This window comes from Molossus molossus, unplaced genomic scaffold (genome assembly GCF_014108415.1).
Source record: "Molossus molossus isolate mMolMol1 unplaced genomic scaffold, mMolMol1.p scaffold_m16_p_20, whole genome shotgun sequence".
NCBI classification, from domain to species: domain Eukaryota; kingdom Metazoa; phylum Chordata; class Mammalia; order Chiroptera; family Molossidae; genus Molossus; species Molossus molossus.
Window position 1 is genome coordinate 31,089,255 of NW_023425356.1, and position 143,338 is coordinate 31,232,592.

At 46.0% G+C, this 143,338-nt stretch overlaps 2 protein-coding genes and 1 pseudogene across 12 annotated transcripts; 2 read left to right on the forward strand and 1 right to left on the reverse strand.

The window, feature by feature from the left end:
* Window positions 1–12,958: 12,958 nt before the first annotated feature.
* DSTYK (dual serine/threonine and tyrosine protein kinase) lies at window positions 12,959–79,214 on the reverse strand. Of its 8 annotated transcripts, XR_004960847.1 has the most exons (15): window positions 78,913–79,189; window positions 50,662–51,050; window positions 36,775–37,444; window positions 32,669–32,901; window positions 32,181–32,264; window positions 30,489–30,665; window positions 29,734–29,863; window positions 29,242–29,398; window positions 28,676–28,808; window positions 27,062–27,175; window positions 20,022–20,136; window positions 17,852–17,986; window positions 16,902–17,371; window positions 15,840–15,919; window positions 12,959–14,403 (listed from the first exon to the last, which is right to left on the reverse strand). XR_004960847.1 is itself a non-coding variant. In XM_036271842.1 (13 exons), exons 1-13 carry the CDS (start codon window positions 56,362–56,364, stop codon window positions 17,184–17,186), a joined length of 2,529 nt encoding a protein of 842 aa, XP_036127735.1. In that variant the 5' UTR covers window positions 56,365–56,379; the 3' UTR covers window positions 12,959–17,183. The 8 variants fall into 8 exon arrangements, 4 of the variants coding, with proteins under 4 accessions (XP_036127735.1, XP_036127734.1, XP_036127736.1 ...); XR_004960845.1 differs by lacking the exon at window positions 15,840–15,919; XR_004960846.1 differs by lacking the exon at window positions 15,840–15,919 and having other exon boundaries at window positions 12,959–14,494.
* On the forward strand, window positions 21,422–22,242 carry LOC118637601 (annotated as a pseudogene).
* A 17,102-nt stretch (window positions 79,215–96,316) lies between the features above and the next one.
* On the forward strand, window positions 96,317–131,258 carry TMCC2 (transmembrane and coiled-coil domain family 2). Of its 4 annotated transcripts, XM_036271980.1 has the most exons (6): window positions 96,317–96,485; window positions 96,618–96,919; window positions 108,495–109,040; window positions 127,132–128,048; window positions 129,160–129,295; window positions 129,774–131,258. In XM_036271980.1, exons 2-6 carry the CDS (start codon window positions 96,713–96,715, stop codon window positions 130,083–130,085), a joined length of 2,118 nt encoding a protein of 705 aa, XP_036127873.1. In that variant the 5' UTR covers window positions 96,317–96,485; window positions 96,618–96,712; the 3' UTR covers window positions 130,086–131,258. The 4 variants fall into 4 exon arrangements, with proteins under 4 accessions (XP_036127873.1, XP_036127875.1, XP_036127876.1 ...); XM_036271982.1 differs by lacking the exons at window positions 96,317–96,485; window positions 96,618–96,919; window positions 108,495–109,040 and adding an exon at window positions 119,320–119,547; XM_036271983.1 differs by lacking the exons at window positions 96,317–96,485; window positions 96,618–96,919; window positions 108,495–109,040 and adding an exon at window positions 123,521–123,541.
* The last annotated feature ends 12,080 nt before the right edge of the window (window positions 131,259–143,338 follow it).

The window sequence follows — 143,338 nt, forward strand, 5'->3', positions numbered from 1 at the left end:
GCCCAATTTGACCAAATGCAGTAATTGAGACTCAGAGACAATAGACAGTTTGCATTCCTTCACATATCCAAAACATTGCCAAAATGTCATCCAAAATATTGTACTACCAACAATGATATATAGGAATATTTCTCAACACTCTTGTAATCATTCGTTATTACCAGTTCTCACAAACTGCCAATTGAATAGGTGGAAAATGTCATTGTTACACTTATTTCATAATGAAGATGAACAACTTTTCCCATGTGTGAATGTGTATTTTTCTCTTCTGTGAGGTGGCCTCTTCATGTCCTTTGCCTATTTTGGGGGTAGAGTCTTCATCTTGTAGGATTCTAAAAGCAAGGAATAATATCAGATTGTTTCTTAAGAAGGAAAACTAGGACCAAGTAGTAGAGTAGGGATTCATTACAGGAATGGAGACCAGTTACGAGATTACAACTATAATCCTGTGGAGAGATGAGGAAGACCTGACTCAAAGCCATGATAAAAGGAAAAGAGAGAAAGCAATGCCATCAAGAGAGATGTATGAGACAGAACTGATGGAGGGGAGGAGTCTGGCATGACTAACATGTTTCTAGTTGGGTTGGCACCATTTGCCAGGACAGGGAATGCAGGGAAAGAAACAGTTTTGGCATGGTAGATGAAGAGTCCTGATTGGGACACATTACATTTAAGGAACCTGTGAGAAATTCAAGTGACCACACAAACTTGGAGTTCAGAGAAGAGATCTAAGCTACTGTATTTTATCAATTCTAATATGCACACTTTTCCACATTTTAAAAATCTCTGAAATAGGGATATATCTTACATTTGATTTTATCTCATAATTATTTAGCAATGTGTGTCTTATAACTCGTGGTATCTTCGATTTGATGAAAAACAGTAAAATTGGTAGACTTTGCTTTACAAGTGTTAGTTGGAGCTTATTTATTTATTTTTTTATCCTCACCCGAGGACATTTTTCCATTTTTTGTTCAGGTAGAGTAGGAGGGAGAGAGAGGAACAGAGAGAGAGAGAAACATCGACGTGAGAGGGACACATTGAGTAGCTGCCACCCGCACGACCAACCAGGGCCAGGGACAAACTGCAATCAATACATCATGTCCAACTATCAAGAAAAAATTACAAGGCATACTGAAAGCAAAAAAACAAAAACAATTTGAAGAGATAGAGAAACCATCAGAACCAGACTCAGATATGGCAGGGATATTAGAATTATCAGACATAAAATTTGAAATAACTATAATTAATATACTAAAAGCTCTAATGGATAAAGTAGATAGCATGCAAGAACAGACAGGCAATGAGAAATAGAAGCTGAGGATAGTAAGCTGAGAAATAGAAATTCTAAAAAAGGGAAAGCCCTGGCTGGTTTGGCTCAGCGGTTAGAATGTTGGTCCGTAGACCAGGGAGCCCCGGGTTTGGTTCCCACTAAAGGCACGTACCTTGGTTGCAGTTTGTCCCCGGCCCCAGTTGGGGTTGTGTGGGTGGCAGCCAGTCAATGTGTCTATCGATTTTTTTCTCTCTCTCTTCCTCTCGCTGTATCTGAAGATGAATGCAAAAATGTCCTTGGGTGAGGATAAAAAATAAAAAAGGGGAAAAATGCTAGAGATAAAAAACACTGTACAGAAATAAAGAATGCCTTTGATGGGCTTATTTGTAGACTGATCGCAACTGAGGAAAGAATCTCTCAGCTTGAGGATATGTCAATAGAAACATTCAAAACTAAAAAACAAAGAGAAAAGAGACTGAAAAAAAACAAAACAAACAAAAAAGAAAGCAGAAGAAAATTAATAAGAATAAAAATTAAATCACAAGTCAATTACATTGAAAACAGGAAATCAATAATACCAAAAGCTGTTTCTTTGTAAAGATCAATAAAATTGATAAGCTTCTAGCCAGGCTAAGAGAGAAGCCACAAATTACTAATATCAGAAATGAAAGAGGGGACATAACTACAGATCATGTGGACTTCAAAAGGGCAATAAAGGAATATCATGAACAACTCTGCGCCCACAAATTTGATATCCTAGATAAAACGGACAAATTCGGTGAAAGATACACATTGCCAAAATTCACACAAGAAGAAATGGACGGCTCAGCTAGTGTGGCTCAGTGGTTGAGCACTGACCCATGCACCAAGAGGTCACTGGTTCGATTCCCCGGTTTTGGGCTCTGTCCCCAGTAGGGGTGTGCAGGAGGCAGCCCATTGATGTTTCTATCTCTCCCTCTCTCCCTTCCTCTCTTTAAAAATCAATAAAAAGATTTTTTAAAAATAAAATGAAATGGACAATCTGAATAGGCCTATATCTATTTTAAAAATTGAACCACTAGCCCGTCTGGTGTGGCTTAGTGGATTGAGCATCCTTTCATGGACTGAGGTCCTGTTCTATTCTTGGTCAGGGCACATGCCCGAGTTGTAGGCTCCATCCCCAGTAGGGGGCGGGCAGGAGGCAGCCAGTCAATGTATCTCTCTCACATCGATGTTTCTATCTCTCTCTCCCTTCCTCTATAAAAAAGAATCAACAAAAATGTATTTTTAAAAATTGAACCAATAATTAATTGGTTCAACACAGAAAGCACCTAGCCCAGATTGGTTCACTGGTGAATTCTAGTAAAAATTCAAGAAAGAGATTATACCAATCCTCGTAATCTTTCCCACAAGATAAAAGCAGAGAGACTACTTCCCAACTCATTCTACCAGTGCAGCATTTTCCTAATACCAAAGCCAGACAAGGAGACCAATGTTTCTCATGAACAGATATGTGAAACTTTCAATAAAATATTAGCAAACTTAATCCAACAGCATATAAAAAGAACTATATACGACGCACCAAAGGGTTGCAGGTTCAATCTCCAGCCCCAGGGCCATGAAAACTGTACTAGCTCCCAAATGTATCCCGAATCCATCTATTCTACTCCATCTCTGCTAGTATCGCCACCATCCTTCAGCCCATCTCTCTGCTTCTTCTATGGCTCCTCTGTGACCCTTCTCAACCTTAGATATATCATTCCTCTGCTCCAGTGGTTTTTCACTGCATTAAGAATAAGATCTCGCCCTGGCTGGTTTGGCTCAGCGGTTAGAGCGTCAGCCTGCTGTCCGGAGAGACCTGGGTTCGGTTCCCGCTAAGGGCATGTACCTCGGTTGCAGTTTGTCCCCGGCCCTTGTTGGGTTGTGTGGATGGCAACCACTCGATGTGTCCCTTTCACGTCGATGTTTCTCTCTCTCTCTCTCTCCCTCCCACCCTCCTTCCCACTCATCTGAACAAAAATATCGAAAAATGTCCTCAGGTGAGGATAAAAAAAAAAAAAAAAAAAGAATAAAATCTCAAATCTTTACCCTGCCTGTCACAGCCTATTATAAACTGATCCTAGCTTCCTCTCCTATCTCATCCTCAATCTATGCTCTCCCTTGCTCTCTGGGTTTCAGCCATCTTGACTTTCTTGCTTCATAAGCATGCCAAGTTTATTTTCATTTAGGGCTCTTATTGTGTCTACTGCCTAGAACATCCAATTTCCTTTGTCCTCTGTAGCCCTCCAACTTTGTATAGCTCAGTGAATTTTATTATTTTCAGATCAAATGTCACTTCATAGAGTCATTTCCTTAACACCTACATAATTTAAAATGCCACCTCTTGTTTTGTTGTATTCCATGCATTTACCTCTTTCTGTGATTATTCTTATACTGATATACTTGTTATTTTATGTAAGCTGCCATTGAAAAACAAGTTCCAAGAGGGACTTTTTAATTCTCTAAGAATAAGATCTCCAGCATCAAGAACAATGCCTGGAATGTAGTAGTAACTCACTAATATGGGAGAAAAGATGAAGGAGAGGAGGGAGGGAAGGAAGGAGGAAAGGAAGGAAGAAGGGAGGAGAGGTTACATTGAAATGTCAACTGTGAAGATGCTGTAAGAACCTGGAATCGGTGAATAAGATGGTGTTAAGCCAAAAAAAAAAAAAGTAAAATTTAAAGCCACAACACATAAATAAGTAAAATAAATGAAAAAGAATCTAAGTGACAAACGAGCCCAGTGCAGGTACAGATGTTGAACGATATCACAGATACACTTTTGAACAAAGCCTCCAGCCTCCAGTGTCTCCGTGTCCAGTGCTGTATCCAGCCTTACGACTGTCCCTTGTCTTCTCCGGTGGTCTTCGGGCTGCGGTAGCTGTTCTAGCCTGCAGGCCTTCTCCAGCTCCTTCTGCAGTTCCAGCTCCCCTCCACTTCCCTGGAAGCGAGGCTTGCTCTGGGGTCTCCACTCGGGGTTGATGGGGCAGCAGTACCCCCTTTCCGCTCCATACTGCCCTCTGCCCCCTCCTCGCTTCTCTGCTGCCCTCGCTGGCTTCCTGCAGCCCTGCCTCACCTTTTTCATTGATGTCCATGTTCTCTATAAATAAACTGACATCTAATGGGGTGGGGGTGGGGGAATGAGGAGGCTCCTTTCCCCTCATAGAAACTTCTCTTCATACTCAACTCTGTGGTGACCCCAGCCCACGGGGTGAGGGACAGAGGCCTCCCCAGGGAGCCTGCCATCCCCAACAGACACAACAGTCCTCAAATCCACCCGAATGGGACCTGGCCCAGATTCTTTGTTTGACCAAACTTCAGTTTCCTGAACCTTCTCGCAGGCCCATCTGCACATTTCCTTGTAAAATCTTGTTTTATCAAAACCCCTGCTAAGTCAGCTTAACCAGAACCCTTGCCCCCTTCAATATCTGACCAGGTTTCTCCTCCACCACCACCCCAGGTGATGTCTGATCACTCTAGGCTGTCTTTAGCAAAAATACTGTTAGGTTGATTTTGCCAGAATCCTTCTACACCTGTGTTTCCTTAGTCATTTTCCATCCACTGCCCCCCACCCTGCTCCTTGGCTATAAATTGCCCAAACTGTATTCAGAGTTGAGCCCCGTCTCTTTCCCCGCTGTGAAATTCCACTGCAGTGGTCCCAATATTTATCTCCATTGTCCATTTTCTTACAACTTCCATTGAATTTATTTTTCTTTAACAAGCCCACTGTCACAGTGACTTCTGCTTCTTAGAGCCAACCCCTCCTTGGGTTTAGTCATTGAAATGCAGCAAATTATCGTAGTTACACCTCAGGGAAACCTTGAGCCCCGCTAGTTCTGAGCTGAGTGCTGGGGGGCATCCTCAGGCTGTCTGTCCCCTCATCTGCCCTGGCCTGCACCTCCCATCCCAGCTTCAGGCTCAGCAAGCTCTTCCAAAGCTATCCTTGCAACCCAGGGCAATGTGGTTGATGACATCAGCTGCCAGACTCCTCCTTAGCGCCTGAATTGGATGGGGGTCCAATACATGAGGCTCTGACAGACCCCCATGGCTGGAAGAGAGATGAAGAAGTCCATGTGCCAGCCTCCTCCTCAAGTCAGGGCCAGTGGGAGCCATAATTAAGAAAGGAAAACTGGCCTGGGGATTGGGGGACACCTAGGAATCAGGGGACATGGTAATTAGTCTTGTCCTTGCCTCCAATTAGCTGTGAGATATCCTTTCCTCTCTGGATCTCAGCGTCCTCTGTTATAAGAGAGGAACTTAAATGGAATGCTTTATAATAATAATTATTATTATTATTGCTATTATTAATTTGATTTTAGAGAGAAGGGAGAGAGAGAAACATGGATGTGAGAAACATCGATTGGTTGCCTCTCTCACATACCTTTACTGGGGATCAAACCTGCAACCGGGGTATATGCCCTGACTGGGAATTGAACCCGCCACCTTTTGGTGTACAGGATATTGCTCCAACCGAGCCACACTAGCCAGGGCTGGAATACTTTAAGAGGTCTTTCCAACTCCAGCTCCGTCTCTGACAGTGTCCTGAGTTGCTGCGGGATCACCTCTCTCGAAGAGAAAAGAGGAAACAGTAGAGGTCTTTGTCCTTGCTTCTTATTCCACTCGCTCTTTTTAAAAAAATTATTGATAGTGATTTGAGAGAGAGAGAGATCAACCTGCTGCCCCACTCATTCATACATTCATCAGTCCACTCTTGCACGTGCCCTGACCAGGGATCAAACCCACAATCCTGATGCACTGGGATGACATTCTAGCCAAACGAGCTACCCGGCCAGGCCTCTACTTACCAAGTCTCCCAAGTCAGGGATGAAGCATGCCCAGAGCTGGTATGGCTGTAGAAGCTGCAGGGCAAAGGGTGGCCTGGGGCTGGAGTGCAGGCTCGAAAATCTCCAGCCTCGGCTATAGCCTCGGGCCAGCACGGGCTGTACCAGCTCCTGAATTGTGCAACATTTAAACTGGCAGAGGCCTTGGACTTCTTCCATGCAGCCTCAAAGTGGGACCATTTTGAAATGATCTCAGGCTCACAGTTCCCCATGGGATCGGCTGAGGCCGACTTTGTAACTTCACTGTACTTCAGATTGTCCTGTGCTCATGCATGCTTCCTCCACCTATCTAAGGTGTAGGTGTAAGAGGTGTAGGGGACTCCCCAATAAACGTCCTGCATGTTGCTATCTCTCAGAGAGCTACAGCTGTAGGAACATGACGTGGCCAACAGGGTCCTTCATGATCTGGCCCCCGCCGATCTCTCTCGCCTGATTTCTCTCCAGGGCCCACTTGCCTCTACTCTTCGGTCTCATTAAACTCGCAGTTTCCCAAACACCAAGTTCCTCTCTTGCTCTGTGCAAATTTGTGCATGTTTCACATAACTTGAACAAATATTCATTACCCTGCTGTACCCATCATGTCAGGACAGAGATGGCATACTCAAAAGGGGGGACTGTAGAAAGCTTAGTGAAGGGGCTATTTAAAAGATGTAAGCAGGGTCATGGGAAAACCAACATAGCACCCTAGGACTAGTAGCAGTGGGAAGCTCCTTGGCTTTGGAAGGGAAGGGAAGGTTAGTGGAACCTGTGATGAGAGTCGTAGCTGTGGCAGAGAGCCACAAAAGCAGCTGTGACCTTGCGGGAGGAGGCAGCCACTGCCAACTCAGCCCGGCTGGAAGTGAGCTAGTGTAGAAAATCCCCCAACCTGTGTCTCCCACCTCCTTCCAGACCCCCATTAGTGTAGCTGAATCTAAATGGAAGCCCCAGAGCAAAAAAAAAATAAAAATAAAAAAATGCAGTTATAGATGCCAGCATGTCGGGGCACAGAGCTGGGTGGAGCGGTGAAAGTGAACTCGGAAGGGCAGAGAGAGGGCATTCACGTAATCCCTGTTACATGCCAGACACTGAACAAAACAGCACAGCACTTGCCCTCATGTCGTTTAGTCTCACAGAGGAAAATGGACACTCATCAGTGAATCATCAAAATAAAAACACCCATTATTTCTATGTATACATAAAACGGAAATGCACCACGAGCTAGCCCATTAAAGCAAGTTCCAACAGATTTTTAAAACGCGTCATATAGACTTAGTTCTCTGCCCACTATGTAATTGTTATAAATCATTAACAAAAACATAAGGAATTTATCCTTACACTTGGAAATTTTAAAACATACCTAGTAGTCTTGGCCAATGTGGCTCAGTTGGTTGAAGTGTCATCCTGTACACAAAATAGTGGCAGGTTCAATTCCCAGTCAGGGCACATACCCAGGATGTGGGTTTGATCCCCATCAGGGTGTGTGCAGGTGGCAACCAACTGATGTTTCTCTCTTACATGGATCTCTCTCTCTCTCTCTCTTTCTCTTTCCCTTCCTCTCTCTAAAATCAATAAAAAATAAATGAAAAAAAAAACATATGTATGTAAAACTCAGGGCAAAGAATAAATCACAATGACAATTAGGAAACACTTAAAACTGAACAATAACAAAAATGTTACATATTACATCTTGTGGGATGCAGCAATAGTATTTAAAGGGAAATTCTGATATTTAGTATTTATGTTAGAAAAGGAGAAAGGGCCCTGGCGGGTTTGGCTCAGCGGTTAGAGCGTCGGCCTGCGGTTCAGAGAAAAGGAGGAAGGTTAAAAGTTAATGAGTTAAGCATCCAACTTAAGAAGATAGGGGGAACCCTGGCTGGTTTGGCTCAGTGGTTAGAGCGTCAGCCCACAGACCAATGAGTTGTGGGTTTGATTCCGCTCAAGGGCACCGCGTACCTCGGTTGCAATTCATTCTCAGCCCTGGTTGGGGTCGTGTGGGAGGCAGCCACTCAATGTGTCCCTTTCACATCGATGGTTTTTTCTCTCTCTTCCTCTCTCTCCCTCCTACTCTGTCTGAACAAAAATGGGAAAATGTCCTTGGGTGAGAATGAAAAAAAAAAAGAAGAAGATGGGGAAAGCAATGAACATTGGAATGGCCTGAAAAGGGAGAACAGAGAAGCTAATAACTAAGATGAGCACGAATTAATAAAATAGAAAACAGAGATACTATGAGGGAAACAGCCAAACCAAAAGTTGGTTTCCTGAGAAAAATAGAGAATGGCCAAACTGCAGTCCACTCACACATCAGAATAATACACTACAGTGAAAACAAATGTACTGCAGTGAAAAGAAAAAGTTATAGAAGACTAAACACAGCTTAACACCATTTTTATAAAGCTCAAGAAGAAATGCAAAATCAAATTATATATTGTTTAAGGTACATGTATATTTGGAAAACCTTTTTTTTTTACAGGCCTACAGTAACCTTGGGGTGGGAAAGGTGGAGGGTTGGCATCTGGGGCTTCAAAACTATGGTCATGTTCTGGTCCACACATTACATGGCGAGTTCACTTTTCAAAAATCATGTTTCATAATTACAAGGACGTTACATATGCTGGTTTTGCAAGTATCGAACAGTAAATAATAACTTTTAAAAACTGTACGCAAATCCTGCTCTGTAAAATGTCTCAAGCTCTGCGTTGTTTCTCCACGTTCCCAGTTGGTGGCTCTTGATTTTCAGAGCCTGTGGCTTCACGTTGAGGCTGGCATTTCCCCATCCTTTTGCTTTTTCAGTTCCTGGACTCCACACAGTAGAAAGGTTCTGATTTAGCATATTCTTAGGCACTTGAGCATCTTTATGATGGACTTCATTGGGAAGCCATGCTGAGAAAAAGGGAGGGAGAGGAAAGGAAATAGAAGCCAACGGAGTCTTCTTGAGATGAAAAAAACTCCAGCTTTTTTCATGTCTTTCCAAGTAACCCACAGACGATCCTCCATGCACTGGCTCCAGTCTGTAAATCTACTCTCACCACCTTGCCTCCCAAGTAGAGCCAGAAAGGTGAATGTGATGTCAAGCAGCCCAAGTGGACATCTGTCACCTGGGGCCTGTCCTGAATCTAGGTCCCTTTCCTAACAGCCCTTTGATTACCTTTTAGGAATGACATCTCCATTGAATACAGTTTTAGTGAGCGGGAAAATCTACCTTTCACCCGGAATCTGGAGTTGGATAGAGCCTTCCAGTTCTGAACCAACACAGCTAGGAGATGGGCCTGGGCCCCTGCTGGGCCAGTCGACAGAATTCTCCCTGGCTGCCGACTCCTGAGTGAAGATGGTTCTGCACAGCCATAGTGAGCCCTTTGCAGTAGCCTGCAAATCTACCCTGGTTCCTGCCTACTGATTCTGTGAGCCTGATGTTGCAGTTTCCTGTTGATTTTGTGGGCCCCTAATACCTTTCCAAAACATATTTCCTTTCTCCTAAATTAGCCATTTCATTCACTTTCTTAAAACATGAGAAAAATAGATGTTCATAGCAGATGAACAATACAATAACAAAAATTCAATACACTAAAAGTTGAAAGTTCTCTCCCTAGGAATACCAGTTACCAGTTTGATATATATGCTTACAAACTTTTTCCTATACATATATATAGAGAGAAGTGGACTAAATCTCTAGATAATATGGGGTCATGGGGAATGGAAGGGATTTTTACATAAAAAGGGGTCATAACAAATATACTCTTATAAAAATTATTTTTAACCTGATGATATAGTATAAACATATTTTCTTGTCCGTACATAGAGATGTCATTCCTTTTTGAAGCTGCGTAGTATTCCATGGTATGAGCTCCATAATTTAACCTTCCCTTGTCAGACATTAACATTGCCTCCAACTTTTTAGTATTACAAATAATGATGCAAGGCGGGTGGGGGGAGGCAGGAGAGGGTAAAGGGAGGATAAGTGGTGACAAAGGAGACTTGACTTGGGGTGGTGAACATACAATATACATGTGATGTGTTATAGAATTGTACACCGAAAACCTGTATAACTTTAGGTTTCCCCAATTTTAATTTCACCCCCCAAAATGCAATTAAAAATACATTAACTTTGTAAATAATTTAATTAGCTGCTTTATTACTGTAAAATGAAGTGGTCAGTAAATCCTTAGGACAGAATTTCAAAAATAAATGTATCCATGTTTTTAGTAAAAAGTGTAAAAAAATTATGCAATAAACATCCTTATATTTATAGCTTTACACACCTGTGCAAATATTTCTGTAGGTAGGAGACTGCCTAGAAGTCATTTCTGGAGCAAAGGATATATACATTTAAAAAATTTGCCTGGCTGGTGTGGCTCAGTGGATTGAGTGTTATCCCATGGACTGAGAGGTCTTGGTTTGATTCCTGGTCAGGGCACATGCCTGGGTTGCGGGCTTGATCCCCAGTAGGGGGTGTGCAGGAGGCAGCTTATCGATATCTCTCTCATATCAATGTTTCTATCTCTCTCCCCCTTCCTCTAGCTCTAAAAAAACAAACAAACAAAATATTTAAAATAAAATGCTTATATTAGGTACTGCCAAATTACCCTTTTGTGGCTAGCTACCTCCTGACAACATAGGAAGTAGTGCTCATCACCCACACTTATAAATAGGTTTTTAAATTTATTTTCAGGAGTTTGATAGATGGAAATATCTTTTTGGTCTTCATATACATTTCCCCCGATTACTACTGAGAATAATTTTTTTTTTTTTTTTATCCTCACCCGAGGACATTTTTTTTCCATTTTTTGTTCGGATAGAGTGGGAGGGAGAGAGAGAGAGAGAAACATAGATGTGAAAGGGACACATCGAGTGGCTGCCACCCGCACGACCCAACCAGGGCCGGGGACAAACTGCAACCGAGGTACGTGCCCTTAGCGGGAACCAAACCCGGGTCTCTCTGTACTGCAGGCCGATGCTCTAACCGCTGAGCCAAACCGGCCAGGGCTAAATATTTTTTTTTTTTCAAATATGTATTAGCCAATTTGTTTTTAAAATTTTTTATTGGTTTCTTCATATATTAGGAATATGAATCTTTCATCAGTTATGTAATTATTGTCTCCAAATTAATGATCTATCTTAATTTTGCTTTTGGTGTCTTTGGATGTATATGTGTTCTTTATCATTTCTATCGCTTTTTCTTTATGCCTTCTGGTTTCCTGATCACACTCAAATAGTTCTCCCTTCCTCCAAACAATAAATGAATATACACACATTTTTTTCCCAGAGGCAGAACGGCATAGTGGTTAGTTGTAGAACGAGAGGTTCTGGAGATGGACTTCTTAGGTTCAAATCCCAGCTCTGGCATTTATCACTTGCATGACTCTGGTACTTAATTTTCTCATAAGTAAATGAGGTTCTGGTGAAGCATAAGTGAGTTAATATATGTAAAGCATTTAGAATAGCGCCTAATATATAACAAATACTCAATGTGTGTGCCGCTGTATCTTTCCTTTATAGTTCCTTTTAATATTTAGATCTTTAGTATACTTTTTTTTTTTTTTTTTGGCATGATTTGAGCCTATTTTTTTCTCAGGTGAATATCTAGTTTCATAAAATAGTCTATTTTTCCCACTGATTTGAAATGACACCTTTAGAATATACTGAGGAGCAGGCCTTCCCTAGGAGGACCCCAAGACCTCATCCAATTCAATGGCCACCTGTAACTGCACTTCGTGGACACCTTGGGATCCTACTAAAGGTAAAAATGTCTAAGTTAAATTCAACAGTGTTCAGAAACTTGGTGGCCTCTCCCCTCTGAACCCCACTCAATCACAGGACCAGGAAGGCCACCCCAGTTGTCCTACTCAAGAGACAAGCCTGCTAAGGTATGGCTTCTTAGAAAAGCATACCCAATCTAAAAATGTATGTACTACAAGCTATTTACTCCAAATTAATAATGGTTAGAGAGGCAGTTAAGAGAACTCATGCTGAACTTCATGCTAGAGTATCGGGTACATGCATGTAAGACGGGATATATTTGGCTGTGACGGGTGGCTGGAATTTAATGGAGAGTTTCACAAGTGTAAACGGCTGACCTGCATTAAATGACTTTTGTGTAGGGTAGGCCGAGAACCACTGAGATTAAATGACTTTTGTGTAGGGTAGGCAGAGAACCACTGAGATTCTGCTTTAGCTTTTCCTTTAAGACTTACTCAAAAACACTACAGCTGTTTAAGGTGTGCTGCCATCTCCTGGCTAAACTTGTGTTGCAGTCAAATCATAAGCAGATATAGCAAAAAATGATGCAGCCATATAAGCATGAAATAGTAACCCCAAAAGCAGATAAAACAAGCACACTACGGGAAGAGCAGGCATGCTGCCTGCTGACGACAGGTCGTGCCACTCTGCTGGCAGTGGCCTGTGGTGGTGCCGGCCGGGCACTGCCTGGCAAGCAAATCTGAAGGTGGGGTGAACCTAAACAGAAAATTGAAATATTCCAAATGCAGATAGTCCAGTATATAGATTCCATCCCTAGATTCTCTCACAGTAAAGAATAGCTAGGCTCTGCATGAGCTCAGAATGTTGCAAGTTTGTGCTGAGAAGCTGAAGAAACATGTGTGAACCCAGGAAAGGCTCTGAAAAATAAACTGCTGTCACACCTTGCTCCCCTCTTCTCGGCTGTCCTACCTTCCATTGCCTTGCCCCACTTTCTGGTGTGATAATGTCAAGTAACTGGAAATCAAGTGGCATGTTCCATCAATCTCTAAGGCAAACTGAAAGACATCTGACTGCAGAGGTCCCAGTGGAAATGGAATAGAATAAGGAGTGTCCTGTCAACACAGGGAAAACGAAGGCCAAACACATGTAAACCTAAACGTTAATGTGATCTTTATTATACAGCACATCTGGTATTTGTGCACCTCAACAGGTATACAGGATTCTATAAAACCAAACCCAACCCTTCAAAATTACACTAAGTGAAGACTTATCCCTTAATTGCGTCTCTTAAAAATACACAAAATTAACAGGGTCCTGCTGTAACAATGTGGAAATGTAACAATGTGGAAAGAGACAGGTAGCACAAGAAAGGAGAGTGTAAGGACTGAAGTTTGTGCCAAAGTAATTTCTCTACTTATTGCACTTTTATTCTACACATTTAGTATGTTACACTTTTATTTAACACCATAATAAACATTAGCGCTTTAAAACAAACAAAAATATTACATAATGACAAAAGACAACAAGCTGTCCAGACCAATTTTCTTTTCAACCCTCCGGGGAAGAAGGCCTACCCAGTGCCAGGTGTTCACATAGTCTCTGCAATCATCTCAATTGGACTGGATGTTAACAAAGCAGATGAAGTTAAAAATAAAACCCTTACAAGAACAGTAGTGCTCCTTGAAATCCCCAAGGGAGTTCACGATATAAGTTTCTCAGAGTTACTCCTGCCATACTTATTAACAGCCATACTAATCCTTACCTGCCACACCTGCATATTTCGAAGGATAAAACCCTCTTTTTTTTCTTTTTGAAAAGAAAGTGGGTTATTTGATCCAGCAAATCCCAAAATCAAGCTTTGAAATCTCAAAGAAACTACTCTTTTGGCAATGGACTCTTGGAGGGTCCTGTAGCCCGCTCTGATGCACTGTGGAGTTTGAGGGTTCCCTGATTAGCCAGACAGAACACCAAGCATGCCTTCTTGCCAAAGTAAGGCCAGAGGGAGTCCCTATTCCCCCATGTGCTCCTGTAACCACCAATCCCCCCTTGGCTTGTCAGTGCTGAATAAAACCCAAAAAATAAAGTGTCATTCAGTGCAGTTATCACATTGCATCCCAAACCACTTGTCTGGTAACAAAAAAACTTCTCCAATACCTTTGGCTACTCAAGCAAAGATGAAAAAAAAAAGTATTGGAGAGCTAACAGGTACCAGTTGAGAGTTCTGCCATTCCCCTATTTCTATCTGTGATAGTAACGTATCCTTTCCTCCACTGTTACCTTGACTTTTAGTGTTAAAAATTAGGAAAAGCTTCTGCCTAGGCTCTGTCCCCCTGAAAGTGATGGAGTCACAAGTGACTCTCTTTGGTCTGGGAAGAACCAGCATAGTCCTTCTTTCCAGAGCTGTGAAAGGCTTGTCATCAGTGAGCTACTCTGCAGAGGATAAGGGAACTAGGGCACGCCTGTGGAAACCCCCCCCCAACGAGCATTCCTCCACCCACGACTGACCTTGCTGCTGGCTTCCTAGGCACAGGGTCAGCCACGCCTGGCTCCAGACTCCATGTCTTCTGATTGCTCTGCAGGAAGGTCCCCCACTCAGTTCTGAAGCAACATAAGTGATCAGACTTCAAGTGCATTAAAAATGGCCAGGTGATCATTCTCGGGCTGAGGTACATTGCCCTAATTAAACTGACTAGAAGGATAAAACACAGGTAATCCTTTCATCTCATCCTTCTTCCTCCCCAGCCACTGTCTCACCTCACCAGTAGGAGCACATACAGCCAAAGCTAGGAGGTAAATTCTTCAGACTTTGGTCTTGCTGAGCTTTTAACAGCCCAAGTGCCACCAAACATCTTTAATACTTAGTATCTTCCCAAGTAATATACAATACAGTACATTTCATGGCATTCCATCACTTTAATAACAACGGATGCCAAGGAACAAAGAATCTGAAATTTGCTGACAATGGTTGTAAAACAAAAGCAAAGTATACACGTGTTATACATATGTATTCCTGCACTCAGCCTGCTGAGTGTTTAACACCTCCGAATGTCGACATGTGGGCTTTGGCTGGCCTGGAGACTTTCAGGAATATTCTGCACCTTTCTCTGAATACTTTTTTTTTTTTTTTAATTTAATGAACTGTAACACAACTACTCATCCACTAGCCCCTCCCTCCCTCCTCAGGCAAAATATGTGGGGCATCTGCTAGAAAACTGACGTCTGAGAGCAGACTAAGCCACAGGGGATAAACGGAAAAGGGACTCTGGGTGGTAAAAACCTACCCTCCCCTGTGTGAATGGGGGTATGAACTAAGACTTCCAAAGAATGTTAGGAATGTGGTCTCCATAATGGGAGCACAGACTCCTGATTATAGTCAGAGTTAAAAAGACTGGAAAAGGGAACTATATAAAAGCTTTCTTGCAATTTCTGAAAAAAAGAACTATATAAAAACTTTCTTGAAATTTCATACAGAACAAGACTTACACTGATTTTCCAGCAAGTAGGGACTATTCCTCTACTTTTTAAACTTGAACATGGTTCCCTAGAAGGCCATCATAGTCCCAGAAGGGCAATGAGCTAATGCTGACAAGAATCAGAGTGACTTGAAGTACAGCTAAATAAGTGTTAAAAATTCTGAGAGACTGAACATTCCACCGAAACAAGGCTGGAGCCCACAGAACCCAAAGCACTGGGTCCGTCAACTTGTCATTTGCAGTAGAAAGGTCTTAGCGCTACACGGTTGCTGGAGGGCTAGAGCTCAGGGGCTACTACACTCACGCATGTCATAATCAGAGCCTGGGGAGCCAGAGTCAACTGGGCTTTCAAAGTTATACAGATCACTTTCTGTAGACCTTATTTATACCCTACATTTAAGAGATGGTCATTCAGTCACAAACAACCCTAGAAAATTCCAGCAGCAAATCTGCCCATTATCTTACACACCTACTCAGGCACCTATTTCACATAGTTTGGGACGAGGCACAGGGGACAGACCACAGTGATTGGGGATTAGGCCGATGGAGGAGGTTACTCACCTCCACTGTCCATTCCTTCACCTACATGTTCTTCTACATCTAATGGACCATTTTGGTTGAGGGAGGCTTGAAGTCAGGATCTGAGATGCACAATATTTAAATTGTTCCCCTTCCTTTGACTCATAAGAGTTTTTCTTCTTATGTACATTTCATGACAAACTCTCCCAAAAACCAGCACCCCACCTTCCAAATACAAGGGAGGGGGTCCATTCCAGACACTAACACACAAGGGTAAAGGGCACACACACAACTACAAAAAGTGTTCTTCTCTTTCATCTGGTTCTTTCCCCCAAACATTATATTTAAAATAAGGTAAAAAGGGACAAGTTGCAGAAGAAACCTTGGTTAAAAAGCTCACTGATCAAGTTTAAAAACATAAATGTGTTATAGTCAAACACAGAAAGAAGTTTTTGAATTTTTTAAGTTTTGAAAAACAAGCTGTGGGTTTGTATGGAGACCCATGGCCTCCAGATCACTGTCCGTGATGTCTCAGTCTCACCAAATACTCATTCACACTGGGTCAGTTTTTCTCAGACATCACCCCTAATTACCATGTTATCTGGAGTTTCCCCATCTTGAGACCAAAAAGAGAAAAAAAATGAAGACCCAAGGGTAGAAGAGATTCTGTTCTAGGAGTAGCAATAACTCGAAATCCAATAGCATACACACACACACAATTTTTTTTCTTTTTGTGGCCTCTTAGTGATGTAACTGAAACTCTCCAGAAGTCAGGGCTATGTGGGCCTATACATGTAAACACACTGGCACTGGAAGGAATGGACAGCCTTGTTTCCGCTTCATCACTGGGACCTCTGGCTGGTGCAACCCGAGATCTCTGGGTGCAGACCACAGGAACCAGGTAGCCACAAGTTATTTTCTCGCTCCTATGTTTTCACAATTCCAGAACTAAGTTTGAATTTTCTAAGGGTCCTGACAACTGGATAGAACCAAACTATCCCTAGTTAAAGCCAAAACTATGAAAATTATTGTTTTTAATACTACTGCCAATGCAGTATCCCGCTTGTCTTAGTAACACAGTGAACAGACAATGGTAACATTTACCTCCTTTTCAGTTCCAAGGCCAGAACATTGTCTTCTTCAGCCTCTTACCCATGACCTAGACAATCTCTTGCTAAAGGAACAGCTTGGGGCATCAGTGAACTGCTGAATATGCTCAGCGTCTGACAGCACTACCAGGAGTCATCTCTGCCTGGGGAGGTCTCCAGCTGCCCAGCAAGCGTCCATTCCCCTGTGAGCTCTCCTAATGAACAACTGTCAAATTCTTCCCATGGCCAAAGGTGAGGGGAAGGAAAGACAGAGAGTGAAAGAGAAAGTTCTTTGCTTTCAAGTAGAATCATCTAGTCCTCTGTTTGGCTGCTCAGAATTTGACTTGCAGAGCCGATCCATGATGCCCTGAAGCATGGGCTGGACAATGCCCAAGAGAGGTCTCTGAGAGGGGTCACCATCCCAACAGGCTTCCATCAGCTGCCAGCACTCCTCGTCAAACACAGGAAGGCGTTCTGGGCGGGCTCCTAAAGAAAGGAGCGTGGAAATAAGACCAGAGTTACTGAGAGGGCGACCAATACAACCAATAGGCATGCTAAGCTCTCAGGCTAATGACCCAGTTGGGGCTCAGGATGCTAAAAAATGCAATAAGCGCCCTGGCTGGTTTGGCTCAGTGGCTGAAGCATCAGCCTGTGGACTAGAGAAACCCAGGTTTGGTTCCCGCTAGGGGCATGTACCAAAAAAAAAAAAAAAAAAAAAATGCAATAAGCTTTGGCTTCAACTGTAAACATCTAGGTTAGAATCTAAAAGTAACAGTGATGATAAACTGGAACACAGTGGCACAGCAAGTTGAAGAATTGGAAATTTTAAAGAAAAAAGCCTTTTTTGAGGCAGTTCAGGACAGTGCCGCCCGGAATGAAAGGGCTGATGGGAGGCCCTGCTGCAAGTGCCTGGTTTGTCTGCTCTTCACGGGGGAGTCTGGATAAAGTAGGGCTTGTGGCTCTCACCTCTCCGCACATTGTTCCAGAGATGGTCTTTGCTGGCGCACCTCTCAAATGCCTCAGGGAGCTTGACAGAGCCTGAGCAGATATACCAGAAAAGAATGCCGAAGGCGTAGACATCCACGGAATTGTCGTACTTCCCTACAGCAAGAAGGAGAGACAAGCAGTGAGCCAGGGAGAGAATCATCAGCATCACCACTAACTTGCATCTGCAGAGGTCTTTAGACGTTTTTTTCTAAAGCTTTTATCATCCAGTCTCTCTCATAACAATCCTATTAGCAGGACACATTCATAACGCCCGTTTCATAATGAAAAGAACTATGGCAGGGAAGGCCCAGGCCACATATTAAGAAGGCCGAGACTAGCACTTGACAAAGGAGAAGGAAAACAGGCCTTTTATTTTAACGGGACAGTCAAAAAGATTAATCTTGAAAGGTCATATTAGGGAAATAAAGTTAGGAAATACAGGTGAGTGGGCAAGTTGGATCCAGAATATAAAGATTTTTAAAGTCAGACAGAAGTCAGGATTCAGGCAACAGCAGAAGTCATTTATGTTTTAGAGCATAGGTGACATGGAAAGTATTTTAGAGGATAATTCTGACAGCAATAGAATGGACTGCAGTAGAAACAAAAGAAATGTAAATATGAAGTTGCCACAAAAAAAAAAAAAAAATTATAATAGCAGGGAGAACAGAAATTTAATTTTGAAAAGGAAATCTAGAGAAAGAAAAATGATGACTGTGTACTTCGTTCCGGTGTGGGTAGGACTACAGCTCTCCAGCTAACTCCTAATTCTTATGCGGATCACTCAGTGAAGGGTCTGGGGAGGACTTGTTCATGAGGCTGATGAAATTCAGATATAGTGCTAACTCAACTCTTACCAATACTAAGGAGTAACCTGTGATTACCTTTCCATCTTCCCAAACAATCATGCCCCCCTCCTCATCCCTTCAGGGTCAAAACCTTGGAGTCACTGTTTAGTCATTTTTTGTTGTTGTTGTTATCACTCATATCAACTTAAAAAAAAAAAACATTGCCCATTCTTCCTCTGAATTATCTCCAACCTATCAGTTTCTTGTCAGTTTGTTTGAGTATTATCACCAACCTAATCATGAAGGCAGCCACCATTTCCCTGCCTTGGTTCTTGCCACTCAGCTTCCTCGACCTACTGCTGCTGAGCTAATCTTCCATAACATCTTCATTCCTTGCTGCTTAAAAGCACAACTGCACCTTACTTCTTCAACATACGCCTTCACCCCTCTGTGTGAATTTCAAGCTCACTGCATTTCATCTCCAACCTGGTTTGGTAATAGTCCCCATATGGATTTCTTTCCTGTCGTGCTTATTTCTATTCCGCAATTTTTTTCATATTTCCCATTCCCCAGACTCCAGAACTTTCTTTCTTTCATGATGATACATGGTTAGATACTAGAGACAAAAGGACCTGAACTCCATTCCTAGCTCCATGACTTCTAGCTCAGTGTTCTGGGCTGGATTTCTTCAGCAATCTGGCCTTGACTTAACTTTATCCATAATATGGACATAAAAATGCATCAACATCACCACAGAATTCTAATGAGGATTAAATGGAATAAAATATATGAAAAAACATACGCTGCCTAGCTCAAAGAATATACTTTAAAAATATGAATTCCCTTTCCACCTACCAATTTTTCCAGATGGCTCCAGTTCTACCTAAAATCTTACCTCTACTACGAAACCATCAAACACTGCAACCTACATTTATTCCTTCTCTGAATGCCAACATGACATTATGTAGCATTTAACTTAGCACTTTGTCACATGTAGTCTTATATTGCCCTCTATTAATAATATATCCCTGTCATCTATAAGTTCTTTAATGACAGAAGACAACTCTTAATGTAGTATAGGAGTTATTCAACCAGTTTTTTATGATTAAAAAAATTGGTTGCAATTATGATCCAGAGAGACATCCACAAGAATAGTTGGTAACTCCTGTTTGCACTTTTCTTTCTGACCCCTTTACCTCTTTACTTTCCCCCTACTTGTCTTAGTTTTTCCCTGTACTGTTTTCTCCCTTGCCTATGCTGGGTCTGCAAGCACTACTTGTGGACACTACTCTTAGCACAAGGGGTAGCACTCAGGGTTACAGTACGGAGCCCCTCCCAAACCCATTCCCTGCCCTCCAGCTTACCTGTGAAAAGTTCAGGGGCCATATGGATTGGCGTCCCCACAATGCTGCCTGACATCATGGCCTCTGGCTTGCAGAATCCTAAGTCAGTGATCTTGGCTCGGTCCTGCTTGTCCAGCTGCCAACAAAGAGGGGTAAGAGTCACCTGTGTCTGATCCTGCACACAGAACTTAGCTCAGCTGCATCCCTAAGCTCACAGGTAGGTGTCTACTTCATAGCAGTACTTAATCAATCCTGCTTCCAGCCTCCCTGTCTCCAGATTCATTCCCATTAGTATCCTCTCCCCAGACAGACTGTAAGCAACCTGATGGCAGGGACTGCCTTTTTCACCTTTGGATTCCCAGCACTTAGCATAGTGCCCGGCACTGTCAGGAGCTTAACAAATCTTCGAAGAACGAATAAGTGAAAAACACTGAGGAAAAGTATTTCAGATCCTGATTCTCCTCCTCTGATCTCCAGACACCAGGGCAGAAAGCTGCTACCCTGGTCAGCTAAAGTTTCTGGAATCCCCTGTAGTTTCCTTTCCTAAAGTCCAAGAGAATAAATCTGTATCCCATTTGGTAATTGATAAGCCTCTTAGGTGTCAGCCTATAATTTTAGGAAAGTCTTTCCTTTCCCCCAAATTGCTGTATCTTTATACATCATTTAAGTGATGCCAGAGACAACTCAATACTAATCTAATACATTTTCCAGAGGAGTATGTTAGAAGATTCTTTGTAATTTAGGTAACAGGCCTGGTGGGTCCATTACTTTCTAAGGTGCATTTACCCGTCTCAGTCCTCATCTAATATTTCTGATCAAACTCTAAGCAATAACAAGACCTGGAACCCTTAAAAACATCAATGTCACAAAAGCCAAAAAGGCAGAAGGACTATTCTAGATTAAAGGAGGCTAAAGAAACATGACGACAAAATGTATTGTATGATCCTTGGATTTGATCTTGGATCAAACATGTGGGATAATTGGGCATATTCGGGACAATTTAGAAAAATGTTAATACAGACAGTATATTAACTAATAGTACTGTATCAATGTTAAATTTCTTCAGTGTGATAATGGCATGTTAATTACATAAAGATGCCCCTCCCCTTTTTTAGGAGATACAAGCTGAAGTACAGGCATACCTCAGCGATACTGCGGGTACAGTTCCAGAACACTTCTATAAAACCAATATAATATTGCAATAAAGTGAGTCACATGAATTTTTTTGTTTCCCAGTACACTAAAATTATTTTTATATTATACTGTAGTCTATTAATTGTGCTCTAGCACTGTATCTTTTAAGAAACAAGGTACATACATTAATTAATAAATATTTCATTGCTAAAACATGCTAACCAGCGGCATGGAGCTCTGGCTGCCAAGTGATGGTGGCAGCAGTGCAGAGGGCCCACACAGGGACCATGGCAGTAGCAGCAGAGGTGGCAGAGGTGGGGTGGCTGGCAGCAGAGGAGGCTACAGTCTTCGGGGGGCTGTAGGTGGAGCAAGGCTGGGCCAGCAGTGGGAACAGCAGCGAGGAGGCCTGGGGGTCGCAACAGCAGCTTTGAGAGCTTTGCCCAGGTGTGAACAACCAACCCTACCTCTGTGAGAGTGGTTGCTACTGCACCTACAGCGATGAGCTCTGGTGGTCCTGGCTGCTCTGGACCGTCCTCATCCTCTTTAACTACTGTCGTGCCTTCCATCATTGACGAGCTAAACGCCAGCTGCAGCAATAGCAGCAGCATGAGATCAACTTGTTCGCCTACTATGGGGCACGCCATGGGGCTGGCCCTGTTCCTACTAGTTCACTGCCTGACCTTCACCTCCTCAGCAACTTCACATCCCCAGCCTATGAAGATGTGGTTCACTGACCAGTCACACCACCACCTCTTTACACCGTGGTCCCAGGCTGCCCCCTGACTGCTTCCAGGGAATGGACCTGCTGCTCCTCTACGTTTAGCTGCCCTGCCACTGCAAAGGAGCAAATGCGAAAGGTGTTTCCTTCACCAGAGTGCCCTCTCTCATCAGGAGAGTGAGCCTGGGCAGGGCTGAGCTCTGTCCCTACCCCTGCCACTATCACTACCTGACTGGTGACTTGAGTATTGAACTCTGCTCTTGTCCTGACTCCAGGGAGGGTGAGCCAGTCAAGGCGGCAAGGGCTAGTGCCACCCAGCCAGATCCGGGGGACCACTCCCCTTGGACACTGTCCCTAGATTCCATACCCAACTTTCTTCTGTGGGGCTAGCTTCCAGTGAAGGGGACATACTATAAGCAATTTTGGGAGGGTGGGTGGGTTACCTGCCCACTAGAAACAACCCTTGAGTTCTCTCTGTCCTCTCCCTGCCCTCCTAGAATCTGCCTGAAAGGGCTAGAGTCCTACGGAGAGGGACCGTGTTAGCTCTACCCCGATGACATACACAGGAGCCTTTGATCTCATTAAAGAGATAGGAACAACAACCAAAAAAATGCTAACCATCATCTAAGCCTTCAGTGAGCTGTACTATTTTTGCTGCTGGAGTGTCTTGCCTCAATGCTGATAGCTGCTGACTGACCAAGGTGGTGGCTGCAGCAGTTTCTTAAAACAACGACGAAGTCTGTCACAACGATCAACTCTTCAATTTGCTAACAGTTTCTCTGTAACCTGTGATGCTGTTTGACAGCATTTTACCCACATTAGAACTGTTTTCAAAACTGAAGTCAGTACTCTCAAACCCTGCTGCTACTTTAACAACTAAGTTTATATAATATTCTAAATCCTTTGTTGTCATTTCAACAGTCCACTTTCTTTGCTCATCCATAAGGAACAACTCCTCATTCATTGAAATTTTATCACGAGATTATAGCAATTCAGTCACATCTTTAGGCTCCACTTCTAAATCCTCCACTGAAACTTTGAACCCCTCAAAGGCATCCATGGGAGTTGGAATCAACTTCTTTCAAAAGTCCTGTTAATGTTGATATTTTGACCTCTTCCCATGAATCACAAATGTTCTTAATGGCATCTATGATAGTGAATCCTTTCCAGAAGGTTTTCAGTTTACTTTCCTCAGGTCCATCAGAGGAATCACTATGCATGGCAGCAACTGCCTTATAAAATGTATTTCTTAAATAGTAAGACTTAAAAGTCAAAATTACTCCTTGATCCATGGGCTGCAGAGTGGATTTAATTCAGCAGGCATAAAAACAACATTAACCTCATTGTGCATCTCCATCAGAGCTCTTGGGTGTCCAGGAACATTGTTAATGAGCAATAACATTTTGAAAAGAATCTTTTCTTCTGAGCAGAAGGTCTTAACAGATGTGCTGTTACCAGGCTTTGCTGATCCAGTCATAGAGCACAGGCAGAGAAGATTTAGTGTGATTCTTAACAGCCCTAGGATTTTCAGATGGTAAATGAGCATTGGCTTCAACGTAAAGTCACTAACTGCATTAGCTCCTAACAAGAGAGTCAGCCTGTCCTCGGAAGATCTGAAGCCAGGTATTGACTTCTCCCCTCGAGTTATGAAAGTCCTAGATGGTATCTTCTTCCAATACAAAGCGGTTTCATCTACATTGAAAATCTGTTGTCTAGTGTAGCCACCTTCATTAATTATACTAGATAGATCTCTGGATAACGTGCTGCAGCTTCTGTATCAGCACCTGCTGCTTCACCTGCATAAGTGTCTTTCCTTAAACTTCATGAACCAACCTCTGCTAGCTTTAAACGTTTCGTCTGCAACTTCCTGACCTTTCTCAGCCTTCACAGAACTGAACAGAGTTAGGGCCTTGTTCTTGATTAGGCTTTGACTTAAGGGAATGTTGTGGCTGATTTGATCTTCTACCCAGACCACTAAAATTTTCTCCATAACAGCAATAAAGCTGTTTTGCTTTCTTATCATTCGTGTGTTCACTGGAGTAGCACTTTACTTTCCTTCAATTGCCTTTCCTTTTCATTCACAGCTTGGCTAAGTGGCACAAGAGGCCCATCTTTCGGCCTATCTTGGCTTTTGATGTGCCTTCCTCACTGAGCTTAACCATTTCTAGTTTTTTATTTAAAGTGAGACATGGGTGCCTTTTCCTTTCACTTGAACACTCTGAGGGCATTGTGATGTTATTAATTGGCCTAATTTCAATATTGTTGTGTCTCAGGAAATCAGTGGAGCAGTCAGAACACATACAACATTTATCAATTAAGTTTGCCACTTAATATGGGAATGGTTTGTGGTGCCCCAAGACAATTATAACAGTAACATCAAAGACTACTAATCACAGATCACTCTAACAAATATAATAACAAAAATTACCAAAATGTGACACAGGGACATGAAGTGAGCAAATGCTGTTGGAAAAAAGGCATTAATAAACTTGTGAAGGTTACCACAAACCTTCAATTAAAAAAAACACGTAGTATCTGTGAAGTGCATTAAGCAAAGCACAATAAGACAAGGTATGCCTATATTTAGGAATCACATGTTATCTGCAATTTACTTTCACAGAATTCAGTAAAAAAGTGTGTGTGTGTGTGTGTGTGTGTGGAGAGAGAGAGAGAGAGAGATAGAGAAACAGAGAGAGATAGAGATCACACTAGGAAAAAGAAAGAATATGAATCTGAATGAATATAATATGGGCTTTCATTGTACTGCTCTTGTAACTTTTCTGTAAGTTTAAACTTTTTCATTAGTGTTGGGAGAAATAACCTTGAACAATAAGAACTGTGTCTATCATGCAAGTCCTCCCTAAGCTTTAGGTCCAACATACCAACCAACTATTCTGCTGTTACTTCTACTACTTTCCCTCCAATCTTTTTGTGTGACCAAACTTACATTTAAGTGTACCCTAGAAAGATCACTTAACCCAATAAATGAATTTGGCAAAGTAGCAGAATACAAAATTAACATCAAGAAATTGACAGCATTCTTATATACCAACAATGAACTCACAGAAAGAAAAGCTAAAATAACAAAACCATTTACCAACCATTACAGCAAAAAAATTAAGATACCTAAGAATAAACTTAACCAAAGAAGTAAAGGACCTGTTCTCAGAAAAAAGAAATAGAGGAAGATATAAAAAAGTAGAAGCATATACCTTGTTCATGGATTGGAAGAATCAACATCATTAAAATGTCCATTCTACCCAGCAATCTATACATTCAATGCAATCCCCATTAAAATACCAATGACATATTTCATGGAACTAGACCAAATACTCCAAAAGTTTATATGAAACAAAAAAAAAAAGACCCCAAATAGTCACAGCAATCTTGAAAAAGAACAAAGTAGGAAGGGATCACAATACTGGATATCAGGTTATACTACAAAGCCACTGTAATCAAAACAGCCTGATACTGGCACAAGAACAGGCATATAGATCAATGGAACAGAACAGAGAACCCAGAAATTGACCTAAGACATTATGCTCAATTAATATTTCACAAAGGTGGCAAGAGCATACAGTGGAGTAAAGACAGCCTCTTTAATAAATGGTGTTGGGCCCTGGCCGGTTTGGCTCAGTGGTTAGAGCGACGGCCTGCGGTCCAGAGAGACCCGGGTTCGGTTCCCGCTAGGGGCACGTACCTCGGTTGCAGTTTGTCCCCGGCCCTGGTCGGTCGTGTGGGTGGCAGCCACTCGATGTGTTCCTTTCACATCGATGTTTCTCTCTCTCTCTCTCTCTCTCTCTCTCTCTCTCTCTGTTCCTCTCTCTCCCTCCCATTCTACCTGAACAAAAAATGGAAAAATGTCCTCGAGTGAGGATAAAAAAATAATAATAATAAAAAAATAAATGGTGTTGGAAAAGTTGGACAGCTACATGCAAAAAAAGAAGCTAGAACACCAACTTACATCATACACAGAATAAACTCAAAAAGAATAAGACTTAAATGTGACTCATGAATCCATAAAAATACTAGAAGAAAATGTAGGCAACAAATTTCAGACATCACACGCAGCAGAATTTTCACTGATACAACGCCTAAGGCAAGAGAAACAAAGGAAAAAAATGAATAAATGGGACTACATCAAACTAAAAACCTTCTGCACAGCAAAAGAAACAAGCATCAAAATGGAAAGGGAAGCCACTATATGGGAGAGCATCAGTGCCAACGATACATCAGATAAGGGGCTAATTTCCAAAATATATAGAGGACTCACAACTCAACAAAAGGAAGACAAAGAATCCAATTTAAAAATAGGCAAAGGACCTAAACAGACACCTCTCCAAAAAGGACATAGAAATGGCCAAGAAACATGAAAAAATGTTCAATGTCACTAATCATCAGAGAGATGCAAATTAAAACAACTATGAGGTATCACCTCACACCTGTCACAATGGCTGCCATCAACAAATCATTAAACAAGTGCTGGCGAGGTTGTGGAGAAAAGGGGACTCTGGTACACTGCTGGTGGGAATGCAGACTGGTGTAACCACTATGGAAAACAATAGGATGTTTCCTCAAAAAATTAAAAATTGAACTATTTGACCCAGTGATCCCACTTCTAGGAATATATCCTAAGAAGCCTGAAACACCAATCAGAAAAAAAATATATGGACCCCCATGTTCACAGCAACACTATTTACAGTTGCTAAGATCTGGAAACAGCTCAAGTGTCCATCAATAGATGAGTGGATAAAAAAGCTGTGGTACACAATGGAATACTATGCAGCTGTAAGAAAGAAAGATCTCATCATCTGAGATGACATGGAGGGACTTGAACAGTGTTACGCTAAGCAAAATAAGCCAATCAGAGAAAGACAAACATCACATGATCTCACTTATTTGTGGCATATAATGAAAAAAACAAACTGATGAACAGAATGGAAACAGAGACATGGATGTGGGGTACAGACTGACAAACCTCAGAAAAGGGGAAATGGGGGGAGGGAACAGGTAGACCACACAACTTATATGCATGTATGTGTAAACAATGGACACAGACAACAATGCTGGAAGGGGGGTTCGGGAGGAGGGTGTCAATGGGGGAAAAAGGAAAAACATCTGTAACAAAAATAAACAAATAATAATAATAAAAAAAAGATCACTTAACCCAGAAGCAGCACACTACACTGTATAAACAGCTCTTACTTACCAACACGTTTTTCAGTTTGATGTCACGGTGGACAAGTCCCTGGCTGTGCAGGAAGCGGATTCCTTCCACCACATCTAGCGCTATCTGCAAACGTGTCTCCAGGGTCAGCCCAGCCTTGGGGAAACAAGAGTTTATCTGTCACTAAGACAATTTGTCAATCCAGCCTGATTATTCTAAGAGTTCCTTTCGTAGGGTCTGAAAGACTGACTGACTGCACTAGGGTACACAAGGACAGAAAAGTGGATGGAAAAAAGGGAAGAGGAAAACAGTTAGGAGAGGGAAGTAGAGAAAAACAAGGAAGGGCACACTATATAGGCCACATAAAATCCCTTGGAGGCTGCACTATGCCAGCTGGATAATTCCCCAATGTGACTAGGAGAGGTGCAACCAAAGACTACAGGCATGAGCTCATTCTAACCCCTAAACAGACTCTGAAACTGCCCTTGAGGCTCAAAGTAATTATTTCTAGGTCCATTGCTTTGTAGGCCTAGTTAGGCCAAGTTGGGTTTCATTTATCCAAATACCAAATTAACTCCTCACTTCTACCAAGCCTCAAATATGGTTCTCTAGTCCACTTGTGGAGAAGCATCAGACAGAGCTGAGCTCAATTCCTCTGAAATGAAGAAGGAAAACCCCTTGGAGGGTCATTTTCTTCATATTGACATCTCATGGCTCCTGCAAGCACTTCTAAGGATTCTTTTGTGCTACTTCTGGAAGTTTACAAATAAACTGGTACAAAAGAAATTTGTGAGAAGGGACCAACCCGATACTCTGGGGTTAGCCTTTCCCCCATTCTCCTCAGCTCCAGTCAGTAGACAAGAGAAACCTCTCTACTTCCTTTTTGGTGGTTATTTCACACCAGGAAAACGCAGCATCCAACTGACGTATTTCACTTTCACTCAAATAAAATCTTTTGGTAGCTTCTCACTGTCTATAACAGAATTTGAATTCTATGGAAACTCTTAACATTTTAGTCCTCTATAATTTGCTCCCAACCCTTCTTGGCACATTATACCCACCTCCAACAATTCCCAAAATGAACCAGTTGCTCCAATGGTCTTCCAATGCTCTTATTATGCTATTTCCTCCCCCTGATATGGCCTCTTCTTTGCAACTGCTCAAATTGCAGCCATCGATGTGTACTGAAACTCCAACACCCCATCTTCATGGACTACTCGCTCACTAAAATTCTCTTAAAAGCTCCTAGTAATTATACTTTTTGACTCTATGGTGCTTAATACAGGGCCTCATACAAAGTAGTCACTACTAAACATATGTGTTGACTAAACAACAAAAACTGGCTTTATAAAATGACGGCCAAAAAGAGACAGAACAGTAGTTACAGGAAGCTTTTCTGCACTTCTGAGTAGTCTAGATTTCCCCACCACCACTACAGGAGGTTAAAAGGATTACGTTACAGTATTCTGGATATAAACTGGACCAAAAAATAGATTCTGAATAATTTTTTAAGATTTTTGGAAATAAGAGTAATAATGCCTGATTATTCCAACGTCTTATAAAAGCTAGAAGCTCTGAACAAACAAAAAAGGACGAAAGGCCAGGAGGAAGCTGCAGATCGGGCTGCTAGCTGGATCTGTCCCTGCCTCGCCTCACCTTCAGCCCAGTGTAGAGGTCCCGGTGGAGCCGCTCCATAATGAGCAGCACGGCAATGCTGGAGCCACCACCATAGCTGTAGTCGATGACAGAACCATGGAGGTCCACCAATCGCTCATGCTTCGGCAGAGACCTGGTGGGAAGGAGAGAGGTCTGGGCTACAATGCACAGGATCCACCATGTGGGAATGAATAACCTTGAGACCACGCTTAGTCCAGGTCCACAGGTAATGGCCCTCAGTACAGAGAGAGGGCAAAGAGAATGGCCTCTCAAACAAGGACAAAGCGTTATGGAATCTAAAAGTTGAAAGGCATTAGGAACTAAGGAAGAAGGTCAAATGGAAGGATAAATCTGAGAAATTAGGATGTTGGGAAAGGGCAGGCAAAGGCAGTAAAGGACGTGAAGAGAGCAGTTCCGGGCCAGACACAGAACGACCGGGCTACAACATTCTGAGACCTTGGTGTGGAGGGACAAGGCATGCTGTAGCTCTTCATATAGAATGTAAGCCAGGCTTCTGGCTTCTTCCCTGGATCTTTTCCCTTTGAGGTGAATGAGACCCTACTCACCTCATGTAGTGAAACTCCAAGGCCAAGTCATTCCAGTGCTTCTCATCTGGAGGAACAACCGACTTCAGGGCACAAGGGAAATGTCCCCCCCAGTTGTCACACAGGTACACCACACCATACTGGCCCCGGCCCAGTTCCTGTCCCAGTTTAGGTTTATCTACAAGGCACAGAGACAGAGATAAGGCAGGAGAGATGGGAACTTGCTGAGAAACCTAAGATTCTTAGCCATGGCTAAGAGGCAGGAAGTCATAATTACGCTGCAGGGAAGACATTCTGATGTCATTCTAAAGTAGCAGAAAGTAACATAACTGGTTTGATTTAAATAAACTTTGGTCCTGTTATTTGAACTACATAAATAGCAGAACCAAACACACGTCAGGAATTCAAAAACACATCAGGCAATATTAGGCAGCTTCGCAAGGAAGCAGCTTTGGACTCTAGGATTCTCCAAGGCTGAACATGAGAACCCTTCTCCAAACAAAAAGGACTCACGATGCAGCAAGACATCTTGTAAAGATCGGCTCTCCAGAGAAAGGCGGGCCAGGCGTGGGGCATGATCTTTCCGAACCTTGAGCCACAGATCCTCAGTTTTCTCCAACCGGCCTGAGTGGCCAGCTTCCAGCTAGGACACAGCAAAAAGACACAGCCCATTAAGTCCCTAGCTCTGGCTCCCTCCCCTGTTATATAGGGATAATAATTATCTGCCTCATAAGGATAACTGTGAAAATTAAATAAGATGTATGTAACACATTTAGCTCAGAGATTAGTCCTAAAGGGCTCTCAGCAAGTAATAATTTTTCCTCCTAGATGCATATCACATCTACCCACCCTCCCCAACACACACCTATAACATGCTCACGCACACACACACACCCCAAAGGGACAAGAAGATGTCATATAATCACAAATTAGTATTGAAGTTGGAAAGTCGTCCCTTTCTGTCATCATTCCTAAAATACTATATAAACTTATATAAAATTCCTGCCCCTTGATTTTCATTCCTTACTCTATGAAATGGGGAGAAACTAACTGACTCCCTGCATTCTCCCTAGAGTTAGAAGAGAAAAATATCCAGATGAAAAACATGTTGATGAAACTTCCCATGACATGATATTATCCTTTAGGGGAACAGAAGGAAAATATAGTGATTTTCTAAAATTATATGGAGAGCAGAGAGTAAAATATTCCCCAATGGATGAGGCTCTTCTCCACCTGATCCAGCTGTATCTCCTTCCCTACATACCCACCTGCCTCAAGGAGGCTGCAAAAGCCTCATGAGAACTATTGAGCCGGGTCCGGAATTGGCTGCAAATGCTTTTGGCCAACTTGGAGGCACTGAGGCTCTCAATGGCTTCCTGGGCCACTTTCCTCTTCCATTCTAGCGTGATGGCGGGTGGGCTCACCCATGTGATGCGCTGGATGATCTGCCAGGACAAAGACAGTGAGAACATTGAGGATGGGAGACAGAAACTGCTAAAAAGAGCCAATGCCCTCTCTGGGTTAGCCATTCTTTTTAAAAAAAAAATTTTTTTTTAATTGATTTCTCTTTAGAAAAAGAGGAGGGGAGAGGGAGAGAGAGAAACATCGATGTGACAGCACAGCACTGATTGGCTGCCTCCTGCACGCCCCCTACCAAGGATCAAGCCTGAAACCTGGGCATGTTCCCTGACTGGGAACTGAATTAGCAACCTTTAGGTGCATGGGACAATGTCAACCAACTCACACCAGCCAGGGCTGTTTTTCATTTTTGTTTTTTTTAATTGAGTTTAGAGAGAGGAGAAGGGAGAGGGAGGGAGGGAAGAAAAAAGGGGAAAAGAGAGAGACAAACACTGATTTATTGTTCCACTTACATATGCATTCACTGGTTGATTCTTTTTTTTTTTTAATTTTTTTCCTTTATTGATTTTAGAGAGAGAGGAAGTGAGAGGGAGAGAGATATAGAAACATCAATGAGAGAGAACATCGATTGGCCACCTCCTGCACCCCTTCACTGGGGTTAGGGCCCACAACCTGTGCATGTGTCCTGACCGGGGAATTGAACCTACAACCTCTTGGTTCATGGGTCGATGCTCAACCACTGAGCCACACTGGCCGGACTGGAAGATTCTTGTATGTGCCCTGACCGGAGGCTGGACCCACAACCTTGGTGCATCAGGACGACACTCTAACCAACTGAGCTATCTGGCCAGGTCTGGGTTATCCATTCTTTAGACACGAGCCATATGAAGTCTAAGACTCCTCTGCAATTCCATCTACCTCAAACTCAGGACTCAGCCCAAAGGAAAGTATTAAAGAACACTAGGCCTAGTCTACGTGCTCACAAACTCTCAATACCTTACACCCAATATCAGGAAGTGCCTGGTAATCCCTCCGTGAGTTAGTAAATAACTCCACATAAGAGCCGGATCAAATTCCAGAAAAGGAACCACACTCATGGCCTCCAGCGACAAAGCCTGGTTCAGAGAAAACATTCAGGTGGGGACAAGAAATATGAAGAAGCTAGTGGAGCAGAGTCTTATGGCTTCATAAAATATCATTTAAACACACCACTTTTAAGAGTTAAAGGTGGCATCCGGCCGGTGTGGCTCAGGTGGCCGGTTCAATTTCCGGTCTGGCCACATGCCCGGGTTGTGGGCCCGATCCCCAGTGGGGAGCGGGCAGGAGGCAGCCAGTCGATGTTCTCTCTCATCGATGTTTCTATCTCTCTTTCCCTCTCCCTTTCTAAAATCAATAAAGAAAAAAAAAAAAAAGAGTTAAAGGTGGCAATGTTAACAATTATATCAGAATAAGCATGAACCAGAATTCTCCTAGGAAGGCAAACTATGTGGCCACCTCACACTAACAGAAGATTCTAGTTATTCATTCTCTCTTTATCAGAGTGACTAAGATTCATTCAAGCCAACTAAGGGCTCAAAATTTTTTCTTTAAGCAACATCTACCTGTTTGATTTGCTCCCACAGCATCCTTGTAACTGAGGACCCTGAGTGAAATGTGACTTCGACATGATAGGCAGCATTTAAGATCTGAAAGAGAATACACAAAAAATCAGTATGCTTTTTAAAAAATGTGGCTTTTTAAAAAATGCAATAAATGATATTTACTTCAAGAACACAGTCTGGTCTCAAGGTTCTCAAATTTATCCCTCAATATAAATTACAATGCAAGAGTCAATGCAAGTTGATCTATGTTGTAACTATTTGAGCCTCTTTTCTTCATCTTCTTCTTGCTCATCGACTTAACTGCATGTGTACAGTTCACAAGCACCTCCCGCAGGCAGTGGTCATACGATAGGAAAACAAAATAAAATTCTACCTGGATCAGGAAAAAGTTGAAAGGAAAATTGTTGGCTAACTTGAAGCTGGGCTTATGTGTGGATTCTGTTTCATGTGTTATTTGTGACATGGTGTCTTAAACATTCTTTGAGCACCTGTTTCAGATTATTACTGGTGATGTGAACTGAGACATCCTGAGACTTCTCCAGGCTCTGCAGACACCGTTCCAGGGTCCCAACAAAGCTCTCACGTAGGTAATCCACTGAGCTGATCAGCTTATTAGCCACCGCCTGATTCAGCCGGGAGATGATGAGTTCCTGGATCTGTCGAATGCAGCATTTGATCTCTCTGGTGCCCACTGGTTCCCCATTCTCAGGGATAATGACATCTATGGAGGCAGAGAAATAAGCTAGTTGGCTGTGAGGGGAAGGGGCAGGCACACTGAATAAAGGTATCTCCCAAATCAAAGAGCTACCATGACAACGACTATAAAACACATGGTTGGCTGATGTAATCTGACCTTCAGGATGATCAGGAGTCATGTAACCCTCGACTACTTAAGGGAACTAAGAATCCTGAGAAGGAGCAAATGTGTCCAGAATAAGCCTATTGATTGTGTTAACTTTTTGGTCACATTTATAAGAGGAGAACATATATTGATTGCAGACTCTTTGAAAGCAGTATAGTAAGTATTTTACATATGTAGTCTAATTTAATCCTCACGATAACTTTGTCAGGTAGGTATTACTTCTTATATTTTATAGATCAGGAAACAGTCTCAAAGAGAGGACAAGGTGGGCAATGGAGAACTATGGCCAACATTTGAACCCAAAGCTCATGAATTCCAAAGCCTCTGACCTTTGCAATATTTCACACTAACAGCATATTGAGAAAAATCCCAGAGTCAGGAATTCAATTCTAATCCATTACTAGATAAATAAAAAGTAAAACTGGGACACTGATTCTCCCCTCCATGCCACTACCTCTCAGGATTAGAAACTGTTTTGCAAACCAGAGGACAAAAGAAGTTAAGATAAATTACCTGTGAAAACTCCATTCCTAAAAAGGCACCCTTGTGTCTACTGGTGGAAATTTAGTGTCAACTCTTTGGAGGAAATCTGGCAATATCTACCAAAATTCTAAACTAACCAACCAATAACAACAACAAAACACCTTATATACCTTTTGATCTAACTACTCTGCTTCTAGAAATTATTTTCCTGGAAATATACCCTTACAAACCCCAAAGATATATATATATACACAATGATGATCAACACAGAGCAGTCTATAATAAAAAGTTTTAAATAGCCTAGCCCTGGCCATTTTGGCTCAGGGGTTAGAGTGTTGACCTGTGAAACCGAAGGGTCTTGGATTTGATTCCCCGTCAAGGGGACAGACCTGGGTTGCAGGTTCCATCCCCAGCCCCAGGGCTGTGTGGGAGGCAACCAATCGATGTATTTCTCTCATATGGATGTTTCTCTCTTTCTCTCTCTCCCTCCCTTCCACTCTATCTGAAAATCAAGGAAAAATTCTCCTCAGGTGAGGATTAACAAAAAAAGAAAAAAAAAAACCTAAATGACCATCAGTAGGGGTGTAGTTAAATAAATTTAGGTATATATGCATTAGTAGAAGACAAATATGTATGTACATTCATGGAACGATCTCTAAGATATGAATTGAGTGAAAAAGCAAAGGGCAGATATGTAGGAAACTAGATGACTGGAGGACAGTACCTTTACACCTCTGAGTTAAGTACCATGTATATAGGTATCATTTTTTAAAAATGTTTTATAAAGTGTGTATGTCATGAGACCAAGCGTGTACGCATTACATTAAAAAAAAAAGTAACAGAAATCTGGCTCCATAGAACAAGTTGTAGATCTCTTCTAAATCTATTAATCGCTTCCTCAAGAATATCCAGAAAGGACTTAGAACGAGGTAAGAAGCAGACATGGGAGTCGTGTCTAACATATAGCCAACCAGGTAAATAGACACACAATAACACAATGTAGTTAACAGAGCCAGACATTTGATCTACTTGTTCCGAGTTACTCCTGTCTGCTGAACTAACCACTGTATCCCAGACACCACACATGGTATATACCTGGCACATAAAAGACAATAAAATATTTCACTATCTGCCCAACCCAGCTGCTCTATGTGTATTACGATAACAGAATTGCTACTCCAGTTTCTTTAATTATTCAAGACTTCCTAGGATATCCTCTGCAAGTGAGCATTTCTCAGCAACTCCTCTTCACTATAGGAAGTCAACAAAGAGGAATTTTTGTTCATCTTTAGAAAGGCCACTAAGAAATGAGGCATCCTATGTATCTATAAGTTTAACACCATATACCATCATTTACATACTCATTCACTCTCCAAACATGCAAGGAATATAAGACCCAGATCCTATTCTACATCACCTTTAGGATTTTAGAAAATAGAAGAACATTATTGTTAATAACTATACTAAAAGGTAGAAAATAAAATATGACAGAAATTTCAATTACAAATGAAATGCTTTGGGAGTTCAGATGAATGAAATGGTTATTAACTAAAAAAATTAAAGACAACTTCATGAAAAACATTACTTGGAAGAGGCTTGAAGGGCAGGTGGTAGCATTCACAGACAATAAAATACATTTCAGGTTTAGAGCAGGGCACGAGCAAAGGAAAAGGAAAAGGAACACACAGAGGACAGCAAGCAGTTGAGAGAAACCAAAACAAATTACAAGAAGGTGTAGAAATCACAGCAGGAGATAAAACTGGGAAAGTTGGTAAGGGCTAGGCTTCGGAAAACCTTTAGTACTAGGTGAAGGGGTACAAAAGCAGGCTGTACGAACAGGGAGCCAATAAACACAGACTGGAGAAAAGAGAGAAAGATGTCAGTGAGATCAATCAGGTAACAATAGTGCAGTTAGACTAAAGAAGAGGGACAGAAAAACAAAGGTATATATAAAATATGGAAGAAGATTCATCTGGACTTGGCAACAAACTAAATGTGGGGATGAAAGAAAGAAAACAGTTAAAGACCAAGCTGAGGTTTTTTTTGTGTTTTTTTTTTAATCCTCACCCGAGGACATTTTTCCATTTTTTGTTCAGATAGAGTGGGAGGGAGAGAAAGGAAGAGAGAGAGAGAGAGAGAAACATCGATGTGAAAGGGACACATCAAGTGGCTGCCACCCGCACAACCAACCGGGGCCGGGGACAAACTGCAACCGAGGTACGCACCCTTAGTGGGAACCGAACCTGGGTCTCTCTGGACCGCAGGCCGACACTCTAAACGCCGAGCCAAACCAGCCAGGGCCATGCTGAGATTTTGAAGCTGGCTAACAGGATGATGGTGGCACCAAATAGCTGGGAACAGATGAAGAAGCAGGAAAGCATGGTAAAAGAGTATGGGCTCAGGAGTCAGACTGTGTCAATTCAAATTCTGCCTCACTTAGGCGTTGTCTGACCTTGAGAAAATTACTTAACCTGCCTAAGCTTTAGTTCCCTCATCTAAAAAATGGCAATAAATAGAGTCCACCTAGGGAGGTAGTTTTCACAGGGAAAACAAAAACTGATGCTAGGTCTCATGTCGGAAATTCTGATGAATTAGCAGTATCAAGCATCTATATTTTCAAAAAGCCTCCCAGGTGATCTATGATTGAAAACCTAAAGTGTAACTTGCAAACCATGTGACATTACTGGGTAGTGGAGCTAATGTTTATGCAGGGAGGTTTATTCAGCCATCAGTATGCAAAGTCAGCAACACCTGAAACCAAAAGACCTGACTAACTTTGGCCCAACTTCATTAATAGCCATTTGTAAGAATGAGACCTCCAGAAAAAGCTAAAAACACTACTTTGGGAAATCTTCCTAAGCTGGGTTTCTAAAGCAACCTAAAAAGAAAATGGGAGACCAGGACTCACACACAAAAAAGACCAATAAAGAATGGGGCCAAGGTTAAAGACTGATTCAGTAACATTCTTCAAGCAGTTCTTCTCCATCTCCATTAAGGTCAAGGAGATTAAAGAGCACTATTTGGAGGAATTTACCAAAAAGTGAGCTAACAGTCCTGGGAAGGAATGACAGTGGGATCTTCCAGGAAAGTCTCTGAGAACAAGAGGCCACTTCGGCTAAATGATTCACAGTGGACTCCTGCTGATGACAGCAGCACAGCTGAGATAACCCTGAGGTTATCTCCATTTCCGGCTGGAGAGAGCTGAGGCTCCTGCAGTCCCAGCACCCCACCGAGCTCTCTGGGACCTACCTTTAAACTCCATGTTGGCAGCATCATCCAGAAGCTCCTCCTTCATGGTGTTAAGCGTTTCAACAATCATATCCTTCATTTCTTCCTGCTTTCGGTTGGCAATATTCATCAGTGATTCGTATAACTCATTCTCCATTTTTCTCGTATACTCCAGACGTTTGGGAGTAATCTGCAGGTCCCGCTGCATGTCAAAGGCCTGGTTAATAAAGATGTCAAGGCAGCAGCAGTGCACCAGGTTCAGAGCCTTGGCTGCATCCACCAAGCGAGCCTGTAGCACCTGGTGAGAAAATGTGCTTAAGTGTCTCAGCTTCTCACTTTGTTCCACCAACATGCTCTGAGCTTTAGTGTCCTGGCCAGGGGCCCCACAGTTACAGTGACTGATGCTCAGATAGCCCAGGTCAATTAGCTGGTGATGAAGTGGTGATCTTTCATTCTCCATTCTTTTGGTGGAAGAGTCAATTATCTCTGAGCCCAGCTTCGGCACTTTGAAAAAGAATATGGGCAAAGAGAAACACTTTCGGATTTCCTGAAGCTCTTGCTCATCCCTCTCGGAGAGTTCATCTTTGTGGAGTGCATAGGTTATCACAGGCAAGAAATCATTCACCAAGTCACCCAGAACATCCACTGTGGGCCGGAGGCCTTGGCACGGTGCTACCACAATGTCCACTTCCTGGAAGGGTAACGGGGTCATATCAGCACTTCAGAGTCAACCAATCCTTGCCTCCCCAAGTCCCACACTGAGACCAAAGTCCAGATTTAGAATGGGGCAATTGGACTTTGGCATGACCCCAATCATCTGTCCACCTCCTTCCTCACTCCCTGGTGTAGCCCATGCAGGTAGGCACTCATCTAGAGAGAGTGAAAAAACAAGTAAGTAGAAAGGGTGGCAGTCCCTTCAGCCATTTCAAATGAAAAGAACACTATTTAGCCCCTGCCTTCCTATGTTGCTCGGACACGCTCACTGACGAAGAAACGAGACAAGTAAAGGAAGAAAGAAGTGCTATGGAAATGATCGGACTGAGAGTAGGTCTGCCTGCAACACCCTCTCCCTCGTGCGCTCCTCCTGCATTGCTGACCCGCGAACTCTCAGCACCCTTTAAATCTTGACGTGTATGTGATGTCATACCCTTAGAGTCTTTTTATTACGTAATCTCCCTTTCTTAATGTTCAACACATTTATACTTTAATTTAAAACACATTTTTCTCCATTAGCCAGTAAACTCTTTGGAGGCAGTGACCATGTCTATCTTGTTCATGATTAGAATTTGTGTCCAGCACATAGTAAGTCCTTAATATTGCTGAATCATTCAAGCAACAGCAAACTAAAAGCCAGGTTTGCCAAACATTATTACTGTCCTATTCGAAGAGTCTGCAGGTATCCCAAAGTTTTAGCCATCTAAGTCTTGAAAATACCTTTATTCTCATGATCACTTGATATAGCAGAGACTAAGGTTTGCCTATCCAATATTTAGCCTCCGCATTATTTGGGAAGGCAATGTCCTCTACAGACAGGGGTGGCCAATGAAGCGTATGGGGCTTCCAGGAAAGTTCTCCAGAGGGGACGTGATTCTACGAAGACGTACGCCCTTTGGCCTTGCCCTTGTTGCCTGGAGCACAGATGACACGGAGAGCAGTGGTGGTCATATGGCAGCTGTAAGGCAAACCTCAGAATGGAAGCCAGAGTTAAGGATGAAGAAACAAAAAGAAATAGGGAGCCTGGCCCAGCCGGTGTGGCTCACTGGTTGAGAATCGACCCATGCACCAAGAGGTCGCCAGTTCGATTCCCGGTCAGGGCACATGCCCAAGTTGTGGGCCAAATACCCTGTGGGGGGCAGGCGGCCAATCGATGTTCTTTCTCATCAATGTTTCTATCTCTCACTCCCTTTCCCTTCATCTCTCTCTAAAATAAATAAAGGGGGATGACCACAGGGCTGCCACACAAGCCCTAAACTACCTAGCTCGACTTCTGTCATGTGAAGAAAAAAAATTAACCTGTGTCTTAAGCCCCTGCTATTCTGATGGTCTCTTACATATGACTGAACCCAGTGATAACTGATACACCCAAGTTCCTAAAGTGAGTTTCAAGAATGATCTTGGGCCCTGGCCAGTTTGGCTCAGCAGTTGGAGCATCAGCTGCGGACCAGAGAATCCCAGGTTCGGTTCCCATTAGGGCCACGTACAAAAAAAAAGAAGAATGATCTTGGTTTAGAAACAAACCTTCTACAGGTTCTTTTCCTAGTCAACAGTTTCTGCTCTGTGTTTGACTTCTTCCCTGGGGATCTTGAAGCACTTCGGAGCATATATTTCCATTCACTGCATATACTGCTCCTCTATAACTCTGAAATTGTCTACTGTGCCTGGCATTCCAGACCTAAGGGTTGATCTGGAGACTCACACCTATATCACCACTGTAGGCATACCAACTCCCAATGTCTTCAGGGGTCTACAAACTTAAAAATCAATCCTCCACTGAATTCTAGCACATTTTACAGTTATAAATAAACTCAGCACAAATCTGCCAAAGTTTGTGTTGAAATTTTACTTTATTTGAAATCTAAAAGATATACAAGTTGCTTATTTCCTTTCAGATTAATATTCTGTTTTCATTCCTTACCTTATTTGAGCAACATGTATTTCTGATGGAAGATTTTAAAAAATCAAAACCTAGGACTGCTTCCTTACTGATCTCCTTCTCTAAGTAAGTAAGAAAAGACTGAGAAATGCCAGCCTATTGTTTCTCATACTGTGTGTGTGTGTGTGTGTGTGTGTGTGTGTGTGTGTGTGTGTGAGAGAGAGAGAGAGAGAGAGAGAGAGAACTCCCATTCTGAGAGAGAGAGAGAGAGAGACACCTCCCATTCCCAGCAAAGCACAAAGGTCTCACCTTCCTCAGCAAAGCACTAGTAAGTTTTATTCTAAGGTAGGTCACATAAGTGTCACCTGGCTGGCCACTATGAACTCCCTAAAGCTAAAAGTGCTTTTAGCATCTCACCATTTATAACTGAGCAAACACTACATAAATCCACCTATTTTCCATCCAAGCCTAGGCCAAAAAGAAATTTGCTGATTCATCTGTGCCTGGAATTGCATGGAATGTTTTCTGATTGGAACTTTAGTCTGACACTCAACATGCTGTTCAAAACAAACCCTCTTTCACTACCCTAAGTCACACTGCTGGAGTATGAAATCACTTCATGAGGCATATGCAAAAAGTGGGTAGGAACTTCTAAGGTTTAGAGTTGAACACACCACTACCTAAATGCCAACATAATAATTTCATATAATAATTAGAAAAAGACTAGAAGAAAATCCCAAGAAATGAAAAGTTATAATATGGTAGAGAATTATAAGTAAAAATGTTCTACAAATTATTTATTTTAAAATTGCAAAGCTGTTTTAAATATATACATTTAAAAATATATAAATCAATCAAACTTATTATAAGGGTATTATGGAAGAAGCTTAAATACTGAAAACCAAAGTGAGTGTTCTTTAGAAATTTTTCAGGAAGAATTTTTGTTTGCTTGTTTACTTAATGGATATTCTTTTTTATTTATTTTTTCCATCATCATTGATGGATTTTCTTAAAATTCTAAAATAAATTTCCAGGTTTTCTTCAAAGGACCATTTTATGTGTGCAACAGAACCACTGGCCAAAGATGCCTAGTCCATTTGTAGAACCAATATCCCTTCTAAGACACAGTTGACTTTATTTGCTCAGAGGTGCAAATTCATTTATTTTTAATGGATTCAAGGTTTCCTAATAGTAGGTACTGCCTGATACACTGGCACCAAGAAAGACATTTTCTACTCCTAAATATACCTTATACTGAACGAAAATGGACAGAAAACAGGTACCACGCTCTTTCCTCTCTATTCCTCAATTAACCGTCTGTTCCATGTACAGTTGGTCTCTCTGTTCTGACTATCATAATTTCTAGAAGACAGGCAAAAAAAACTGCTGGCTGAGCCCCTGGCAGTAGTACAAATGAACTGGAATAGGATGTGATTCTGCAATACTTACCGTGAAGAGATGACTCATGCCTGACAGTTATAAACAAAAAGGAAGCCAGCAACTGTCTCCTGGAGACAGGGATAAAAAATAATAATAATTGATAAAAATAATAATAATAATTGATAGAGGATGAACCTGTGCTGGGCCTATTATGACCACCTACAAGGGAATTCTGACTTCAGACTGTTCCATAGAAGGCTGTTTTCCTTCCCAGCTCCTAGAACAGTGCCTGCCACTTAGTAAGCATCAAATAAATAAATGTGAAATGAATGGATAAATAAATGATGCCTTTACTGCTTGCTCAAAATCTATTTCAATAACCATGAGTAAAATTTTCTATCTTTGAATACACCTCCTATACATTTATCTGGAATTGCTGTTTGTCTCTACTCCAAGAATGAAACAGTAAGCATTTTGCTCCTAATTCAATCAAAGAATACAAATCTCAGGGAAGCATGAGAGTATCCCATAATTCCATTTTAAGTACAGTAAATTCCTAAAGAATTTTGTGGAATGCATTCTGCACAAATCTATGGAATCTACAGAAGTTGGTATTACCATCAATTTCTTGGCAAGAGTAAGAGAATGTAATATAAAGGAGCTTGCTACCCTGCAGACACCAGAACTCACTTCTTGAGTTTTGTTTTTGATGTAAATGACACAATCTTAAATGCCAAGAAGAAACCACTCAATTACTGAAGAAGCCTGACCACTTCCCAAGAATGCCGGCTCTCGCTGATGAGAACCCCTTATACTATGTTCATGACACATTACTGGCAAAGCTAAGGATGATTATATTAACTGATGGTTCAGACAGAAGACAGGTAGGTCACAGCTGTCTTTGCTTTCTCTGCAGTCCTGAAACCTTAGGTTTCCATCACACAGAAGAAAAGTATACAATGATAATTGTCCTTCTCTTGCTCAGCAATGGACACAGCCTTGACCTCATCCCTGCCCCCATATTCTCCCTATTTTTACTGTAAATTCTCCTCCCATGCCATACGGGGCGGTTGAAAGTTTTTTCCTTTTTTTTACACAGGTTTGATTCTTTTTCATTTTCATATAGCTTCCTGAACTCACTGTCACTTTTCTTTTTTATTGATTTTAGACAGAGAGGAAGGGAGAGGGAGAGAGAGATAGAAACATTGATGAGCGAGAACATCGACTGGCCGCCTCCTGCATGTCCCCCACTGGGGATTGGGCCCACAACCTGGGCATGTGCTCTGATCAGGAATCGAACCAGTGACCTCTCCTTGCATGGGCTGAGGCTCAAGCATTAAGCCACACCAGTCACGCTCACTTTCACTCTTACATGTTATTTACATTTTAAGAAACTACCTCTCTATTCTTGTTACATTGTAGAAAATACCTTGACTCTTGTTGATACAAATGCTCTCCAGGGGGAGCTGCAACTGAACCAGTTTCCAGGCTGTAACATGCCTGCCTCATAGCAACTGGGACTAGCATGAAGCCAACCCAGAGCTTTATCCAGCAGTCAGCATGAAATGGATACAAGTTCATCTCCCTTCTTAGCAAAAGTATTAGTGTGGTAACTCAAAGGCCAAAAAACACAATTCCAACCACAAGCCCTAAACTAGCCACAAAAAGCATCATACTAAAAATGGAAATATATTTACAATCCCAAACACCCCAAAACAGAGACTCTGCATCGCAACTGATAGGCATGAAGCCCTTAAGGATCGGACCTCTCTTCTCTATATTTCATACTTCATTTAATTAGGTAACAGTCAAGTTGACAAGAATGTACTGAATAGGCACTATGCATTCTACCACAGATACTGATCAAGTAGGAATCTGAAGTTTTATTCTCTTAACACTTACTAGATTTACTGGGGGTGAGGGGTGTAGTAGAATGGAGAAGAGAGGAGGAGAAGGGGAAGATTTCATCTTTTAACTTTATGACTTTAATTTTGGCATTATTTACCTTTTTATAGCATTTCTCTTCTTTCATTATAAAAGTACTCCATAATGAAGTATGAAGAACTTTTCTCTAATTAGAGCAGAATAATAACTATAAGTAAGTGGGAATCGGGAGGACTCAGGTTTGACAAAAGGAAGAAGTTCCAATGTGGATGGTTCTCAAGAAAGGGATGGGTGACAGAGAGAGCAGGAAATCCTCTTCTCAAGGACAATGACTAATTCATACAAAGGGAGGAGGAAACTGGCTTACTATGTGCAGACCCTGTGCTGGGTGCTTTACATACACTCTCTCATTTAAGCCTCACATCAGTCTTTTTTTTTTTTTTTTTTTTATCCTCACCCGAGGACATTTTTCCATTTTTTTTTTTGTACAGATAGAGTGGGAGGGAGAGAGAGGAAGAGACAGAGAGAGAGAGAAAAACATCGACGTGAAGGAACACATCGAGTGGCTGCCACCGCACGACCAACCAGGGCCGGGGACAAACTGCAACCGAAGTACGTGCCCTTAGCGGGAACCGAACCCGGGTCTCTCCGGACCGCAGGCCGATGCTCTAACCGCTGAGCCAAACCGGCCAGGGCTCACATCAGTCTTGAAGGATATAGATAACTACCCCATCTTACAAATGAGGGCAAGGAGCACCGGAGTGACACAGTCAGTAAGGTAACGAAGCCAGGATGTAAATCCAGGTCCACTTGACTACAAAGAACATGCAAAACAGTAACTGAAGGTCCACTGTATGTCAGGCTGTTAGGGAAATTCTGAAAGAAGAATAAAGGTTGGACAAGATGATTTCAGGGATCCTAACAATCCTTGTGTTCTGTTAGGAAGTATATGTTGGCTGCAAAGTAAAGGCCCAGCTATGAATCAATCCTGCAAGGATTAGGTGAGATATCACAAAAGAAGTCATAAGAAAATAATTTCATAGTCCCAACAGCAGCTTCTGCATGCTGACAGTACTTTCAACCTCTGAGTCTCTGAATTGGGGAAGATTCCCTATCCCCATCACCCTCTACTCAAAGGAAACACCAGCAGATCTGAGGCAGTGAAAACAGAGAGGGAAGCCATTTGGTGCAGGAAAGAGGCAGGATCTTAGAAAAGGGAGAAGACAAAAGAGGAAGATTAAGATCATGATCTCAGCCAGATTTTCTCCCCAAGAGCTAACCGTAGAAGGCCAAAAATTAATCACTGGTGGTGAACTGAGAAAATATAGCCTCAACTTCAAACTGTTCCTAAGTGATATCAAGGCTTCTCTAGTAAGCATAGGGATTTTTACATTAAATATTGCCTCTAAACCACACATAACCTTAATAGTTAAATTGACCTCTAATAAGTATTCCCAGGTTTCTTGGCAAAAAACAATGTATACAGGATGGTTACATGTCACTATGTATGTTAGTGTGTGTTAGGGGAAAGGTATGGAAGATGTTAAATTCAAAGAATATAGGATTACTGTCTAGAAAGAATTTATAATTTAGCATTTGCCTGAACCTTCCATATCCTTTATTAACATATCACTTTAGTTTCCCTTTCCTTTTGCCCCACAAAAATCATGGTTTCTTTATTTTAATATCTCTTGAATATTATTATTTCTCTGTCTTATATATGTTACCCCAACTTCATTTCTTTTGCCTTGGAATAGCCATTTTTGGCCTAATTCTGATACCATTGTAATTAGCTGGTTATTAATAATAGGAAGGGAGCAAAGGGAAGGCCAGACATTATAGGCATGTTCCCTGCAAAACATTGGGGGAAGGGGACTGGACAATGGGAAGACAGACGCATGCCCAGTAAAGTTATGATGACATAGAGAAGATATCTGCCTGTCATTCACACCTGGGGACAGAGATGGTTGGCCAGAATGGGTGTGGCCACTGTAATCTTGAGGAAATTTGAAATACTTAACCCCTTCAGTGGTTCTCAACCTTCCTAATGCCACGACCCTTTAATACAGTTCCTCATGTTGTAGTGACCCCCCAACCATAAAATTATTTTCGTTGCTACTTCATAACTGTAATTTTGCTACTGTTATGTCTTAGGCGATCCCTGTGAAAGGTTCGTTCGATCCCCAAAGGGGTCGCAACCCACAGGTTGAGAACCGCTGCCTTAAACAAAGGAGTTGGCTCTCTCGGGAGTCCTATGACTCTGGGCTTGCGGGTTCTTCTGCTCCTGCTCTTTTGCATTGACCCACATGGCCCATACCCCTGTGGAGCCCACACACAATGGACTGTAACTAGCCTGATGCTGAATTGGACCCAGATCCAACATGGAAAGGAACTCCGGACACTGGCTTTGCTTCTAGCTCTACTGAAACTCCAGCTACACTTCTTCCGTGACTGGACTAAGGGAAATGGTACTTTGAAAACCCAGGGTTGTAATTCCACAGAAATAAAGTTTACTACCATATATCATCCTCCTGTGGGGGCCTCTGGAAGTGCTTATTCCAGGAGTACCCCAAGAACCCCACTTCCACTGATATCAATCCCATATACTTTCTCTTCCCAAAAGTATCTTTTGCCCTGAGGACCCTCACCCAGCTTCCTTTCTTACTTTTTACCAATCAATGATTATCTTTCTATTTAGATACATTCAAGAGAACATATGGTATCTAACTAAAGGTGAGCAACACACAACAAATTTAGTTCTATAAGGTGCATATTAAATGGCAATAACTAGACAAAAATTGATAGAAGCTAACTTTCTAGCAACAAACAATTTTCAGTACAATTTGGAGTTAAAATTTTGCATAAATTTGTTATTTTAAGTAAGATCCTTTATAATAAATTTGGCTTGTGAAAGTGTTAACTGCTGAGAAATTAAAAATATCAAGGTCTGTATAACATTTCAAAGAGATTATTTCCATTGAAATTTATTGATTGAGAGTTATAAAGAGAAAACTTGACTACTCCAACTGGTTAGAGTTAAAAATAGTAAAAAACAAAAGTGTATTTGCAAGTTATTAGACCTTTCCTGGAAACATCAATCTATTTCAGTTCCCTGAAATATACCCTACCAGACATCACCATGAGCCCAAATCCATGTAAGCATGTGGCAGTCTGGCTGCAAGGTGACATGTACATTTGTCCAAAGGGCCAGAAAACAGCTGGTGGGGACAACAGCATATTGATAAGAGCAGGACAACTGGGAGCTACGGCACTGCCACGGTAAATAAAATGCCACAGCTGGGGTGCAAGAATCGCAGCTCAAGCTGAGGAAGTTGAATCATTTCTGCTTCTTTTTATTCCTTTTCTACAGGTGTTCATAGAAAAAAAATACATACACACCACACACATCAGACTGAGACAACTCTGGGGCAGACAACTATGTTCCACTGGACTTGTAAGAGGGAAAAAGAGAGAAGGAGGTGGGTAGATGCATGTGCAGAAAGGTTAGAGTTAAAAATAGGGTGAGGGTGTGGAAGGGGAAGTATGTCTGTACACAGACAGAACTAGTAGTACATATGGTGAATGGTGAAGTGTGCTGCCAACTGGAAAATGACTGTTTTAAATTTAACACTAAACAAGGCTTCAGCAACTAACAGCTTGACAGTGTTCCACTATTACTGAATTATGAACTAAGAATCTCAGGGGACCCAGAACTAAAAAGCTGGGAATACCAAGCACTATGGGTTCATGTGAGTTGGCTTATTCTATAAAAACTGAAAATGGCTAATTTATGAGGGCTTTGAGGTAGCATATTAGAAGAATGACCATTGTATAAGAGGGCAGAGGAAATTCTGCTTTGATAATTCGACAATTGAAAATGAACATCCATTTCCCCTAATTCAATCTTAAGTTTCCTTTACTAAATGTTTCCTTTCTTTACCACCCCTTTTACACACCAAATGGAAGGGCTGTTTAGAGCTAAGCACTGGTCCAAAATATAAAAGGAGCTAAACAAAAAGATCTTTCTCGCTGGCATGATAAATCTTCAAGGTAGCTGTGAAATGCTCCCAGCAGTGAGCTGAGCATGGCTGAGGGATTGAATGGAGACAGGAGCCTGACTGTAAAGACAGAGCAGGGCCTGAGATCCACAAAGGCTGCCCCCGGAGGCTCAGCATCAAAGGGTTCTGAACTTGAAACCATTGGGGTCCGTTGCTATTTCTACATCAAAACCATTAGAGAATAAAGCAGACCCGGAAATACACTGGCTAAGGAAGTCTCAGAAACCACATGAAACAGACACAAAGACTAGTGAATTCCTCAAGAAAAGAGAATATTCCTCAAGAAAGCATATATATTTCAACTGTGTAGAAAGAGAGCTGACCTGGTGTCTCAACACCCCAACCAGGTAGTCTCCTCAACTGCCACTTCCGTTTGCGTCCTCAGCAGGATCTGGAGCGGCAGAGGAACTCACCAGTTAGGCTATGTGTTCAGATACGCACTTGGGGTGAGGCTCTCACTTTCCTTTCTTGCACCCCTCAATTCATGGGACAAAAATAAATGAGCATTAAAAATGGAAACCAATAAAATGAATAAATATTTAAAAATTGAAACAAAATGAAGGGGCACAAAGAAATTCATCAAGTAATTTGCTTCTCCTGCGATGGCTCTGCTCATATTCCAAGAGTGTTTTTATTTATTTATTTTTAATTCTCACCCGAGGAAACTTTTTCATCCCTTGTTCAGATAGAGCGGGAGGGAGAGAGAGGGAGAGAGAGAGAGAAACATCGACGTGAAAGGGACACATCGAGTGGCTGCCACCCACACGACCAACCAGGGCCGGGGACAGACTGCACCCGAGGTACGTGCCCTTAGCGGGAACTGAACCCGGGTCTCTCTGGACCGCAGGCTGAAGCTCTAACCGATGAGCCAAACCGGCCAGGGCCCAAGAGTGTTTTTAAAAGGCAATAACATGCCAGGTCGCTGTGGCTCAGTGGTTGAGCGTCAGTCCACACACCAAGAGGTCGCAGATTCGATTCCCAGTCAAGGCACGTGCCCAGGCTGTGGGCCAGATCCCCAGTGAGGGGCATGCAGGAGGCGGCCAATCGATGTTCTCTCTCACTGAGGTTTCTGTATCTCTCTCCTTCTCCCCTCTTCTCGAAAATCAATAAAAATAAATAAATTAATTAATTAAAGGCAATAACAGCCCCAGCCAGTGTGGCTCAGTGGATTGAGCCTCGTCCCATGGACTGAGAGGTCCAGGTTGGATTCCCAGCCAGGACCCATGCCTGGGTTGCAGGTTCGATCCCCAGTAGGGGGTGTGCAGGAGGCAGCCAATCGATGTGCTCTCTCACATCGATGCTTCTATCTCTCTCCCTTCCTCTCTTTCTAAAAATACAATAAAAACATATTTAAAAAAATAATAATAGCCCTGGCAGGTTTGGCTCAGCAGTTAGAGCATCGGCCTGCGGTCCTGAGAGACCCGGGTTCGGTTCCCGCTGAGGGCACGTGCCTCGGTTGCAGTCTGTCCCCGGCCCTGGTTGGGTTGTGCGGGTGGCAGCCACTCGATGTGTCCCTTTCACGTCGATGTTTCTCTCTCTCTCCCTCCCTCCCTCCCACTCTATCTGAACAAAATATAAAAAAAAATAATAATAATAAATAAATAAATAAATAAATAAATAAAAGGCAATAACAGGAAAAATCACTACCTAACCTATAGTAGTCATTTCCCCTATTTAACAGTGTTTTTTAAGCTGCAGGTCACAATGTATTAGGTCATAACATCAATTTAATGGTTGCTACCATCATTTTTTCAAAATAAAGTCAAACAGAATAGAAAAGAAAGTATCAATGTGTTTTGCAAGATGTAAAAGTACTGTTTCACAAAACTTTATTTCAAATGTGTATATATGTACTGGGTCCTGTTATAGAAGGTCATTTCTTACAGTGATTTAAAATCTAAAAATGGCCCTGGCCAGTTTGGCTCAGTGGTTAGAGCGTCAGCCTGCGGTCTAGAGAGACCCGGGTTCGGTTCCCGCTAAGGGCACGTACTTCGGTTGCAGTTTGTCCCCGGCCCTAGTTGGTCGTGCGGGTGGCAGCCACTCGATGTGTCCCTTCATGTCGATGTTTCTCACTCTCTCTCCCTTCCGTTCTCTCCCTCCCATTCTATCTGTACAAAAAATGGAAAAATATCCTCGGGTGAGGATAAAAAAAAAAATAAAATAAAATAAATAAAATCTAAAAATGGCCCTGGCCAGTTTGGCTCAGTGGTTAGAGCGTCAGCCTGCGGTCTAGAGAGACCCGGGTTCGATTCCCGCTAAGGGCGTGTACCTTGGTTGCAGTTTGTCCCTGGCCCTGGTTAGTTGTGCGGGTGGCAGCCACTTGATGTGTCCCTTTCATGTCTATGTTTCTCTCTCTCTCTCTTTCTCTCTCTCCCTCCCACTCTACCTGAACAAAAAATGGAAAAATGTCCTTGGGTGAGGATTAAATAAATAAATAAATAAATAAATAAAATTTAAAAATGTATGGAAACCACTGAGCGACTGGAAACTGGAAGGAACCAGATCAGGGCAGTATTCTACAGTCATACTGTATATGAATCAAATACTTAGGACTGTGAAGAAGCTCATGGGTCAACTGAGGAGCTTCAGGCAATGTATAAAAATTACTCTCACAGTTATCCAAGAACTCTCTCAGCGTCCTGAGCTAAGTAAGAAGTGTGAGCTCTAGGTCTGAAAATAGGAAAGCCACCAATGAAACTAACCTGAGAGAAAATGCTGCCTTATAGACAGCCTCCTCTAGCTTTTAGCAAGATAAAATAAATCTGGACTGTGGAACAAAAGGACAGTTTCTACTTCTAGAATGTCACAGATCATGGCCACAAACAAAGGACTCATTCACTGACTAGAAGATCAAGCCTTCTGGAACAAGGATAGGTGAAGAGGTTAGAAGGAAAAAAAAACCACTGTCCTAGTCCTGCCAAATTAGCCCTTCCTTCCTGGCACAACTAACCAAGGTGATGGTCTCTATTCCGAGTGTCTGCATTCTTCTATTCCTACCCACTCCTGAACCCTGGCATAGTCACGTCCTTTGCCAATCCCCATTCAGTCTCATCAAATAGCCCATCCCTGTGTACAGCAGGAAAGGAAGCCTAGCACAAGAGACGAGTCCTTCCTAAGTGGAGCCAGGAATACCAGGCAGGCATGATCTCTTCGGCTATGCCACAAGACCTCGTTGGGAGTTTATTTCAAAGGAGAAGCAAATGCTCTTTTTTAGGTGCTGGGATTTCCAGATCTCATAATATTGAGCCAGACCTGCCCTCGCATTCCCAAATTCCTTAGAAAGTAGGAAACATGATCTGTGCCACTAAGCAAGTAATGACTATGCCTAAGGAAATAAAAAATTCTTCACTTGTCTCAATTCTAATAAGACCATGCCCTGACTGGTGTGGCTCAGTTGGCTGAACATCATCCTGGGCACCAATAGGTTGCCAATTTGATTCCCAGTTAGGGCACATGCCCACGTTATGGGTTCGATTCCCTGTGGGGGGTGTGCAGGAGGCAGCCGATAGATGGTTCACCCTCACATCAATGTTTCTCTCTCCCCTTCTCTTTTCCGCTCTCTAAAAAAAAAAAAAAAAATCAATTAAAAATATATATATTTTTAAAAACATAAATTATCCATCATCTTGTTGTTCCTTTCAGAAAGGGATGGCTAAAGACAATCCTAGCAACACATCCCCACTAAAAAAGAAAAAAGGATTTCTAACCCTGATCATTATTCTGTAAAAGCGTGTTGAGATGCGAGTGTCACATTCCGTCTACTAGAAAGGGAGACAGGTCGCAAGAAGACAAGCCAATTGCTCAGGGCCTTGCAGCAAGGTAGCAGAGTCAGGGGTGGGCACTGGACAACCTTGTTTGTTTTCAACTTCCTAGACTACGTTCCTTTAACTCCATCAGCTGATGCTCAGAGCTGAGGGTATATATTGCCAAATTACTTTCTGAGAAAGCTCAAATACATACGTGTGTATAAATGTATAAGCATGAGATTGGTACCTGTAAGAGAGCATGATGCATCGTCACCTCCAGTTCGGCTAACACATGAGCAGCATCCTCGATGTCCTCTTGGACCTCCAGGTCCTCCTCAGGGATGGTCTCCCAGGTGCCCTGGTGAGCAACCAGAGTGTGGACTAGTTCATACCGGCCGGGGAGCGCCAGGCTGACCCGAGTCTGAGTCCCATAGGTGAAGCGGAGGCGCCGAAGCTTACAGCTCTCCTCACTGCCCAGCTTGGTGGTAGGGAGCACCTGCACCCCCAATAGCAGGTTCAACAGCTGGCACTTGACATTACAATCCTGGCCGAGGATCAAGATGCAGGGGGGGCAGTCCACAATCTGCTGGAGGTACTTCTCTTCCTTAGGTGGGAAGGAAATGCAGCTCAGCTGGCCTGGTTGGGGAAGGGGAGGGTGAAGAAGGAGAAAGGAGGACAGAGAGAAGAGTGAGGGGGGTAGAGAGAGACTCACACAGCGACCCCATTAGGATGCCAGGGTCCTAGAGAAGAGATTTCTAGGAAGCTCTTGGTTGAAGGAGATATCAAGAAAACAGATATCCCAGTCAAAACAGATTCTTCAAGTATCAGACAGAAGTCCCCTCTATGGCTCATCCCCAAAGCAGTTGTTTCTATCCAGAAAGGTGGCAGTGACCTGATCTACCTTCCCCCCTCCTTTTTCATCCAGGGGAGGGACAGCTTAGGAGTTTACAAGGACTCAATCCCAATCCCAAGATCATTAAATTGACAAAACCACTAACCCACTAACTGGGATGTGAGTCCAAAGAGAAACCACACCTGGATATGTCAAAATGAAAACCTTCCCTTGTGACAGAAGACCTAACACTTGATCATATTCAGCCTTTTTAAACGTCGCTACCATATGAAATTTTAGCTTATTTTCCTCTGTATGACATATTTTGTAACTAAATGTATGAGTTAATCTCTAAATACACATACAATGAAATAAAAAGTTACTCAGGTTTACTTAAGCTCTCAGATCTGTTCTAGCTCCTCTCTCTGAGAGCTGACGACAGCACCCCAGCGGCCAAGTCATCTGTTTTCTTAAAGCATCAGGTGCTCAATTAAGATCAGTGTCTCCTGATCAAGTCACATTCCTTCAGTTTATGGAAAGGGAAAGAAATCCAGGCAAATCTAGGCAGAGATGTGCTCTATCTCAAAAACATTCTTTCAGGACAACCCCGTTTCCACAAACAAGTCCACCAGTATTCACGAGAGAACAAAAGGCTTCCTACAGCATGAAAACCTGTATTTGAGAAAAGGAACCAGAAACTAGTTGACTGAAACTCAGATTCTGAACTCAATCATTCTCCCACTTGTTCAGTGCCCGTCTACCCACGTCTATGATTCAGGCAACCCCTGCGTTTGTTCAGAAAGGCACAGACACATGGTTCTTAAGCTGTAAGAAGGCTGACCCTACATATATTTTAATTGAAATTTGGGGTGGCACCAACTGAAACCATATTCTCTTTAGTCACTTAATCATGAGCTGTATCAAACTATCCATAAGCTGTTTATTTTGTTCCTATAAATGAGGCAAGAGAACCCAGACTCATTTAAGAGATTGCTCTACTTTGGACTGAAACTATCCTGCCACAAACTTACTATTTCAAATCCTCAAACTTCCTTCTCTTCCACAGATGGCACCATCAAAAGGTTTACAGTAGTCTGCTTTCACCCAGACCCCTCTGGCCTTTCCTGGAGCCCTTCAGGTCTGTCTGTAAGTACATCACCTGGCCTGCCCATACATACCAGCAACACCAGACACTGAAACAAGGAATCTACTCTCCTGGGGAAGAGATGGGTTCTTCTGCAAAAGCAAAGAGTGAACTGCAGGCTTAATTCTGTGAAAGGCATTTACTAAGCACAAGAGTAAAACATCAGACTGCTGGTCTAACTTTGACCTACAATCAAAAGCAATGAGACACAGCCAATTTCTTGTATGACCATTTAGCAAGTAGCAAGGGGCTTGTCCTGAGCCCCTGCATCTCTTGTTCATAACTAAACACTTATCGCAGTGTACTCTAGTTATTTGTTTATAATTATGGAAACACCCAACACGACGACTAAAACACAGTAAGTACTTTATGTTACATACTTGTTTGCTCTGTGCAAGAATCCATTTACTGTGGAGAACTGTCTAAAGAAAGTTATCAGTGATTCCACTAAGGACTCAGAAAAGTCCAGTACCATGATGAACTGCTTAAGAGCAACTATCATTCCTAAAAACCTCCTCCAACTCAACATGGAGAGTAATGTGGACAACAGAGCAGGACCTCCCCATCACCTTGCAGAACTGAACCACCGAACTCAGCCCGAGCAGTGAGAAGTCCACCTGATTACCTCTCACCTGCGCTTCCCACCTTTCCTCTTCCCGTCCTCCTCAGGTCCTCAGAGAGGCTAAGTTCATTCTGACAACTTCACAACTCCTAAAACAAAAGCTGGCACATAATAAAAACAGCCCAAATGAGCTTTGTGACTGCTGCAGCTAGGAGAGTGGATAATAGATAATGAAACCCAACTAACCATTTTCAGGACCAGAGGAGGAGATCTCAACGTCTCTGAGACAGTATCAACTCTAGGAAAGCAGTAAAACATGCTCTGCGTGAGTCAAAAACCACAGCAGACACACCCCATTATTCATCTGACCCAAATTACCACACACATACACATCTCTGTAGTGACAAAAACAGTCACTACAAATAAACCTGCTAGTGTTAAAAAACTGTAGAGCAGTGCAATGGAGGGGGCTGACACTGAACCCAGTTTTAATTTTTGTTTCCATGCACTGCTGGGGTTCTACGTGCAACCAGTTGCCCTGAAGAAAACTCAATATGAATATTGCCACCGGTTTTTCAATGCGCATATCCAAAGCCTTTGGTTTCCCCCACAGATCTCTAGCTTTTTTTTTTTTTTTTTGGTACATGCCCCTAGCAGAACTGAACCTGAGACTCTCTGGTCCGCAGGCTGATGCTCCAACCGCTGAGCCAAACCGGCCAGGGCGATCTTTAGCTTTTTCACTGATCTGCAACATGTCTACAAGATTTGAACAAGGGCATGGAGAGAAATGAAGTTCATGAAACTAGAACTCCTTGCTTTTCTCAGCAAATGGTTTACGGTTCACTGAGGAGTGCAGCGTCCAAGTGGACACAGCACTAGAGAGGAGGGAGATGTCCTGATCCCAGGCTTCACCTCTGATTGGCTCACTTGATTTTTCTCAGCCTTGGATTTCTCACCTCTGAACTAAGTGAGCTGGACTAGATCATCTTTAACATTCTTTCCAGTTCTAAAATTCCAGGATTCCATCAGGTTTTAACTGCTGAAGGAAAAATAATTGAGGGGCTGGGTGGTTGGTCTGGTTGTTTTTATTTTAAGTTACATGTGAATTTAATTATGCAAGCTCTCCCTAGGCTACTACTATAGCTGCAGATCAAAAAAGTGACTGAACTAGTCAGGGGCTCTGAGGACCTCCAGGGCAGCTTTAGCAGTTCTCTAAAGAAGGGATGAAAGCTGCAGACTAACAGAAGGAGGAAGGAAGAGAACCTGCTTCAGAGATGGAGCAGCTGCTCCACTGACAGTTAAAGGACTTCTGAGTTAATAGGGTTTTCTTTTGTAACTAATATAACAGCATCTGCATATGGGCTGCCAGAAGGTAACAGTAGGGCTTCTCAGCTAGAGCACATTAACCCTGCCAACTCTGACTGCAGGAAAAGTCAACTCAGGTTGAAGTGCAAACTAAGACTCTTTTTCTCTCTCGATGGTTCCTAAATACAGATGATCTTTTTTTTTTAATCCTCACCCAAGGATATATTTTTCTATTTACCTTCAGATACAGTGGGAGGGAGAGAAAAGGAGAGAGAGAGAAACATCAACATGAGAGGGACACATCGACTGGTTGCCTCCCGCACAACCCCGACCAGGACTGGGGACAAACCACAACCTATCCACGTGCCCTTGATCGGAATTGAACCCACGACTCTTTAGTCCGCAGGCCGACACTCCACCACTTAGCCAAACTGGCCAGGGCCAGATAATCTTGATTGTGATTAGAGCTGACCCTTGGGGCTCCAACCTGCACAGTAGAAAAATCCCCATATAATTTAAGTCAGCCCTCTGCATGTGCGGATTCCCACCTGCCAGGTGACCCTTGAACAATGTGCGTTTGAACTGTGCAGGTCAAACGACCCACTCAGTTCAACTGAAAAAAATCTCATATAAGTAGACCCAAGCAGTTCAAGCCTACGTTGTCCAAGGGTCAACTGTACTTCTGAAGAAAGGTTTCAAACCAGAAGGAGAAGAGCAACTCAAGTGGCAACCTATTTTGTTTATTTTTTTTAGATAATGAAGGGGAGAAAAATATACCACCCCCAAATATACCTCTGGCATACTGATCATTTTAAGCTGTTTCTTTTTAAGAAACAGCAGACAAAGGTGAAGCTCTGAAAATTGAGATGTTACCCTTCTGTAAGAAACATTTATAAGGGAAATCTCCAGTTGGAAGGGTGCCTTCCTCTCAGTACCAGGAAAAGGATGACTCTAAATCTCTAGAAACTCTTATCAATGAAGAAAGGAAAGACTTCAATCTGCATCAACAGCCTTACCCTTGTTTACTGTGCGTTTCCTGGTAACCTCCCATAACTACCCCCCAACATTTGTCTTTAGCTGGAGATGATATTAAAGGTGGTACTTGGGCCCTGGCCAGTGTGCCTTAGTGATCAGAGTGTCAGCAGCCTAAGCACTGACGGGTCTTTAGCTTCCTGGCAGGATTGGCATAAGTGAGGCGACCAATCGATGTGATGCGTCTTTCCAACACTGATGTTTCTCTCTCTCTCTGTCTCTCTTTTCCCTTCCCTCCCTTCCATTCTCTTTATAAATCAATGGAAAAAATATCCTCAGGTAAGGATTAACAAAAATATCTAATAAAAAAATTGGCAACTTGAGCTATTTCAGAGTTAGTTTTCTGAGTATCTCCCATGTATACAGGGGGTATGCATATTATTACATTTCTGTCTGTTTTTATCCTGTTAATATCTTTTTATTATGGGGGAGGGTGGTCTCTGCCAAGAACCTAGAAGTGTAGGAAAAAAGTTATTTCTCCTCCCTACAATAACATTTAACGTGCCCTTTCTAAGTATATCACTTGATTTGCCTCATGTCATTTCATGTTCATAATTCTACCAGAAAATGACTATTATTATCCCCATTTATAGATAACACTAAAAATTTATAGGAAACAGTTTTTTATAAAAAGAGCCCATGTTTCTCTATGCGTCTAGGCAAACAGAAGGTGGAACTCTGGGCAGTGCAGGAGCTATACCACAGTGGGGTGGGGGGGCAGTGTCGGGGAGGAAACTTCCCCTTCTACCCTTCTAGATTCTTTGGCTGGTCTAACAGTCAATTAACATAAGAAAGATTAACAAGAGTAACTGCATATGAGTTCAGGGGTCCCAGAAGAATATGAGACTCACAGGCAGTCTGGCAATTGAGATTCATTTGTCAAATTTATTTGCGTTATCTCAGTATGGCTAGGGGTCTGGGGCTTCAGAGGGGAGGAAGACACTTTACAGGATGATGGGAAGAGTAAACGTTTGGTAAACAAATATTTGCCAAGTCATGCAGAGCAATGAAACTCAGAGAGGACGTCAACCTCCAGGCCCTGCCACGCTTCCCCCAGACCACGACACCTACCCATACTCCTTGTGGGAAACAGCAGCGACAGTTCTCTTCCCGGACCAGGCCCTCTATTTAAATGCTTTTAGGCAGTTAAGGGGTAGGTTAAAAAAAATAAAAAAAAATTCTAAATCGTTGGGCCTTCATTGTCTTCAGCTCAAACTAGTACACATGCCAAAGTGCCACATTCTGGGGAGACTTGTTCTGAACCACTTCGCCACATTATTACTTAGCAGTAGACAATGCCCCTGAAGAGTGGCAGAATATGCCATCCCAAAATATGCCACTTTGGCATAAGGATTATTTTGAACTAAAGGTACTTGACACACAGCAGGTCTAAGAAGGGTGCTGACCTCCCCTTTTTCTCCTCCCCTAAAGCAGGAAATAAAACCCCCGTCTGGATGATGTCCTCCCTACACCAAAAGGAAAGCAACATCTTATCACCAGAGAGCAGGAATCGAGGCCAAGAAAAAAAATCTGTACAAATAAGCCTTGCTAAACTAGCCTTTATCTTCCTACTTACTTTTCCACGATTAACTGCCCTAGCCCAAGCCCCTCTATCTTATCATGTTTTCAAAATTTACTTCTCTTTGTCCAGTTCAGTATATAAATGTTCAACTCGGTTTCTTTCAGTCCCCATTCTCTTGTAGTGACTCCCATATACAAGAAAAATTTAATGAAATGCATAGGCTTTTCTCCTGTTAATGTCTTATGTCAGTTTAGATCTTAGGCCCAGCTTCAAGACCCTAACAGAATAGAGACATTTTCCCTCCCTTACATTCCCTACCACATTTTTTCCCAATCTGGGCTGAAACACAACTTCGTAATTGTAGGAGCCCAATTTAAAGCAGACTGACGGAGCCACTATGAAAATTGCCCAAAACCAGAAGTAAAGTTTGGGGGGAAAAACAGTTATTACTATTAGCTGGTGTACATTTTTTAAAATGTTATTGTTATTCTAAGATCTCTAGAGTCTTTTTTCTATAAGATACTATAGGAGTTTTTCAGAAAAAATGTTAATGTTCCCCTTATCAGTGTGTATTATTACCTTTGGGTCTGAGGTTAAGACTATTCTAAAGAAGGGAGAATCGGAGAGAAGGAAGGAATGCTGATGACCTTTCTGTGTCTCTACTACCCATCAAAACAGACACCTTGGATAACGGCAGTGGAGTTTACCACACTCTCCTTCTTGCCAGTTTTCCATCCAGTCCATGGCCAAGGCAGGAAGGCACTGAATGTTGTAAATGAAATGGGACTCTGTCTTTGCCTTGTCATACAGTTGAACTCACGTGGCTTCAGAGTTCATTCAGATCTCAACAGAGTTACTACTGCAATCTTTGTTCCTGGTACGCAAGGATTTTCTCCTTCAGTCAAGTTTTTTACCTCACTTTTAACATTAAACGTACAGTCCTCTCTGAAAGTGAATGAAAATACAAAGAATTTTATAATTCACTGAAGTAATCAGTGACACAAATATGCATTTCCACATATAAGTAGTGATGTTTTATTTCTTATTAACTACATATATCAAGAATAAAGGATAAATCCGAAGTTGAGAAATGAATGTTATAGTCTTCTACTACAATCAACTCTTCTACAAGCTTCAAAATATTGACCTACAAAAATCCCAGGAGCTAAGAGAGAAATATTTCTGCTATGAAACATTTATCATTCCTAAACAAGCTCACTGACCTTCAGCTAAATTTAAAGGACTCGTGAGGAGAGGGGGCACCCCCATTTATGGAAAACATATGTTTAGGTAGGCTGCGTTTCAGAAATTTTAGGACCAAGCAGTACAAGGTACTTTGGCTGAAAGGCATGGTTTTTCAAGATTAGAGATTGAAATGTACTCAAGCAACCAAAGCTCTATTGAAAGCTGAAGTCAGGCTGGCAGAAACGTCACTAACCCTATCCTAGCTGATGGGCATGCTAAGATCGCTAACAGTCTTAAAGAGAGATTGTCCTGGCACCGGGGAAGAGAGAGAACCTCTGTCCCCAGGTTTATGCCCTCTGGAAGCCATGTGAGATGAAATGACTGCACTCAGCAGCCTGTTGACAAGTTCCTTTCTGGGTGAAACTGCTCCTGAAGCTGGTCACACTGCAGAGGAACAGTAAGGCCACTGACAGCTGAGACTGAGATTTATGGGATGCAGAGGTGGAAGCGGTTACTCAAAGGAAGCCAACCCCATGCTTCATCAAGGGCTTAGTTTCTGTCATTTGGAAGGCAGTATCTTACAACTAGTAACCATTAAGAATGATCGAATGGAGGGAATGTATCCAAAGGACACAGGAGCCAACTCAAGTGGGAGCTCACTGACCAAATCAGGATCACTGTAAGCTTGAAAAAAAAACAAACTGTTAGTAATAATAGATTGAAAAAATTCTCAATTGCACACTAATATAAATAGGTAAACAAAGCAAAAAGAAAGCTCTTCCTTAACATAGAATACCAACTAAGAAATACAGAAGGCATGACAGCTATAAAAACCACCGAGGCAGGTGGGAGTTGTCAAATAGACCAAGTAGATGCTACATCTGGTGGTTATTTCAAGAACAGGATTATCAGTGAAATCTTAGAACACCTCCCCACAAAAGACTAATCAATTACAAAGGAAAAAATGGTGGCTTTAAGGCGAAGAATCTAGAGGACAGGAACGTGACCAATGATCAAGCCTGACATCTCCAGGGGTGCAGTGGGTTGACATACCATAGCCCCGATGTGATGCACACCATATCATTCCTGTGCCTGGTCCTGCTCAGAACCTGAGTCTGGTCATGAGGAAATAACAAATAGATTGAGGTTGAGGGTCATCCTACCTATTCTTTAAACCTGTTAAAGATACAGTAAATGTCAGGGGAAGGAGGAGGAGCTGTTTCACATAAAGAAGTCTGAAGAGACATGACAACTAAATGCAACATGCATTCCTGGATAGGACCCTGAATCAAAAGAAAAAGACATTATTGGGACAGTTGGCAAAATCTGAATGGGGTCTGTAGACTGAATGATAGTACTGAATCAGTGTTAATATTCTGCTGTATGCTGGTATGTGGAAGCATGTACTTGTTTGGGAGAAATGTACACTGGAGTGTTTACAGGAGATAAGACAACCTATCTAGAGCTTGCTTTCAAACCATTCAGAAAATGAGTAGACATACTAAAGAGAGAGAGATTGGGTGATGGAGCAAATGCAATAAAATGTGAACAAGTGGGGAATATGCTTGCAGAGGGCATGAGAGCTCTTTGTACTGATCTGGCAACATTTATGTTAGTTTGAAATTATTTCAAAATAATTTTTTTAAATGAGCCAAAAAGGATACCTAACAAAGTGATCCAGTTCTGGATCTCAGAGGAGAAAGAGATAGATATACTTGACAAAACAAAACCAAACAAACAAAAAAAAAACCCAGCAGGTAAAAAAAAAAAATGCATTAAATATAGTAATAATAGAATTTAAACAATAATAGTTTCTTCACTGTCCGCACTTTTGCCCTGTACACTACTTTCTGCCTCATCAATCATAGTCTGGGGAATTCAAGGTACTAATCTAAGTAAGTAGTTCAGGATCAGATTTAAAACCCAAATCCTCAAGGCTAAACAGTATCAACAAACATCATGCTCCAGGTTAGGACACTGTGATAAAAGTTCCCATAACTATCCAGTTCACAGAACAAGAAACCACGAGAAGGAAAGAGAGAGAGAGAGAGAGAGAGAGAGAGAGAGAGAGAGAGAGCAAGCCCAGCTGGTGTGGCTCCTTGGATTGAGCACTGGCCCATGGACTGAGAGGACCAGTTCAATTCCCAGTCAGGGCACATGCCTGGGTTGGGGGCTCGAGCGGGTGGCAGCCGATTGATGTTTCTCTCTCATATTGATGTTTCTATCTCTCTCTCCCTCTTTCTCTAAAAAAAAAAAAAAAAAAAAATCAATGAAACATATTTTAAAAAGAAAGAGAGAGAGAAAGAAACCGCCAGAAGAAGCCTGACCTTGTACTGCCTACAGTGGTGCCTTCTGATTACTCAGAGGCAGGGAATACCCCTCCACCTCTTCTGGAGTTCAGATCTCCTTTATCATACTAACGAATTATTTCTATCCTATACTAACAAACCACGCTCCCAAGTTAGAGCAAACCGACTTCAATTCATCACATGGAATGAGAGCCAGCAGAGCAGGAAATGGTTAATCAGGAGAAACCAAAATGGGTTTCACCAGTGGGGTTCTTGCATGCCAAAGAAGAATGACTTCTCCTACTAACTGTTTCCCCCTACATTCTTTTCTTGTACCTATATATCTCCATATTATTTAAAAAAAGTTAAGGCTAGAGTATGTTGTACGGCATATTACTGAAAAGTAAACTCCATATTGGTTCAGTCACTGTCTCTCTAATTTAAAGAGAGAGTTTTTATTCAAATAAGTCTTGTAATCTAGGTACATGTATAACAGGACCTTAGTCTTTGCTCTGAAAAGTTTGTCTTGATAAAAAAATCCTGGGAGCCCAGGTTGGGTGGCTTGGTTGGTTGGACCGTCATCCCACACACCAAAAAGTGGCAGGTTTGATTCCCAGACAGGGCACAAACCCAGGTTGCAGATTTGATCCCTGGTCTGGGTGAGTACAAGAGGCAGTTGATCAATGTTTCTCTCTCACCTCTCCCCCCCACTCTCTCTCTCTCTCTCTCTCCCCCACGCCCCCACCCCCACCCCACTATTGCTAAAAAAAAAAAAAAAAAATTCCTGGAAATATAATCCTCTCCCCATTATGTAGATTGGAAAAGCTAAAATACGCTATGATAAAATTTGTCTGGCATAGATAAGGCACTAAAGCTCTTAATCTGATGAAGCTAGTTAGACCTATTTTATATCTGAATTAAAGAAAAGGAATAAAAATATTTTTAAAAGCAATATGAGGTTTCTATTTTAAAATCAAAGGCTTTATGACTACAAAACCTACCATAATTCTTTGGGGTAGTTCGTGATGCATTATTAGACACATGAAAAGAAAAACAATCCTCAAGTCCCATGTTCCTGCCCAGAAAACACCATCTCAGGGAACGGAAGTACATTATAGAGCCCAACTCCAAAAAGAATTGTAGTCAAAGGTTCCCACAGCCACAGGGCACAAGGCTGGGAAATGGGTCAAACCACTCACCTGCCTGCTAAAGACAGAAACAGCCACTACTGCATCATGATGTGACAGGCTCTTCAAGTATGGGCACATAGGGGACACTGATGGGTCTCCATGCACTGACCCACCTTTCTTTAGAGTTTTGGTTTGGAGTCTGGAGTAGTAGTATATATGGCTGATTTATAACTCTAAGCAAGGGAGCATATATCTCAGCCACTGCTACATCTGTTCCTTCTGTTTAAGTCAAGTTCCAGGATCCCCAAGATTACCAGACTCCCCACTTGGCAAAGAATACATTTTCAAGCATGAGGAGGACTATACTTAGACTGGAAATCCCACAGGGACTCCAGTCAGACCTTTGAGGTCAAGAACGAAAAAGTACATCTTCCATGTGGACTCACCCTCTGTACTCTTGTTATGAATGACAGCATTCGTATTCCCTGGACCACGTAGGAAGCAAAACCCATCTTCCCTAGAGGTGAGCTATTTTCCTATGGGAAGTAAGGAGCAATTTTCACCTTAGGTCTTAAAACTATTAGGAAACTTCTGGCTTAGTAGTTCAGTTGTTTAGAGTGTCATCCTGATACGCTAAGGTTGGAGGTTCGATCCCTGGTCAGGGTACATACAAGTATCAACTAATGAATTCATAAATGAGTAGAACAACAAAGTGATGTTTCTCTTTCTTTCTCTCCTTTTCTCTCTCTCTCTCTCTCAAATAATAAATAAATAACTTTTAATAAAAAATAAGTAAACTGTTAGAGGAAAACTTCATGTACCCGCACACCTCATACTCTTCATACTGGCTTCCCTTTGAGTGTAACCTCTGAAAAAGATATGAAGATGACAGACATTCTAACAATAATCTTCATAAGCCCTGGCTGGTGTGGCTCAGTTGGTTGGAGCATCATCCCATACACCAATTAGGTTCGATTCCCAGTCAGGGCACATGCTTAGGTTGTGGTTGCGGCTTCAGTCCCCAGTTGGAGAGGCAACCAATAGCTGTTTCTCTCTCACATCCATGTTTCTTTCTCTCCCTCTCCCTCCCCCCCCTTCCTTCCTTTCACTAAAATTAAATAATAATAATCATTTTCATGAATGTATTATGCTTTTGAACCACACAAACAAGACACTTATAATTACTCCATCAAAGACAGTCTGGGGCTAATTTTCCTGTATTCTTTCAGAAAGTTAGTAAAGCATCTTAATTCCTGTTTTATCAATGTCATTTAATCTTACAAGTTCCCATATGCCTTATCCCTACTCCAAGACAGCTAATAATTAATTGAGTAGGTAACCAATTTGTAGAAAATCCAGCAGAAGGTACATGATGAAACACTAATTCTTCTTTCATTACATCAACTTGAAATGATTAATACCAATTACTTGACAGCGGTTCACCACTGTGTGTTCGGTGCTCAGTACAGTAAGGCACTAATAAAGTTTTGTTGAGTGAATATTAGGTATTTACTTCCCATATCATGGTGAACCTCTGGTGGACTGGGTATCTGCATGCAACTCATCCTTTGGGACGTGAACATCATTCTCTGGTATATTGGTAAAGAATGCTACTCCAGCCTAATCAGTCATCTATCAAATGCACATCATTATTTTTTTTTAGGAGCTCAGAGAGTAAAATTGGGGCAAATCTACAAAAAGCCTTAACTTTTGGGGGGGATGCACTTCTGAAGTAAAAACAACATGATTCCAAAATCTATTAGACATGGAAATTGAACAAATATTTATTTGTCTGTTACTACAAAGCACTATGGTAGGAATCATAGGATACAGAGATAAGTAAAACAGTTTTTACTCTTAGGGGTTCACCATCTAGTAAGCAGGATAAGTTAAACACATCCATAGTTATCATGCAAATAAGTAAATAAATAAAAACACAATCTATATGTCCTATGCCTACAGGAATTGAGCAGTAGGTATAAGGTGAAATTCAAATTTCTCTTTACTTCAATAACATATTTTTGAGGTTTTACTTTCATAAGATTGTTTTTCAAAAATACATTTGCTTCAGAAATATTGTTCCCCGAACCTAGTGAGACAGATAACAGAAGTATGAAGAAATAAAAGAGATGCTGGGAAAATGGAAAGAACAAAATGTAAAGTCAAGAATGGATTTTTAGCCCTGGCCAGTTTGGTTCAGCGGTTAGAGCGTCGGCCTGCGGTCCTGAGAGACCCGGGTTCGGTTCCCGTTAGGGGCGCGTGCCTCGGTTGCAGTTTGTCCCCGGCCCTGGTCGGTTGTGCGGGTGGCAGCCACTCGATGTGTTCCTTTCACGTCGATGTTTCTCTCTCTCTCTCTCTGTTCCTCTCTCTCCCTCCCACTCTACCTGAATAAAAAATGGAAAAATGTCCTTGGGTGAAGAAAAAAAAAAAAAAAAAGCATGGATTTTTATTTAAATCCATGCTTTATTTTTTTTTTAACTGTTAAATTTTTGTTACAGATGTTTCTCCTTTTTCCCCATTGACACCTTCCTCCCCATCCCCCCCACCCCGTCCCCAGCTTTGTTGTCCCTGTCCATCGGTTAAGCATACATGCATATAAGTTCTGTGGTTTATCTCTTCCCTTCTCCCCCAACCTCTCTTCTGAGGGTTGTCAGTCTGTACTCTACTTCCATGACTCTGAGTCTACTCTGTTCCTCAGACTGTTATGTTCATTATATTCCACAAATAATTGAGATCATGTGGTATTTGTCTTTCTCTGATTGGCTTGTTTTGCTTAGGATAATACTCTCCAGGTCTCTCCATGTCGTCTCAAAGGATGAGAGATCTTTCTTTCTTACACCTGCATAGTACTCCATTGTGCATATGTACCACAGCTTTTTCATCCATTTGTCTACTGATGGACACTTAAGCTGTTTCCAGATCTTAGCAATTGTAAATAGTGCTGATACAAACATGGGGGTACATATATTCTTTCTGATTGGTGTTTCAGGCTTCTTAGGGTGTATTCCTAGAAGTGGGATCACTGGGTCAAATGGCAGTTCAATTTTTAATTTTTTGAAGGTAACACCATAGTGTTTTCCATAGTGGCTGCACCAGTCTGCATTCCCACCAGCAGTGTACTAGAGTCCCCTTTTCTCTACACCCTCGCCAACACTTGTTTGATGATTTGTTGATGGCAGCCATTCTGACAGGTGTGAGGTGATACTTCATTGTTTTAATTTGCATCTCTCTGATGATTAGTTATGTTGAGCATTTCTTCATGTCTCTTGGCCATTTGTATGACCAGTTTGGAGAGGTGTCTATTTGGCTCCTCTGCCCATTTTTTTATTGGGTTCTTTGTCTTCCTTTTGTTGAGTTGTACGAGCACTCTATATATTTTGGAAATTAATGCCTTATCTGATGTATCATTGGTAATTATGTTCTCCCATACAGTGGGTTCTCTTTCCACTTTGATGGTTGTTTCTTTTGCTGTGCAGAAGCTTTTTAGTTTGACGGAGTCCCATGTGTTCATTTTTTCCTTTGTTCTGTTGCCTTAGGTGATGTATCAGTGAAAATTCTGCTGCATATGATGTCTGAAATTTTGTTGCCTACATTTTCTTCTAGGATTTTTATGGATTCACGGGTCACATTTAAGTCTTTTATCCATTTTGAGTTTATTCTTGTGTATGGTATAGTTGATAGTTTAGTTTCATTTTTTTGCATGTAGCTGTCCAATTTTCCCAACACCATTTATTAAAGAGGCTGTCTTTACTCCACTGTATGCTCTTGCCACCTTTGTCAAATATTAATTGAGCATAGTGTCTTGGATCAATTTCCAAGTTCTCTGTTCTGTTCCACTGATCTATATGCCTGTTCTTATGCCAGTACCATGCTGTTTTGATTACACTAGCTTTGTAGTATAACCTGATATCTGGTACTGTGATCCTACCTACTTTGTCCTTCTTTTTCAAGATTGCTGTGGCTATTTGGGGTCTTTTTTGGTTCCACATAAACTTTTGAAGTATTTGTTCCAGCTCTGTGAAATATGTCATTGGTATTTTGAGGGGGATTGCATTGAATCTATAGATTGCTTTGGGTAGTATGGACATTTTAATGATGTTGATTCTTCCAATCCATGAACAAGGTATGTGCTTCCACTTTTTTATATCTTCCTCGGTTTCTTTTTTTAATGTCCTGTGGTTTTCTACAAATAGGTCCTTTATTTATTTGGTTAAGTTTATTCCTAGGCATCTTAATTTTTTTGCCGCAATGGTAAATGGGATTTTTAGTTTCTCTTTCTGTGAGTTCATCATTGGTGTATAAGAATGCCGTCAATTTCTTGATGTTAATTTTGTATTCTGCTACTTTGCCAAATTCAGTTATTAAGTCTAGTAGATTTTTGATGGAGTCTTTAGGGTATTCTATGTATAATATCATGTCATCTGCGAATAATGAGTTTCACTTCCTCCTTTCCAATTTGGATCCCTTTTCTTTTTTCTTCATGTCTGAGTGCTGTGGCTAAGACTTCCAGTATTATGTTAAAAAAGAGTGGTGAAAGTGGGCATCCCTGTCTTATTCTTGTTCTTAAGGGAAATGCTTTTAGTTTTTGCCCACTGAGTATGATGTTGGCTGTAGGTCTTTCATATATGGCCTTTATTATGTCAAGATATGATCCCTCTATTCCCACATTGCTGAGCGTTTTTATCAGAATTGGGTGCTGGATTTTGTCGAATGCTTTTTCAGCATCTATTGATATGATCATGTGGTTTTTATGTTACTTTTGTTTATGTGGTGCATCACATTTATTGATTTGAGAATATTGTACCAGCCTTGTATCCCTGGAATGAATCCCACTTGGTCATGGTGAATAATTTTTTTATGTATTGCTGGATCCGATTTGCTAGTATTTCGTTAAGGATTTTGGCATCTATGTTCATCAGGGATAATGGCCTGTAGTTTTCTTTCTTTGTAGTGTCTTTTCCTGGTTCTGGAATTTGAATTATGCTGTCCTCATAAAACAAGTTGGGAAGTCTTCCTTCTTCTTGAATTTTTAAAAATAGTTTGAGGAGAATGGGTGTTAGTTCTTCTTTGAATGTTCAGTAAAATTCCCCCATGAAGCCGTCCGGGCCTGGACTTTTGTTTGCTGAGAGAGTCTTGATTTCCTTAGTTGTTATTGGTCTGTTCAAGTTTTTTATCTCTTTCTGGTTCAGTTTTGGGAGACTGTGTGTTCCTAGAAATTTGTCCATTTCACTCAGATTGTCTAATTTATTCCCGTATAATTGCTCATAGTATTTGTTAACGATCCTTTGTATTTCTGTGGTGTCAGTTGTTACTTCTCTTCTTTCATTTCTGATTTTGTGTATTTGGGTTCTCTCTCTGTGTTTCTTGGTGAGTCTAGCCAAGGGTCCATCAATCATGTTTATGTTTTTGAAAAACCAGCTCTTTTGTTTAATTAATCCTTTGAAAAAAAATTTTTTTTTTTTTTGGTCTCTATGTCATTTATTTCTGCTCTGATCTTTACTATTTCCTCCCTTCTACTGCTCTGGGGTTTTCTTTTTGTTTGATTTCTAGTTTTTTAAGTTGTGAGGTTAGATAGTCTATTAGAAATGTTTCTTGTTTCTTGAGGTAGGCCTGTAGTGCTATGAACTTCCCTCTCAGAACTGCTTTCGCTGCATCCCATAGATTTTGTGTTGTTGTGTGTTCATGTTCATTGGTTTCCAGAAGTTTTTAAATTTCTTCCTCGATCTCCTCGGTAACCCAATCATTGTTTAATAACATGCTATTTAGCCTCCATGTGTTCAAATGTCTTTGCATGTTCTTGTTGTAATTGATTTCTAGTTTCGTGACATTGTGATCTGAGAAGATGCTTGATATGATTTCAATCTTCTTGAACTTGTAGAGACTTAGTTTGTGCCCTAACATGTGGTCTATCTTTAAGAATGTCCCATGTACACTTGAGAAGAATGTGAATTCTGCAGTTCTGGGGTGTAATTCTCTGTAGATATCTATTAAATCCATTTGGTCTAGTGCTTCATTTAGAGTCTCATTTTCCTTGTTCATTTTTTGTCTAGAGCAGCGGTTCTCAACTTGTGAACTGCGACCCCTTTGGGGGTCGAATGACCCTTTCACAGGGGTCGCCTAAGACTATTGGAAAACACATATTTCCAATGGTCTTAAGAACCAAGACACCGCCCTGGCCGGTTTGGCTCAGCGGTTAGAGCGTCGACCTGCGGTCCTGAGAGACCTGGGTTCGGTTCCCGCTAAGGGCACGTACCTCGGTTGCAGTTTGTCCCCAGCCCTGGTCGGTTGTGCGGGTGGCAGCCACTCGATGTGTTCCTTTCACATCGATGTTTCTCTCTCTCTCTCTGTTCCTCTCTCTCCCTCCCACTCTACCTGAACAAAAAAATGGAAAAATGTCCTCGGGTGAGGATAAAAAAAAAAAAGAACCAAGACACCGCTCCTCTATCCGTCTCCAGGCGGGTCCGCCCACATGCAGATACACCCACATACAACCTGAGGAACTGTATTAAAGGGTCGCAGCATTAGGAAGGTTGAGAACCACTGGTCTAGAGGATCTATCCAGTGATGTCAGCAGGGTGTTGAAGTCCCCTGCTATGATTGTACTGCTGTCGATTTCTCCTTTAAAGTCCTCCAGAAGATTTTTAATATATTTTGGTGCTCCTATATTGGGTGCATATATGTTTACCAAGGTTATATCTTCCTGTTGGATTGATCCTTTAAATATTATGCAGTGGCCTTCTTTGTCTCTAGTTATGGCCTTCATTTTGAAATCTAATTTATCAGATATGAGTATTGCTACCCCTTTTTTTCCTTTCCATTTGCTTGGAAGATTTTTTTCCATGCCTTCACTTTCAAGTCTTTTGTTGTGAGGTGGGTCTCTTGTAAAGAACATATATGTGAGTCATGCTTTCTTATCCAGTCAACCACTCTGTGTCTTTTTATCGGAGCATTCAATCCATTTATATTTAAGGTGATATTGGTATGTACTTATTTATTGCCATTTTTGTTTAGTGTGGTTATATTTTTCTTCCTACTACTTCTACTAATTACAGCAGTCCTTGTAACATTTCTTGCAGTGCTGGTTTGGTGCTAATATACTCCCTTAGCCTTTTTTTTTTTTTTTTTTGGTCTGGGAAGCTCTTTATTTGACCTTTTATTTCGAATGATAGCCTTGCTAGAGAGAGTAGTCTTGGATTCAGATCCTTGTTTTTCATGACTTTGATTACTTCATGCCATTCCCTTCTTGCCTGTAGTGTTTCTGTTGAGAAGTCAGCTGAGAGCCTTATGGGAGTTTCTTTGTAGGTAACCTCTTGCTTATCTCTTGCTGCCGTTAGGATTCTCTCTTTGTCTTTAATTTTTGGCATTTTAATTGTGTCTTGGTGTGAACCTGTTTGGGTTCTTCTTACCTGGGGTTCTCTATGCTTCTTGAACTTGAATGCCTTCTTCCTTCACCAAACTAGGGAAGTTTTCTGTCACTATTTCTTCAAATATATTCTCTAACCCTTACTCATGTTCTGCTTCTTCAGGGACGCCTATGATGCGAATATTATTACGTTTCCAGTTGTCCCACAGTTCTCTTAAACTGTCTTCCTGTTTTTTAATTGTTTTTTCCTTCTGGTTTTCTGATTGGCTGATTTTTTCTACCCTGTCTTCTAATTCACTGATCCAATCCTCAGCTTCCACCACTCTGCTGTTTAGTCCTTCCAATGTGTTCTTTATATCTGCTATGTCATTCTTCATTTCCAATTGATTTGTTTTCAGTGTTCCTGTATCATTACTCGTGGTGATGTCCTTACTCATGCTGTTGAGCTTCCTCAAGATCACGGCTCTGAACTCTACCTCTGACAACTTGCTTAACTGCATTTCATTTATCTCATCTTCGGTAGAGTTCTCTTGTTCTTTCATTTGGGATTTGTTTCTTTGTTTCATCATTTTGGCTATCTCAGTGGGTTTTGGAGCCTGCCAAATTTTCCCTGTGGATGTTGGTGCTCTGCTGTTTGTGGCTCCCTCTAGTAGGTTTGGATGAGCATGGGAGGACCCACATTAAACACCTGTCAAGTCTTACTTTCCTGGGTAGATTTGCAAGCCCAGGAAAGGTTCAGTTATCCTCTAGCTTTCTGCCTGGAGGCTATTAGTTTCAGTTACAAGAGCCTTGGGTTCTCAGTTGAATGAGAAACTCCCTCAGGTGTTCAGCGTAAGAGGCTTTCCTGAGGGTGGGGCAGCTGCTGGTTGTTAATGAACCTCAATTTGCATTTCTTTGGCCCAGCTGGGTGGGGTTGAATCTCCAAGGGAGGGGCTGCCCCTTCTCCCCAGAGCTCTGGGAAGGAGCAAGATGGCCACAACTCAGCAAAAACTCTGAGCACCCTCCAAAACCCGAGTGTCCCTACACAGTTCCAGTCCAGTCTGCCCTCCCTCTGCTGGAGCCCAAGGTGAGTGGCTATAGCCAATTCAGTGCTCTGTCCTGGCCCTCTGCGCTGTGGAGCCGGCTTGGGATTTTAACCCCGAACGCGCTGCTCACAGCTAAAACCACTGCTGTCCATGGTCTCCCAGCTCCCCTCTCCTACCTCCACATACCTACCAGGCTCGATTCAGTGTCCCTGGTTATATAGTCCTCTCAAGCTGCTTTTCTGTTGCTTTTTCCCGACGATTTGTCTTTATTTTAGTTGTAATTCCAGTTTGGTCCTGGGAGATCGGCTTCCCATTCACTCTGCCGCCATTTTGGAACTCTAAATCCATGCTTTATTATTATTTTTATTATTAACAATTACTTAATTTTTTATTAATTTATTTTTGTTACAAATGTTTCTTTTTTCCCCCATTGACACCCTCCTCCCGATCCTGCCCCACCCCCCCAGCACTGTTATCTATGTCCATTGGTTATGCATACATGCATATAAGTTCTTTGGTTTCTCTCTTCCCTCCCCACCACCCCCTCTTCTGAGGTTTGTCAGTCTGTACCCTACTTCTATCTCTGGGTCTATTTTGTTCATCAGCTTGTTTTGTTCATTATATTCCACAAATAAGTGAGATCATGTGATATTTGTCTTTCTCTGATTGGCTTGTTAGTATAATACTCTCCAGGTCTCTCTATTTCATCACAAAGGATAAGAGATCTTTCTTTCTTACAGCTGCATAGTATTCCATTATGTATGTGTACCACAGCCTTTTTATCCACTCATCTATTGTTGGACACTTGGGCTGTTTTCAGATCTTAGCGATTGTAAATAGTGCTACTATGAACACAGGGGAAGATATATTCTTTCTGATTGGTGTTTCAGGCTTCTTAGGGTATAATCCTAGAAGTGGGGTCACTGGATCAAATGGCAATTCAATTTTTAATTTTTGAGGAAACACCATATTGTTTTCCATAGTGGCTGCACCAGTCTGCATTCCCACCAGCAGTGTACTAGAGTCCCCTTTTCTCCACAGTCTCACCAGCACTTGTTGTTTGATGATTTTTGATGGCAGCCATTCTGGCAGGTGTGAGACGATACCTCATAGTTGTTTTAACTTGCATCTCTCTGATGATAAGTGATGTTGAGCATTTTTCCATTTGTATGTCCTGTTTGGAGAGGTGTCTATTTAGGTCCACTGCCTATTATTTAATTGGACTATCTTCCTTTTGTTGAGTTGTATGAGTATTCTATCTATTTTATTTTATTTATTTATTTATTTTTTTTATCCTCACCCGAGGACATTTTTCCATTTTTTGTTCAGGTAGAGTGGGGGGGAGAGAGAGGAACAGAGAGAGAGAGAGAGAGAAACATCGATGTGAAAGGGACACATCGAGTGGCTGCCACCCGCACAACCGACCAGGGCCGGGGACAAACTGCAACTGAGGTACATGCCCTTAGCGGGAACCGAACCCGGGTCTCTCAGGACCGCAGGCCGACGCTCTAACCGCTGAGCCAAACCGGCCAGGGCTATTCTATCTATTTTAGAAACTAACCCCTTATCTGATGTATCGTTGGCAATGATGCTCTCCCATGTAGTGGCTTCCCTTTCCATTTTGACGCTTGTTTCCTTTGCTGCACAGAAGCTTTTTAGTTTGATGTAGTCCCATTTATTCATTTTTTTCCTTTGTTTCTCTTGCCTTAGGCGTTGTATCAGTGAAAATTCTGCTGCGTGTGATGTCTGAAATTTGTTGCCTACATTTTCTTCAAGGATTTTTATGGATTCACAAGTCACGTTTAAGTCTTTTATCCATTTTGAGTTTATTCTTGTGTATAGTGTAAGTTGGTGTTCTAGCTTCATTTTTTTGCATGTAGCTCTCCAATTTTCCCAACACCATTTATTAAAGAGGCTGTCTTTACTCCATTGTGTGCTCTTGCCACCTTTGTCAAATATTAATTGAGTATAATGTCTTGGGTAAATTTTTGGGTTCTCTGTTCTGTACCATTTATCCATACGCCTGTTCTTATGCCGGTACCAGGCTGTTTTGATTACAACGGCTTTGTAGTATAACCTGATATCCGGTATTGTGATCCCTCCTACTTTGTTCTTCTTTTTCAAGATTGCTGTGGCTGTTCAGAGTCTTTTTTGGTTCCACATAAACTTTTGGAGTATTTGTTCTCGTTCTGTGAAGTATGTCATGGGTATTTTAATGGGGATTGCATTGAATCTATAGATTGCTTTGGGTAGTATGGGCATTTTAATGATGTTTATTCTTTCAATCCATGAACAAGCTATGTGCTTCCACTTTTTTGTATCTTCCTCTATTTCTTTTTTCAATGTCCTATAGTTTTCTGAGAACAGGTCCTTTATTTACTTCTTTGGTTAAGTTTATTTCTAGGTATCTCAATTTTTTTTTTGCCTCAATGGTAAATGGTATTGTTTTTTAGTTTTTCTTTCTGTGAGTTCATTGGTATGTAAGAATGCCATCGATTTCTTGACGTTCATTTTGTATCCTGCTACTTTGCCAAATTCATTTATTAAATCTTGTAGATTTTTGATGGAGTCTTTAGGGTTTTCTATGTACATGTCATCTACAAATAATGACAGTTTCACTTCCTCCTTTCCAATTTAAACCCATGCCTTCTTTAAAACTACTTGAAAGGCTGAAGAATTAACCCTATTGAAATTAGTAATGACTTTTAAGACGAAACTAAACATTGTAAATAATAATAATCTTAAGGTAATAATGTCTTTTAGGAGTAGGCAGAATTATCCCAGCATTTTTAATAGTGGGCTTCCCTGTGCCACTGGAAACAGATAATGCTAGGAAAGGAAGATTTAGGAAGGGAAAGGTGATAAAGGGAAAGGGTGCAAAAGGCCATTGTGTTTGGGGAGGCCATATTCTCCCGGGGACAAGTAGGTAGCAAGATCAGCAAAGGAGGGCCTGGTACCCTAAATATTAGGGACTGGATATGGGAATAAGAGGCTTGGATTTAGGCAATGTCACCTTAGACTCACTCACTCAGATAAAGTCTCCCACTGAAGTAAATTATGGTTCCATGACAAACTATGGAGCCTGGGTTATGACTCACTTGTAATAAAATCTCTCCACTGCCAGGGTGCATTTTATATTCCCACGGCCAGGTCAGAAAAGAATAAGAGAGGAGTCACAGAAGCAGAACTGGACTGGGAGCTTATAGACCTGCACCTAAATCTGATTCCTGTTCAAACTGTCCTGTCCCACTTTCTATCTTTCTGCTTCTCTTATTCTTCCCCTAATCCATCATGTTCCACTTCCTAAGCTGTTCACCAACTACAAACACACACACGCGTGCACACGCCCACACTCAGTCTCATGTATTTAGCGCTAACTATATGCCTGTACTAAGTGCTTTGATGTATATTATCTTTTATATTTTTTCTTTATTGACTTTAGAGAGAGAGGATGTGAGAGGAAGAGAGAGAGAGAAACATCAAAGAGAGAGAACATCGATTGGCCGCCTCCTACATGCCCCCCACTGGGGATGTGTCCTGACCGGGAATCGAACCAGCAACCTCTTGGTGCATGGGTTGATACTCAACCACTGAGCCACATCAGCCAGACTGATGTATATTATCTTTAAAGGTCACAATAACTCTGTGAGGCAGACATTATCACTCCCATGTATTTATTTAGATAATTCACATATCTAATTCCAGAACATTTTCATTCCCCCCGCCAAAGAAATCCCATACTCATTAGCAGTCACTCATTTTTCTCTCTCCCCAACCCCTGGCAATCACTAATCTACTTTCTCTCTTTATGACTTTACCGATTCTGGACATTTCACATAGAAGGAATCATAAAATATGTGACATTTTGTATCACTCTCATTTTACATCAAGAAACCAAGACTCAAATAGGTGAAGCAACTTGCCCAATTCACACAGTTAGTAAGATGCTCAGCTAGAACAGGAACCCAGGTCGGATGCAAATGCTTATGCTTGCTTTTGACTACTATATGCTGCTTCCACACAGGAAGGAAACCGAAAACGTGAAAGTTTTAGATATACTTGGGGAGACAGGTTTTGTTCGTCTAAGGCAATATAAGTAAAAAGAACCACAAACTGCAGCACCATCTCTGCTGAACTTGCATTGAAATGCTGAGCAGCTCTTCTAAACAGACCATGGCAAACTACTAGAAAGCACCCAATCTCTCTGTTCCATCCCACAACCCTAACTTGTGCCCACCCTCAGCCCCATAATGATGGCAGTTCTATAAAACCAGACTGGAATCTCCTCTCTCCCAACTTTCTGTCCCTTCCCCAGATGTCACTCTGCCACTTAAACTTCATTATCCATACACATTTCTATCTAAGGAGTCCAAGAAAAATGACTCCTTTAAATAAGTACACTAGTGTTTTTCCTCTTCTTTTTAACCCTGGCCATCAGTTTATACTAGTTGTGACAAAAAGAGGGTAAAAAATGTGGGAGAAATCAAGCTGTTGGCTAACCAAAGGCAAGGAGCTCTAAAAACCTAAGAATTGTAACTCACATAAAACGTCTACAATCTAGCCAACACCGCAGCTTTCTGACATTTTTCTGCTTTATGCATTAAGTATGCATATGGTTGAGATTAGATTATACCTTTCTAGAGGACCAAGTTCAGGTCTTCCAGGGCCTTTTCATCTCTCATCCAACATAAACAAATAGGTACATTATAATGTTGCTAATTATATATATTTTTTCTTTCTTAGGAGAAAAGCATAAAAGGGAAAGACTGATTTCCACTAATCTAAGGCTAGGCCAGTCTTTCTTTGACTCTCTATCCCCCAAACCAGACAGTCAAATGTTTATTGAATAAAAGCAAATACTTACACAGCAGTACCAGACACTGTTCTAAACACATATTTTATAACTGGCAACAACCCTAGAGGCAAGTACTATTACCATAATCCCCATTTCCTGATGAGGAAACTGTAGCCCAGCACAGCTGTGATTTGCCAAAGGTTATCCAGTCAATAAGGAGTGGGAATCGGGATTGAGGGAATGCAGGATAGCTAGAGCATTCCCAACTAGACACATTTGAGTCATTCTGATTTCTTAAAATTGAGAGGTTTATGATATATCGCAACAGCCAGAAACCCCAATGGCTCTAAAAACAAGAAAAATACTTTTCCCTTTGCTGTTTTGTAATCAACAGTCCATCTGCCTTTTTTCAGAAGTACTCAAAGCCTTTATCTCACTACTTCTGAACCCTCTGACAGCAGAAAACTGACAGAGAGCGCCCTGTAGTTGGGTGAAAAGAAGGCGGCAGGGGAACTCAATTAAAGAAATTTCACTTATAATTCAATTTTCTTTGTTACAGGCCAAGCTACTTTCATTTTAGAGTTCTATCCCATCTATTTTTAAAATTCTAAAACATCATGTGTGTTATATACAGGGTAGGTAAAAGCAGGCTCACAGTTGTGAGTACGTGAAACAGTTTATTCTTGTATTTTTTTTAAATAATTTTTCTTTATTGATTTTTAGAGAGAGAGGACGGGGGGAGGGAGAGAAAGAGAAACATTGATTGGCCACTTCCTGCATGCCCCTCACTGGTATAGGGCCCCCAACCTGGGCATGTGCCCTGGCTAGGAATCAAACTGGTGACCTCTTGGTGCATGGGTCGACGTTCAACCACTGAGCCACACCAGCTGGGCTAATTATTGTATTATTATATGAACAACTGTAAGCCTGAGTTTGCCCTACCTCAACACTGCCCCCAGTGGATACAAAACTGTCAAGAGTAAGAAGGAAGCATAATTTTGGGGTCTTTCCCATCTAATTTGTGTTTAAAAATGAAATAATAAAAATAGAGTAAATCCATGATCTTCAGTTGCTCAAATACCATACTACATCCAACCCAGAAGCACACTCCATCCTGACTGGTGCTTAAAACCTCTTAAGAGGTTAAAAATTGAGTGTCCCGCCCTGGACATTGTGGCTCAGTTGGTTAAGTGTCATCCCACACACAGAAAGGTTCCCAGTTTGATTTCCAGTCAGGGCACATGCCCAGGTTTCGGGCTTGATCCCCAGTCAAGGTACATTACATACTGGAGGCAGCAGATCTATGTTTCTATCTCACATTAATGTTTCTGTTTCTCTCTCTCTCTCTCAAAACGTATTTTTTTTTAAATTGAATGTCCCTTCTCTTAACATTCTAAGTTCCTACTTATTAGAAACCAACGTTCACAAAATAAAGTTGAGACAGTCTCTGAATGAACATGACCTTGCAAAGATAGCCTGTAAAAGGAGAGAACAAGAGCTAGTTGTCTCTTAAGGAGTGGTTTCTAGTTTCTTTCTTTTTTTAATCTTTATTGTTGAAAGTATTACAGATGGTTTCTACTTTCTAACACAATTACCTAAACAACTGGGAAAATGGCATCCCCAAAATATACATATAAGTGCTACCTCACTAATATCCCCCTCCAAAGATAAAACTCTTCACAGAAAGGAACTGAAGCATTTTATGGAACGAAATCAAAATGCTCCCATTGCTGTCATCCATACCCTCTCTTAGTTTTTATTTGGGGTGGGCAGAGGGTGAAGAGAGTTAAAATCGCTAAGATTAGGCCATCATGCAGTCAACTAGAAAAGCCAATGAGGCAAAATGCAAAAGGTGCATTTGTATTCTTAGGTTGACTTTTAAAGGATAAAAAGAGCCAACCAAGGTACCTTGAAAGCCTCCATCCCTCTGAAGTGAATCTACTCTCTTGATTTTTCTTTCAGTTGTAATTCAAAACTAAACAGTTATTATAAAATAACAGCAATGGAGGGTTTTTTGTTTTGTTTTCTGTAAGCTCTAAGAACACCCCGTGAGCAGGGAAAGCCACTGGAAAACACTGCTGAGGGAAAGAGGGTCAAAGTACACATTCTGGGGATCATCTCTCAAAACATTTGCCCTTCCCACCCGTTGTTTTCCGATAGCCTCACAGAAACCAGTCCCCTCCACAGCTCCATTTTCAGAACAGCAAATCTCTGGGCACAAGATGTCAACACCACAATTTCAGAACCGCTAGTCTCAGGGCCCAGGGTAGGCCACCCCAAGATGTCCCACAATGGTATGTTCAGTATTTTGAATTAAAGTTTCTTAAGAACGGCCTGTGTCAGAAGAAAACCCCGACTCTCTGTCAGGTGCCCTCCTAGCTCCAGAGAGCTCAGAACAATCTTATCACAAGAGTTAAAAGAACCCAGTCAAAAGCTTGTATAAACAAGCCTTGTAATGCCTCTACTAACTTACTACTTAATTCTAAACTGCTTAGATTCCTCACTAACGCCCAAACCTTGCTTAGACTCCTTTCTAATAAGCACTAATGTTCTTTGTTCTGTCAATTTGTCACATATCTGTTTTTTTGTCTAAAAGGTATAAAAAGGTGCCTGGTTGGCCCTGGCCTGGTTGGAAAAGGTTGAGGATTTGATTCCTGGTCAGGGCACATACCTAGGTTTGGGGTTCAATCCCCAGTAAAGAGCATACAAGAATAAACCAATCCATGTTTCTCTCCCCGACTCTCAGCCCCTTCCTTCCTCTCTGTAAAAATCAATAAAACATATCTTTGGGTGAGAATTTTTAAAAAGGTGCCTGATCGTGTAATTTCTTTGAGCCCCATTTTATGATCTGATCATCATAGTATTCTCCTATGTGCACCTATTAAATTGGTTTTTCTCCTGTTAATCTAGTCTTGTGTCAATTTTATTATTTTATGAGTACAGCCATAGAACTAAAGAAAGGGGGAGGGATTCTCCCTTTCCCCGACACTAGTCATCCTCCTCCTCCCATTTATCCCATGGGGCAGAATAAAAGCTTTTTTATTTACATGCTAACTAAATGTAATGGTATAGTATCATTTAGGACCATATCAGAATCTTACTATTTTTATCACCATTTCTGGAGTCTCAGACAAATGTAGGATACAAAACATGCAACTTTTGGAAAATATAGGGCCCAATACACAAACCTTGATGAGTTAGTTCAACAATTTGTTCCATTCTGAGCCTCATGTTCAAATTTGCTATCAGCCACTAAATTTGTGTTTCTTAAACTGTGTTTGCAGACCACTTGCATCAGAATTCCCAGATATGTTTTTATGTTTAGATTCTTAGAACCCACCCACTAGGCCGACTCAATCTGTGTAATAGAGCCTGAGACATATTTTATTTTAAACTGATGTTAGTTAATACATAAGTTTGGGCATCAGTAAATTAAGCCACTGACTTCTTGGCTATGTTTTCCCCAACGTGTCTGTGGGATCCCTTCCAACCTAGGTTATTTCCTAATTGGATACAGTAATTAACAAACCAAACCCTCCAGTTCCCCACCAATAACAAGCAATTTCAGAGGAAGCAAGAAACTAGGCAAGATCAAAGCCCATGCAGGATTGTAAGCACTATAGGGCCTCTAACACATCCCAGAGAGAGCCGTGTCGGGAAGTCTCAGGACCAACAACAATCCCTTCCCTCTCTAACTTCTTCACCCTAAGCACAAGCAACATCTCTGGCAACTCGCTGCCACCCAGCAGCTATCATTTCCTTTCTGACCCCCGGCCACTGTGAGTCCACTCTTGCCTCGCGATTGGTGTACAAGCATTTCACATACCTAATCAAACATGCACAACACACGCTCAATCCACTCCTGTTCCCTGGCCTCCTCAGCCTCCTGGGGCACCCTGCCTCCAGCCCCTCCTCCAGCCTTCCGTCCCTAAACTGGGGCTCTGGGCCACAACTGCTCACCCCCAACTCGGAGCCACTTTCCCCACTCCTCGGGTAACCCCGCCCGCCCCAAACACCCGGCCTCCACGCTCCGGCCTGCGCACAGCCCGGTCCCCTGGATCCTGCTCCGGGAGCTCCAGCCTTTGGGCGCCCCTTGCCCCCGGACCCCCAGGCCAACCCCTCGACGCCCCTCCTCCTCTCCCCCACCCGGAGGGATGCCCTCCCCAGGCATCTCGGATTCCAAAGGCGCAGGCCCACGGGCCGGCCACGAGGCCCTTCTCCCCTTTCCACCTCCCCGGGGTTGTTTTGCAGGCCGGGTGCGGTCCATCCTGCCCTTGGCTCCCCGGCCGTCTCTCCCTAGCGGTGCCCTCCTTACCAGCCTGCAGCCCGGTCTCGGCGACATCGCCGGCAGGGGCGCGCTGGGCCCCGCCGCCCGTGGGGGAGGAGGGGCAACTGTGGCTGTGGGAGCCCTTGATGTCGCGGAAGAACTTCTGGGTTTCTCGTAGGTTCTGCCGCAGCCGTCCCAGGTAGCGGCGGTAGCGGCTGAAGCTCCGGCACAGGTCCCGGATCATTCCGCCGCCTCCTGGGCCAGGACCCGACACCGGCTCGCTCCCCCACCGTACCCCGTCGCCCTCCATCTCCTCAGCCCGCTCTGCCTTCGGGGGCCGGTCCCCAGCCTGTTGGCCCGGCTTCCCTTCCCCCCCGCCCCCCAGGGCTTGAGGGAGGAGGAATCCGCCTCCTAACGCCCCCGCCTGCAGCCCGCCGGGCTCCCAACTCCGTCACCGCAGCTAAAAACAGACCATACTGCAGTGCGCCGCGGACGGAACCTTTATCTCCACCATCCAGAAGAGCGAGGGAAGGAGCCTTGGAACCCGCCGCGGCTGCGGTGTCTCCTGGGACTTGTAGTCCTCACCCGGAGATGATCCATGAGACTCATCCCCTTTTGGCATAAACCTCACCCGTTCTTGTGCTTACACGCTCTTCTCGCTTAAAAACATGTTCCTACTCCTTGCATAAGTGTCCCTGAGCAGAGAAAGGAGCTGCAGGACCCAGATGCCGGCAGAAGTGGGGTGCCTTACAGAGATCAGAGCGAAAGTTGGTAACAGCAAAAAGGAAGGAAACAAGACGGAGGCCAGTAATATCTCCATGGCTTCCCTAATAGCTCTGAATTTCCGGATACAGTAGATACTGGGGAACTGGCTAAAAATGCCCTGGAAGTAGGGAAATCCCTCCTGTTTGTATTTCATTCTTCTTTTCTGACTTACCTTCTCCAGGTGGGGAAAAGGAGGGTGTGAAAGGACCGTTCAAGAGCTTTACACCGAAGTTCATTTGGTTTCTTGTAGTAGAGAGCAGGTGAAGGGGAAGTTGAGGTTTGAAGCCTTCCAAACAGGTTCTGGTTATCTTAACTTGGCTTCTGCTAATGTAGAACACTTACTCACATAGACTGTCTAGGAGCCCTTAACACAATTACAGAGGGGACAAAACTTGACAGCCACCTCTTTTTCTCTCCTGCTTTCTCTCCCCTCCTCTCCAGGCACAAAGCCCTCCTCTGTCTTTCTTGGTGTGGAAAGACCCCATATTTCACCCAAGCGAGACTTCTCTGGCAGCCTGAATAGTGTGGTTCCTCGACTGAACTTAAGGGGAGACTTGAGTTTGAGTCCGAACTTCCCTAATGCCTTGCCTTGGGACCTGTGAAGTAAGAGTTTCAACTAGTTGATCTTTAAGCCCTTTGGGCTCTAAAATTTTGAGTCTTGCTTTAAAATCTTTGCTTCTGTCTCCCAACATCTCTTCCCTTCAGTTCAAGTGTTCCTAGCTAAGTAGTGGCATGATAAATGGATTAATTCAATGTAGAATGTGAAGAATTTACCTTTTTTGCATGTTATAAAAAAGGGTCTCTGGACCACATGAATATCTATTTGGTAAATGCTTTTGATGGGTCCTGGTAAAAAGGGAGCCTCAAGCTTCTTCTAATGTACCCCCTTTTACTTGCTCACATATTCTTCACTGGCCACTCCTCATCTTTGCAAGACTCCCATGCAACACATAAAAGTTTCAGTGAAACAAAAAGGAAAATACAAAATGGAAAGTTTAATAGGAGATGGTTGATACTATTCTTAACCATGAAGAAGAAGCAATGTAACAAAGCAGTGTGTGATGACTTGCCACACACAATCATTTTTAGCAAAGGAGATCAGATGAGAGTGTACTTAGGCTGGAATTGTCCAGAAAAGGAATAGGGAATTAATGCCATTTGAAGACAAAGGAAAATTTGGATAGGCAGAAGTAGCCAGGTAAAGGTCATGGAGCCCATCCTTTTAAAAACTATTCTTTAGTACTTCATATTTATTTTTAAAATAAATGAGACTGTAGTATGAAATTCAAATGGTGCAAATGATACACAAGGGAAAACTAAGTCTTCCTTCTACTTCCTGTCTCCCAGTCACCTAGTTCCCTTCCAGGTACACCACTAATACAGATATAGAAACTATTTAGATATGTATTTTTAAACACAAATGATAGCCTATTATTCTGACTCTATTCTGCTCTTAGAGACTCTTCCACACCAGAACATAAAGATCTGCCTTATTCTTTTTAACTGTATACTAACAAGTTTTTTATTAATGGATTATTAGGTATTTTGCAGTCTTTTAGTGTTACAATGCTGTAGCAACTAGCGTGCATACAAAATTTTTAATATGTATAAGTATGTCTCATTCCCAATTTTTTATTGATTTTAGAGAGAGGAAGAGAGAGAAAGTCATCAACATGAGAAAGAAACATCAATTGGCCACCTCCCACATGCGCTCTGACTGGACCTGAAACCTGGGTATGTGCCCTCATTGGGAAGCGAACCCATCACCTTTTGGTGTGCCGGATGATGATGCTCCATCCAACTGGGTCACACCGGCCAGGGCTCATCCCCATTTTTGATCTGCTGAGGAAAGTGATCATTTGTTTCCTGTTGTTTAAAATCTTAACCGAGATGAAGGACAATGAACACTTTTTAAATCACAAACACCTACAAGTAAAAATACATATTTTATTCAGATATCCAATTCTAAGGACAAATAGGTGAGGATACGAGTTTGAATGATAACAAGAGAGGATTTAAGTTAGTGTAGGAAAGTGTTTCTAGAAAGTGATGGCAGCCCTGGCCAGTTTGGCTCAGCGGTTAGAGCGTCGGCCTGCGGTCCGGAGAGACCCAGGTTTGGTTCCCGCTAAGGGCACGTACTTCGGTTGCAGTTTGTCCCCGGCCCTGGTTGGTCGTGTGGGTGGCGGCCACTCGATGTGTCCCTTCACGTCGATGTTTCTCTCTCTCTCTCTCCCTTCCTCTCTCTCCCTCCCACTCTATCTGTACAAAAAATGGAAAAATATCCTCGGGTGGAGGATTAAAAAAAAAGAAAGTGATGGCAGTTAAACAGTTAATGAAAATGGTCTACTTTTGTTCTCCCCTAGAACACCACTAACATGACAATAACTGGCATTTTAAAAGCATAACCCTACAACATAGAGAGGAGCCAGTACTAAAACAAAAACAACAGAAAAAGTAGAAGCTGGAAAAGCAAATGGACAAGTATTAACTAAATTACCAATCTGGAGAAACCTGAATCCTAAACCCAAAGTGTGAAAAACCTGAGAGTCTAGGTGTCTTCCTTCTGCTTGTGAAAAAAAAAAAAAAAATGCTGAGACCCAACCTGGTTAATACTGCAGAATTCCTCAAGTCTCAGTAATTGATGGCAAGTATAGCACAGCAGGACTGCCATGTACAGGTTGTACCGTGGGCAGAGATTAAAACAAGGATTTTGCAAGCTGTTTAAAGTCAGATCTCTAGGTCACCTCTCCCTTCTTTAACTGTCCCCATTCCTCCCAAAAGAAGACTGTTGTCTTTATTCTCCTGAGAGGGTTAACTAGTGTAAAGGACAAACACATGACGTTACCCCCTGGATTTTAAGGGAATGGCAAGAACTAGCTGCTAATAGATAACCACTGCATTGTATAGATAACCATTGCTTTGTGTACATCGAAACTAATTGTTCCTTCAGGCATAACAGGTAACTGCAAATATCTGTTTCTGTACGTGCTTGCTTGCTTGCATACCCTTAACCCAAATTCCTTAACAGGGGCTAAGCAACCCACCCCCTGAGCTCGGGGCTGCTCTCTCCTCTGTGTTGGATGGGACAGTCGCCGCAAGGCTAATAAAGCTCTCTTAATTTGAACCCAGTTCGGAGTCTCGTTGGTCTACAACAATAGGAGGTCTCTTTATAAACAAGGAGATTAAGTTGAATTTATGGATATTAGATGCTAAGAATCTCAACCCTCTTCCACCACTGAGTTCCTAGATCTCTGGCAACCAGATGTTTCCCCTTCAGAGAGGAAACTTGAAGTGTCTTCATCAAGGTATCTGACCAGCCCAAGAGGAAAAGCCTAAAGATCCTGACATCAGAACAAGAGACTTTTTTCTGGCTTCTTCATTGCACCTGAACAGTGCCTGTCCCTTGGTAGGTGCTCATTAGATATTTGTTGATGAATGTTCACTGTAGCATTTTTGAATATTCAGGAAAGCACAATGGAGAAAATAAAGATCACTGATGTTTCTACTATCCAGAACGAATCAGTAGGTTACATTTGTATATAGTAACGTGGTCCTCATTGGAGGAAGAGGGATAGGTGAAATATATTAGTCTTTCTAACTTTACTTTTCTATGAAAAGTTCCTCTTGGTTAGATGATTTCTAGAGAGATTCTGAAGGCTTGGTCCCCATGTTTATGTAGGTAGGAATCAGATATTTTTTTATGGAACACCAAAAGACACTAGTATTTAGCCTGGCCAGTGTGGCTCAGTGGTTGAGCATCAACCCATGCACCAAGAAGTAGCTGGTTCAGTTCCCAGTCAGGGCACATGCCCAGGTCGTGGGCCAAAACCCCAGTGGGGGCATGCAGGAGGTGGCCAATCGATGTTCTCTCTCATTGATGTTTCTCTCTCTCTCTCTACCTCTCCCTTCCTCTCTCTCTAAACTCAATAAAGAAAAAGAAAAAAAAAAGACACTAGCATTTAATTCTGTCATGTGAATTAGAGACAAGTTTACTAATAGAAAGTATGACTATCCTCCATTATGAAACATAAAAGCATAATCTCAAATCCAAGAATTAAGAAACCTACTAATTAAAGAGAAAAAATACAATTAAACACTTCTGAGTTTTCCAGAGGTATTTTACTACTGTTCAATTGTTGTTATCTGCTAAAGTTATCACTAATAAGGAAGTGAAACTCGGCTCCAAAGAAGAGAGAAAAAATTATGGGAAAAAAATGAGATAATACCACCATTAACTATTTTTTTCTATGGATTGGGAAAAGATCACCATTATCAAGTTTAGCAGCAGAACACCTTCCTCCAGCTCAAAACTGGTTTCCAAGGGAACATGTTTGACAATCCCTGTTCTAGACAATCTTGCTCTCTTCACTGCTCATTCTGTCTATTGCTGATGGTGTTGCAATTCAGTGCTTCTCAAACTTTAATGTGCACAAGAACCATGTGGGCATCTTGTTAAAATACAGTTCTGATTCAGTAGGTCTGGGGCAGGACTTGGATTTCACATTCATAACAAGCTCCCAGGTGATGTCAATGCTGCTGGTCTGTGGACCACACTTCGAGAAGCAAGGGTGTACGGAGACAGAAGTGGAGTCAGCAAAGTCTCAGGGTTAAGAAAATAGGTCTGGGAGTCAAAGAGACCTGCATTCAAACCCTAGCTCTATTCCTTCCTGTTTGTATGCCCTTGGAGACAGTACCTACTTTCTCCAAGTCTTAGTACCTTCTTCATAAGGTTGCTGTGAGCATTAAAAGAACAATGCCAATGGTAACTCCGAATTATGTCAAAGTTTTTAAAAAACAGTATCTGACTCATGATGAGCACTCAATAAATGGCTTGCTGCTTTTATCAATTATATTATCAGTGTGACAAACCTGAGTTCTAGTCCTGACTTGCTACTTTATCATCATTGGCCCCTCTGAGTCTTGGTTTTTCTCATCCATCAAATGAGATAATAATAGTATTAAACACTTCATAAGGTTATCATGAGGATTAAGATGAGGGGAAAAGTATTTTTTTAAGTGCTCGACACAAAACCTAGCATACAGAAGGCACTCAATAAAAGATAACTTTGATGATGGTGATTGCTGTAAAAGTCAGTTCTAATCCTGGCTCTGTGTATTCTGTTAAAAGGGAGAATCCTGTGATTGTGTTCAACATCAGTCTGTTGTTGGGATGAGCCATAGTAAATGAAAGTGCTTTGGAAATTAAATTTCATAAAAATGTAGGGAAAAGCATGAGAGTGAAAGAGAATCTGACCTGAATTCTAGGACTGGTTGTGCTACTACTCACTTTGTAATCTTAAGCAAATGACTTAGCTTCTTGGAGACTCAGTTATTCATCTGTATAGTAGAGCCAATGATACATAACTCATGGGGTTACACAGACTGACTGACATAATGTGTAAAGAAAGCAGTAAGTACCTTGCCTAGCACATACGCGTGCTTAATAAATGTTTTCTTCCCTGGAGATTAAAGGTCTATAAAACTGAACTTCCAAATGCGTTCTACTTAATTATACATCAAGTATCATTCCAATGCTGAATATTTCATCAGTGGCTTCCCTGGCTGTTAGGATGCACATCATAGAGAGGAAAAACAATTAAAAGGAACTTGGTGCAACCCCAAACAGAGATAATCTTTTACTACTGGGTAGAAAAACAAAGTTTCTAGAAATTTTTCTTTTTGATTGATTTTAGAGAGAGAGAGGAAGGGAGAGAGAGAGAAACATCAATTTGTTGTTCCACTTATATGTGCATTCATTTGTTGATTCTTGTATGTTCCCTGACCAGCGATTGAATATACCACCTTGGTGGGTGTATTGGGATGATACTCTAACCAGCTGAGCTACCTGACCAGGGCTAGAAATTTTTCAGAATAACTGACCCAAAACTTTCCAGAAGCCCTGAACATAGTTTTGTCATGGTTCATTTCTCATCAGTAAGGTTGATAGTGCTTTTCCAAGTCTAAGTGGGTTTGATTCTTTTTCCACTATGTTGCCTGACACTTTAGTGGAATTCACTTTTGGTTAATGTCCTTATCTGCCCAGCATAAAACATGACAACAGGTTGTATTTTGATATCTTTGGGCTGATCCTGGATGGAGGAAGATGGATAGATGAAAACCTTTCAATACCCTTTTCTATGTCAACATTATCTTGGTAGATGTTTTCTGGAAGATTCTGAAGACCAAGTTCTAAAACACATTCCAGGTGGCTCAGTATGTATCTATCCATATGTGCCAAACATAATGCCTGGAACAAAGAGTGTGCTCAGTATATTTCAGTTGAAAGAAAATGTTTATTTCATGTCGTCCTCTGGCCTACTCCCTTTCTCAGAATCTAGCTCTGAAGGGAGGTGGTTTTTTTTTTTTTATGAATTTTTATTTATTTTTTTGTTACAGATATTTTAACTTTTTACCCCATTGGCACCCCCCACCCCACCCCACCTCCGCCCCGTCCCCGGCTTAGTTGTCCATGTCCATTGGTCATGCATACATGCATATAAGTTCTGTGGTTTATCTCTTCCCACCCCCCCACACCCCCATCCCCTCTTCTGAGGGATGTCAGTCTGTGCCCTACTTCCATGTGTCTGGGTCTACTGTATTCCTCAGACTGTTATGTTCATTATATTTCATATATAAGTGAGATCATGTGGTATTTGTCTTTTTCTGCTTGGCTTCTTTCACTTAGGATACTACTTTCCAGGTCCCTCCATGTCGTCTCAAAGGATAAGAGATCTTTCTTTCTTACCACTGCATAGTACTCCATTGTGTATATGTACCACAGCTTTTTTATCCATTCGTCTACTGGTGGACACTTGGGCTGTTTCCAGACCTCAGCTATTGTAAATAGTGCTGCTATGAACATGGGGGTACATATATTATTCCTGATTGGTGTTTCAGGCTTCTTAGGGTATATTCCCAGCAGTGGGATCACTGGGTCAAATGGAAGTTCAATTTTTAATTTTTTGAGGTAGCACCATATTGTTTTCCATAGCGGCTGCACCAGTCTGCATTCCCACCAGCAGTGTATTAGAGTCCAGAAGGGAGGTGTTTTAATGGAAGTAAGGGTTAGGATTTTTAAGCAAAAGTGGATGGAAGATGTCCTGCTCATGGGAACATTCTCCATCCCAAAACTGTAGAGGAGAGAGGGAACTCTACCTGACAAGCTTCACATAAACCTCTAAGTGCATGGAAAACAGGCCCTGGAACCTGGCAGAGCCATGTTGCTATGTGCCAGTGGTTGGGGCTTCTATCATTTTCTCAGGGCTGATTTCAGAAGCACTGATCTAGGACCCTTCTCAAAAAAGGGTTAGTAATCCATTTGGGCAAGTTTCCAGATGACATATGCATACATCTCTTGCACAGAGAGTATGCATCTTTTAAAAATAGTTTTATTGTTTTGTGTGTGTGTGTGTGTGGTTTTTTTTTTTTTTTTTTAGAGAGAGAGGAAGGGAAAAGGAGAGAGAGAAACATCAATGTGAGAGGGGAACATCTATCAGCTGCCTCCTGCACACCCCCTACTGGAGTGGGAGGGTAATGAAAATTTTAAGGGTGTAGAGAAATAAAAGGGGAAAAGCAGTATTAAATTTAAAACATAAAAGTAAATTCATTTCAAATAATATTTTCAATGGTTTATATAAATTTTATCCACAGAATTTATACCATCTTTAATTCTTACAACAACCCTGGAAAGATAGATATTTCTATACCTACTTTATAGACAAGGAAATTGAGATGCAGGTTAAGTGGTCTGTCCAAGTCCATCTAGCTAATAACACAGGTTCATCAGATTCCAAAGCCCTTATTCTAGCTCAATGCAAAATTTGCATTATAATGTTTTCATTTTACATCACTTACTTGTGTTTCTATATACTTATTTATATCTCTCTTAATAACAACATAACATTTCCATTGTATTGTTATGCCATTGTTTCTCATCCACTCCCTATTAGTGGGCATTAAGATTGTTTCAGGTTTTTCTTTTTTTTTTTAATCCTCACCCAAGGATATTTTTACATTTATCTTCAGAGTGGGATGAGGAGAGAGAGACAGAGACAGAGACAGAGACAGAGAGACATTGATATGAGAGAGACACATCAATTGGTTACTCCCTGCATGACCCCAACCGGGGCCAGAGATGAAATGCAACCAAGGTATGTGCCCTTGGGCGGAATCGAACCCAGGACCCTTTGGTCCACAGGCTGACACTCACTCTAACTGCTGAGCCAGACCGGCCAGGGCTTGTTTCAGGTTTTTCGTCGTAATAAACATTTTTTGTTGTTGTGCAATTGCTTGTTTTCTTTTGAATTATTTCCTAGGATAATGCCCAGAAGAGTATCACTTGGGGGAAAGAGTACAGACATTTATATGGCTTTAGCTATACACATTGCTGAACTGTACCGTCATCACGTCTTGAAAGAGCCCTGCTCCTTGCACCAGCATCCTGTGAGAGGTAGGAGGAGAGTCTGGGTGGGTTCACCAATAAAACAGCCCTTTGTCTCTCTATCTGCCTGGTATGCCCCAGGCCATCTGAGACTGAAAATGATTTATAAGTATGCAGACTTCAGAATGAGATCTCACATGGGAGAGTGTGATTCCCCTTCCCAGAAGAGGCTTCCTTGATTAAGTTGTCTTTTTCTTCGTAGTCACAAGATCAGCAGCAGGTTTTTCAAGCAATTGATATTTCCCTCTTGATTCAGACTGTGGCCGTTGTTCCTGTTCAGAAAAGGTATGGTAGCTGTTAGAAAGGAAACCTAGACTTCAACTCATGATTTGCCAAACTAGGTACAAAACTGCTGGGATAAATTACACCAAGGAAAGGATGCCCTGGCAGCTGAGGTTGAAAAGGGTTTTAAAAACTCTGGAGGAAGTAAAAGTGAGAAAAAGCCATCCTAGAATAAAAAAGCTCTGTTCTAACGGATGGAAGGTCATTTTGAGATTATAAATTAATATCGCTGAATCTTAGTTATCTTCCATGGCAAGAGTACCATTTGAGGATATTGAAAGATTTAGATTAAAATTATAAGGCACATAATAGGAACTCAGTCCCTAGGCAACAGTGTAGTAGGCATTGTGGGAAAAGTATGGACATCGGAGGCGAGCAGAACTGGTTTGGCTAGCCTTTCTAGCCAGGTGAGCTCAGGCAAGTTTTAATTCTCTTTGAGCCTCAGTTTCTTCAATTATAAAATGGAGGTTACAACACTTACCTGCTAAGTTTGTTTTACAGACTAAATGTGAGTGTGTGCTAGGCATACAGTAAGTATTCAATGAATAGGAGATATTATTAACTCACAAATCTATCTGATTATGGGATTAACCAAGTCTTCTGCTACATCAGTGTTTTTCAAACTTTAGTGAGTACAAGAATCACCTAGGGCCCTGGCCAGTGTGGCTCAGTGGGTTGAGCATTGTCCCAAGCACCAAGAGGTGGCAGGTTCGATTCCCAGTCAAGGCACATGCCGGGGTTTCAGGCTCGATCCCCAGTAGGGGGCGTGCAGGAGGCAACAGATCTCTGCTTCTCTCTTCTCCCTTCCCCTCTCTCTAAGATCAATAAAAACATATTTTTAAAAAAGAAGAAGAATTACCTAGGGCCCTGGCTAGCTCTATTGGTTAGAGCATTGTCCAGATATGCCAAGGTTGCGGGTTTGATCCTCAGTCAGGGCACAAATAGAATTAACCAAAGAATGCATAAATAAGTGGAGTAACAAATAGATGTTTCTTTCCCTTCCTCTCTAAAAAAATCAATAAATAAAATTTTTTAAAAAAGAATCACCTAGGATAGTTGTTTCAAGTGCAGATTTTCAGGTTCCACCTCTAGCAATTCTGTTTCTATCAGTTTGTGGTGGGGCCTGGGGATCTGCATCTATACCTACATTCCAAGGTGATTTATGTTGTTGGTATTCCATGAACCATACTTTGAGAAACGCTGTCCTGTGGTTTCAGAGAATAAAAAGAAAATTGTTTTTTCCCATCACTAATATGCCATAAAAACTCTGTAACCGGCAGGTGCTAAATGAAAGAGATCTAAATACCGAATGAGTATATGTTTGAGACGATTTATATAATTCTTACCTACTTAAAGGCTTCTGAATCATCCTAATGCAACATTTTATCCTTTTAACACTAATGATATGGATGCAAGTGTGTAAACACTTCCTTTTTGTAGTCATCTTAATCCAGAGATCTCTCTTCTCTGGCCTGTGGTACTTAATCATCTCCCTCTCTGAGCATTGACAGACATTACTATTTCAATCTTGTGTTGTTTCCTTTTTCATTTGTGTCTTGTTTCCCCAACCGGACCTTTTAAAATCCAAAGGCAGCAACCAGCCCGGCCAGCGTGGCTCAGTGGTTGAACGTTGACTCATACACCAAGAGGTCACCAGTTCGATTCCTGGTCAGGGCCCAGGCCCAGGGAGTGGGATAGATCCCCAGTAGGGGGCATGCAGGAGGCGGCCAATCGATGTTCTCTCTCATCGATGCTTCTATCTCTCTCTAAAAATCAATAAAGGGAAGAAAAAAAAACAAAGGCAGGGATCAATGACTTCTTTTGTTCTCTACCTTCCATAGGCACCTTGTATAGCTCGTATACATGATATGCGTTTCATAAATACGTTTGAATGAATGTAGGTATGTTTAACGGTTGAATGGTACTCATTGATAAATCCTTTACCACAGGAGTGACTCAGAGTCGCAGTCATGAAAAGATGTGCTATTAGGCTTTCAGGGCTGGAGCCAGGCAGAGCCCAGTGCAGCTCGCAGGCCTGTGAAAGTGCTGTAATCTCTCCAAGCCTGTTTCCTCGTCGGTAGTGTGGGAACGGCACTGGCCCGTGCACGGCTGCTGTGGGATTGAGAGGGAATTCACCAGGTTCTTAGCAAATGCTGACGCCTGTGATTCTCTGTAAATGGTCGCTGCTTGCTCTTATTATATCTAAAAGTACCACATAGAATAACGGATGGAACTGCCATCGATATTTATCCTCGGAAGTAGAATAATGAACAAATGGTTCTCTCTGAGCAAAGCTGATTCTTTCTATCTTTTCCTTCTCTCTTTCTTCCTTATTTTTTTACGCTCTCGCATTTTCAGCTTTAAGTAACAGATTGTCCAGGGTTTGTATGGTTTCCCTATAGAGATGGGAAAGGACACAAAGCAGCCATTTGACCAGTCCCAGGCTTTCACGCAGAGCAGTATAATCAGGGTTTAAGTTTAGGCCTCACAAACCTTCTCTGTTCATGGCCGTGAATATTGCGACCTTTCTCCCATTACTGAGGAGCAACAAGCACCTAGAATGAGGAATATGTGTCCTACCTGAAAGGAGGAACAGACACTTCTAGCTTCCTGTACTACAGATAGCAGAATCCCTGATCCAGGTATCAGCCAGACACGGGGGTCTCCCCTAAAGGTCTAGGGGTGCTGTGAGAGAAACGGTCACGAGAGGGGCAATCCGTTTGCTTTGTTTAGTCCTTTAAAGTATTGACAGGTATCAGAGATTCTATGCTGTGCAGGAGTAATATATAATCAATTTCTGAATAAAAATAGGAATTATAGTTTTATTTCTGAAGGTGAAAAATTGAGATAATGATCTAAGAATAAGGTGGAGAGTGGTTAAATAAACCATGAGATATTGACTTGATAGAATGGTAAGCAGTCATTTAAAATGTCTACTTAAACATTTTAAGTTTAATGTCTAATTGCATATGAAATAACTGGGGGAAATGTAATAACATATGGAAAATGCTTCTGAGTACATTTTAAATAAAAAACAGGATAAAATTTGTTTAGGCACAGAGCCTTCTCCAACTCACGAGTGAAGCAGAACTCAGTCCTTTATGTCTTTTGCAATAGCCAATAAAAAGCCTGTATTTAGGTGGTGGGATGGTGATGTAATCAACAATCTAGCCAATCTCCTTGATAATTATTTGCACAGTTTCCTTCTCCTAATCTAACAGAACCCAGTTTCTTTTAAGGAGAGCATTGAAGGGAAATGGGTCTCTCCAAAGAAAGGGAAGAAAATCACATTAACAAAGGAATATTTGTAAAGATGCTGGTATTAAAATACAGTGATCAAACTTATTATATCTAGTCTCTCTAAAGAATGCGTTCACCTTCTCAGAAAAGCCGTCTACTTGGAATGTTTAAAATAGCTCTCTGATATTTAAAATGCTTTTAAATTAAAACTAAACTTTTAAAAATAAAATAATCTTAATGAAAAACATTTTTAAGGAATTTCTACAGAATAGGAAAGAGTTTTCTCGTGTAATCTACAAGCCTCTTGCTAGTGGCAAAAAGAAGCCTCTTATTTCTCAGACTTAATTGATTTTACACACACACACACCCTCCTCTATGCTTACCTGTTGATCTCAGCAACTTGTCCTCTATAATTAGAACTTCACCAGTTTATCAAGCTAAATGAACTAGCTGTTGACAAAGGAACAGGATTCCACAACCCTGATCTTTATCCTTGTTCATACAACTTACTGGTTTTCCACATTTGCTACTACCAGGAGAGCCCCTTTTCATTAGCCTAACTGGGATTTCCTTTCACAAAAAGCATTACTCTTACTGGGACAATTCTGCCATTCTCATGTGGCAGACAGGGGCTTGGATAAGTTAATTATTTTTGTTTTATTCAGGTTTACTGATCACATACTGTGTCCAGCGTTTTCATATTTTATCTAGCATTATCTAGTTTAATCCTTATAATAACCATGTGAGGATAGGTATTATTAGCCCCTGTTTATAGATGAGAAAAACAAAGGTGAGAAAAGTTGAGTGATTTGGTTGCCCAAGAACACACAGGGAGCCACAGAACCACACTTCTTACATGGATTTTCTAACAGGAAGGCCAATGTTCTTCCCACTAACTACACCCTGTTATTTATTTGTAATTAACCAGTGGTATCAAAGCAGAAAGAGAAAATGTTACTCCTATATACCAAATGTAATTTCTTGCATTATAAATAGAAAATTTTTGTCTTATCTTGAATATCAAAACACAGTATGTGCCAGTATTTTCCCAAAGAAGCCTAGATAGAATGATCTCAGGTACTCAAGAATTTACTATGGCTAGTGAAAATTGGCCATCAGCTTCAAACTGGCAGTTCTAGGTCACACAGCTCTCTACAGAGGTTTCCCCCCTCAAACTTTCTTGGCAGTAGCATATTTGTTCTATAAAATGACACTCAGTGAAAGTCAGAAATGGGTGAAGCACATTTAAATAAATTCCCAAGAATAGAACCGTTGGAGTGGAATGTGCAACACTTTTGAAACTGGATGACATCTCTGATTATAGGTATGGCCCTCACTCTGTTCCAGGTGACGTCTAAGTGGTGGGCAAAAGTAGGTTTACAGCTGTTAGTGACATTCTTTTGAGTTAATAAAGCTATTGTAATCATCATAACCTTCATGTCTTTTTCCATATGAACAACTGTAAATCTACTTTTGCCCACCCCATTACCCATTAGCCTCTAAGGTAGGTATTGTCAGTATCCACTCTTCCAAAGGAGGAATCTTGGCATGAAGAGGTTAGAGAGGTTGCCTCCAATCACGTGCTCAGTGGAGAGGAGAGCCACGATTTGTCTCCAAGTAGTCTGTTCACAGAGTCTGAGCTACTATGCTATCCTGCCTCTCCAAAATGAAATGTAAAGTATTAGTTGATTTCATGAAACACACCACAGACTTTTTGTTGACCTGCATCACACCTTGCTAACTGTGGCCACTAATAGGAAATTTGGCTATGTGTATGATAATATAAAAATCAGCCCTGGCCAGTTTGGCTCAGCGGTTAGAGCATCGGCCCGCAGACCAGAGAGTCCCAGGTTCAATTCCTGCTAAGGGCACATACCTGGGTTGCAGTTTGTCCCCGGCCCCAGTTGGGGTTGTGTGTCTCTCTCACATCGATGTTTCTCTCTCTCTCTCTTCCTCCCGCTCTATCTGAAGATAAATGCAAAGAGTGTCCTCAGGTGAGGATAAAAAAAATCAAGACCCTGGCCAGGTAGCTGAGTTGGTTCAGAGCATTGCTCAGATACATCAAGGTTGCAGGTTTGATCCTCAGTATGAGTATGTACAAGAGTCAATCGATGGCTCTGGCCAGTTTTGCTTCGTGGTTAGAGCATCGACCTGTGGTCCAGAGAGACCTGAGTTTGGTTCCTGCTAAGGGCGCGTACCTCGGTTGCAGTTTGTCCCCGGCCCTGGTTGGTCGTGCAGGTGGCAGCCACTTGATGTGTCCCTTTCACGTTGATGTTTCTCTCTCTCTCTCTTCCTCTCTTTCCCTCCCACTCTATCTAAACAAAAAATGTCCTCAGGTGAGGATTAAAAAAAGAAAAAAAAAGTCAACGGATGAATACATAAATAAGTGGAACAACAAATGGATGTTTCTCTCTCTTTTCCTCTCTATATAAAATCAATAAATAAAATTTTAAAAATCAAACTTAAGCCCTGCTGGTGTGGCTCAGTGGTTGAGTGTTGACCCATGCACTAAGAGGTGGCCAGTTCAATTCCCAGTCAGGGCACATGCCCAGGTCATGGGCCTGATCCCTGATGGGGGGCAGGCGGGAAGTGGCCAATTGATGTTCTCTCTCATCGATGTTTCTATCTCTCTCTCCCTCTCCCTTCTTCTCTCTAAAATCAATAAAGAAAACATATTTTTTAAATCAAATTTAAGTCCACTTCAACCTATTATTGAAATGAGGCTTCAGCGGTTAGAGCGTCAGCCTACAGACCAGAGAGTCCCGGGTTCAGTTCCTGCTAGGGGCACATACCAAAAAAAAAAAAAAAAATAGAGATGAGGCATAAGGCAAAATGATAATGGTCTCTGTTTCCTTAAAGCTTCACACCATCTCTCTCCAATATTTTTCATCTTAGAGTCCGGTCATGAACATGTGTCCATGTGTGTTCACCATTTTCTGGTCACTGCTTGCCACCCAAGATGGGCCCAGGGTCTGTGGGGTCCCCCTGCACTTCTCTGGGCCAATCAGACAGGGGGCAGTAGACTCCTCCGCCTGACATCTTGGACTCTTGGAATCTGCCCCAATTGGTTCTGTCTAGATCCACCTTGGTCTTCATAGCATTCTGTCTTTCCCTCACCATTGAAAATGCTAAAAAGCTTGTAGCTTGTGTTTCTACATTGTGTCTGATACTGTGTAGTGGATGTTGGAGGTGGTTCTACATTCCCAACCCATCCTAAGTTCCCTTCTAAAAATGGAACTGCCTAGTTTAGAAAGTAAATTGTTAACAACTTAGGCTCTTCTAGGATATACACTAAGGTAAGTGGTTAGAATGGGAAGAAGACAGAACGAGTCAAGAAACTCACAGACCAGTAGGACTGAAGTGAGGCTCCAATAGCATGATAGATGTAAAAAAGATTATTAAACTGTAAAATGCAGTAGAGATCATCACTGTGACTCACAGCCTCGGTGTCTCCTTCACTCACAGTCTCAAATGTTAGCTTGCATCAGAAATACCTGGAGGGCTTGTTGAAACAGATTTCTGGGCCCACCATTTCTGATTCAGTAGATCTGGCTGGTGTCCAGTAATTTGCATTTCTATCAAGTTTCTAGGTGATGCTGATGCTGCGGGTCCCAGAACTGTACTTTGAGAACGGTTGTTCTAGGCCGCTGGATGGGCAAAAAAATCCTGCCCATAGTAATCATACAGTAAGCATTCAGATGGCTTTGTTATTTCTAGGCTCCGTATATTGGTTACCCCATTATTTGATCTCTTTTGCCTTTAGAATACTCAGCGAAGTTTGGCTGAGATTTATGGGAAAAAGAAATTACATTCCTTCCTTTCTTTTCCATATGTCCCAATCTCCTGCCACTAATATCCTTTATTTAAAAGCTGCTTTACAGTTTGCAAGGAACTCTCACACTCATTATTGTGTTCAAATATCAAATATTTTGTCATTCCTAGCATAAAGCTAAAAGTCATGAGAGTTAAAGTGGGAGAAGGGGCGATGGGGCAGAAGAACACCCCCTTCCCTTTGCATTTGCAGCGCTGCAGGTAGCTATAGGTTTGTGTTTCAGACCAAGCTTCCTAGCGGGGATCAGAGTCTTCCTCACTGAAGGGATGTATATAATATAATGTGTAAGGTTAGAATAATAATAATAAAAAAAAGCACTGATCGTAAGCATCCCTACTGTGCCCCTTCCCTATCTAATAAAACGAATGGGTGGGGGAAATCCTGAGAGCCTTTCCTGGGAGGGTCCATCCAGCATCTGCCGAGACAAGTCCGGGTGACCCGCCGTCCCCGCCTCTGCTGGCAGCCGCTCTCCGCAATGCTAAAACGCAGCAGCAGAGCGGTCCAGACTTCTCTTGGGGGCTCACACCGTGCAACCAACCCTAAAACGTGGCGGTGCGACGCCCCCACGGACCTCCAGGCTTCCCATTGGTCCTTTGCCGTTGTCACTCCTTCCTTGCCTCGCCTTCCCCCGGCGGGCGGGGGCACCGGGTGGGGTAGGTTGCGTTCGCGGTTGGCTTCGGCCGCGGTCCGGCTTTGCAGCAGACGTCGCACCGGCGGGGAGCGGGCCACGGGGATCCGGCCGCGGGCGGGAGCGAGGGAGCTGGGCGCGCTGCAGGCTCCGAGACCGGTCCATGCGGGGCGGAGGCCGGCGGCAGGGCCAGGGGCCCCTGCCGGCGCCGAGGGCGGCCGCCGTGGACCTGCCCGGCCGGCTGCCCCCTGCCCTGCCTCGCCCAGAGCCCGGCGAACCCAGGGGGATGCGCGGTGCTGCTCAGCTCCCCTGCTCTGCCCATGCCCTGAAGCAGAAAGTTCGGGGGCCGGGAGCCACCCTCCTCCTCCCGCTCCAATGACTGCCCAAGGACTCCTGCTAGCCAGCCTCCACTGTGCTCTGCCTTCGCTCTCCAGGTCGTGATGAACTATTCCAAGCTGTAACCAAGGTTCCCCCTCCTCGTCCCTGCCTCCTCTTCCGTTAAAGAGATTTATTTTTTAATTCAAGAAATTGTCATCCGTCAACTCCTTTCCTCGTTCATCATTTAGACGCTGGGCCTCGTTTCTGAGTGTAAGAGGGGGTGCGGTCTCCCCCAAGGCAGATCGCTGGAAGGACAGATTCCCCCGGCCGACCCACATACACCATGAAGAGGTGCAAATCGGACGAGCTGCAGCAACAGCAGGGAGAAGAGGATGGAGCTGGGCTGGAAGATGCCGTTTGCCACCTGCCGGGTGCGGACCTTCGGCCAGGGTTGGCCACGGGTGCTAACTCTGCTGGTGGGCCAACTTCAGATGCGGGCGCTGCCGCGGTGCCCAACCCGGGTCCCCGAAGCAAGCCTCCTGATTTAAAGGTGAGCGCAGACCCTTCCCTGGCCAGCCCAGCCGGCGACTTAGCTTTCCCCATCCCACGCAGAAGTGCTTTAACTGGATACAAGTGATGGGGGAATCAGGCAAAGGTCAGAGAGGATGTTGGGCCAGAACCTTGGGCAGGACTTCAGGTACCATTTGTACCTCTCTCTTTCAGCTACATTTCAGGTTTCTATGTTTGTTCCTCATTATTCAGCAGACGTTCTAGTGACTCACCCATACAAGACTGTTTGAATGATATGTGTGAAGTGCAGTTCTCAAAGGGCTGGAGAAATCCAAGATGTTAACCAAAAAGTTGATACCACTTTCCCTCCTGTAAGATGGCAGGGGAAGAAAACGACAGTGTGGAAAGCCAGAGGACCATTAGTTTCCTTTGCTGAATTAGTTTCCTCCTTTTGGGACCTTCCTGGATGAAGCTCAGTTTGTCCATCTGTGAAAGGGGAGTGTGGATTTCTTGCCATTAGGTGGAGCCAGAGGTTAAGCTAGTGCTTGGAGATCCCTGCCTGCCTACTTGCAGAACCAGCCCTCTGGGTGGAGAACTGACAGGTGGCCCAGCGGTGCTTGGGCTGGTTTGAGGCCTCGGTTCAAGTTGCACACATGCTGAGCTGGTAGTTAGAACCAGAATCCGAGAGAGCTGATCACACGCAACTGGGAGTCATTTATTTTTCAGCCTGAGGTTGCCGAGACAATTATTGAGCTGTATTGAATATGTATATTAATTAAAACAGCAGCCGCGATAAATGATGCATCTTTGCTGGAGCTCCCACAGGGACTGCAGGCTCAGGCTTCTCCAGCCAGCTCACCTCCAGACTGTTCGAGATGTCGGCCCAAGGAAGGAATTTAGATGCCTTGGAGATTGATGACTCAGGGAGATATTCTCCAGATGGGGTGCAAGGTCCTGACTAGGAGAGTGAAAGGACTCCGTTATGTTAAATAAAGCCTGTATTCTATAGCAGCAGACACTAAGGAGCTCACCAGAATAAGCCAATGACATTCCTCGCTTGGCCTGAGCGGTTCAGAGTCAGGAAGTCAGAGCGCAGGTGAGTGTGCTCTTACCTGTGTGTGTTACCTGTCTGTGTTCCTTGGGGAGGGATGAGAAGGGGGACAGCTAGTTCCTGGTGTGTAGTTTTTAGAAATTGTAGTAGTTACTCGAACGTGACCTCCGAGTTCTACTGCCCTTTTCAGAGATTCAGGGATACGTTACGTCTAAAGATGAGTCTGCTGGCTAGACTGTGCCCAGGAATCTTGGTACCTGGCCCAGCTGTCACCCTTGAGCCCACCCGGTGTGCGCAGGAGGTGTGAGTGCTATTTTAACCGAGATGGTCAAGGGACAGGGATGCCCTTAATTCTGTTGTGGGGAAGGTCCAGCCTTCTGCTGCAGACTTCTGTTTCATTTTGGGCTGATGCAGAAGAGTTTGGCCAGCAAACTCTTAATCAGATGGACCCTTGCCCTGAGCTCAGTCCTGGAAGGACAGTCGCAGAAACTCCCCACTCCCCAGCTTAGGCCATCAGTGGAAACTGTGGGCTCCGTTCATCTCCCACCCCTTCCCCCCAAGGTGGGCTGGTTGTGGTGTGAGGGCTGCAGTGTCTGTCTCTGTAGATAAAGCTACTTTAAGAAGCTTATTCACCTCACCCTATATCATCTCTCTCTCTCTCCCCTCACCCTGCTCTGGTAACACCTTCATTCTGGTCGTGGCAGAAATAGCAACTCTACACTTGATATTAAATGCTGAACTTCCCTGAACCAAAATTAAGACCAAATGTGACCAAGGACTCCCACCCCCTAGAAAACATACCACTGCGGTGGATCACAGCCATGTGGACCCAGGTTGGCAGCAAGGAGTAAACATAGCTGCTGCCTGCTGGTGGGAGCACAGGGAGACAAGCGGAGCTGTTTATCTCTGTCTGCTTTCTCACTTGTTTGCAGGGTAGGGACTTCAGAACCAGACATACGCTCGGGGCTATTGTAATTTGATTTGCTGTGTGATCTCAGGCAAATCACTCAGCATTTCTGAGCCTTTTTTTCTGGGGAAGGGGACTAGAAATATGGAAGTGTGTCCAAACTTGTTTTCCAGTGCTGGTACAGGTTTCCATCAATGGAAAAATCCCATCATTGGCTCTAGCACTGGGTAGAGCTGACTTGTTTTAGATTTGATGGTCGTACCAGAAAGGAGCCAGTTTAATTCTTAACACCCCCTACTTCACACCTATGTTTGGCCCAGGGAGACCAACAATTCAGGCTTGCTTTGTTTTCATTTTAAAATTTGGAGATGGGAACTTTTGGTCCCTTAGTCCCACTTCTATTTTCTTGTGACAGTTTCAGGCATTGTGATGAATTAAGTGCATTGGAGGAAATCATCTTGAGAAAGGGACAAGAAAATAAGAGGTTTTGTCTGAGCACCTCCACTGAGGTGAGGGGGTGGGGAGAAGAGAGAATTGTGGTCTTTGCCCACGAGATCTGAACGTTGCCCTAACCAATGGAAGCTGGAGGTGCCAGGGGTTCCTGTGGTCTCCCTCCTCATCCTTCAGGTGTGGAGCATCTCACTCTGCACTGTTAAGTTCTGCTCCGGTGGCCTGGGATCTGTGGTTATGGGGTGGGGAGGGCCAGTGAAAAGAAGGGGGAAAAAGCAGCAACCTTAAAAGAGCAATCATAAAACTGTAACTGAAAAATAACCTGAAAATGAACATCGCCCCACAGGAGGCTCATGCAGCTAGGTCGAGGGCCTTCTCAACTGCTCAACACAGCAACCCAGAGCCACATCCCCCCCACCCCCACCCCGCCCCTAGCTTGGATTCCTGTTTAACCACTCCGGTCTTGATTCCATTGTCATCCTTATCCAGCCCTTTGCTGCTCCCAGAATCCCTGCTGGGAGACGCCCGAATTGCTGGTCACAGAGTGTTGGCTGACCAAAAGTACTTTGGAATTCTCCAGCAAGAAAACCCAGCGCCAGTGAGAATGGGAGCGGGGAGGAGCTCGGGAAAACTTCAGAAAGGGACACGGAGCACACATTCCTGTCAAGAAGACAGCAAGTGATAGATCTTGGTGAGGCCTGGGGAGTGGCTAAGCATCAGGCTGCTGGTTCTGTCCTGGTGCAGTTCAGAGGGGGAAGGAGGGGGAGGGGTGCCCCCAACCCCCGTGCCCCCCTTCCCCTCCCCACTTTCCCCACTCCTCCCCGCCCCTCCCCACCCCCTTCTGGTGTGGCGGGAGGAATTGAGCCTTTCCTGAAAGGAAGGGTCTGGATGTCCTGGCTAGAAGCCCTTCCCTGGCTGTCCCCCGAGGCTCCCTTTTCCCTCTCAGAAGGCCCTGTGAATAATTTCCCCAGGGGCTTCCGAGCACTGTTCATATTTTTCCCGGAAGAAATGGAGGCAGCTCCGAATTCCATTATTGGAAGTGCTTTTGACTCAGGACTCATTGGGCTCCAGCTCCTCTGCTTCCATTCCCAACACACACTGGGCCTGCCCCTCAGGAAGGTCTGGAAGAGCAATTAGAAGCCAAATAGCCCAGGGAGAGTCACAGCCGGATCCTCAGCCCTCCGGGGGAACATGGGCGCTTCAGCCCCTGCACTCCCACAAATGGCCCCTGCTCTTTGAGCACTCCGGTAGAGTCCCCACTGGAGAAGGAACCAAGGGTCACCCGTGCGTTCCTTTCAGTTGGAGAGGCACCGGTTTAAACTGAAATATGACATGCGCACATACAAGAGTCTGAAAAGATGTGTATGGTTTAAATGACAATCGCAAAACAGACACCCCATCTCCCTACTCCCCAAGTCAAGAAAGAGAACATTGGCATTCCCAAGAACTCCTGCTTCTTGTTTTGTTCTTGTTTGTTATGCTTCTATTTTTTGAGGCCCAGGGTTTTTGTTTTTTGTTTTTTTGTTTTCATTTATTTTCAGATAAAGTGAGAGGGAGAAAGGGGGGAAGAGAGAGAGAGAGAAACATCAACGTGAGAGAGACACATCGACAGGCTGCCACCCACAGGACCTCAACCGGGGCCGAGGCCGGAGACAAACTGCAACCGAGGTACGTGCCCTTAGCGGGAACCGAACCTGGGGCTCTCTGGTCCACGGGCCGATGCTCTAACCACCAAGCCAAACCAGCCAGGGCCTGGGGTTTTGATAACATCAGTGGGTCTCAGTTTCTCCACTTGTTCAGTGGAGAAGACAAGATAATCATAGGACGGTGGGCAGGATGCGCAGTGTGTGCTCTGGGACTCGGGAGGTTCTCATGGCAGAGTGTGGCTTTATGTGGCCTGCCTGCACCATGAGGCTCCTGGTTCTACTGTAGAAGTGATGTGCTCAGGTGTGAGGATTCCTACAATCTTAGGTGGGAGCTAGACCCCTGGGGTAGGTTTCATCAGGGGAGGCAGAATTGCGGTAGACCTAAGAACAAGAAAATGGAACATTAGTTCTTTGGCAACAGCACTGCCTCCTCCTCCAGGTGAGCTCCCAGTCAAACAGGATGAAATGCTGGCAAGAAAGTCATCCATTGAAGGACACATGCATTTAAAGGTGCTTTGAGCATCATGTGATGGTTTCAGGAACACATGGAGTTCATCGGAAGATGTCCTGGGGGAGGTGGACTCAGGGCATGATGTTCAAGTAAGGGTGGAATGTTAATTACCAAACCAGAGATGGAGGTTTTCCAGATGGGGAGTGAAATGGCAAGCGCCAGGTCCCTTTAGGGACAGCGTCCTTTTTGGCTGGAATGGCAGTTGTCTTCCCAGCCCTATAAGTAGTCAAGGAGAGTGGAGGGTGCCGAGGAATTGTGAGATGGCCCCACTCCCACCCCCTCTGCCTTCAGTACTATTCAGAGCAGCCCTGTGTGTGGGCTCAGGAGGAACTGGTGACCGATGGGAAGGCATGTGGCAAAAGCTCTGTTCTGGCACATACGGGTTCTAGACGGATTCCCAGCTGTCTGGTTCTAGTGGGAACTGTCTCACGGGCTCAGAATTTACAGAACGTCCTTCTCTTTGTGTATCTAATTGTGTCTTAACTGCCAGTCTCAGTAACAAGAATCTCGCCTTCAACAAGGAATGGAAACATCTGATAGGATCTGAATTCGGGGTTGAAGTTTTTTAAAAAAAGTGTGGGCGTCAGGGGCTGGGAAAAAGCTCAGCTAGCTTCTCAGTGATGGTCCTGGGGGCCAACTCAAAACTCATCTCCATGTTCTCTCTCCTGCAAGAAATGGCATCTCCATTTGACATCCTCATAGACGAGGAGGATCACTCTTAGAACGAGGGCTTGACTGGACAGGGTCTACCTCTGTCGGCCAAACACTTAAGCCTCTCTTTATGTTAAGGAAGTTAGAACAAAACTGTTGAGGGATAGCAGGTATGTTTTGGCATTATGTGAGAAAGAGAGCATTTGACTTTCCAAACCAATGGTAAAGGCTTCCTTATCTCAGCCAAGGTCACTGAGTGATGTCCACCCTGGAAAACAAAGCTGGCTGTGAGGACGAGTCCCACCTGGGCCACGTGTGGAGACAGTGAGCACAGTGGGGCTCCTGTGTTCACGTTCCTCCAAGCCAGCGTGGTCTTGTCAGTTACTAAGACAACAGCGACTTGACTGAGACAAATATTTAAAATGCGGTAGGAGAGATCTGGGTTAGATACAAGAAAAAGTGGCCCAACTAAGCATTTAAAATCTTTGGAAAAGTAGTTGTCTAAGGATGAAATCACCTTTTAAAGATACTTGTGTAGCCCTGGCCGGTTTGCCTCAGCGGTTAGAGCGTCGGCCTGCGGTCTGGAGAGACCCGGGTTCGGTTCCCGCTAAGGGCACGGCACGTACCTCGGTTGCAGTTTGTCCCCGGCCCTGGTTGGTCGTGCGGGTGGCAGCCACTCGATGTGTCCCTTCATGTCAATGTTTCTCTCTCTCTCTCTTCCTCTCTCTCCCTCCCACTCTACCTGAACAAAAAATGGAAAAATGTCCTCAGGTGAGGATAAAAAAAAAAAAAAGATACTTGTGTAGACTCGGTTAGTTCCCACGGGGAAAATAAACATAATTAAGCAACTATAGCCATGTCGGTGTTGAGGTCTCTGCCAAGTAATATTAGGGGCACTAAGATACAGATGACATAGGTCCTGTCCTCCACCGACTCGTATCTCATTGAGGATTCTGCCCATAAGCAGCTGAGTGTGGTCCGAGAGCAGGAGAGCCATGGCAGGAGGCAGTACTCGATTAATTGCGGGTCAGTACTCTCCGGCGTTCAGAGCAGGGGGTGAGCTCACTGCGTGCTGGTGTGGTCAGAGAGGGCTTTATGGAGGGGGAGGCAGAGCGAGGGCATCCCATGCAGGTCATCTGAACCACAGTCTTCTATGCTGGTGTATGTTGAGTCTGTTCTGCCTACTGACCGTTGGATGAGGTCACTTTCCTGACTTGCATTGGCTCTAGGCAGAATTCTCTAAGCAACTAAAGAAATGAGGAACTAAAGTAAAATTGGGAATGGGGAAATCACTTGCCCTCGAGTTGAGGTTTGTTCTTTAAAGGTCAGCTGTGATGTTGGAAAAGAAATGATTCCAAAAATCTTTCATCACTATGCTTCTGATAGAAACCCCAAACAGGCCTGTTCAGTCTTCCTTGCGGTCCTCAGTTGCCAAAGCTGGGGTGACAGTTCCTGTCCTGCCCCAACCCCAGGCTCCCCACGCAAAGCTTCTGAAGAGCAGTTGGAGACTTCTGCAGTTCACTTTGTATCCCGAGAGAGTAGGACTCTGTGGGCTTTTACAGCGATTAGCTGTAATGCTGGCCCTGTTTCCATAGAGACCCTATAAATAGAGAAACGTTGGCAACTTAGGCTCGCTAAGGCTCACTGTGACCGAGTCACCCCACTGAACCCTCGCCGCCAAACCTTTGGGGGACAGAGGGAGTTTCGAACCCAGGTGGGGGAAGGGACATGCAGTAGCTGCCAGGTGAGATACATTAGCTGCCGGCTAGTGTGACTTCTTCAGATCCTTTTAGCCTTTCTGGAAATTGTTAGGAACGCAGGGACCTGTAGGAATTAGAGCCACTTTGGCTAATTTTAATTAGATGGTGGCATGGACTCTGTGCCCCGAAGCATTTTACTTTTGGCCCTCATGCAGCCGTGTTTGCAGATTTTGGAGCAAACTTCCTCTTTCGGGGGACCCACACCCAGGGAGGAAAACAGGCGACGCCTAACTGTTCAGAGACCACAGCCGTCTCAGGAAGGATCTTTCAGAGACCATCCAGTCCACTCTGTCTTCTGGAGAGGATGATGTCACCCTCAGAAGATGGGGGTTCTTCCTGCCCGTAGAGAGAGTTCCAGGGGAGGAGACAGCAACCGTCCCTCATTTATGTCCCCCTGTATAGGCACCTGGCGCAGCAAGCTGTCTTTCTGGCTCGCTCCCAGCCTCTGGGCTGTCCTGGGGGCAGTCCTCGCTGCTGCTCATGGACCAGGAAAGCTGTTTGTGCCCCAACTGTAACTCTAAAGCACCTCAGCTCTCTTTTTCTAATCCATGGCTTCCTTTGGCCACCAAAAATGGTTTCTAGCAGCTGGGGAAAAGCAAAAGTCAGTATGGAAAAGCAAGTGACATTTAGTAGCTGGAACCTGTTAGTCAGAGCAGGTGGCGCTTTCTGCTGCGTTGGTGGCTAAGTTCCCTCAAGCTAGTCGCCATGGTTTTCCTCATTTCCAAAACTTAAGGCTGGTTATGTGGATGTGCTGAGTGGTTCTGGTTTGTTTAAACAGTTACACGTTATATCAAAACTCCTTAACCATCTCCTCCCTGACACAGACGTGCAGAAGCAGCCCAGCCCAGGGACACCCTGCTTTCTTGTCTTGCACCTGGTGAGGAAAAACTCTTGAGTTTGGAGCACACCCTGCCCCTCATTATCCTCTGACATTTTGGTTGCCTTCCTGTGTGCCTACCCCAGACTTTAGCAGACTCTTCCATGCTGCTGGGCCAGAGGTCCTGCTTTCCTTCACCTGCTGAACAGATGGGGAGGGGGACGTGAAGGCCACTGGGTCCAAAGTCTTGCCCCAGTGCTACATGTGACATGGGCAGATTTACCACCGCAGTCCAGGGGACCGAACTCCTCCTCGCCCAGGCATTTCTGTTTCGTGTTGAATCTGCCTCTGATACTGTCCTGAGATACAAGTAAATACCGTGTCTACTTTAGTGTTGGGATCGGTGTGTGAGCCAGTGAAGATCATTCAGAAGCTGGGGGTCTGTCTGTGTGACTCGGACGAGACACTTAACTGTGCTGGCCTTAGTTTCTTCATCTGAAAAATGGGGACACCACTGCTGTACCTGTCACTTGCTTCCTCCTGAGGGGAGGCTGGCGTCAGGCTGGCTTGACGGCATACACTGGAAAGCACTTTGAAAAATGCGGTTGTATAATATTACAAATAAACTGAGCAAGGACTTTTAGGATCAGTATGGCAGACAGTGGTGGCTGCTGTCCACAGCGCCTCCACCCATTTCCTGGGCTGGGAGAGGAAATGCCTCTGGGCTCCCAGACCTCCAGTGTGGTCTCTTGAGGGGAACTTTTTTTTTTAACCTGAGTGGATACAGAAGTTTGGCCTCCTCGGTGCTGGAGACGCTAGGTTAGGAGTGGTGAGGGGAGCAGAAAGAGACCTGGAATAGAATACGAGAAAGACAATTTGTGATATGTAACGTGACCATTTGGCAGAAGCAGCTGGACAAATGCCAGAGCCAGCTGGCCCATCCTCGACACTGGGGGGAGGTCTGGTATCGGCCTGGGCTTGAGGAGGAGGCCATGCCTTGGCTCGTGCCTGGTTTGGAGACTTCGGATCTGGCCCTTTCTAGCCCATAGCTGACTGTGCTCTCTAGTCTGGTCTGCCTTGGACACCTTGGCTCTACCCAGAGTAGGTTCAGGTACACCTGCCTCAGGCTGGCCCTGAGTGGGCGGCGACTCCCATGGGAAAACCCGGGATTGTGTAGCCCGACTTCAAGGGCAGCCCCAGAATTAAGTTCTTGAGCAGGAATGATGGTAGCCTTAATTTACTCGCATCTGAACATGGAAATGTTGGTGCTGTTGCTCTTGTCCGTTTCTGAGATAATCAAGCAGCTAATGCAGGAGAAAAGGCACACTGAAAACGGGAAACTGTTAGTTGACGGTGAGTTGTGGTGATGTAACTTATCTGGTCGGTAAAATGGGTGATGCAAGGGCCCTGCCCAGTTGGAGGATTTTAAATGTTTTTAAAATGATGGAGGCTGGCCCTGGCCGGTTTGGCTCAGCGGTTAGAGCATCGGCCCGCAGATCAAAGAGTTGCAGGTTCGATTCCGGTCAAGGGCACATACCTTGGTTGCAGTTCGGTCCCCGGCCCTGGTCGGGGTTGTGCGGGAGGGCAGCTGGTCGATGTATCTCTCTCGCATCAATGTTTCTCTCTCTCTCTCTCCTTCTCTCCGTCCCTCCCACTCTATCTGAAGATAAATGGAAAAATATCCTTTAAAAAAAAATTATTTTTTTAAATGATGGAGGCTGCCTCATGCGATTAGCAGCTGTTCCTCACAGATGTGGCTCATGGAGCCCCCACTGGCTGGGCTCAGAGTTTCCCGCTTAGGAGTTACAGACTGGATTCGCACCTGGCCCCCCGAGCCCCGGCCCTCCTCCAGTTGCTCTGCACTCTGCAAGCGCCCAGCCTGGCCGGATAAATCAGCCCCTGACAGCAGCAGCTGTCTGGAATTACAGCACACGCGGTCTCGCCCGGCCCGCTGGTCCAGCTCCTGTCCCTGCGTTCTGCCTGGGGAGCAGGTGGGCAATCTCAGCGGCAGACTAGGGGGGCAGGCTGAGGCCAGGACAGTGCGGGGCCCCAGGGCCTCTTCGGTTTGTTCCAGTCTGAGCGGAAAGGCACTCATTTGGACAGCAGGTTTCGATATGTATGCTAAAGAAGTGGTCACATTACCGACTGCACTGAAGGTATGCCCATAGAAGTGTATTTAGTTTTTACGTTTACCAGTTTGTCACAAAGCACACAGGAGCAGCCAGATGAAGAGGTACATAGGGTGAGTTGGGGAGAGAACCGGGGTGTGGCCCACCCTCCTGGCATGTGGCTGTATTCACCACCCCGGAAGCTCCAGCGAAGGTTATTTTATTGCTGACTATACCAGGAATGAGATTGGCTCCAGGTAACAGAAAATCGTGCTGGAGTTGTACACACAAAGCTAGGTTTTTTTTATTTCATGCAGCAGAGTCCCAGAACAGGCAGTCACAGCTGGTTTGGTGGCTCCGCAGGGCCATCGAGTTCCCGGGCCTGTCCTTCGGGGCCTGGCGCGTGTGTGTGTGCATGCCTTCATATCACGCCACTTGTCCCCACCAAGTGCTGAGGGCCCAGAAAACTTCAGCATATTGTTCTTGGATTCCCAAAGAAACAACCCGAGGACTGGCGGTGAAAGACGTGGGTTCGTTAGGACTTACGTGGCGGCCGACCGGTGAAGTTTACTGCCACATCGGCCACCACCAGTGAAGTTGAACTGCTAAGTCCCATCCAGCCCGAGAGGAGCAGCACCGGGGGTGGCTGGCTGATGCTATTGTTTCACCACCCACCCAGACTTTCCCAACACAAGGTTTTACAGAGTACAGGAAACAGAGAAAAAGAGGGCATATAGGGGGAGGGTGGTGTGTTTTCGCATAAGCTGTGTGAGATCAAACTGCTAAGCTGTTTTCTTGTCTGAGTTGCTGGCCAGGCTCTCAGGGTCTCAGTCCGCTTACTGATGGCCTTCATTGTATTTCCCACAGGGTGGGAGGGGGAGTTGGAGCATGGGAAGGGGCCCATGTTCACATTTACCATCTACCAGTCATCATGTGGCAAGATGCCTGCTGCATCTCCCAGCGTTACCTTCATATGCCAGTCAGGAAGAAGTAGGAAGGAGCAGGGCCTTTATCAGGAAAGCAAGTCTCTCTGGAAACTCTACCTTGTTTTTCTTTGGCCAAAACTGTGTCATGTGGCTTCTCCTAGCTGCAAGGGAGTCTGATGAAGGAAGAATTTTTAGCAGTGTGCGTGAAGTCAATGCAGTTTGGTCGTTAAGAAAGAAAGGGGAAAGATATCAAGTGGGCAGTTGGTAGTATCTGCTACAACAGTATAGCCTGATTGTACGACTGTGATTTTCCCAGAGTGTTACAATGAGGCCCCTTTGGAAATGGATACCTGGTGGTCTCGAGGAGCCTGTGCAGCTTGAAGGAGGACCTACCTTAGAATGAGGGAGGGACTGGGGGTGGGAGGAGAATCAGGCCAGAGGGATACAACCTCATGAGCCAAGTGCTGCCTGCATGTGACTCTGAGCCCTGGACTAGCAACAAGGATCTCATGACCAGTAACCCTGAACCCGTGTGTGTATCGGGAATGTCCTGTGGAGAGCCACGGGGTGGGTGCATTTCTTTGGAATGAAAGGAGCAGGTCTGGGGTGCCACCTTTCTGCAAGGCATGATCTTTTAGGTGTGATGGACCATTTATAGGGTCTTCCAGATTCAGACAGCTGTAGCGGTTACACCGATCTCCCAGGAGCAGACTCCTCACTTCCGTCCCCGTCATCTGGGCATTCAGGAGCTTTCCACTCACCAGCATTCTTTGTCTCTCCCTCTTCAGAAAATCCAGCAGCTCTCAGAGGGCTCCATGTTCAGCCACGGCCTGAAGCACCTGTTCCATAGCCGCCGCCGGTCACGAGAGAGGGAACACCAGACATCTCAGGATTCCCAGCAGCAGCAGCAGCAGCCGCAGCAGCAGAGCGTGTCTGACCATGACTCCCCAGACGAGAAGGAGCGCTCCCCCGAGATGCACCGGGTCTCCTATGCCATGTCCCTGCACGACCTGCCTGTCCGGCCCACTGCCTTCAACCGCGTGCTGCAACAGATCCGCTCCCGGCCCTCCATTAAGCGGGGCGCCAGCTTGCACAGCAGCAGCGGGGGCAGCAGCGGGGGCAGCAGCCGACGTACCAAGAGCAGCTCCCTGGAGCCCCAGCGTGGCAGCCCCCACCTGCTGCGCAAAGCCCCCCAGGACGGCAGCCTGGCCGCCATCCTGCACCAGCACCAGTGTCGGCCCCGCTCCTCTTCCACCACTGACACGGCCTTGCTGCTGGCGGATGGCGGCAACGTGTACCTCTTGGCTGAGGAGGCCGAGGGCGTCGGGGACAAGGTGAGGTGGGGCAAGATGAGGGCCTTTCAAGTGGGGGGCTACCCAGAGGCAGGTGCCATCTTGGAGCTGGGGGGATGCTTTGGACCTGGGGAGCTTAGCTGGGGGCCCTGCATAGTGGGTAAGGACACCCCGCTGCCTGCAGAATCGTCTGCCCGGTTGAAGGAGTCAGAGGTAGACTAAGCCAAAGCAAGAGATGATCCCAAAGGACTAATATATGTTTTTTTCGCAATTATATTTTGCTCAGGCTGATATTAATTTTGGTTTGTTTTCCATGCTATCTAGAGGCAATCAGTACAGTGGTTAAGAGCACAACCCTGGTTCTGCCCTTTAGCAACTGCATCAATCACTTAACCTCTTTGTGCCTCAGTTTCTCCAACTGAAAATGGGGATACTCATAGTAGAGTTGCTGTAGGATTAAATGGGTTCATATGTGTAAAATACTTGGAATGGAGCCTGGTACAGTATCATTTTTATTATTCTACCAACCAAAGAAGATTGGGGAGGAATCCATGAAATATTGTTTCATAAGGAGACAATCCAGTTTGGTACTTCTTGGATTTCCTTACTCTTTCATTCACGTAACACATATGTATTGACTACTTGTTATGTGCTGTGAGAACAAACCAGAGGTGCTGTCCCCACAGAGCTCACTGAAGAGAGGAGAGCCGGCTGGACGAGTGGATGGACGGGGTGACGAGGCTGTGATAGAAGCCATGGGAGCTTCAGGAGAGGGGGGCTGGAGGGGGATGGGCATTCGGCAGAGACCTTCTGGAGGAAGCCACTGAGCTGAATCTTGAAGGAGTATCATTTAGCCAGGGAAGAACTGGGCAGAGGGCATGGGAGGAGTGGTGTCGCATGTACAAAAGCAAGTAAGCCGGTGCCAGAGCTACTAGGGGTTCGCTGTGGTCCGAGTGTGCAGCACTTTTGGGAACCAGCGGGTAGGCTGAGGCCAGTGAGACGTGGAGAGGAGGAGACGAATTCAGAAGACGTGGCAGTTAGAATCAATAGTACAAGTTGAGAAGTGGAAAACAAGGAGGGGAAGGAGCAGAGGGTGATTCCAGGGTTTGGGGATGGGGCATTCTCTAGTTGAGGCAACACAGGGGGAAGGAGCATGCTTGGGAGGGAAGCAATGAGTCCAGTTTCGCTGTTGTCCAACTGCAGAGCCCCAAATTGGCAGTTAGGTTCTTGGGGCGAGATCTGGGCTGAGGCTAGAGCCCTGGAAGTCAACACTGAGCTCGAAATCATGGGTGCAGATGAGACCCCAGAAGGGCATGTGTGGAGTGACAAGGCGGCCAAGGACAGATTTGACAGAAGGGACGGAGCAGCCGGGTATGTAGGAGTAAACCTGGAGAGAGGACGCTGAAGCAAAGGGAGGAAGGAGTTTGAAAGGAGAGGAAGTAGTCAGCAGAGCGAAATGTGTCAGGGCTGACAGGTCACATCTGGATTTGGACATGCAGATGGGTTCTGTCAAGTGGGGGAGGGGGTCACTGGTAACCAGCAAGAAACCAGTTTCAGGGCATTGAGGGGGTGGTGGAAGGGGGGGCAGCATGTGTCGCTCGTCTGGGGAGGAGAAAGACCAGTGACATCGGGTGGAAGCCATCTGATTGTGGGTGGTTTTTAAAAGATGGGCAGGGAAGTTTGCTGATCACATAGGGCTTAGTAGGCCAGGAAAAGGGCTTTTGACTTTTTTTAATCAAGAGAGATGGGACGTCATTAGAAGGTTTTATACAGAAGAGGGATACCTTTGAAGGAGATCACTCTGGCTGCTGAGCGGAGAATATGCTGTAAACGAGGGCAGTTGGAATACTCCAGGGGTCAGACGATGGTGGCTTGGAGTGTTAGAGAAGTGGCTGGATTCTGGATTTGCTTCAGAGATCAAGCAACATCTATTTCTGACAGATGTGGGGCACGACGGAGCAGGCAAAGATGGCATGCGTGTTTTGGGCCTGGCAGCTGGAAAAAAGAAATTACCATTAACTGAGCTGGGGGAAAATGGCACATGGAGCACATACTTAGCAAAGGGCTGTGGGGGTAGAAATCGGAGCAGGTTTTAGACGTGTTACATTTAAGATGGCTATTAAACACCCACGTGGAAATGCTAAGCATTCAGACGAATAAATCTGGAGTCTCAGGGAGAGATCCAGGCTGGAGGCATACATTTGGGAGTTGTCAGCGTATAGATAGTATTTAAAACGATGGCACTGGACCATTGGCAAGCAGGGTTTCGACTGCGAAGAAGTCTGTTCCGGGAGTGAGGTCTGGATGTATCCCCAGTAGGGTACCGTGGCCTTGTGGAGTGGAGGCAGCGAGGGGCCCAGCACAGCCTCAGCCCTCCGTGGGCAAGCGCTCTGCTCGTAAAGCAGCCAGGCCCACCTCTCACTGCGGAGTCAGCGAATACGTTTAAAAATCAAATCAGAACACTCCTGTTACGTGGAGGTCTCTGGTACCTTGACGAAGAGAGAACGTGAACCTTGTCGTCTGCCACCGGTGCAGATGGAGTGGGTGGGCAGTGGGCACCGCGGGAAGCTGGGAAGGGTTGTAGAAGTTCACTGACGGGGAACACAGGGGCTGGGGAGCTCCTCCTGAGACTTTCTCATGTGGGCCCGTATTTGGCCCTCACACTGCCCTGGAGATATGCAGAGGGCAGACAGGGTTCTCTTGTTGCTGCCATTCAAGACCAGGCCCAGAGACTCTTGGGTGAGCTGACTTGGGGGATGGTTCCCTGGGTTCAGGGTGGTGATGGGGGAGGGGGGATGGTTGTCCTGTGATTGTTTTCTGTCCTTATTTAGAACTTCCAGCTTTCCGAAGCTTGGTCATATGCACAGCCTGGTCAATCTTAATAGCATCCCTGTGACGGTACTAGAGCAGGTATTATCTCCATTTGACAGATGGATAGACTGAGGTTTAGAGGAATCAAGAGACTGCTTGTCTGAGGCACCTGGTTAGTTCATGGCACGCAGGAGACGAGATCCCATGTTTCTAGAACGTCCATAAGATCAAACTGAGATCTCAAGTCACCAAAACCATTAGAGACCATTTTATACAAGATCCATTGGGAGCTGGTTTGCCTCAGTCCAGGGAGGGTGACTTGATCTCCTGGTTGCCATTTCCCTTCAGTTACACAGCTTTCCTAACCTGGAGCTGGCCCTGGAGGTCCTGTGGAGAAGAGGTACTTCCCGGTCAGGGGAAGGGCCCTGCTTTGTCAGCTGACTTCCCCAGACCCAGAGGCCATTGGTTGGTATGAGAAGCTGTGGTGGCTCCACCCTGGTCTCTGGACATGAATAGAAGGTATTCTTCTCTCTCTAGTAAACACAGCCCGCATGCTCTCTGCAAGCTCCCTAGTGATTACTAGCATCTATTTTTAATTCATAAGGCTCCCCCACTACACACACCCCTTGCCATTGTTTAGAATGCACCAGCTGGCTTTCAGACCAGAGCCCCGTCCAGAATCCTGTCGAGGTTGAGTTATCAGAACACCCTGGAGGCAGCTAAAGTTCCTGGGCTGTCCTGGAGAGGCTTATCCCACCCCCAGCCTACGACGCTAGGGGACCTGGAGCCCTGAGGAGAGCTTAGGTGCGACAGGGACAGGTAGGGGCCCACGGTCCCAGCAGCAGTTCAGCCTTGGTGATATAGTCTGGCTGTCATTTGTTCCCTGCAAACCCAGTGAGCTGTCTGTGAGGTTGCGCCATAAATGATTTCCCTTTAAACAACAAAAAGAGTTGTCTTAACCTCACCATTCTGCTTTCTGTTATTTGTATGACACTGAGCAAGGTATGTACTCTGTCTTCTACCTATAAAATGGGAAAAAATGGAAATCATTTGTCGGGGTACACTGGACATTGGCAGGTGAATAGAGAAGGCAGGTGACATGACTTCTGGGTTCTCCGTCAGTGTGGCCTTAACTTCTGGGAAACCCGGAGGCTACAGCAGGAACCCCTGGCTGTAGGTGTGGTGACGGGGGGTGGGCTGTCTGGCTCCTCAGCAGCTCAGCAGATGGGTTCCTTCTCTCTCTCTCTCTCTCTCTCTCTCTCTCTCTCTCTTTCTCTGCTGAGCAGCAGTTCCTAGAAAATGTGTACTTGGGGAAAATTGAGTAGCTCTTTTGTCCTGCCTTCATTACCTGGGATTGGGTTAGCAGGGGCCAGCAGCTGGATCCTTTTCCTCCCATCCCTTCCATGTCTGGATTGTTCATGGCTTCCTTTTCAGCCCAGTTCACAACCTCTCCCCAGCTGTCACCATTGTCCTCCCCTCTTCGGCCGAGGCTCTGTGGGGAGGGGTGGCCAGGCGTGCTGGGCTCAGCTGGCTCTGCCCACAGCCCCTGCCTTGGCCCTGCTCCCCTTCCCCTTCTGTGCTGTGTGGTTGGTCCCCATGGGCGGGGGCTGGGAGCTCACAGAGGGGCCTGGGCATTCTTAGGAGACTAGCATGGAGGGCCGGTGGCAGGAGGGCTTTTGCTGACAGTCCAGCCTGCTGCCCCGGCTCTGAGGGCAGGCAGGGTGGGGGAGAGGACCAGGTGCTGCGGAGTGAGAGGTGGAGAGATGATGTCATGACTGGACACTTCCCTGTTGCCTCACGGAGGTGTTATCTCCAGGCCCCACGTGGAGAAACCAGTGGCGCTCAGCTCATCACTTAAAGCAGAGCTGTGCTTTGGTGCTGTGCCCCCACCAGATTGATCCAACAGCAGGCCCGCTCCTCGGCCCTGGCGTAAATAAGCCCCCTGTGTACTCTGAGGGGGCGGCAAGTGAGGGGGCCGCCCTTTGCCCCAGGCTCTTGCCAAGAAGACAGATCTTGTCAGGCTCTAGGGACTCTGTTTATTTATGTCTGGGGGCCTGCTGGTTCAGAGATGGGTGGGGCCGGCTCTGCTGGGAAGTTTCCAAACACGTCCCCTTGGCAGCTGGGGGAGGCCAGGCCATTGATCTGTGAGGCCTGCTGATGTGTCTGAACTTGGAGGCCGGGTTGCACGGGAGGCCGAAGGGGTCCCTCGGCCTGTCCACGCAAACGCACATGCCTTTGGAGCCGAGCGACGCCGCTCCCGTTCGTGTACTGGTACACCTGCTCGGTCTGTGCCAGCTGCACTGGGAGGACAGCTGCCTTCTCTCTTCCCTCCTCCGCCACGTCTCATCCCATCTCCCCTTCCCCCCTCCCTGCGTGGAAAAGCTCCTTAGGCAGAGCGGGGCCAGCGGCAGCCAGCCCAGTGGTCTCAAGAGCCTCTGAGGCCAAGGCAGGGACGCTCATTGGTTTGCCATGAACTCTTGCTTCCTGTCCCAGTGATGAAAAGTCCCTGTTTCCCAGGGGCCTCCAGGTCCCACCACTGCAGTCTGTCTCATGGTACCTGGCAAGCCAAGTAAGGTGCAGCACAGGGACGGTCAGTAACATCTTCATAACTTTGTACGGTCACTAATGGTCACACTTAACCGTGCTGATCACTTCGTAAGGTGCTTAAATGTTGAATCAACTGTTGTTATACACCTGAAACGAATATAATATTGTCTGTCAGTAGTACTTTAATTTTTTTTTAAAGTTCTTTCTTTAGTCTGATTTGAATTCCACACTTTCAGGTGAAGCTCCTTTTGCCTTTTAGGGGTCCTGTCCAATCAGGAGGGGGTCCAAAAGCAGGACTCCGCCCCTTTCCGGAAGCTCGGACACCAGAGAGCAGGAGCAGCAGCTTCCTCCCGACTTTTAGGACAGGATCCTGGGCTCGGCAGACAACTGGCCTCTGGAATCAGCCTTTATGCCTCTTCCCCCGACTCACATGCATGACTTTCTTTCTAAATAGAAAGTTCCTAGTGCTCTCCAGATTAGCTCTGGCTGCTGATAGTACAGAATTCCCCTGGGTACAGCTAGATACCATTCGGATGACCTCGCTGAGACCAGCTGCCATGCATTCTCAACGTGCCTGTCTCGAAGCTCAGGCCCACACCCTGGGAGACGCTGTGGCTTTCTGCAGTGCCAGGGGCGGAGGTGATGCCAGCCCAGACACAGCTGGGAGACACCAGCCAGGTGCCCAGCCTTCTCCCTCAGGGTCATCAGCCTCAGCCTTGGCCTCGGCTTCCTCGGACACACTGCCCCGGCGCTGCCGATGGGGGGTTGTGCCGAAGGTTCAGGTGTCAGCCCCCATGCCAGAGCCAGTAACAGTCCACAGCAAGAGAAGCCCTTCATCTGGTTCCAGACAGCAAGGAGCCGGCGCTGGTGACGTGGGCATAGGTCATGGGAGCTGGCACAGGTCGCCCAGACACTGGGTACATTCCTCCCTGATCCAGCACATCCCTGCGATGTGAAATGTGACCCTCGTCCCCTCTGGTGCCAGATGAGGCAATGGAAATACAGTATCAGGAACCTGATCCCTGCTTCTGCCTCTTCTTTCTTTTCATAGGCACCGTTCGGGCTCTCTCTGTTTCTATCCCTTGGGGCAGAGGGCTCCCTGATAGGAGCAGTGATGACACACACCACCCATTGCCTTCCTACTGTGCTCCTAGGGAAGCAAGGCCCCTGCTTTGTGGGGGGGTCTGGAGGCAGGGAGTGAAGTTTCTGGGGACAGTGACTTTCTCTGACTCCGCTTTTCTCTCCAGCAGCGGGCACTGGGGTGTAGCTAGCAGCTTGTCTGCCTGTTCTGGATGCCCCCAGCCCCCCTCCCACCTCCTGCTCAGATGCTCCGGCTCCTTCGCGCTTCTGGGCCTTTACCCAAGTCTGGATTTGGGGAGTTCTCACTGCATCCTTTTCCGTCCCTCCAGATACCCCACCACTGGGACCCCAGAGCTGGGCGAGTATCCATAGCTAGTGAATAATTCAGCACACTCAGCAAAAAGCTAACCTAGATCCAAAGTGATTGATACTGCGGCCAGGAGGCCTCCTTGGGGCGGCTGGAAAGGCGAACCCTGCCCTGGAAAGACAAGTGCTCTGTGATATTAACTCCATTGTATCAGGTTTCTCCCCTGCCTGCGAAGGCAGCTGTCACCCAAATATTATCTGGTCCCACGCCTCCTCGGGCTCAGCGCGGCGTGGGCATGCCCTGGGGACACGCTGGCCGTGTCCCTCCGAGCCGCCCGGAGCAGCACGCTGCCGTGTGCAGGGCGCTTTCGCGTACATTTCTCCGCTGGGCACTCACGGCAGCTGTCAGCTCTGAGGCAGCGGGACGCCCCGAGAGTTCCGTGTTTCCATCCTCTGCTTTTGGAGAGGAACCCTTGGAAATTATTTTTGGCAAATAGGGTGGAGTGGAGGGTGCTTTGTTTCCTAAAAATTGCCCAAAAAGGAGATAGTGCTTCTCTCTGGTTCACTTTCTCTTGGACCTGTCCCCAAGGTCCCCTCCCCCAGGAAAATAGAGTGGCTGTGAAATGCTTGGCATCATCCCTCTTTACCTGCCTGGCACGATTTTGATTTTTTTTTAAAGCGCCCTAGGTGTGTGGTTCTCTCCACTGCACAGCATCTGGCTCATGACTGTGCCCGAGGAGGGCTCCCCAAACAGGAGTCTCTGGCATTAGACGGGCAAAGGACCAGTGAGGGGCGGCAGAGATGGCCTCCCCCCTCCCTGGTGTGTGCACATCATGTCGCCCCGTGACTTTGCTGCGGCCTGGCTGCCTGCTGCCTCCGCCGGCCAGCCGCATGCCCCTAGGAAACACGCCCGCCTTGGTTCCCCTCGTTCATCCTGACGAATATGAACCTTCCTCCCGCACGAGTTTCTAAGAAAATGGGCTTTCCGGCTTTGTCTAAAAGTGAGTGTTAGGAGGTAGGCCTCTGGGTACTGACCACTCCCCAAAGTCCAAGAGGTCAGCATGAACGAAGCGGGGCCTTTCACAGAGGACTTCCAACGCTGAGATTTGCACAGCCCACTTGGAGCCTGAGATTTTTTTAAGGCCTCACCTTATAATCTGAGCTACTAAGCTTGGCTGCTTTTCAGTGTTAGTCTCTGTTCCTAAAGCTTTTGACTTCTCATGTTTCCCATCTTTCAGAATGTGTGGTTCGTGCCTTTTTTTTTTTTTTCCTTCCCAAGACAAAAAAGTAAGTAGGAAGATTTATAAAAGGAGGGAGGGGGACTGAAGAACAATAGTAAAGGCAAGGAAGAAACAAGAAAACATGTAATATGTAGTGTTGAAGAAAGAAGGGGGATGGCATGAAAATGAAGGGGCGGGAAGAGAAAGCTAAGTTAAGGGAACCCAGGGAACGAGAGGGCTGAGACCTGCTGGGTGTGCAGAGAGGAGACCCTGTGACAGGACCTGGGCTTCCGCCCAGGGTCCCCTTCCAGGATGACGGGAGCCATCTGTCGCCCCCGGACTCGGGGCTCACTTGCAAAAGTGGAGAGAGTGAGGCCAGAGACACCTGCCACCGCTCAGCTGCCTGCACCTGCGCATCGACAGTGACGGCCCTGCCTTGGCCGAGATGGGGCCTGCGTCTCCGCCAGGCCACAGAGCAGGTGGCAGGGAAGCCAGGGGATGGCCAGACTCACCAGGAAGGACCCAGAGTGGCACCTACCCAGCTTTGTGGCACCTGTCCTTTCAGAGCCGGTGGCTTTAGCACCCACTGCAGCTCTTCCCATGTCCACCGCCCACTCTCAACTGTACTGCATACGGCAGCCACTTTCCTGGCCTTTCCTGTCCCAGGCAAAGTCTTCCAGGTACCTTCTGGAATGACTGTGGTGTGTGCGTGTCCGTGTACGTACACGGGTGGTGAGGACGCCTCAGGACCAATGTTCTGTCTCGGTGAAACCCATGGCTTGTTATGTTCCCATGTACTACAGCCTGGGAGCAGCCAGAAAACCCAGACTGGCCTTCAGAAAGGGTCTCCAGGGCTCAGTTCATCCCCGCTCTCCCCATTTCCCGGTGCCGTGGTCTCGTCCCCTAAGGCCTCTTCCTTCAGGCAGCCTCTGTTAGGTGCTGCTGCCTCCTTGCAGTTGTGAAGAAGCTCAGAGAGGCCGTGGCCGCATAGCTGGTGAGTGGCAGGGCAGACTTACAGCAGCCTCTGCCTCCAAGCCTCCCGCTGTGCCAGGGAAGGCCTCAGCCAGCACCCGGGAATGGTGGCGTAGCTTTCTGCATGTCCACTTTCAGCCAGGGCGTTCCAAGCTCCCCACTCCTCACACAGTCCTCCCGCCGCTGCTGTGGACACTGAGCATCAGAGCCTGGGGTGACTTGAACAGGGTCCCTGAATAAGTCTGGAACTGAGACCCAAATCCTCACTGTCATCATGAGGCCCTGCTCCCCTCACCCCAGAGCAGGGCGCAGATTTGAGAACATGTCTAACATGTAGACAAAAGCAGGCTCTAGAGGAAAAGGCATCTCTCTCCCGCTGGCTTGCCCATCGGGCATCCCCCCTGGTTCCTGTGGGTTCCTTTTCTCTTAGCAGACTGTTGGTTCACCCCTGAGCTCCACCTGCTTGTTCCTGAGGTTCACTTATTGTGCTGATGGATACGTTGTCTGGAGGGGAGCTGAACCCTCCCATTAGGGAGATGCCAGGTGCTGTGTAGGGAGGAACTCTCCTTAGGGTCATCTTGGCACAGTGCGGCCTTGTAGAGAAAGCTCTTTCGGATGCTCCTGAGCCTTCGTGATCCTTAGCAGCCTGCGGAGTGAGACCTCTGAGGTTTCGTGAGAGCCCCGGGCTGGGCTCATTCAGCCCCTCCCCACCTCGGGCTGCCGCTGCTGTCTCCCTTTCCTCCCTCTTGCTTGTAAGGAAAGGTTACAAATCCCAGCTTGGTGGGGCCTAGAAAGGAGGGCCCAGGGCAGGGTTGTCTTGAGTGGAGAGGACGAGGCTGTCTCCACTGCTACTGTAGTAGACAGATTGTCTTCCCTTGCAGCCAAATGAGAGGGTCACAGTCATTTTGCAGATGTGACTATTGAGGGAGGGTCCGTCTCATGCTAGGCACAGTGAAGGGCCTGGACGTATTTGAGATCTGCTCCCTGCCTTCCCAGGGACAGCAAGACCTATTTATACATGACCATTATGCAAGAGGACAAGTGCTCAGTGCCAAAGCATCCAGTGAAAATTGAGAGACCATCATTCATAGACGGAGCTGCTGGATGTGTTCCCTGACCCCACATGTCAGAAAGGCCCCAGAAGTTGGAACCTGTGTTTTTGCTTTTGCTAGGCTCCTGTCCTCACAAACTCCAAGTCATGGGCCGCCACAAATATTTGTAAACTTTTCACAAGCCCAGGGTGTGGGGACTCCTGCTCCTGGTGTTTTGGCTGCAGGACCTGGCGCTGGGCCCCAGAGATAGCACTGGGCCCTTCTTATCGCCTCACGCCTCCTTGAACTTGGGACCACCCCGTCAGCATGATCATCAGTATTTAAGGTCTGAGTCCCTGTCCAGGCTCAAGTGGGTGCACAATCCACGTCTGCTCTGACTGGTGACGCTGCCATGGGAAGCTGCCTTTAGAGAGACTCAGTGGACCCCAGAACTCTGGCCTCCCCACTACCCTCCTCGCAGCTTGCTCTCCTCAACTGTGAACCTCTGGCCCCCTCTGCTGGCCACTCCCAGGATTTCCTGCCAGTACTGTCAAGATGAAGGCCAAGGAGGAAGAGGCTGCTGTGAGTTCACTAAGTTTTATCTTGGCTGTTTTTGCCCGGGCAGTGCTGCTGGCGTGAGAGTGGGGGTAGGGCAGGAAATGGGAAGCGGAAGTTAGCTGCACGGGTGTCCAGAGCAGAGGGTGGATTTCTAGGAGAGGATCTCAGGGCAGAGGAATTTCCCGGGTGAGGCTGGCTACAGTCTGGTAATTGAGGAGGGAGGGTGCATGAGAGCGATGGTGCCTTAAGCCAGTGGGCCGGGCAGCAGGGAGCGAGGCAGAGGACGGGGCAGAGCTGGCTGTGTAAGGACCCAGCAAGGAGCCCCCTCCAGGCTGCAGCCCTGCAAGAGCTCTAGATCCCGAGAGCCTGGCTAAGACACCCACTTCCATTAGGAGGCCGGAGGGAGTCAAGGGGACCGTCCCTCTGTCTGTGAGAGGGCCTGAGGCGGGGGAGGTATTCCTAGGCCCACGCTGTGGGAGGGGCAGGCAGAGCACCCATTTGGGTGAGTGAATGATGCAGGTGCTTGTGTACTAGAGTTGATTCCTGTCACACCTGGGTGTCCTCGTGCACCCTGAACTCACATGGCAACAGCCGGACTTGGGGACAGGCAAGGTGGGTTGGGCAACACCTCCTCAGAGCTCGGTCTACCCTCTTGGTGAACCCTTTTGTCTCCTCCCAGATGGGAAGGAGCCGTGCGGGCCCCAGGGGCGGGGGTGATCTCCCAGAGCAATCTGCCCCTAATCCGTGAGCTGGGCTCAGACGGGGATGGCAGCGGCGGAGCCTGGGAGCTCAGGCACCCACTGCTGCCCAGGGACTGTGACCCCGGGGGTCCGGCACAGCCTGCAGAAAGCTGGGGCCTCAGAGCCCCCGGCACCCCATCACCAGCACAGCTTTGGGAAATGGTACCCACACAGGTGAGGCCCCTGGTGGGCGGAAGGAGGGAAGCTCACGGCTAGGGGCAGGGTTATGGGAGAAATCCACTTCTGCAGTTTGTCAGGCAGGCTGTGCTCACCCTCTGGTCTGAGGGTGCGGCTCCCTCTTAGCTCCATTATCGAGAACATTTTGTGGGTGGGAGAAGGGGGAGGGGCAAACACCCAGTCTCTAGGCTTAGGCTGACCAGTGCTGGGAGGGTCTCTGAGGTCGGGCAAGGGGACCTTGTGCAGGAGGCGAATGAACCCTGGCACAGAAGCTTCCGGAAACCAGGAGCCTGTGTGAGTTCGCCTGGGCCTGAAGAAGCTGATGTGAAGTTAAGTGGAAGGGGTGTTCCTGGTGGTGGTGGTTTCTGCCCACAGTGAACAGTGACGGGCAGAGGGGAGTGTGACGGTCCAGTGAGCACTGACCTGGTGGACAGTGGGAGAGTCTAGAAGGGGCGAAGTGTTGGCGCTTGGAGCTTTTGGAGAATTCAGAGGAGGGCCAGGGGGGAGGGCAGCCCTGGGGGCCTGGCCAGGGCCTGTGGGAGTGAGAAGACAGAGGGGACTCTCGGACATTTGTGCGGACAGAAGGGCATTGTTGTCATAGGGTAGGGAATGAGGGAACTGGGTGGAGGGCGTGGTTTTGACCAGAACCCAGTGGGGGGAAGGGGACCTCACGGAAAGGCCTGGAAGCTTAGTGCTAGAGGAGAGGGGTGTCGCCCCCCAGGAAGGGAGAGTAGCCCTTAGGGTCAGGGTGGGAGGAAGCGCGCTCTGGCTGTCCGAGGAGGCTGATCAAAGCTTCAGCCAGTGCCCGCGGCCTTGAGCTCGCTCGGAGGTGCTGCATGAAAGGATGAGAGTGTTTCCCCGTCTGCTTGTACCCTGCACCTCGGGATCCGTGCAGCAGCGTGAGGTTGCTTGTAAACCCGAGGGCCTGTCATGCCTGTCATGCCGCGGGACAGCCAGGAACCCAGGGCATCTGCCCTGACCCTCGAACCCCCGTGTGGTGGCTGGGACCTCACTGCAGGAGTTTTTCACCCTACTTTACCCCAGTGAACAGACCCAAGTGTGCATACATGTGCACCCCATTACCTAAGCACTGGCCCCCAGACCTCTGCACAAAAGCCGCTTAGGCTCCCAGGCACTGGTGGAACCCCTGGTGGGCGGGTGTCCCCCTCCCCCATACCCTCTCCACCGGAAGTGCTTGGGTCAGCTGTGATGCCCACATGTCTCCGCCAGGAAGAGAAAGAGAGCAGCCCAGCAGCTGTGCCTGCTGATTTGGTAGAAAGAGGGCAGCCCCGATGCCAGGACCAAGAGCTGGGTAATTCTTCCTGCCTTCTCTGGCTGGAGTGCCAGATTGGTGCGGGAGCTGCCAGGTTCCCTCCCCCCCAGCTGCCTCTGCGCTGAAGGGTTTTAGCTGGCCATGGATTTTGCCCTCCATCTGGCCTGGCTCACCTCCCTTCCCCTGAGTGTTCTCCATCCCGAGAAGGTGCTCAAAGCAGAGTCCCCGGGCCAGCATCTGCAGACGGGAGCATCTTGCTGAGTCACCTGGGACCAGCAGCTCCCGTCACACCTGCCTGCTGGGCCTGCAGCCACTGGAAGCCCAGGCCCTGCTCAGGGCAGTGTCCTGCATGGACCTCCACTGGCTTGGCCAGACCCACAGACAAGTCTTGACCACTGACCCCTTGTTCCCCACCCTGGGAGGGGGCCTGAGAGCCACCTCTTCCTGAATGACAGGGCTGCCGTGCTCTTAAAGGGAAGCATAGGAGCCCAAAGCTCTTTTTTTTATTTTTTGTCCTCACCCAAGGACATTTTTGCATTTATTTTCAAATAGAGTGGGAGGGAGAGAGGGAGGAAGAGAGAGGGAGAAACATCAATGTGAGAGAGACACAATCGAGTGGCTGCCACCCGCACAACCGCAACCAGGGCCGGGGACAAACTGCAACCGAGGTACGTGCCCTTGGCGGGAACCGAACCCGGATCTCTCTGGTCCGTGGGCCGATGCTCTGACCGGAGCCCCAAAACTCTTTTTTTGGGCCGTCCAACCCCTGAGCAGATGGCGAGGACAGGAAGGCCGCATCTCTGTGTCGGGCAGCTCTGGGACCCTGACAGGAGCACTTTGTACATCGAGGAAGGTGCTGCCTGTCGCTGGGGGCGGCAGTCAGCCTAGGAGCCCTGTGCAGTCTCGGGAACTGGGAGTCAGGTGCAGAGCACACGCTACAGTGCCTGGATGCTTTCTGTGTGACAGTGTCTGTGTGCTCCCTGCTCGGGGATCCAGGCGGCTGGGCCAGTGTGCAGAGGAAGAGCCGCTGTCCCGGGTCTGGGCCGGGTTAACAGAGGACATGAGCTCAGGCCCGGGAGGAGGCAGGGGGACTGGGAGCCGGGCCGGGAGCTCCTGTAATCTGGCTGAGTGCCTAATCTGGCTTTGCTTAGAGCTGCTGGAAGGGGGCAGGGAGGAGTCCAGGCCCTGTGAGGTCGTGTGGAGAGCTGCTCCCGGGTATCGGGGCTGTGGCGGGTCTCCCCGGGCAGTGGTGCCTCTGTAGCCCACCCACTTCCGTGCCCTGGGCTGGGGACCCCGAGAGTGACACCTGCTAGTGACTGGGGGTTGAGTGCTCAGTACTGCTCTTCCTTTTAGTCACCCAGCCCCGGGATGGGGGTTGGGAGTGAGTTAGAAAGAACTTCTGCTCTATTGAAAATGCGACTGTAAGAAGGACCCACCTAGCCTTCCACACCCAGCCTGTGCGACTGTCCCCTCTACTTCCAGAACACTGTCGTCACCCCCAAAGGAAACCCACACCCATCGAGCAGTCATTCTCGCCTTCCTCCCCCGGCCCTGGCAGCCACGAATCTGCCCTCTGTCCCTGTGGACTTAACTCTTCTGGATGTTTCATATAAATGGAATCATTCAATATGTGACCTTTCGTATCTGGTCCCGTTCACTTGGTGCCATGTTCTCGAGGTTTGCAATGTGTCAGGGCTTCATTCCTTTATGTCCAAATAGTATAGCATGGTATGGACAGAACACTTCTGTTCACCCATTTGCTAATTACTGGGCATTTGAGCGTCCACCCTCTGGCTATTGTGAATAGCGCTGCTACGAATATATGTGCGTAAGTATTTCTCTAAATACCCATTTTCAGTTCTTTTGGGTCTATACCTAGGAGTGGAACTGCTGGGTCATTTGCTAATTCTATGTTTAACTTTTTGAGGAACCACTCACTTTCCCACAGTGGCTGCCCCATTTTACATTCCCACCAGCTCGTCTGAGGGTTCTGATTTCTGTCCTCCAACTCTTGTTGTTTTCCTTTTATTATTTTAAAAAAAATTTTTTTTTCCCTCACCTGAGGACATTTTTGCATTTATCTTGAGATAGAGCAGGAGGGAGAGAGAGAGGAAGAGAGAGAGAAACATCGATGTGAGAGAGACATATCAAGTGGTCGCCACCCACACGACCCCAACTGGGGCCGAGGACAAACTGCAACCGAGATACATGCCCTTAGTGGGAACCAAACCCGGGCCTCTCTGGTCCGCGGGCCGATGCTTTAACTGCTGAGCCAAACCGGCCAGGGCTTGTTTTTCTTTTAAAACTTATAGCCCTGTAAAGTGTTGCTTAATTTATTCTTACTTGTTTTTGAGCCCCTTCTGTGTGCCATGAACTTGGACTTTCACTGTGGCCTTCACTCAGAGTAAGTAGACGTACACACCCCTTTTCTAGATGAGAAAACCGAGTCCCTGGAAAGCTAATGACACAGCCAAGGGCACACAGCTGCGAAGTGACAGCCAGGATTCTAAATCGGTGTCTTGACTCCCAGTTTAGTGCCCTCTCCATCCCCAGCCGGGTCCTATGTCCTGTCTCATTGCTTTGTGATGGTTTTTGGCGAATCTCTTTCTCCTGGTCCCAGACTCTGCTTGCTCCATCCGCCCCCAGCTGGCTTCCCCCGAGTCTCGTTCTCCGCTCCTTTGTGGGGATTTCCCACCTGAGAGCGAGGCGGGCTGCAGACCCTGGGGAGACTCGGGGCTGCCGAGCAGAGCCGTTCCCACTCCCTCTAGTCCCAAAGCACTTGCACGCTTCACAGCATTTCCAGCCCGCGTCGCGTTTCTCCCACCTCCTCCACGTCGCTGGGACAGAAGCTGTGCTCGTCATGGAGGCTGAGCACCGGACAGTAACGCAGCCAGACCCACTCTTTCTCCGGACGGTTTCCTCCGGGAAGAGCATGGGAAAGAGGGCGAGAGTTGAGTCTTTGGAAAGCACGGTGGCCTTATTGGAGGGTCCAGTTCTTCTTTTTTTTTTTTTATCCTTACCCGAGGATATTTTTCCATTTTTTGTACAGATAGAGTGGGAGGGAGAGAGAGGAAGGAGAGAGAGAGAGAAACATCGACGTGAAGGGACACATCGAGCGGCTGCCACCCCCACGACCAACCAGGGCCGGGGACAAACTGCAACCGAAGTACGTGCCCATAGCGGGAACCGAACCTGGGTCTCTCCGGACCGCAGGCCGACGCTCTAACCGCTGAGCCAAACTGGCCAGGGCGAGGGTCCAGTTCTTTAACTGTAAAGCTATGTGTTGTATATAGAACGTAGTTTTGTGTAGTTCACTGTCTATACTGCAGTATCAATATGGAGTAAATTTGTTGGAATAATCTCTTAAATAGATTTTGTTCTGCCCCCCTCCCCAAAGAATTGTGCTGCCTAGGACCAGACATTCACGAGTGCCTCCTGTGTGCCCTGCACCGCCCTCGGTGCTTGCTAAAGCTGTGTGACCCTCACATCAGACACGAGGGTAGACAGGATTATCCCTGTGCTACCGGTGGGGACACCAAGGGGCAGGACATTGAGAGGTGGGCTGCTGGCTGTCACTGCAGGGAACAGCGCAGGAGGGAAGGGTTTAACTGCAGGACTGGTTTTAAGTCAGACTGGTGTGACCATTAGACCTGGGGACAGATCACGGAAGGGACTGTGGAATAGGCTCCTCTGGTATACCAGGTCCGAAGTCAGGGGACAAGGGTCCTGAGGGTGTGAGTACGTGGGTGGAGGGCCAGGGGACATGGGGGGAGACCCCAAGCAAATGTAAAGGGAAAGTCCTGACTTCAAGAGAGATGGGGGCCCTGGCCGGTTTGGCTCAGTGGTTGGAGCATCTGCCTACGGACTGGAGAGTCCCGGGTTCGGTTCCTGCTAGGAGCACCTACCAAAAAAAAAAAAAAAAGAGAGAGAGAGAGAGAGAGAGATGGGGAAGGGATCCCAGTGTCCCCAGCATTCCCATTGGAACCATGACCTGAAAAGGCCCCAGAGGAAGCCCACAGAGGAACCACCCTCCTCTGCCTCCTGAGTTTGTGGGGCTATTGTTTTCAATAGTGTTTTCCAATACTTTGTACTTCGGCAGACATCGAGTTCAGTGACTTCTGCCTGTAATTGGCATGGGCTGTTTCCAGTTGGGGCGTGCATGCCTGGGTCGCTTGCTTTGTGTTTGACCCCTGCCCCCACATACACCTCGCCCCGCCCCTGCCCCCCATACATATGAACAGCGATGATCTGACCCGGCTGGCCGTACTGGGGTGTGCTGTGTATAAAAATACATGGGGTTGAGCCATTTCCTGCTGCTTCCGCTGTTGCATGGTGATAAGACACTGAAGACTTGGTTGTGAAAAGAGATCCTCCAACAGGCTGCGGGGCGGGGGGCTGGCCCTGGGAGAACAGGCTGCAGGCCCCCTGCTCTCATCTGACCTTTCCCCATCTTTCCTGTCTTCTGTGGCCTCCCTTCCTCTCTCCCTCCCACTGCCACATCGCCTTCATCAGTTTCTTCTTCCTCCGTGCCGCCCCGATGCACTCGGGAAGCCCGCTTGCCTGTGGCGAGGAAAAGGGGCTGTCATCTCTTTCCTGCACATTCATCCCCTTCCCAGCTGGGCAGCCACTACCCGTGGGCCCCGGCTGCTGCCTGCTTCCCTTTACCTGGGGGTTACTTCTGGGACTTGAGCCTTCAGGGACCTGGCCAGCGGGGCGGCAGGGGTGTGCTCCCCTCCCAGTTCTGGAGCCTGGGCAGGGCGGGTGCTCCCACCAGCATGATGCGGAGGAGGTTGCTGACAGTTCCCGAGAGCTGGAAGGTAATGGGCTGGGTGGGTGTCCGCAGAGGTGGGGTGACCTGCTTGCTGAACTGGATTAGGGAAGCTGGGTGGGGAGCTTCCTGTGCAGGCACTGGGACCCAAGTGGAGGCTCTGGGCAGGTCTGAGGGAGAGGCCTGCTCAAGGCAGGACCCTCTGGGAGGCTGGGCCCAGAGGGACAGTTTGTCTCATCCTGTGACTCTCCCGTGAGGCCGCAGACCTGCTTGGTCCGTGTGGTGGAGCAACAGGAGCTCTGGGCCGGAGGTTCTGTCTTCCCGTAGTTGCACGTTTCCCTCGGCAACTGGCTTGAACTCTGGCCTGAAGGAGGACCGCATCTCCTAGACTCACTTCAGAGACGTTGTGGGGTCAGTTAGGTAACAGGTGGCAGGTATATGAACGGTGGCTGTGGGGGAACCCTGTCCTCACTGTGGTCACTCTTTCGAATTCTCCTCCTGAAGTTTCCTGTTCATCTGCATCCATTTTCTAGGTGGAGAGACCAAGTCCAGAGGTGTCCGGGGCTCCTGAGGGAATCCTGGGAGCCCCCTCCCCCGCCGCCATGCTCTCATGATTTACCCGGGCTTCCTCTGCTTGACTTCTTCCCTAGGTTGACAAGGGAGACCTCGTGGCCGGAGCCGACCCCGATGGGCCCATCAGCCTGGATGTGCCGGATGGGGCCCCTGACCCTCAGCGGACCAAGGTCGCCATCGATCACCTGCACCAGAAGATCCTGAAGGTCACGGAGCAGATCAAGATCGAGCAGGAGGCGCGGGACGACAATGTCGCGGAGTATCTCAAGCTGGCCAACAATGCGGACAAGCAGCAGGTGTCGCGCATCAAGCAGGTGTTTGAGAAGAAGAACCAGAAGTCTGCCCAGACCATCGCCCAGCTGCACAAGAAGCTGGAGCACTACCGCCGGCGCCTGCGGGAGATCGAGCAGAACGGGCCCTCGAGGCAGCCCAAGGACGTGCTGCGGGACATGCAGCAGGGGCTGAAGGACGTGGGCGCCAACATGCGCGCTGGCATCAGCGGCTTCGGGGGCGGCGTGGTGGAAGGCGTCAAGGGCAGCCTCTCGGGCCTCTCCCAGGCCACCCACACTGCTGTGGTGTCCAAGCCCCGGGAGTTCGCCAGCCTGATCCGCAACAAGTTTGGCAGTGCCGACAACATCGCCCACCTGAAGGACCCTCTGGAGGACGGGCCCCCGGAGGAGGCGGCCCGGACGCTGAGCGGCAGTGCCACACTCGTGTCCAGCCCCAAGTACGGCAGCGATGACGAGTGTTCTAGCGCCAGCGCCAGCTCGGCCGGGGCCGGCAGCAACTCCGGGGCTGGGCCCACTGGGGTGCTGGGGAGCCCCAAGTCGAACACACTGTATGGGGCTCCAGGAAACCTGGATGCTCTGCTGGAAGAGCTGCAGGAGATCAAGGTGGGGCAGTCCCACCTGGAGGACTCGATGGAGGACCTGAAGGCTCAGCTGCAGAGGGACTACACCTACATGACCCAGTGCCTGCAGGAGGAGCGCTACAGGTAGGTGCCTTCTCCGCCCTCACCGCGGCCAGCGACCCTCGGGGTGAGCATCCCTGCTTGATTCTTACCTGGTCAGTGCACAGAAGGAAACAGAGGCAGGGACCAGCTCCAAGGCCTCTCTGGTTAAGAGCACTGACTCTGGAGCCAGGTTACCTGGGTTCAAATCCCAGCTCTACTATTTATTTACTCTTCACCTTAATGCACTCTGCACCAGGTTTCTTTGTGAGGCGGGAATAACATGAATCCCCACTCGAAGCACCTGTGAGGGTTAAGTGAAGCCACACCTGTGAAGTTAAAGGGTGTAAATATTTGGCGTGGCCAGTGTGAACTGAGCTGCAGTCTGGCCGCTTGTGCCCTCTGCCCACCTGCTCTTCGGCTCTGTGCCTCCCGTGTGGCATTGGCACTTGCTCCCTGGGATTCTTGAGGACTTTATCCTTAGCACTTTTTCTGTTGTTGTTGTTTTTTTTTTTTTTTTGTGGGTGTGTGCTTTTTTAAATTGATTTTAGAGCTGAAAGGAGAGAGTGACAAATCAATTTGTTGTTCCACTTATTAATGCATTCACTGATTGATTCTTATATGTGCCTTGACCAGGGATTGAACCCACAGCCTTGGCGTATTGGGACGATGCTCTAACCAACTGAGCTACCCAGCCAGGGCAGCACTTTCCCTTGTTTATATATATGAAGGAGGTTTGGAAAATTGCAGGGGAAACTAACCATCCCCACCCAAGAGTCATCTTTCAGTATTTGTGCCTTCAGAACAGGGATCGTGACTCTATATCCCTGTGTGCCTGGTACCCAGGACAGCATCTTAGCTCAGGGCAATTCCTTAACCCCTCTGTGCCTCCGCCTTCTAACCTGTAAAATGGGGGGACCGGTACCTGGTGGGGTTGTGGCGAGGGCCCTGCGAGGTCACCTGGGTGGAGTGCCCAGCTCAGCGCTGGCGCAGAGGTGCTGTGTGAGAATGCCTTGCGCTGCTGCCGTGTCCGCTCTGGGACCCGGCTGAACGCCCGGCCTGGGTTGAGTCGTCGCTGAGAACGAATGGGATCAATCTGGGGACAACAGGCAGGCTCGCGAGCCAGCTCTGGTGTCACGCATTCTCCCACTGCCAGGTACGAGCGGCTGGAGGAGCAGCTCAATGACCTGACCGAGCTCCACCAGAATGAAATGAGCAACCTGAAGCAGGAACTGGCCAGCATGGAGGAGAAGGTGGCCTACCAGTCCTATGAGAGGGCTCGGGACATCCAGGTACACCCGGGGACCCACCTCGGGGAGGCCCCGTGCTGACAGAGCTGGCAGCAGCCAGAGGGCGAGGCTTTACCAAGTGAGGGGTGATGGGCACAGGCTGTTTCATCAGCTGGGGCAGATGGACACATGGATGAAGAGGGCAGTGTGGGGCGGGGTGGAGATCAGAGCGAAGCAGGCCTGAGGCAGGGTGTGCAAAGGCAAGCTGACTGGCGATGGCCGCCGGTGCCCCCAGCTCATTGATGGCAGCCTTGCCCATGAATAATTGGAATTTTCGGCGCCTCAAGAGGAAGCTGGGATTGGGCCAGCTCCTCCCCTTCCCACATTAATTAAGACTCCACTTTTCTACCAGCCTCCCCAAATAGTCAGAAGTAAAGGTCTCTGCCCACAGCTGCAGCTGCGCAGCCTATACTTGCCTGGCCTTTGGAGGGGGAACCGTGCATTGTCACCCTCTCATGCACCCACCCCTCTGTCCCCGCAGGAGGCCGTGGAGTCCTGCCTGACCCGGGTCACCAAGCTGGAGCTGCAGCAGCAGCAGCAGCAGGTGGTGCAGCTGGAGGGCGTGGAGAACGCCAACGCGAGGGCGCTGCTGGGCAAGTTCATCAACGTGATCCTGGCACTCATGGCCGTGCTTCTGGTGTTCGTGTCCACCATTGCCAACTTCATCACGCCCCTCATGAAGACGCGCCTGCGCATCACCAGCACTGCCCTCCTGGTCCTCATGCTCTTCCTGCTCTGGAAGCACTGGGACTCCGTCACCTACCTCCTGGAGCATGTGCTGCTGCCCAGCTGAGTGGGCAGCTGGGCCCGACCCCGTGCTCCCCCGGCCCCCATCCGGCCATGACTCTCCAGGAGGGATCTTGGGACTCCCCACTCCTTTGGGCTTCTTTGTGTGTCTGGTTTGGCCTCCTGACCAGACTGTCCATCCCAGCAGTTCCCACCCTGTCTCTGTTCTTGCTTTCGTCTGCCGCCTTCTCCCTGTTGGCCTGAAGGGAGCAGCCCAGGCTGGAAGTGGTGTGGACATCTGTGGCCCAATGGAGCAGAGGAGGACACCAGGATGGACTGTTGATTATTTACAGTTGCACAAGGACTTCTCCCAGCTGACTTGGAATCTGCCAGTCAGGAAGGCCAATGAGATTGGAGCAGGAGAGGGCCATGCCTCAGCTTTCCCAAGGGAAGAGCCCCCCCTGGTGGCAGCCACTGCTCCCTCCTGTGGGAGGCTCTGCTGGCCCCAGACCGAGGGGAGGGTTCCTGGCCCTGGGTGCCTGCTGGACCAGAGAGAAGGTTCAGCCCACCCCGCCTTCCTCCAGAGCTGGTTGAGGCTGGGCCCTGGGCTGGGCCCTGTTGGGAGCTAAAGGATGCAGGCTCTGGAGGCCCGGTGGGTGTGGCTTTGGGCTTGTGTTCTCCCTGTTATTTTTCCTGCCTGTCACTGGATCTGCTCTTTTCAGGGAAACAGGCCCCAGGGGCCCTGAGCCTCAGCCTAAGCCCTTGGCCTCTGGGAGCACACTGAGTTCTATTTATTTATTTATTTGTTCATTTGTACCTTATCCCTACAGAGCTCCAGGGAGGGGGCGGCGCCTGCCCTCCCTCTGAAGCCAGGGCTTATTCTGGGCTGTCAGGCACTTCCATACCATTTGGCCTCTGGGTAATCTTGGCTGGGAGAAGTGGGACAAAGCCACCCAGCTCTTCTCCCAAGCAGCCTTTGAGCCAGGACAGGAGGAGCGAAGCTTCTCTTTTATATGTCTATTTATTTTGTACGTGTATATTTGTGTGGAGGAGGTTGTTTGTTGCTTTATTTTTTTAAGGCTCTAGAGTGTTGCGTATGGTTTCTCTTCACACCCCAGCCTCCCCATGAGCACTTCCAAGAAGAGGGGGATTTCTCGGAAAAACAGAGAGAAATCCCCTAGAACAGGGGAGGGGAGTGGCTGCCAGCTGTTGTGGGAAATAAATATCCTCTAAATTTTCATCCATCCTGTCTAGTGTTGACCGATCAGGCTGTCTCCATAGAAACTGCAAGTGTCTCCCCACACTCCAGCTTTCTGGTGGGTAACACAAACTAGGCCTCCCCTGTTGGCCCTAGGTCTTCTTCCTCTGGGACCCGACACTGAACAAGGGATCATCCGCACTTCCGGCCTGCTTTGCCGAAGCTAGGTGAGAGGAGGTGAGATGACACCCACCTCATCCAGCCCTCCTGGAGAGCTTTCCAGAAGGAGGGCAAGGGAAGTTTCCTTAGCTTGGAGAGGATAAACCACTGGAAGCCTGGACAACAGCAGTCATACCCAGAGGTGGCCACGAGAGGGCAGAAGAGTCCATTCTTTGTTAGGGTTCAGTCCCCAAGGGACTTCTGTTGGCGTTAGCTTGGCTTTATCAGTGCTGTCTAGCCAGAGCACAGATCACCTGCTCACCAGGAGCTGGAGCATGGCCCTAAGCATAGAGGCCAGGCCCTCTGCGGCTGCATCTCCCACTCCTGGCAGTTAAGGGCACCCACAGAAGGCACTGGATTCCCCTCAAGAACACTGGGAGCTTGGGCCACCTGAGACTCCCTCATGGGAGAAGGAGATTCTGGCCACCATCATTATGGAAGCAGGAGGGTGTGGGGGAAGCACCTACCCCAAAGTCCTGGCCCATAATGAATGTACCTGCGGCCAACTCCCATGCCTATCCCCCCACCACCCCTGCATCAGCTTCCACATCTGTAATAATGGGATGGATGCAGAAGCTGCTAATTTCAAAGGGCTCTGACATTCTGTGGTTCTGTAGGTCTGAGAAGTCAAAAGTTTAGCTGTCTCCAGACCTCGCACTTGGGGGGACTCTAGGAGTCCGGGACCAGGGCCTGTGCTGGTACCAGGAGGAGGGCAACATTGATCGTCATCTTCAACTTTTGTAACCATGGAGGAATTTCACCAGGTGACCTTATGGGGCCTTCCACAGTGTCATTCCTGGGCCACGCACCCCCTTCTCTTCCAACCGCATGCACATCTCCCTGGGGGGTCCTGGAAGGGGGTGCTGCCAGGCCAGGAGCCCACATTCCTGGGCCCCAGGTGGGGGCTGGCTGCTCCAGGCTGCAGACATTTTTCACATTCCTTCCCAAGGTCAAGTGCTTCTCTGCACTGGCTCTTAATGTCACTGCCAGCCCCAGTCCACACTGAAAGGGCACTGAAAGGGTGGAGGGAAGGGGGAGGGAGGGCAGGTGCCATTCTCAGCCCATCCTGAGGCTGCAAAGCAAACCGTTCGAGAGAGGGAAGATCAGCTCCAGCCCCAGAGTCATCTGCAAAAAGGACCACTAGGCCCCCATTTGCCTCCTTGTGGTAACGGGTTACCTGCCCTGCCTGGGAGTTGAGTTCTTTTCCTCTGATGAGCACTGCTGCTTCCTTGTTTGCTTCAGAGCCTCCACCCTCTGTAAAATGGGGGTGAGTTGCCCCCATTCTGGTCCTGCCTCCCTCTCCTGCCAGGGTTCTCAGGGTGGCCTCCCCTGTGGGGCCATCCTTCCTGCAGGACCAGCAGGCAGGCTCGTCCCCAGAGCATCTGTGCTGCTGGGCCTGGCCCCACACCTGGGGCTTCCGAGGGCTCAGCCAGTCCTGCACATCCCGCAGCCTGGCCCGTCCAGGGTGTGGCAGCTTAGACGTCATCTCTGCCTGGACTTGGTACTGTTCCGTCCCGGCAGCACCCGGGCAGGTGGCTGGCCTGGAGCTCGGCCCAGGCAGAGCTGGCACTTCCTGCCGGCCGCGTGGAAACGGGAGCTGCAGCAGGTGCAGCCTGAGCAAGCAGCGAAGTCCCCAGCAGGGCAGGCGCAGAGGCAGGTGACTGCGCCCTGCCATCCAGGTTATTCTGGGGTGATTCCAGGGTGGCGAAGGACGGAGGGGAGAGGAAAAGACCTGGGGCCACGTGGTGGAAGAAGAAAGGAGCTGTTGCTGGGGCACCGCAGAGATCTTCATGGCTTAATTCCCCCCGGTAGTGGCGAGGCCCCTGCGTGAATTCCGGACCCCAATATTTAGAGCATGGGCTTTGGATCTGGCAGACCTGAACCCAGATCCCAGCGCTGCCCCTTACCTTAGACAAGGTTCCAACTGCTCCCATACCAGCCTCCTCATCTGCCAATAGGAAAGCCAATGACATGCATCACGGGGATGGGGCAGGAAAGAGGGCATTCTACAGGTCTTGAAGGACATTCTGCAGGGCTTGAAGGACATTCTGCAGGTCTTGAAGGACATTCTGCAGGGCTTGAAGGACATTCTGCAGGACTTGAGCATGGTGCCTAAAACCTAGTAAGGGACAAGTGAAGGCAGTTCTGACTACTCCTGCTTCCTGAATTCAGGGCCTGTTCAAGTGCTGAGAAACTGCTCACAGAAGTCTCAGGCAGAGCCTGCAGGACCGCACAGGCTGAGGGTGAATGAAGGAGTCGGCTCAGACACCTTCCCTGGGAGCTGAGAGCTTGTTTACTCCAGAGGCTTTGTCCTCAGTCTCAGAAACAAGGCGGCCCAGTCCCAAGGAGTCAGCCCAGCTTGAGAGAGGACCGGTGAGGCCTGCCTGGCCCAGGCGGCTGCCTACACGCTGGTCCTGAGTAGATCAGTGCACGAGGCCCATCCTCCTCCAGGCCATGGGCCCCAGTGTGGGCTTGGCCACCAGCATCATGAGGCCTGGGTTTGAGCGACTGAGACTCAGCCACTTGCTGACAGGTCCTGGGCCTCAGTTTCCTCATTTGGAACTTGATAATGATGCCTGTACTACCCAAGTGGCAGGCCAATCTTGAGGCTCATAGGTACGTCTCGGGTATGGGCGCCAGCCCTCCACCACACCTAGCTCTCTCCTTTGGGGAGACACCTGTCAGAGGCTGCTGGGCCATCTGGGGCTCCGGGGATTCTGACCTGCTCTTGGCCTGAAAGAACATAGCCAAGCTCTGGACGGAGATGGAAGGAGAAAGCTTGGCTCTGCTAGGCATGCTGGGACAGTGGTGGGGAGGGAGGGAGGGTTGGAACTTGCCTCAGCTCATCCTGACCTGCTGGCAGGACCTGAGTCACCTAGCCAGCCAGAGAGAAGTCCAGGTTGGTGTCTCTCATGCTGGGATCCTCCCAGGAGAGCTTTCCCTCCCCAACAGCGGATCCCTGTCTTTGGTCTCCTACCCTCCCAAGGCCAACTGTCCAGATGAGGTATCCTGGGCCCAGTGGTGCTGGACAGGCCACCTCTGCCATGCCCCTGCCTCCAGGCAGCCACCCACCAAGTTGGCTCTACTTCCAAAAGCATCCAGAGAAGATTCCACAATCTCTGCTGCCTGCCAACTTCCTGCCTAAAGGTTCTTTTGTGGCCTTACTTTGGTTGTTCTCGCAATTTCGGCTCACTGGGGATAAGACTAAAGTAAACACTTCAGAAAGATCAGGGTCTCTGGCTGGTTGGAAGGCTTTCTTCTCTGGTCTCCTATGGGAAGGCTGAGTTCTCTCTGTGCCCCCCTCCTGGGTCCCCAGCTGTAGGCAGGAAACAACCCACTTTTACCTGGAGCTGGGTTCCCTTGTTCTTCTAGTTGAGGTCAGCCCCAGGCACCCAGAATTGAGGTAGAAGTGAGGAAGAGAGGATTTTCCATGAAACGGAGCATTGAACAAACTCTTGCTAGAGACAAATCACCCAGACAGACCTGCTGCGTGTCTCTGACTGCTGGCCGCCTCCTCGGCCAAGCGGGGCCAGGCCAAGGATGGGAAGACCTGAGAGATGGCAGTGTTGCTGCTGAGGGGGAAGGGTCTCGTTTGTGTCTGTTTCCTCCTCTGCTGGTCTTGGAGTGCTCATCATAGTAGGCACCCAGGAGTCCAGGTGTGTGACCCCAAACCATCCAGCCTTAGGTTTCAATACATGCAAGAAACATGGTCTGTAGCACCTGCTCTGTGCCAGGCACTGGGGTCACAAAGAAAAGCAAGACATGGTCCAGGCCCTCATGGAGTTCACAGAGTATGGGTGCACACACACACACACACACACACACCCCTCTGATAGAGACACAGGCAGACACAGCTGCAACAAGGCTGGGGTGGAGAGTCTGGTGAGGGAGAACTTCCTTCTGATGGGGAGCTCTGGAGAGGTCTCACAGGGCGTTAGGGGATGGCTTCGCGGCAGGGAGGGAGAGTGTCGCCTTGCAGGGACGGTTTAGGTCAGATCTGGGTTGCACAGAAGGCATTGTTCTGTGGTGTAAGGGGATATGCGGTCATTTCAGGGGAGGGGGCTTCCAGGTCCATTCCAATGAGAAGGAGCAGGAACGAGGACATCTTTCAGAGAGGGAAGGAGACGCTTACCCCAGAACGTCTGGGCCTTGGGGGCTTCAGAGGAGCTGTTGGTGTTTGGAAGAAAAAGGGAAGGCGGGAGCTTGGGAGAGAAGAGAAAGGAAAAGCGTTGTTTAATGCTCACATGTGTGTGGGATACTGAGCAGGCCATGTGACCTCTCTGGGCCTCAGTGCCCCCAACTCCACACAGATGGAGAATTTAGGATGGGAAGACGGACAAGGCCAGGGGTCTCTGGAAAGATCGGAGAAGGCGTCTCTGCAGCAGTTCCCAATGTTGTGGTGGGAGGCGTGGCTTGGATGTGGTCTGGAAGCAGGAACACAGAGAGGTGGGGGCAGCAGGAGAGTGGTCCCATTGCTGGACACTGGGGGAGCACAGGTGTCTCCAGGAGAGTGAGAGGAGGGAGACCGGTTCCCTGTGCCCTCCTGGCTGCCCTCTCGCCTTCCCCCAGGGGTGGGGCTAAAGATGAAAGAGATACCAGGGTTCTCTTCTCTGCTTGGCAGCTGGAAGATTAAAAAGGAGGTGGCTTCCGTGCACAGCCATCGTCTACTCAGGTGTGACTTGAGGGTGTGGGAAGGCCCCACCTTAGGCCAAAGTTATGGCAACATCAAACCCTTTTTCTATCCAGGGCCTTACAGCTCACAGATGCTTTTTCATGCACTGATTCATTTGATCTTTACAACAACACTAGGAGTGGTAAAGAGATGTCATTAGACCCCATTTTACAGATGAGTAAACTGAGTCTCAGAACGATGAGGGAAACTTACTCATGGACACAGCTGGTGAACGGAGGACCCAGGACAAACCCAGCCTTGCTGACAACGCCGCTGCCCATAATTGAAGCCTGACACCCACAGTTAGGTTAATGTTGCTTCTTCATGTACAGATGCAGGTGGCCCTAGGAGGGGTAAACGTCGAGCCATTCACACCTTAGTATGAATTAGTTTATCCCACTGCACACTTTCTCTGCTCTGCCGGAGAAGGTTAGGGTTTGTGGGGTGAGGAGAAAACACTTTCGAAGAGGTAGAAAGAGAAGACAGCGCTTCCGCACATTCCATTGACTTTCTATTTTTCCCAAGCCTGCATCTCTTAAACCCTGGCACCTAACACCAACTCCAGAGGAGAAAGGCTAGGGGGTCCAAAGGAGCCATTTATGCATCTGGTCACCAAAGCGATATAAACGTCTGCTTTGTGTAAGACATGGAAGATGCTGAGGTGAGCTAGACAAACCCTTTCTCTTCAAACACCTCGAAATCTATCCTGAAAGACAGATAAAAATAGGTCAATGACAGTGCAGCTTGGTAACTGCTAACATGGAGCTCTAATCTCAGGAAGAGTGACTCACTGCTGGAGGGGAGCCAGGCTGGCAAAACTCTCCTCCTCGATGACACACCCCTCGTCACCCATGTTTCACCCATCCCAGCACCTCATGTCTTCCAGCCAGAAAGTCCTTTCTGTTACCTCATGTACCTCCCTCTTGCCCAGCAGTGCCCAGGACACCTGGCCATGCCCAGTGATGCCACCCCGTGACCTCAGCAGCCAGGTGAAGGGCTGTGAGTCCTTTATGAAATCTCTGGCTGATGCTCCCATTATACACATGAGGAAACTGAGGCCAAGAAAGGGAAAATGACTTGCCCAAGATCACCACAGTGAGGCGCTGCTGCAGGAGATGTCCCCACCACGACACACAGACCTGGAGGTGTGTGGCTGAGGACCCCTTGTGCTCTGTACATGGGTGAAGAAGGAAAGTAAAAGGGCGTGCGGGGAGGCAGAGGGGCGACTCCACCCTGGAGAGAGGAAGCTCTGGAGCCAGGGAGGAGCGAGGGGGTAAGGAAAGCCCTTGCCAGGACAGGCTCATCCTAAGACCCAGCGTCATCATTCACAGTCTTTTTGGACCCTTGCAAGCCAGGGCTATTTAAGATTAAATTTAAACTAGTCAAATTATTTCTGACATTTCTCTTAGGTATATATATATATCTCCTCAGGCAAAGGAAACAAAAGAAAAAAATAAACAAATGGGACTACATCAAACTAAAATTTTTTGCACTGCAAAGGAAACCATCAACAAAACAGAAAGAAGCCCACGGAATGGGAATAGATATTTGCCAATGATACACACGATAAGGGTTTCATATCCAAAATTTTACAAAGAACTTATACTACTCAACACCAAAAAACCAAAAATCTAATTTAAAACTGGGCAGAGGACCTGAACTTGGAACACTTCTCCCAAGAGGTACAGATGGCCAATAGACATAAAAAGATGTTTAACGTCACTAATCGTCAGAGAAATGCAAATTAAAACCACAGTGGAATATCTCCTTACACCTGTCGGAAGAGTTATCATCAATAAGCCAACAAACAACCAGTGTTGACAAAGATGTGGAGAAAAGGGAGCCCTCGTGCACTGCTGATGGGAATGCAGATTGGTGCAGCCACTATGGAAAACAGTATGGGGTTTCCTCAAAAAATAAAAAATAAAAATGCCTTATGATCCAGCAATTCCACTTCTGGGTATATTTTCGAAGAAACCCAAACACTAATTTGAAAGAATATATGCAGTCCTATGTTCATTGCAATGTTATTTACAATAGCCAAGATATGGAAGCAACCCAAGTGCCTATTAATAGATTAGTGGATAAAAATGTTGTGCTACAGCCCTGGCTGGGTGGCTCAGTTGTTGGAGTGTCTTCCTGTATACCAGCGGTTTCCAACCTGTGGGTAGCGACCCCTTTGGGGGTCGAACGACCCTTTCACAGGGGTCGCCTAAGACATAACAGTAGCAAAATTACAGTTATGAAGTAGCAACGAAAATAATTTTATGATTGGGGGTCACCACAACATGAGGAACTGTATTAAAGGGTTGCGGCATTAGGAAGGTTGAGAACCACTGCTATAGACCAAAATGTTGTGGATTCGATTCCCAGTCAGCACATACCTAGGTTGCAGGTTCAGTCCTGGTCGGGGTGTGTATGAGAGGCAAAGGATTGATGTTTCTCTCTCTCCCTCTCTCCTTCTCTCTAAAATCAATAAACATATCCTTGGGTGAGGATAAAATAAAAAAATTGTACTACATATATATGCAATGGAATATTACTTGGCCACAAAAAAGAATGAAATCTTACCATTTGTAACAGCATGGACAGACCTAGCCCTCTAGTGAAATGAGTCAGTCAGAGAAAGACAAATTCCATATGGTTTCACTTACATGTGAAATGTAAAGAACAAAATAAATAAACAAGCAAAATTGAAACAGACTCATAGACACAGAGAACAGACTGATGGGTGTGGGGGTGTGGGCATGGAGGATGAGGGACTGGGTGAAAAAGGAAAGAGAAGGACAGCCCAGCCAGTGTGGCTCAGTGGTTGAACATCGACCCAGGCACCGAGAGGTCGCCAGTTCAATTCTTGGTCAGGGCACATGCCCAGGTTGTGGGCCCGATCCCCAGTGGGAGGCATGCAGGAGGTGGCCGTTCTCTCTCATCGATGTTTCTATCTCTCTCTTCCTCTCCCTCTAAAAATTAATAAAGAAATATATATATTTTTTAAAAAGAGATTAAGAAGGACAAATTGGTAGGTACAAAATATAGTCACAGGGATGTAAAGTACAGCATAGGTAATATAGTCAATAATATTGTCATAGCTATGTATGGTGCTATGTGGGTACTAGAAATGTTGGGGGACCACTTTGTAATGTATATGATTGTCTAACCATTATACTGTATATCTTAAACTAATACAAAATAATATTGAATGTAAACCGTAACTGAAAAATAAAAAATAAATTGGTCAAAATTAAATAAAATTAACATTTTATTTTCTTAGCTGAACTAGCCACATTTCAAGTGCTCAGTGGTCACATGACTCGTGTCACTGTACTAAACAGCACAGAGGAAGCATATCCATCACGGCAGAAGGTTCTGTTTGGATGGTGTGGCTTGAGACATGTTACATGTGTAATCTCACTTTTAAAATATTTTTCTATTAATACACGTTTGTTGTAGAAGATTTAAGAAGGGAACTCAAATCACAGGTGGTTCCTCTGCCAACATTTGACATCTGTCCTTCTAGTCTTTATTCTTTTTGAAAAGAAAAATCAAGCCCGGCCAGTGTGGTTCAGTGGCTGAGCGTTGACCCATGCACCTAGAGGCCACTGGTTCAATTCCCGGTCAGGGCACATGCCCAGGATGGGGGCTGAATCCCCAGTGGGGGGCATGCAGGAGGGGGCCAATTGATGTTCTCTCTCATCCATGTTTCTATCTCTCTCCCTCTCACTTCCTCTCTCTAAAATCAATAAGAAAAAAAAATTTTTAATTGTTTAAAAGAAAATTCAAGTGCTCTGGCCGGTTTGGCTCAGCGGTTAGAGCGTCGGCCTGCGGTCCTGAGAGATCAGGGTTCGGTTCCCGCTAAGGGCGCGTACCTCGGTTGCAGTTTGTCCCCGGCCCTGGTTGGTTGTGCGGGTGGCAGCCACTCGATGTGTCCCTTTCACGTCGATGTTTCTCTCTCTCTCTCTCTGTTCCTCTCTCTTCCTTCCACTCTACCTGAACAAAAAATGGAAAAATGTCCTCAGGTGAGGATAAAAATAAAATAAAATAAATAAATAAATAAATAAATAAATGGCTTTAAAAAAAGAAAATTCAAGTAACGCACAATCATGGTAAAAAACACAAACTACACAGCAGCATAGGGAGTAAACACACTGTCCACGATCCCCAGACGGGCAGCGGTTCCCAACCGTCCCAGTGCCACCACCCTTTAGTATAGTTCCTTGGGTCATGGTGACCCCCAACCATAAAATTATTTTCGTTGCTACTTCATAACTGTAACGTTGCTACTGTCAAGTCTTAGACAACTCCTGTGAAAGGGTCGATCGACCCCCAAGGGGTCGCGACCCACAGGTTGAGAACCGCTGCCCCCAAGGAAGGCGCTGACAGCAGTGTGGCCCGTTTGTCCTCAGTCTGTCTCCCTCAGCCACGGGCCCACTTTAGCCACAGAACCTCCATCTCACTATCTCTGCCCTTATCTGCCTTCCAGACTTCCAGTCCCTCTCCTTCCACTAACCCAGAATGTTCCAGGGCAGCTGACAGTCCTCAGAGTGGGTCCCTGGACTCAGCACCCTCCCAGCGGCCTCTACTTTGGACCTTCGTTGGCACCCTCGGCCCTCGAAGCCTCTGGCCCGGCTCCCGCACCCAGCCCTGCCCCCTCCTCCATACCAGGCCAGGGGAGGGGCACAGGGCGCTTTCATCTCCAGAGCGGCACAGGCCGAGGGCCGGGGTCTTGGATCAGATGGTCACAGGTATGTAAACTCTCTAGGTCTCCGTTTTCTCATCTGAAGAATGGAGATACCTAACTCAAAGTGTTGCTGTGAGAATTAAATGAGTAATAGACATATTGTCATTTCACAGATGAGAAAACTGGGGCTCAGTGACATCCAGGCACCTCCCAAGGTCCTGCTGGCAGGAGGTGGCAGGAACCAGGGATCTAACTCGTGTCTGTCTGGCTCCAAAGCCCACGCTGCTGCCCCCACAGGGCCACCCCTTTCTCAGCCTCCCCCCTAAGCTCTAGGACACCTCATTCAGACCCACGGGGAAAGGAAGAAGCAAAGAGGCGGCAGTAAAACTGTAAGGTGGCCCCAAACTGCAACCTATTTTCAAGTTGGAGGCCTGCAGGACCTGGGAGGGGCCGTCCCGCACCACGGTCCTCCCTCCTCAGCGTCCCATTACAGACAGCACACCCCTGCGGCCTGTCCGCTCTCTGAGAGCCTGTGTCCTCACATGTGCAATGACCCTGGCAGCCTGACATTCTGCGCTTCTCTGAACTGCAACCCAGGAGGCCTCAGGAACCCAGACACGGGCTTGACTGGGGGCATGAGGGAGGCTCTGTCCCTCAGACCAGACCAGGCCCTGGTGACCGGCAGGAGTGATGTCACGCTGACTCCAAGTTACCCTCTCTCTCCCCAGGCTCCCCTAGGCCCCGAGGTAGGGTGGGGTGCTCAACAGGCCTGCCAGGTGAGAACAGGTCTGCAAGGAGGTTTAGGAAGGGCGTGGTGGGGAGGGTGGTCAGGCCCCGGTGTGATCCCTACAGGGGCGGGCCTGCCAGCTTCCTCTGCGGGGCCAGACAGGGCAGGCAGCTTCGCCCAAAGGCAGGGCATCCGGGCTCTTAGCAAGGAGTGAGTGGAGTTGGACACCCATCCTCTCACCATCAGCCAATGCCAGCTCACCAGCCCTGCCTTGCAGGGTGGTGGACAAGTAGGGCCAGGGAGCCAAACCCCAATTGCCCCAGAGCTGTGAGAACAGGAATGTGGAACCTGTCCTCACAGGCCCAGCTGGCCAGAAGCCTTGTCTCCCTCAGCTGCCCTCCCCGAGACGGAGCAGGAGCAGACAATGGCCACAGGTGACTCACCAATGAGCCATCTACCCATCCCTACTCCCTCCAGCCAGCCCAGGAGAGGCCAGCTTATCTCCCGAGGGGGCTGGAGACCAGCCCTCCTCACTGCCAGCTTCTTCTCTCTGTACCCAGCTCTGCTCCCCTGCTTTGTGCCACACGTCGGGGTCCATGGAGGAAGATGTTTGCAGCAGACCCAGGCAGCCAGAGCAGATGCCTTTGTGAAAGCAGACAGAGGCCACAGGGTCCTAGACTGTGCCTGTGGTTCCCTGCCCTGCCCCTTCTCTCCTCCACAAGGAAGGAGTGGTCATTGCCATTTCTTTATCTCCTTCCATGATAGAGCTTAAACCCTGCCTCAAATGTATTCCCTTCTGAAAGATCAAATATGTGGGGCACCGGGAGTCCCGGTCTATTCACTCCATGGGGGACAGAACTCACTGTTAGAAAGTATTTCCTTTTGCTGAATTACTATCTACCTCTCTGTAGAATCCACTTTCAGCACTTCAAGAATTGAATATCCACTCCCAATCCCCATCTAGTCTACAATTTTTTGCTCTGAACAAATACTCAGTTTTTCTAATCATTCTTCCTGAGACTGGTTTCAGGACCTTTTAACAGCTGGCCTGTGTACTCTGGAGACATTTCCATTTATCCATGGTGTCTAGAATGGGGCTGCTTCACTGTGTCCTTGTTGAATGGGAATGCACAGGTCACCCCAGCTTGTGGCACTGCTTGCCTTGTGGGGGGTTCCCTGGCAGATGACTCCCCATGGAGGGAGCCCCAGGGGTCAAGCAGTGCCTCCTAACCGGTTTGAACTCATGGATTCCCTTCAGGGTCTGATGGAAAACTCCATCCTCTTCCCAGAAAAATGCACCAGCTCAAAGTTCTGCAAATGACGCCAGGCCTTCCTGTAGGCCACCCCTGGACCCCAGTTAGGAATTCCCATTTGGAAGCTGATGCCTGAAACAGAAACTCAATGCCAGCCTCAGCCTCAAACTATGGGCCCAGGGCAAATTCAAAGAAATAACCTCTCAGACAGTGCTGGGTTCAACAGCGGGCAAAGCAGGTTCACACACATTACCCAGACAGACCCTAGGATACAGATTAAGTGAGCACATGAAATGTCAAGGTCAGGAGAGGTGCAGTGACTTTCCCAAGGTCACACAGCCAGTCTGACCAGGCTCTTCTACCCACAGTGGGGAGCCCGACACAGTGGGAAGATACAGGAAGAATCCGCTCCACTTGGCTACTGGGGACACTGGTCCTGACTGTACAACCAGCCTGGCCTCTGTGGTGAGTGGCGGTTCTAGCAGCCTCTTTCTAGGCAAAGGCAGACAAGGGTCAGTTTATCAGGCTAAGGCTTGTGGGAGGGGAGAGACACGGGCAGAACCAGGCCTGGAG

Excerpts from the sequence above, each read along its gene's own strand:
- DSTYK (XM_036271840.1), bottom strand. The coding sequence starts at position 79,174 with ATGGAGGGCGACGGGGTACGGTGGGGGAGCGAGCCGGTGTCGGGTCCT. Across the intron at positions 28,809-29,241 it reads TTGGAGTTTCACTACATGAG|GTCTCTGCCGAAGCATGAGC; the intron begins GTGAGTAGGGTC and ends CCTTCCCACCAG. Across the intron at positions 17,987-20,021 it reads GGCCCCTGAACTTTTCACAG|GGAAGTACGACAATTCCGTG; the intron begins GTAAGCTGGAGG and ends TTCTTGCTGTAG.
- TMCC2 (XM_036271980.1), top strand. The coding sequence starts at position 96,713 with ATGAAGAGGTGCAAATCGGACGAGCTGCAGCAACAGCAGGGAGAAGAG. Across the intron at positions 109,041-127,131 it reads CCGAGGGCGTCGGGGACAAG|GTTGACAAGGGAGACCTCGT; the intron begins GTGAGGTGGGGC and ends CTTCTTCCCTAG. Across the intron at positions 129,296-129,773 it reads AGAGGGCTCGGGACATCCAG|GAGGCCGTGGAGTCCTGCCT; the intron begins GTACACCCGGGG and ends CTGTCCCCGCAG.